The sequence below is a fragment of the Pipistrellus kuhlii genome, unplaced genomic scaffold (assembly GCF_014108245.1).
Source record: "Pipistrellus kuhlii isolate mPipKuh1 unplaced genomic scaffold, mPipKuh1.p scaffold_m20_p_3, whole genome shotgun sequence".
Lineage (NCBI taxonomy): Eukaryota > Metazoa > Chordata > Mammalia > Chiroptera > Vespertilionidae > Pipistrellus > Pipistrellus kuhlii.
Genome location: NW_023425529.1, coordinates 15,000,412 through 15,144,590, shown reverse-complemented (window position 1 = coordinate 15,144,590; position 144,179 = coordinate 15,000,412). Strand labels below are relative to the sequence as shown.

The 144,179-nt window shown below is 43.4% G+C and overlaps 1 protein-coding gene across 2 annotated transcripts; it reads right to left on the bottom strand.

The window, feature by feature from the left end:
* Positions 1–43,842: 43,842 nt before the first annotated feature.
* Positions 43,843–115,288, bottom strand: NTF3 (neurotrophin 3). Of its 2 annotated transcripts, none has more exons than XM_036457978.2 (2): positions 115,144–115,288; positions 43,843–44,952 (listed from the first exon to the last, which is right to left on the bottom strand). In XM_036457978.2, the coding sequence occupies exon 2, from the start codon at positions 44,929–44,931 to the stop codon at positions 44,158–44,160; it is 774 nt and encodes a 257-aa protein (XP_036313871.1). In that variant the 5' UTR covers positions 44,932–44,952; positions 115,144–115,288; the 3' UTR covers positions 43,843–44,157. The 2 variants fall into 2 exon arrangements, with proteins under 2 accessions (XP_036313871.1, XP_036313870.1); XM_036457977.2 differs by lacking the exon at positions 115,144–115,288 and adding an exon at positions 114,620–114,867.
* Positions 115,289–144,179: the final 28,891 nt, after the last annotated feature.

Below are 144,179 nucleotides of genomic sequence, written 5' to 3'. Positions count from 1 at the left end.
TCTGTCGCCAGCAGCTTGGCTCTGGCTGTCATCTTACTCTTTGGAAGGTCACCTCTCACCTTCATTGGCCAAGTTCCCCTTGAGCTGCAGCTATCACTGCATACACATAGACCCATCATTTCACTCTCTAACTAAGACCAGGAAATCAAGAATCAAGTTTATCAGGGCATCACTAAATATAAAATCTTACACAAATATACTTTACCCTAAATCGCAAGTGGCAGAAAACTTATTTGTATAACTGAGAAGTTCAAGAATAAAGTTAAGCTCAGCAAACATGGACACTTAATCAAGTCTTCTTCCTTCCCTCTCTCCTTCCCTTTCTCTCCCCTCTCTTCCCTTCTCCCATTTCCATGGGGTGAGGACAGGGAGTATGGCTGAGGATAGCTCTATATTTATATCATTTCAATTTTGTTACTGCAGATTGAAGTTGGAGTCATTCTCCTGACATTTATACCTAAAAGGCCAGTAAAAAAAAAAAAATTCAATGGAGTGACAAGCCTACCTCTGGGTCACTCACAATCATGAGTGTCATTTCCTATATTAGCCAGGTATTGGAGTATTGTCTGTACACCAAAAGATTGAAGGTTTGATTCCGGTCAAGGAACATACCGTACCTAGGTTGCGGGTTCAATTTCCTGTCCAGGCATCGATATTTCTCTTACATTGATATTTCTCTCTCCTTCTCTTTAAACATATTCTCAAGTGAGGATAAAAAAGAAGGAAGAAAGAGGGAGGGAGAGAGAGGGGGGGGGGAGAAAAGAAGGGAGGGAGGAAGAAAGGAAACATCTACAAAATTAGGTGGATCTCGATGAACCTTTCAGGTATTTTCAACATTCACATTTGTGGATGCAGGATGCTGAAGTCTTGGGAGAGTTGATTACAACATTTCTGGGTATTGATTTAGAATGTACTTAGTATAAAGCCCTTTGTTGGCAAGCCTGATCAGCTGATCATGGAAGCCATCCCTCCATGCCTCTCTGGATGCGATGATAGCAGATAGTTATCATCTGTTTTACAGATGAGGTGTGAGACTTTAATCATAGTAAGTAGGGAGCTCACCTGCTGGACCACACATCTTTAGCACACTCGCTCACCCAGCAAAAGGCTCTGACTGCCTAGATAAGAAAATCCCTGGAGAAGGGGTTCAGGCCTGGTGTGCTTTTTGCCTTCTTTCCAACCTCTGTTCCTGGAGCCAGCTGATTTCATCTGACACTCTTCCAAGGGAGTATAGAATGAGTGCTTTTTCTTCAGGCCTCTTCCCTGCCCTCTTCCCACACACATTTTAACTTATGCCATGCAGATCATCTAATCTCATTTTCCAGTTTTTCTCTGTGCTCAGATGTTTCTTTGTGCATTTCACATGTGATGACAAGGGAGAGATAAGGAGAGTAGGGTGGACACAAACCTACATTCTAATATTGTTGTCTGTGCTGTCTGAATGTGTCAGTAGACTTCCACTTTTATTGAGTTATATGCTAGTGCAGGGTCAGGGAGGGGGTAGAGTGGAGTTGGGAGGTGCAGAAGATAATTGGTCCAGTGTTTATTTTTCTGTGAGTGCCAGTACCAAATCTTGCTAAACCATTAGTTGACTAGTCTGCACTAAGCATTTTCTCTTTGCCTGGTTTGGAACAACTTGATAAGAGGGATACAGAAGCATGGAGGCACTGAGATTTAGAAAGATAGTTTCACAGATGTACTTAAAAAGACAACATTCTCAGGAAGCAACTCCAAATGCCAAATTAATGATCGCTTCTTTTTTTGTGTGTGGACAGGAAAAAGTTAAGGTGCATTTGAAGGGAGCTAAAGGGGCTGATTGAATTTTCTACAGATGGAAAAAATGGGTGAGGAGGTTACAGTTGTCCAGGTGGTAGTTAAGTAGGCTAGATGGTATGGTGACTGCAGGTGTACAGAAGGAAGTGTAGGTAGACAATTAAAAAAATATGAATTAGGTCTTGGTCTTTTGTAAAACTCTAGAAAAGACAATCTGAAAAAGGCCTATCATCAATCAATTGATTATCATTTACAGAGTTCTCACCATGTGCTAGGTGCTGATGGTTCAGAATTATATAAGACACTAGAAGCCGGTGCATGAAATTCATGCACTCAGGGTGGGGGATAGGGATTCCCCAGCCTGGCCTGTACCCTCTCACAGTGCGAGAGCCCCATGATTGATTGCCCCAAAGAGGTAGGCTGGAGCTGGGGCTCCTGCCTCTGTGCCACATGGAGCTGCGGGACCCCCCCAGACCTTGCTGCACAGAGCCACCAGGACCCCTGGTGTCACCACATGGAGCCGCCAGGATCTGCTTCTGCACCGTTCATGCAGCATCAAGTCCCTGCTCACCTCCATGCGCCTACCGTGCATGCAGCCTCCTGATGATGGATTATAATAGGTAAGGGCATCATGGCGTGACAGTGTGAGGGCATGATGACCATCTGCATATTAGTTATTTATTATATAAGATGGGCTGGGCCCTGATACTAAAATATCTATACTAATAATAGCCTAGGGCTGTCACAATGGACAGACAACTGAACACCTGGTCCTGGCAGCAACTGCAACAGGAGTTAGGCCTGGGTCCATCACGAGTTGGAAGGCATCTCAGAATGAGGACCATCACCTCAGCCAGAACTCAAGATGGATACCTGGCCTGGCCTGGCCCCTCCTCAGAGGCAGCCCCTTTCTCCCATGTACACTACAGAGGACAAATAGGGATGCCTAAGAGGCTGGGGCCATGGTGCCCCATCCCTACCCTACTCCCCTGGCTTCCTTCACCTGTAGCCCTCACAGAAGAATATGTCTGAGAGCCCTTCCCCTGCTACCTCTCACCACTGTCTCTAGCCATCCCTTAGCACACAGGCATATCAGCTTTCAAACTTAACCTACTCACTTCCTTCCACCCCCTTCCAGGGCCTCTGCTCTGGATGGAGCCTTTGGAATTAAGGGCTCTGGGGTTTTACAACAGAGCTGGGGTTGGAAAGAGTGAAAAGCACCAAAGATGGCTGATATGGTCACCCATCTCTGCCTCAGCTTGACCTATTTTCTCTTGAACCCTCCATCCATGATCAGTCTCAGTCTTTATCTTGGTTGATACCTAGTAGCAGGCCCCTCCTCCTTGATATACTGTCTTCATCTGACTGCATGGCATCTCTCCCCTTTTTCTTCCTTTTTCACTATTTGTTCTTGCTCTGCCTCTTTTTCTATATTTTATAGGTTTTGTTATTGTTTGTGTGTTTGTTTTTTATGTCTGTCCCAGGGTTTATTCCTTGGATCTTTTCTTTCCTCTCACTGCCCTTACTCCATTATTTTTCAACCAGTGGCAAAGTTTTAAGTGCAAATTCCAAGCTTTTATCTAACTGCATATTGGACATTATATGAACATTTACTTTTATCTCAAATTTAATGTCTCCCAAGCCAAATTCCTCCTGCAGGATTTCCAATATGGTATATAGTGATTATGATCTGCAATCACTTAGGTAATAAAAACCATCTTTCATTGTCTCAACCCTCCAGTGTCTTACTCAGTCCAAAGAATCAGTTTTTCATCTAAATGCCAGTACTAAAAGGCCACCCGCAGTCTTTCTCACCTCTGCTGATGGAAACTCCATCTTTCCAGTTGCTCAGATAAAAAAACTTTGGCATCATCCCTGCCTCCTGGCTTTCTTTCATGACCCATATTTCCACCATCAACAAATACTGTCAGCTCTACTTTCAAAATATCTCCAGAATCTATCTGATCACTTCTTGCCAGCTCTACTACTTCAAACCACTGCCCCCTCTGTAGGATTGTGACAATAGCCTGCTAGGCTCCCTGCTTCAGGCTTTGCTTCTTTACAGTCTTTTCAGCCTTCTCCACATCACAGCCAAATTAACCATTTCAATCTGGAAGCTGTTCATACCTTTCCTTTACTCAGACCCAGCAAGGGGCTTCTTTTCTTCATTCAAACAAACAAACACAAATTCCTTATCACCTGATCTGGATTCCTGCTCCCTCTCTAACTTCGTTTGCTACACAAGGTAATGTTCAGAATGTTAAATGGCACAAAAAGGACAGCATGGGCACAGACCAATCTGAATGTATGCTCACTATAGGGCTGGAGGAAAATTGTGATGACATCCTGTTGTGCCAGCCATTACCTCTGTAGTTGCTGAGTATGAGATGTTCCAAGAGTGAGGGTAGTGGTTGGGTGGCACTTGAGAGCTTGGAAGAATGCCTACTTACCAACCAGATTGGAAGGTTTTCAATCTTTTCATGATCAGTATGCCCAAATAGGTGCATATTGGCTGAACATCAGCCTTTTTTTCTACCATGTTCCTCCTGTTTACTCTGCTCCTGCCACATTGGCCTCCTTACTGCCATGTGCCAAAGATCCCTGTTTCCTCTGTGTGGATGCTCTTATCCACGTAGCCCACCCCCTCACTCCTTCAGAGCTCTGCTCAAATTTCACCTTTTCAGAGAAGCCAATCCTAACCACAAGAGCATCCCCAACTCTGTATCCCCATTATCAGTATAGTTCTCCACAGTTCTTTCAACAATCTGACATGCCCTGTGTTGACTTGTTTGGTTTTTATTGCCTGCCTTCTCCACAAGAGGGAAGGGGCTTTGCTTTACTCTGCACCTAGTAGGTGCTCAACAAAATTGTTGAGTGAGTTAACGAATGAACATTTTGTTATTGAATAAAACTAATAATTAGTACCAACCATCCCTCTTGGTAGGCTAATGCTCAAAATAAGGAAGAACCTTTTGAGAGTCAGAGCTGCCCCCAGGTTGAATGAGCTGTTTCAAAGAGATGGCATGCTTTCAGTTTTGGAAAACTATGCATTATGTTGGGAAATATGGGCTCCACTAGTCTGAACTTCAACTGATGCAACTCAACTGCTCAGGACTTCTGTATCCTCATCTGTAAGATAGGATAATATTACTCGTGTAGCAGGGGTGCAGTGACAGTATATGCGAAGTGCTGATCACAATGCTTCACATAGAACTGGTGCATAGTTAGAGTTGGTTCCTTTCCCCTTCTCTCTTTTATTCCTATAGGAATATGGTGGTCCCAAATGAACATATGGCTTTAAGAATGCAAGAGTAGATGGGGTCATAGGTTCAGTAAGGGGATGAAGATGGGGTAGAGGCAGGGATTGGACCATGGCTCCTGCTGGGATGATTCCCAGGCCTGCTGAATTGGAGGGCACAGAGTAAGCCCAATCTGTGCCACCAGGCCTTCTGTGATGCTCTGGGAGGAGTGACAAGCACTAAGCCAGTTCATGCATATTTAAAGCCCAGTCTGGCTCCCTGGCACAATAGGCCAGAACAACCATGCAGGTAACAGCTTGCCTCCTTGAGTCAAACACTGACTAACTGGGTTGTTTAGGGCTGAATTGATAGGGAAGGATGGATCCCAGAAAATACTACAACATTTTCTTTGAATTTAAGTGGACTATCTCTAAATGAAGGGTTCTTACCCAAGAATCCATATTCTCAAAGTATGTTTGGATAGAATTTATCAAAGAACATGGATAGAAGAAAATGCAACTCTGTTTAATTAACCTCTAACAAGTGTAGCATGCATGTCCTTCTATTTTGAGGATAAGCACCTAATCACATTACTATTAGTGGTATGGGAGATGTTGTCACCAATAAAATTCACAGATAGTTTTATAGCACATTCTTGTTGCAGATGTCACAAAATATTCATACTCATGAATAGGGCAGTTTTTAGAATTGTGCAATAACTTGTTATTTAATACATTACTAATGATGTTTTAATCATATTTTGTCATCATGTGTTGATAACTGTATTTTAGTTGTTTTGTTTGTAATCCTATGTGTTTTATTATATTATGTGGATCTTTAAAAATTATTCTGAGAAGTGCATCTGTGCAGAAACTTCATTTCTTTAATATAACCTTTATTACTTTCTTTCCTTTTGATTCACATTAGCCTCATCTAGCACCCTGACTCACCTGTTTCCTTCTCCCTTACATGGCCACTACCTTAATCATTAAGCCTTCAGGACAGTGAGGTTCTAGTCAGCATCAAATAATCTCAGGAACAAATTCTTGGGTCCATTGACCACAGAGATAGAATTTTGGTTCAAACTAGAGATAACATCAGGGCTAGATGTACAGTTACCCCTGACCCTAGCACTAACCAATCAGTAGAAACCACGACCCTAAATCCCTTAGTCGCTATATAATCCATCCCCTGGAAGCAATTGTCTTTGAGTGTTGTCTCACCTGTGTCTCTGGGCATGGGCCACTAAGATGAAACCCTTACTTTCTTTGCTCAAGTGCCTCTTGGTATCTTATTGAGCTATGATACACACAGGCAAACAGACCCCTTTAGTCTGGTAACAGTGTCTATGAGTTTCAGCAGACTGCTAGAGTGATCTATGGCTTAAAATCCTTCTTCAAACCATCTCATTCAAAACCCTCTCTGAACCATCTGGAAAAGACAGATGTAAGTTGTGCTATGTCTTATGTGTTCATGTTCCTGACTCAGAAGTAAACCATAAATCAATTTCATGAACACTCTCTTTCAGGTCAAACTTTGATCCTTTATTCCTGTCACAAAACCAGGTTGCCTTGTGTCAATAGGTCTGGAGGATAGTTACTTATCATGTACTAGTTTTCTCCACACCACAAGGAAGTCACCTATAGCCATCTCCTTTCATAGGCAACTGGCTGGGTCAATGGACTTCTTATTTCTGAGCCTGTTTTCCAAGCCCTGTCATCATTCACCCACTCAGGACTACACTGGCATTTATTATCCTCACGAGTTTTCTCATCTATCCCCATCTGTTAGTCACAGAAGGTTTGAGCTTCTCTTTAGATCCAAAAACTTTACTCTACTTAGAAAACAAAATATGGTACCCTCAGCTAAAAATCAGTAAATTGTCAGAACTCCATATAAAGAGATGAGAGCTTCAGAATAGCACAGACCTTTGCTCCAGGTCATTTATCTTCATCCCTACTTATCTGATTTTATTGCCAGGACCCTTGGCCTAAAACCACCTGAGCAGCCACCTTTGCTATTTCTTCATTTTAATGACATAGGTTAGATCAGTGGAGATAAAATAGAAAGATGGCAGAGTGGAATGTTAAGAGTTGAACAAGAATACCCTTAATTTTGGAATACTGAAGGCCCAAAAAGTTCCCTTCTCTGCCTCTGTCTTGAATGGCTTGATTGTAGAGGCAGAGAACAAGTAATCAAAATATAGACACGAGCAAATACTATCTTTGGCCCCAGGGAAACAGTGGTGAATAAGATTATATCTCTCCTCACATGCTGGAGAGGAAGATGAAATGTAAACAAATGAAAAGAGAACAACATAAGATAATACATTAGTGATAGCCTTTGTAGTTGCAAATGGCAGAAACGTAGTTCAAACTAATTCAAGGAAAATATCATTTGCTGGCTTATCAATTAACTTAACCAATGTACTATAATCAATTTTTCCTAGATTTTGCTGCTGTAACAACCTCCTCCCAAGTCTCAGTGTCTTACATTTTAAAAAGGTTTGTTTCTTACCTATGTTTTATGTCCTTCACAGGGGAGAAAGGCTGCAGGTCTGCTCTATATCAGTCTTTCTTACTGGACCAGATTGATAGATCAGATTCTTGGTCTTGTGAAAGAGGTGAAAAGCAGCTCTGAGGCTATGCATTCAGTAGTTCTTCAAGCTTCTGTCCAGTAGCAGCATAGATCACTGCAGCTCACATCAGTCAAATGCTGACAGTGATTTCTATTGGTCAAAATAGACAATGATTACATCTGGAATCATTGGTGGGGGCATATACTCCTCCTCCAGGAAAGAGCCTCATGGAGGAACCTGTAAGAGTGTGTTCAGTACTGAAGGCCAGCAGATATTTTAGACAATCCTACTGTCTAACATAATTAACTTTTATTGAGCATCTATTTTGTGCCAGGTACTGAAGATACAGGAGAACAAATAAAGTCCCTATTTTCTTGGCGTAACCAAATTGTTGATGATGGTGGGGGTTATAAGAGGATGTCAAAAGAGACCAATAAAAAAATAAGCAAAAAATAATAATATTATAGTAAGTATAATGAAAAAAAATTAAGCAGTATAATGAGACACAGTGCTTAGTGGGTTACTTTAGTTTGAGTTGTCAAAGATGGTATCTATTTATTGATTTCAATTAAAGTCAACGTTTCAATTAAAGTATTCTTTTGTATTAGCCTCAGGCATACAGCATAGTGGTTAGACATTTTTATTATTTAAGAAGTGATCCCCCTAATAGGTCTAGTACCCAACTGCCACCATACATAGTTATTACAATGGTAGAGGCCTGGTACATGAAATTCATATATTCAGGGATGGGGGCTCAGGCCAAGCTGCACCATTTCGCAGTGTGGGAGCCCATAGGGAGTGGGCCTGAGCCATCAGTCAGACATCCTTAGTGCTGCCATGGAGGCGAGAGAGGCTCCCACTACTGCTGCTGTGCTAGCTCTGACTGAGCTGTGCTCCCCCTGTGGGAGCACACTGACCTCCAGGGGACAGATTCTGCATTGAGCATCTGCCCCCTGGTGGTCAGTGCATGTCATAGCGACCAGTCATTCTGCTGTTTGGTCAATTTGCATATTATCCTTTTTATAGGATAATGTCTTACTATGGGCAAGGCCTCTAATTCTTTTTTTTTTGTTTTTGTTTTAGGTAGTTAAAGGGAGGAGCAGAATTTTCACTTGAGCCTAAGCTAAAATTGTCCTTAGTTCAAAAATCTGCATACCAATGAGACACATCTTGGTGAGGCTCATTCTGAACCTCCACACTGTTCTATTACATGTATAAGTATTGGGAACCATCTTATCTCTTTAGTGAAAGGAACCTTTTGTTATGTTACAATGACTAACTTTATCTCATGAGTTGTGTTTTGGCTTCAAGCCTATATCCAGTATTCATGCAGCAACTTCAGCTCTTCTGTTTAATATTTACCTGGCATATCTTTTATTTTATTTCCTCTATATCTATTAATGTATTGGATAGGAATAGCCCATGGACACAGACAATAGTCTGGCAAAGGGGTGTGTGCAGGGTGGAGGAGATCAATGGGGAAACACACACACACACACAAATAAAACAAAGGGACATCTGTAATACTTTCAACAATAAAGATACATTTTGAATAAAGGAAAATATCTTAGTGAAATAATATAAGTAATTGCTCTACACTGTACTTTGTATTCTCAATTCCTCTCAAAGAGATATTAATTGACCCTATGTTCACTGACTGCAGAACTGACTTCCACCACGCTGACCCAGCTCTGACTGTGAGGGGGGCTGCGATCAGACTCTGCTTTTCTCTCTTGGCCTCTGTACGGACCTGATCACAGCCCCTTTGGCAGTCAGCGCTGAGTTGTGAGGATTGACTTCTGTCATGCCAACACAGAACTGAAATCGGACCCTGTTTTTCTCTCCAGGCTGATTGCAGCCTCCTCGGCAGTCAGTGCTGGGATGATGAGACCCCCAGAGCGCAGCAGTCAGTGCTGGGTTGCCACGGCGATCAACCTAGCATTGACTGCCATGAGGGCTGCAATCAGACCCTGCTTTTCTCTCCAGGCCTCTGTCCAGGCCTGATCGCAGCCCCCTCAGCAATTAGTGCTAGGTTGCTGAGGCACCTGTAGTGTGGCAGTCAGTGCTGGGTCACCATGGCTGACCCAGCACTGAATGCAGGACTGACATCTGGTATTTGGTCAAGCTTCGATCGTTTTGGATGTTACAGATCCTGGAGAATATATATATATATATATATATATATATATATATATATATATATATAGATAGATAGATATATTGATATATATCAATATATATTGATATATATATATATATTGATATATATATTGATATATATATTGATATATATATATATATATATATATATATATATATATATATATATATATATATTTGACTATATTCCCTATGTTGTATTTTAGATTCCCATGACTGTTTTGAGAAGGTGATAGTTAAAATAATATCTAAATGAAAGGAAATACCTAGTCATGTAAAGAATCTCAAATCTTTCTTACCCCTCCAAATACATGTAACAATTCCTTAAAAGGATTCTTTCTGGCCAGTCTGGGGTCACATGCTCATTCTCAAATGAACTGATCAGCGTAAGAATGCTGTCTAATTGGCTAGCATAGGTCACATGCTTACTCCTCCAGTGATGTCCCTTGATTGTTGGCCTCATCAGAATCAAATGAAGTCATGTGAGGAACAAATCACATAAAGAAGGGACTTGGGGCAGAAAAAAAGTAACAGGTGCTCACTATTGAGGAACTGTAGTAAATGCTGCTTATTTTGTCCATCATGGAAAAAGTGAATGTGATTCGGACCAGGAGACCTAGATTCCAGTCATTGCTTTGACATGAATTAGCATGGACCAGGTCTCAGTTTCCTTATGTAGAAAGTTATGGGTGACATCGGACACTGTTTTAGCTCTCTTCCATTCGTTATTTTGAAGTACTCTCCCCATACCTGATTAAGTTGGGATGTTTTTGCTACAAGTTACAGATAGCTTTGAGTCAAGATTTTAAGGGGTAAGAAGATTCATGTCTCATATGTAAAGTCACAAGCAGAGCTCTGGCCAGGGCTCTGGCTCCTCTCCCTGTAATTCTCCTGGTGCTGTCATCTTCCAATGGCTGACTCCTCTCATGGTCCCAAGTTGGCTCTAGCAGTTCCCAGCATCTCAACTAGGCATAACAATGCCCAAAAGAAGAACAGAAGCCAGCTTTTTCTTGCATTTCTTATTAAGTATGAAGAAACCAACTCAGTTTCCCCCAAAGAACAGGAAACCTGAGAAATGTCAGGGTTCTTTTAGGAAGAACAAAGGAGAAGTGATTGTTGAATAGGAAATATTTAAGATTTGTTTACAATTCCATCTACGATTGGCTCCCTCTGAGAAAACCTCCTTGTCTCCCAGCCCTGATTCTTTCTGCTGCCTGTCTAGCAGAGGTGAGCAATATGATATTTCTTTATCACAGCTTTAAAGATGCTGGCAGATTATAGCCAGCATGAAGATGATAAACTTCTTCCACATGTGACTCTACAGCTAGAAAAGGATATTAATCTTATACTGTATCAATCTCCCTGCTTCCTGAGTTATCCTTCAGAGAATCACAGAGTCATGACCTCTTCATTTTGTGCTTGCAATGTGAATCATAGAAGGAGAGTAGCTAGGAGAGATGGATAGGAAGCCCTGGTTTGGGGCCTTGGAGCCTCTGTTTAAGCCTGGTCCTGGGATAAGCTCCTCTAAATCTATAGGGTGAATCCAATTCCAGGAGTATGCCTTTTCCTCTGAAGTAATCTCACAGATTAATTTCTCTTTATTCATCTCTAGTCCTGGAAAAAGATATCAGAGTCACTCCTGCAAATGCTTTAGATATTAGAATAATCAGATAGAGAATATAAACTAACTATACTTGCTATGCTTAAAGATATAAAATTGAGGTTTGAAAAAAAATTACTAAGGACCAATAAATAAAATAAACCAACTAGATGTGAAATGAATCAAATAGAGCTTCTATGTAGAAATACATGAGTATGTATAATAAAAAAAGCACACATAAAGAAAAATAAAAAATGATAGACAGACATTCAGGTTACCTTGGGAGCTAAAGGAACATGATGAGATTTAGAAGGAGCACCCAGGGGAGTGATGTTCTACCATGAGTTCAGTAGTGGCTTCATGAGTGTATTTTATTGATCTCTAACACTTTTTTTTTGTTAGAAATATCCTTTGCATATACTCAAGAGTACATACAAATAAAAGTATGGGGAATATATATAAAATGAATGTGTATCCAACCTAGCCAGGCTGTCAATTTTACCAGGTGAATTTTGAGGTAAGCCTAACCAATGGACACAGACACCAGGGGGATGAGGGAATGAGTGGGAAGGATCAGGGGGGAAGCAAGGACACATATGCAATACCTTAATCAATAAAGAAGAAAAAAAACTTCATCTAAAGGAACAAAGGGAGATACTATGTACATCAGGAAAATGAAGATAATACAGTGACCACTAACAAATATGAACCTAATGATAAAGTTTTGAAATATATAAATTAAAAAACTGAAACATAACTATTGAAATAGATATTTTGTTGTAATTGGTGATTTTAACACATTCTTCCATGAACCTAATCAATCAAACCAATAAAAAAGGAAAGATATGGTAAATTTGAATTACACAACTATTCACTAATAAGCTTTAACTAATACATAAACATTTTACACCTAATAAATATAAAATGCATATTCTTTTCAAGAACATGTGGAACATTCACAAAAGTCAATATTAAACTTGGGCGACAAAGGAAACCTCAATAAATTCCAAAGCACTAACATTGCAAAAGTTACATTCTGACCATAGTGCTATAAAATTAGGTCTTGGTAACAAAACAAAAAAATAATAATAATAATAATTTTTTTAAAAAAACTCATATGCCTGGGTACTATAAAGTATATTACTGAATAACCCTTTGGTTAAAAGAAATCATAGGGAAAAGTATGAAATACTTAAAATTAAACAAAATGAAAACACCATATGTCAAAATATGTGGGACACAATTAAATCATTTCTCTGAGAAAAATTTACAGTTTTAAATACATTTATCATTACAAAGCAAAAAAAGAACAAAAACAAATGAGCTAAGCCTTCAACTTAAAAAGTTAGAAAAAGAGCAAAACCTGAAAAACTAAAAAGGAAATAGAAAATTAAAATGAGGGCAGAAATCAACAAATTATGAGCCCCCCAAAAAGTAAAAAAAATTAACAAGACTAAAGTCTGGTTTTGTGAAAAAGTTTAGTATACTTATGAAAAATCTCTAGCAAGACATCAAAATTTAAAAAGCCCAGCTGGTGTGGCTTAGTGGTTGAACGTTGACCTTTGAACTAGGAGATCATGATTTAATTCCCAGGCAGGGCTCAATCCCTGGTGGGAGGTGTGTGGGAGGTAGCCAATCAATGATTCTCTCACATCATTGATATTTCTCTCTCCTTTTCTGTCTGAAATCAATAAAGATATTTTTTAAAATAAAGAAGGCAAGACACAAATAAAAAAATATAGAGCGAATAAAAAAATACTAGATATAACAAAGGCTTTTAAACAACAAAAGAACTACCATGTACTATTTTAGAAAAATATTGGAAATGTAAGTATAGTGAATAAATTCTGAAAAAAGTAAAAGTAGCAAAAGAATAAATTAGAAAAATTGAGTAAATCAATCATTCTTTTAAAAATTTAAACATTAAATCCTCCCTTCAAATTCAGACATGTGCCAACAAATCCCCAAACCCATAAAGTTTTATAGGAGAGTGCTATTGAGCTTTCAAGCTATATATAAATAATCTATCTTATGCAAATCTTTCAAGGAGAGAGAGAGATTTTTTTATGAGGCTCCTATAACCTTGATTTCAAAGCCAACAAATGACAATTGAAAAGATTTATTTTATTTTAAGCATATATTTATATATGACTATTCAAACAATTAAAATATTTTTGTTAAATAAATCCAACTGTGTACTTAAAATAATACATTAAAATCAACAAGAATATTTTCAGGAAGAAGTAACAATATAAAAATTATTTCAAAGTAACTCAGTAAAATAATGGACCACAGAAAAAATAACACTATATAATAAAAGGTTAATATCCAAATTGACTCTAATGTCAGGACAACCAGAACGACTGCTTGTAAGTCACTATGAGGCACACTGACCACCTCTTGGTCCCTTTACCCAGCCAGCAGGCTCCGATCACATGAAGGCAGAGAACAGAGGATGGGTGGCAGGGGACACAGGTGGCACCAGGTCAAGGCCCCCACCCTGCCAGTCACCCCACACACAGAGGGCAACCCATGGTGGGTGTGGGGCCGGTGAGCCGGTAGGAATAGCCTACCTCTTGGTCCCTTCCCCTGCCTATCAGGCTCCAACCACCCAGTGGCGAACAGGGAACCAGGGGTGGGTGGCTGCAGAGGGCAGGGCCAGGGGCAGGCAGCTGGGGAAGATGGCCCTGATTGCAGGTTAGGCCTAGGGACTGTACCTGTGCACAAATTTTGTGTGCCAGGCCTCTAGTATAATATAATTATCTTAATCGATATAAAAAAGGCATTGAATAAATCTCAATATATTTTCAGAATAATAGCAAAGATAGTAATAATTCTCACAAAATCAGGAATATGTCTCTTTACATGATTAATGACATATATCAAAATCCCACATTGAACATTAGTCTCAAGAGATAAAATTTTAGACACATTCTGTTTAAGCTGGGGATCATTATAAGGAATACTCATTATGACCATTCTTTAATGTACTGAAATAACTGACCAACACCATAAGGCAAGACAAAACATTAACAATAATGATAGAAAAGAAACAGAGAAACTAAATTATTTGCAGAAGGTAGAACTATCCACATAGAGAAACCACTAGAACTATCAGATAATTTATAAGGACACAAAATCACCTACACTGACAGATGTAAGATCAATTTTAAAAAATTGTACCATTATTTTGCTATAACTTTTTGTTATATACATTTTATATTAGAAATATAAAAATAAATTAAGACCTTATAAAAATAACAATAAAAACTAAAACTACCTTTATAAATGACACATATAAAAATAACAATAAAAACTAAAACTACCTTTATAAATGACACATATGATCTTATAAAAATAAATTAAAAACTCAAAGTAAATGAAAAATATTGCAATAAGTGAAGAAGTAACCATATTTTTCGGACCATAAGACGCTCTGGACCATAAGACGCACCAGTTTTTAGAGAAGGGAAATGAAGAAAAAAAGATTCTGAAACAAATAGTGTCCTAAAATATTTTATGTGCATTAAAACCCAACATCACAGTCATAAACACATGTAATCAACCCTGTAAAATAAACAGCAGCATTTAGAACCATTTTAGAGCCGGGCAAGCACACAGAGACCACACAGAGCCGGGCAAGTAAAAAAACTTTTTTTTTTTTTTTAAAGTATATGTGTAGGCTATATTTGGACCATAAGATGCAGAGACTTTTTCCCCCCACTTCTGGGGGAAAAAAAGTGCGTCTTATGGTCCGAAAAATACGGTATACCTTATCCAGGAATGGTCAACCTAACATTGTAAATATGTCAATTTTCTTCAAAGTGATCTATAAATTTATGGCAATTCCAATTTAGATCTCATAAGGATTTTTTGAGGGACATAAACTTATTCCAAATGTGTATAAAAGAATATAGATCCATAAAATAGCTAATTACATTAAAAAATAAGTTAGAATAGTTATCTCAGTAGGAAAATATGAAAATACTACAAACCTATATTAATCTATATATATATAGATTAATATATATATAGATATATATATATATATATATATATATATATATATATATATATAGGCTAAATGTTAATATAGGCTAAATGTCATTCTATCTGACTGATGCACACTGACCACCAGGGGCAGATGCTCAACACAGGAGCTGCCATGATGCATACTGGCCATTTAAAAATAAACAACACCACGGACCTGGTGCTGACAAACCAACACTTGGCTTCCCCCAAGTGGGACACATGGCCTGCCACCACCCTGGAGCAATACCCCACCAAATCACAGCCAAAGGTGCCAAGACCTGATGGTGCAAAATACAACCCACAGACCAGCCAAGCCTGGAAATGGTCGCTGTGGGTGCTGGGTAATGATGTTATATAGCAACACTCAGCTTCCTCTCCTTAGAGGAAAGCCTCCTTGGAGTTTCTTCAGCCCAGGAACACAACTTGCTTTATAGCCAGGTGCAAATATTTTACAATTTAACCAAATGTCTGTGAAGCTTTTTCCCATGTCTCATCTCATTTGATCCTCACAAAAGTCCTGGAGTACATAAATAGGAGACTTGGTAGAATCCTTTTTTTATTTTTTTAGCTGGAAAAATGAGGATTTATAAAGTTTAGAAACTGAACCCTACTGAAAAGAAGTAAGAAATGGTGGAGCTTGAAAATGACTTCAGGTTTTCTCACTGCACAGAATATAGTCAAACACTGCTATAGTTAAATATTTTACCCTTGTTCTCCCTGTGCAACCTACAATCACAATCTGTTTTGTATTGATATTTACTGCTGTGTTGCTGACAATTACCTGAAAGAGAAGTTGGGGTGCTTCACTAGGCTGGAAAAAGTTTAGCTAAATTAGAAAGCAGGTCTAATTAAATAAGTTTATATATATATATATGGCTAAGTTGAATTGAGCATGTGCAATACACATAAAGATCTTGCTGGTGCATGCATGTGTTTCAATCTGTCATTGTCAATTGTGAATTTGGTTGACACTTCTATTATAGAGAAAGGGCAAATAGCAATGTTAAATTATTTCTTCTAATTAATTTCCTTTCAATGTGCACGGATCTGTGCACTGGGACAGTAATGTAGTAATAATAAGCAATATGATTTTGGTGCAGGGATAGGCAAAGAGTCCAATGCAATAGAATTCAGTACTAAACAAATCTGATTACATTAATATTATATGTTCATTTTCTAAATACGTATGTATAAATCACCACAAAATCATGAAGAAAAGAATTATACTGGATAAAAATAAAATTTTATGCCTACCTCACCAAAAGTAATGTGAGCTTTTGAAAAACGAATGATTTATATATGAAGAGTAAAATTATAACATCATGAAAGAAGTAGGTAATATATCTGTATTTTGGGGTGGAGAAGAATTTATTCAGTAACACTCCAAAGCACAAATCACTAGGAAATTTTAAAAAAGAGATTTAACTTTTTCAGAAATTTTGTTTAACAAAGGACATCACTGTCAAAGAGAATAGTAACAGGTTGAGAGATGATATTTTCAAAAATAAAAAAATATACTGGATGTTTAACACAAATCAGCAACAAAAACATGGGTACCCCATGGAATCATGAGGAAATATATGAATAAGCAATCCGCAAAAGGGGAAAACCCAAATGCCAAGTATATGAAGAGATGCTAAGCCTCAGTAACAGTGGTTGTACAAGCCATTTACATTAACTCATTGAATCCTCATAATAACCCCATGAGATAATTGTATCATTATCCTCATTTTACAGATACAAAAACAGACACAGAGAAGTGGCTTACCTAAGGTCACATAGCTCAAGGGATGGAGTGAGGATTTGAACCCACACAAACTACCAAAAACCCCAAAACTTTACTTTGATCAGATTACCACGGATATTGTTTAAAGATGGGAAAAAAAGAAAGCTTCATGCACCTCTGGCAGGAAGATGAACTAGTGCTGAGTTTCTCAGAGAAATCTGGGAATAGTGAGTACAAAAAAGTATGCTTTTATGTGATGACTCCAGCCATTGTCACAAGAGGACATGAGCAGAGTTGGACATAGATAGATACACATCCTCAGGGACCTGGGAAAGTTAAAGGGGGTTAGATTTGATGGGTCAGGCAGTACCCATCAAAACCAAGACTTCGAGGCACATATATTGTAGCATCACCTGCATATTTTAAAAACCTAACTTTAATTTAAAACAAGAAGAGTCCCGGTCAGTGGTTAGAGTGTTGGCACACACACTGAAGGGTCATGGGTTCAATTCCTGATCACGGGCACCTGCCTGGGTTGCAGGTTCTATCCCTGGCCCTGGTCAGAGCACATGCTTGAGGCAAGCAATTGATATCTCTCTTTCATAACTCTCACTCTCTCCTGCCCTTCTACTCTCTAAAATTAATGGAAAATATTCTTGGGTGAGGATTAACAACAATAAAAAATAAGAAGCTAATAAGAAGAAACAGAAAGGCCATAGCACAATGCCACAATGGCATTTATGTGCAGTACACACATACCATACACAATGTATTTAAAATGTATTTTACAAAGTCCATTCATATTTAAGGATTTATATAAAAAATATTAGGGGCAGGTGAGAGGACTGTGGATCATGGATGAAGAGGAAACAGATTAATGAAATAAAAACAAAAGTTTTTGCATGACTACAGTTTGCTAGACTGAGGAGGATGGTAACTCTAACTCCCCTACCCACTCTTTAGATGACACCTGCCCCTAAAGAGCTGTCCCACTCTTTATTTTTTAAAAAATATATATTTTATTGATTTTTGTACAGAGAGGAAAGCAGAGAGATAGAGAGTTAGAAACATCAATGAGAGGGAGTCATCGATCAGCTGCCTCTTGCACAGCCCCTACTGGGGATATGCCCACAACCAAGGTACATGCCCTTGACTGAAATCAAACCCGGGGCCCTTCAGTCCCCAAGCTGATGCTCTATCCATTGAGCCAAACCGGTCCCGGCCTGTCCCACTCTTTAGATGATACCTGCCCCTAAGGAGCTGGTCCTGTGGTTTTTTCCTGGTTACTGTGGCCAGAACTCAGACTTGCTCTGGGAGACCATGGCTTCTCTCTTCTGTGTAGTTCCTAGAACATGGAACTTTGGACACATACAAGGCCACCTTCCTAATCCTGGACAACTGACACTCAGTGGCTGGTGCTGACATGAGCTCTGTCCCAGAGAGCATAGTGCTTGGGGTGGGGGTGGGGGGATGGTACAAGGCTCCACCTCACAAAGGCCCTACCCCGCTTCCTCCACCCCCCACCCCCACCAGTGCTAAGTTCAGCAGGGTCGGCCTCCCCGGAATGCCTGCAGGTATTACAGCTCAGGGACCACAGGTTTCTGACCCAGAGCCTCCTCTAACCTTGGCCACCCTGGTAACCTCACAGAGCTGCTCTTCCTGCTCCTTCCTCTGAGGCTGATGAGTGACAGTTCTCTCAGAGAGCCCTACCCTCCTTCCATCCCCTGGCAAGTACACCCGCTCAGGCCTGGGGCCTCACAGTCCTCAGTGTCAGACTTGGGGAGTGCAGTGTACTTTGGCTTAGTCTAGCCTTGCTCCTGTGCTCCAGCTGTGTGGGCTTTCAGCATTTCCATGTCTGCCTGGCCTGTGTCATTGGCACTTTGGGATCTGTTGCTTTCTAATAAGGTCATTTCCCGTGTATGCATTCAGTGTCTCCTGCTAGACTGATAGCTCAAAAGGAATAAGGCCGTTCCACCCCCAATTCCTTGGAAATGTGTGTGTGTGTCCTGGGATCATTTGCTCTGCAGTTTTTTACTAGTGGGATGAACTGGCCCTGAGTCAGGCTTGGTTTGGCACCATAGCCCACCCATCTTCCATCTAATCTGCTTGACCAGAGTGTAATAGGAACTTATTAGGAAAACCAACAAAACTAATGGGGTAGAAATAACAGCTCTGGGAGCCTGGCCTTCTACAGCTTACAAAAGCCCTTTTACAAACATTTTCACGTTCCACTGTTACCACTTCAGGAGGCTGGGTGCCTCACTCAAAGCCACACAGCTGCGGTGGCTGGGACAGGCTGGCTTTCCAACCTGTGTATCCACCTCCAGGATTCTTTCAGATAAACCTAAACTGACCAATCTCTGCCTCTGGTTTGGGAGTGGGACACACCTTGCCTGTGCCTTGGAGTTTGTGCCTGGGCTTCTGGCTTGCTCTGCTCCTTCAGAGGAGCCACTTCAGCCAGGAGGGAGGAAATGCTAACCAGCTTCAAAGATTTTTCCCCCCAAAATGGCTTCTCTTCTAATCAACCCCAGGAACTCCTTCTTGGCCTACAGGGAGATGCTGGCCCAGCCACTGCAAATTCTCGTGCCACACAGTAGCAACTCCAACTGTAAATACCCCAAATTGTGTTTAGACAGTATTAAAAGCACAGTTAGCAGCAGGATGCTGGTCCAGGGCCCTGCCTCCAGCTTGGCCTTGCTGGCTTGCTCCTTGCACACACAGGACAGAAGGAACACGTTTGATGTAATTTCCTGTGGCTACTCCCTCCTCAGTCTACCCTGCTTCCCCCAATTAATGCATCTCTGTCCTTACCCTTGGGACATAGCAGGGCTGGTGGAAAGAACAGATAATGGAAATCAGGATTCCTACTTTCCTGGCCCTCGTCATCACTTCCTGGTATCAGTCCAGCTGGTAATGATAGGAAAAGCATGGCTCCAGGGGCAGGGCCTGGTCCTCATAAACCATCGTATTAGTTTCCTGCAGCTGCTATAACAAATCACCACAACTTTAGTAGCTTCAAACACAGAAATGTATTCTCTCACAGCTCTGGGGGCCTGAAGTTTGAAATCAGTGCCACTGGAGCAAAATCAAGATGTTGGCAGACCCACACTCCCTCCAGCGGTGGGAGAATCCATTCTTGCCTCTTCTAGGGCCTGGTGCTTTGTGGCTGCCTCAGTCTAGTTTTCTCAAGGTCAGCATCTTGTGATCCCTGTCTGCTCATCTTCATATGACCTTCTCTTCTGTGTTGTCAAGTCTCTCTTTGCCTCCTTCTTATAAGGATACATGTGATTGCATTTAGAACCCATGTACATAATCCAGAGTTATCTCATTTCAAAATCCTTAATTTGATTACATCTGAAAAGACTCTTCTCCGTCTCCATCATAACAGTCCCCAGTTTCAGATATCAGGACATGGATATCTTTTGAGGGCCATTTTTTAGCCTTCTACAGCTATTTATTCCTCATGTTGCTTGAGAAGTTTACTTCACCTCTTTGGGCCTCAGTTTCCCTACTTTCTAAGTTTGAGGCCTGGGTCTGATGGCCTCTGAAACCCTTTTAATGCTGTGACTTCATTCACCTCGCCCCATAACCAATCCGCTGGGGCCACCTTTCCCTGGTCTCCTTCCCATTTCAGGCACATGGGTTTGCCTCTCCTCTCAGCCCTGGAGGTCATGTCTGCAAATGGGGACACAATCTCCTTCCCACCAGAGCTATTTCCTGGGGAGTTTCAACTGCCTGAGGTGTTGGGGCAGTGACTGAAAGGCAATTTGAGCAGACTGCTTTCACGTGGTGCCTGTCAGACCCGTGGGCTGTGTCTATATCAACACCTGCCACCAAGTTCAGGAGCTCCATTTAGGAGAGGCCACCTGGCCCAGGACAGTGAGAAGGAAGCAAGGATAGGAGTTGGGAGATGGGAGATGCTTTTCTCTCACTCCTGCACCTAATGCATGCTTTGCTTGAGGGCCTCAGATCAAGTCCCTCTGAGCAGCCTCAAGAAGAGCATTGGAAACAGACAACTCCTGCCTTCCGTTCCCCCCAACCCCAGCTGCAAGGTCCTTCTAATAAATACATGACTTCATGTCTGGCTGCCTGGCATCCTGGAGACAGGCCAAGGAGCCTAGGCAGGTGGGCAGCCCCAGCCCCTCAGAGGAGCCGCCACCACCCAGGCAGCGTTGTCAGCCTATACTCTGGATTTGAAAGCCCACCTCTGTAAAGCTGGCTGCAAGCCTCGTGCTCTGCTCCCTCTGATTCCGTGGGGCAGCCCCAAAGCTCCTCATTTGTGGTGCCGTTTATGGGCACCTGAGCTGCGAGGGGACCTTTCATCAGCTCCGCCTCAGCATCCCTGCACCTATTCTCTCCTCCCACCTTGCCTGCGGGAACATCGGCAGCATCTGTGATGATCCCATCATAGCTGTGCTCCTGAGGACATACTGAGCACTGTGCCAAGTGCTTTAGAGGTGGGATTGAACGTATTCCTCACTGCAGAACCCTAAGAGGCTAGTGTTACTCTTCCCTTTTTTTAAAGATAAACAATTAGAGACTCAAATAAGTCATGGATTGGTCCACAATCACTCAGCTCATCAAGTGGCCGCTGGGATGGAAACCCAATTTGGCCCGACTCCAGCACCTGCCTCTTACTTACCTCCGTCTTTGAGCTATCCCATGCGCCATTCTTGCCCCAACTTGAAATGTCTCCCCTGGCCTCTGCCAGGCATGTCCTTCTCCACCTTCTAAAACCTTGATCAGGTCTCACCAACATCATCACTGTCGCTTTTCCCAGCAGCCTCCTTATATCGAGGTTAATTCCAGACCATACTTGTCCTTACTATAAACTGCAAACACTGGGTTACTGATGTCAGGTGGAGCCCTGAGCAGGTCTTGGGCATTTTCAAATCTGTGGATTGTTGGGGTAGGACAAAATCTATTGTCCTGCTGTCTTTTTTTATTTTTTATTATTGATTATGGTATCACATAATTGTCCTCATCTCCCCGTTCCTATCCCAAATCTCTCCCCACATATGCCCCCACCCTCCTGTTGTCCTGCTGTCTTTATCACTGCTCCTCCCAGGCTTACCCACCAAGCTTGATGGAGAGAGTATGGAGCCAGCATCAAACCCCGAGACCTTCTCTGTAAGCAATGCTACTCAGAGTTTGGAAGGCGGAAGATCCATGTGGTCCTTATGTCCCATACCAACTCCAGTCTTGGTGCACATTCCATGGACTGGTTTCTGACTAGCCTCTTTCTCCTGAAATGACCCCTGGCAAAGAACACAAGCTTGGTAATCACACAGCCTCAGGTTTATATACCATCTAACAGCCATATCCTTGAACCTCTCTTTTAAGCCTCAGCTTCTTCCCCTATGAAATGGGAATTTTATGACTATAGAGTGTTGTACAGAAAAAAAAAAAAAAAGGAGCACAGCACAGTTGGCATAAGATAGGACTAGTTATGGACAACTCCCCCTATCTTTCTGCTCCAGACCTAGCATCTTAGGCACACCAGTCCATGTGCCTGAGGCTGGACCTTGGTGTCCAACCATTGCTAAGTAGAACTCATGGGACTACTGACCCCCAGCACGGCCTGCTGTTTGGAGCCCTGCCTACCACCCTCTCTCCAAGGTGGAGCCCAGCTAATGCATGCCTCTGGGTCTCATGTGCAAGTCATCCAAGTGCCTCTGCAGGGCCGACCTCTGCAGTATCCAGTCTCACCCTGGATTGGGGCTGTGCTATATTCCCAACATCCAGATCCACACCCCAGGCCTCAACTTTTCCTGTCCTGCCTGTCACTTTGCCCGTCTCCTATTGGCTCTTTCCACCTCAGCCCTATACACTCCCCATGGCCAGTTGGCCACTCCTTGGGTAAAGATGCAGCCTCTGGAGTCACCTGTTTGTCTATAAAACAGTTGACCTGAGAAGGAACCTAGAGCTGGGTGCAGGTGCCTTGCAAATGGTTTCCAGGCCACAGAAAAAATGTCAGCAGATTGAGAGGGTAGACACAACATTTTGGGTATTACTATTATTACAACCTTTTTTAATTCAATTCAAGTTGGATTTTAGTGGGGTTAGATGGGATTAAAAAACTTTGAAATTGTTCAGTGAATGTAAAACTTTATCCTCTAAAAACATGAATATACTTTCTGTATTTAGAAGGAAATGAAAGAAAAAGTAAGGAAATTGGAAATATATGAATTATGAATAAGAATATGAATTAGGGTGACACAGCACACAACAAATAGAAATTAAGATTTTAAATGTTCTAATTTCACATTTAAAATGGATATAGAGAAATTAAACAAATTTTGAATTTTGTAGCTGTAAAAGTTATTTTCCACGAATAGACCTGATTTACAAAAAGAAGTCATTGATTTAGATCTTAAGTACACTGACAATTTAAGCACTGTAGAAAATTCATCTGAGATCGTTGTAGCTATGCAATATCAACCATTTATAATGTAAAATCATATTGAATTTGGATCTTCTAAAATGGATTTACACATTTTGCTTAAGTGCAATTCTTTCCAAATTTAGAAGCGGCCTTGAGGATTTTTTTTAATAATACCTGTTGGTGTTGTTCTGTGAAAGAATTTTAGTGAACTGAAGTTAATTAAAAATTATTTAAGACTAGAGGCCCAAGGTGCATGAAATCATGCATGAGTAGCTAATTTCCACTTGTCTCAGCTGGCCACCCCACCCATTGCTGCTTATAGCTGCCCAGCCCTTTTCTGCTTCTACCTCTCCACTGCTAGTAGCTCATGCCCCGCCCCGATAGGCACAAGAGCCGCAAGAGCCGCTGATCCTTTGGTGATAGAGTTACAGCGTGAAGGCTACGGGCCTTTAATATAAGAGATAGTCACTTGGTCAGCAGATATTGTCAAACATGGCAACTCTCTCAATTGAAAACGACAAATCCACAAATAGATTCTAAGAACATTACTAATGAGTTTGTTTCCATTTTAATCCAGGGAAGTAAAAATTATAATACACATTAGTTTTGATGTGAATAAAATACTTAAAATAATGTGAGCTTTATATACTTACTTTCAATTTTCAATATTTACAAAACCTCTTGAATGTTCAGAGAGAAAAAAATTAACCATTTAAAATACAAAGAAACATGTACATGGGGAGGTCCATTTCACCCTTTTGCCTCAGGCTTCAACTTGGCTGGACATGGTTTTGCAGGAGCCTGTTTTAATTTAAAATTTTGGTATTTTGTTCACCACAAATTGTTTACATTAATTTTAATTGTTAAAATATTCTTGATCTGTATTGCTGAGTTTGTGTCATCCCCCTTTTTGTTCATTCTCATTGTGGCCCTCCCTGGGGCATGGTGCTCTGCTGTCCTTAGTCCCAGACGCCACAAGACGTTTTGTGCCCACACTTTTCAAAATAGTCAATACACTTCCCTCAAATTACCCAATATTACTTTATGCCTTTGCTTCCTGCTTAAATTCTCACTAATACAACCAAATCAAGGAACTTTCCCAAGGTCACACAGCTAGCAAGGGGCAAAACCTGGGTTCAAATCCTCTTGCCTTCTACTCTGTGCTGTGTGGCCTCCTTCTCCCTTGAGAACAAGGACTCACACAAAAAAATGAGTCTCTCCAAGAGGACACTGCTTTCTGAGGCCCCAGTACTTTCTCCTCCTGTCTGGAAGTGCAGCCCAAGCAGGGCAAGATTCTACAAGCTGCCCCCAGCTGAGCACAGGGCTGACTGTTCTCCCTGTAAGCGGAGGAGTGGCAGGGCGGCTGCACCTGGGAGTCCCCAGGCCCTGGGCAGGCAGGCTGCAGGAGAGGCTGAGATGCTGGATTTTCTTTTCTTTTCCAAGACATCCTCTAATTGAAAATGACCCCATGCAGCTGTCAGCCTGGAGGCTTCGGGTGTCTGCACCCGGGTCTGTGCCAAGTGCAGAGATCCTTGTTGTGATGACATCAAGCACATACGCCCAGGAAGACATTAACAACTGTTTATTTGCGCCTGACAAGAAGGCGCTGGAAAGCGCAGCCTTGGGCTCCTGGAGGCTGGCAGTGTTCCTAGTAACCAGAGACCCACATGCACAGCCCCTGTTCACAGACAGAAGCAAGTCCCAGCTTGCCCTAGGAGGGGAGGGACCCGCTGGACAGAGGCGAGCCTGGGAAGGGGAGCTTTGCTCCCTTGTTACAGGAGTTAAGAACACAATGTGCAGGAGGTTTGCCTCAAAAGTGTATGGGAGTGTGTGTGCGTGGGGGGGGCAATGGGAGGATATGGACATATATGTAATACCTTAATAAATAAAAAAATTGGGGGGGAAAATAAATAAATATATATTTTTAAAGTGATCTAGAGATCACTTTCTCTGGCCATAATTCCTGGATAGAATTTGAATCCTAGATATTGAACTTCTTGGTGAGATAGCAAAAACTGAGGCTGACTTCTCCATGCCTCAGTTTCCTCATTGGTAAAATGGAAATAAGTATAGTACCGCTTAGGTTGGAAGGAGAGAAAGCATGATTTGAAGAAGGAAAAATAAATGTTTATTTATTTATTTTGTTTTAATAGAGAACCAATGGAATTTAATTCACATCTTCTGAATCTCATGAGTCTTGCTTAAGCTATACTATAAACTTGCCTATTCACTCAATGATCACTTTTTAAAAAATGAACCATTTAGAATTATTAGGAGAATTAATGTGAACTCTTAGCCATTTGTTCTACAAATATTATTACACAGTTGGGAAGAGCAAAGGACTGTTGAAAAGTCTAGGTATATGTTGGCACACAAGATGTCAGAGACATCTGCATTCTGGCAGCTCATATTCAGCAACAAATTAGTAAACAAGTAAATGCATAGTATAATATAGGGTAGTGAGCTGGATAAAAAGATAGAGAGTGACGGACATTGCAGAATGGGTGACGGTGCTTATTTTAGCTACTAGTGGCCCAGTGTACAAAATTTGTGCATGTGGGGGTGGGGCTTCCCTCAGCCCAGCCTGAACCCTCTCCAATCCGACATCCCTCTTGCAATCCGGGACTGCTGGTTCCTAACTGCTCACCTGCCTGCCTGCCTGATCACCCCTAATTGCCTCTGCTTGCCAAATCACCCCTAACTGCCTTCTCCTTCTGGCCTAATATCTCCCCCAATGGCCCTCCCCTGCCGGCCTAATCTTGCTCCCAACTGCCCTCCCCTGCTGGCCTGATCACCCCTAACTTCCATCTCCTGTTGACCTGATCTCACCCCCAACTGCCCTCCCCTGTCAGCCAATTTGATTTTGATCGGTCAGTTTCTACGCCAGTCAGTGTCAAAAGCTCTGTCTCACAGTTCACCCAGATTTGGTTCTGATTGGTCAGTTTCTATGCCAGTCAGCATCTCCAAGCCTATCTCTGGGCCTAATCAGAGAGGCAGGGCTGATCAGCAGCCCCCTCTGAGGCTGGAGAGAAAGAGAAAGAGAGGTGTGGCTGCTGGCAAAGCCCAGAGAGAAAGTGAGAGGCAACGACTGATCAACAGCTGCCATGGGGGCTGCGGATCAGACCCTGCCTCTCTCTCCCAGCTTCTCTCTGGGCCTGATCCACAGCTCCCTCAGCACCCTCAGCAGTCAGTGCTGGGTTGCCATGGCCTGATCTCCCCGGCAACCCGGCACTGATTGCAGGACTGACTTCTGGTGTTTGGTTGAGCCTTTGGTCAGTTGTTACAGACCCTGGGGTTTTTATATATTAGGATGGTAGTCAAGGAGATTCTTTCTAAAGAGTTAGAATTTGAGTAGAAATTGAAATATTATGAAAAACAATGATCCATGAGAAGATCCAGCTCAGGAGGGTCATAAGCACAGGGAACAGCAAGTACAAAGGCCCAGAGGTAGGAATGTTTGGAAGATTTAAGGAAAAACAGTACCAACCATATAACTTGAGCAGTGTTACTGAGTGGGAGACTTCTGGGAGGTGTGATTCGAGAGGTGGTCAAGGCCAAGTCATTTGAGGCCTGTTAGGCTCTCATAAGAAGTTTGGATTTTACTGTAAGTGTGAGAGAAATTACTAGAGGGTTGTGAGTTGAGGAGTAACATAACCTGATCTGGTTAGAAAAGAATGTACAGGAGAAGGATGGAAGAAGGAAGACCAGTTATGAGATTTCTGCAAAAGTCCAGCTAAAAGGTGATGGCTTGTGCTAGGATGATAGTGGTGGAGATTACAAGAATTGGTTGGATTCTGTATATTTTATGAGGGTAGAAGTTCAGAAATTGCAAAAGATAAGATATAGTATAAAAAGAATAATAGGTTTTATATATAAACATATATAGTTTTATTTTGTTTTTAGATGACGCCCCTAAATTTTTTGGTCTGAGCAATTAGGTTAATAGAGGACCCATCTATAGTGGTGGATAAAACTGAGGGAGAGGGAGTTGGGTAGAGAGCTGGAAATCAAGAGTTTGCTTTTGACTATTAATAGTATTTGCAAAGAAAAATGCAATTTGAATGAAAATTGAAGAACCATAAACTCGTAAGTAATATAAATGTTTAATTATTGATCATTGATTATTCTGGCTTTATTGACAGACTTTTAGAAGAAAGAGTTAAATCTGAACCTAATGGTATATTGGCATGTGCTTCTAGTGTTTTTCTGCACCTTTGGGATTATAAACTAGTAAGTTCCATGAGGGCAGGAACTCATTTATCTTCGTAGACTTCTGACAAATGTTCATTGAACACAAGAGGGAAATGGAATGTTTGCACAAGAAAGCAGGGTCAATCCTCAGCCAAACAATGAACATGAGCTTAGAGCTCCAGCTTCCCTGGCCTGCCTAGTTCCAGTGATATCATAGAAACCTCGACCCCATCAAATCTGCATGCCCCCAGTGATCCATTCCCAACCATAAAAGTGATGGTTCCTGCATCAGATTTCCAGTTCACCTTATAGCTCATGCTACTGATGGAGGTGGGATGCATGCTCATCTACATGATGTGTGTAATCTGCACTATAATTCAAAAGACTGATTTTTGGGGTGATAGTGTCAGATATTATGGCTAGTCCAGGTAGCTGTACTTTATGCCTCTGTTTTTAAGAGACACTGAAAAATAAAATTATACCCCATGGGCAGTTACCTGTATGCCTTTACATATATTTACAAAAGGGAAATTTTGTTTTTAAGAATTGAATTAGGTATGTGGAGGCATAAAGGGCAGACCATGTGCAAGGATACTCCAGAGTGCAAAATAAGAGAAGACTAAGGTGCCCTGGGAGAGATCCAGGGCATGTCATCAACCAGCTAATGCTGCATAACAAACTACCCCAACACAACCATTTATCATTGCTCACAAGTCTGTGCATCAGTTGCATAGCTCTGCTGAACTGAGCCAAGCTGGACTGATGTTGGCCAGGCAGTTCTTCTGGTCTAGACTGGGGCTCATTTGTGTGTCTGGTGCTTCATTGGCCTTGGTTAATCTACAATGGCCATGGATGGGCTGGCTGGCAATGTGCCAGGTGTCTCACCCTCCTAAAAGCTAACCTAGACCTACCTTCATGGCAGCTACAGGAGTCCAAGAAGGAAAAAGTAACTGCTAAAGGCCTCTGAAAACCTGCCTTCTTTTGGCCGAAGTAGCTGTAAAGTCAGTCTTGATAAGAGGAGTGTGAAGTCACATTGCAGAGGACTCAGATATAGGGTGAGTGCAGAGCTGGGGCCATTTTTGTGCTCAATCTACCTTGCAACTCAGCTTTTCCTCTCTTATCAACTAAGGTCCTCATGATATGTTGTAGTGGCATAGTATAAGGGAAGGATAACACCAAGGTTACAAGTAGGCAGAGGTCCTCCACTTTCTGTAATTACTGGGTCATGAGGCTTCTCATTGGAGGAGAAGCCCTCTTTGTGGATGGTCCCTAGATGTGGACATCAGAAACTCAGAGCTTTCTAGATGGACCCTGGACATCAGCCAGCAGCACCTCCTCCCTTTACAGAAAATGGAGGCCCAGAGAAGAGAAGTGACTTGATCAAGGTCAAACAGCTACTGCTGGCTGCGCAGGAGAATCTAGAGATGTTTAGAGGGACAGGAAGTGTTTTCTTTTTAACCTTTAAATGTAAAATCACAATACCTTCCCCAGTGAGGGGGGAAGTAAAAAATCCTTTTAGAAATGTAGAAAAATTGTAGGAAATCCTTTTAGAAATGATTAAAGGGATTTCAAGACTAAAAGGTAAGGATGTGATTCAAAGAGGGAGATAAAACTGAGGTCATGGCTGTTGGGAGACCATCCCAGTGTCCCCAAGTTGCTTGGCAGGAATACTTATGGACTCTGATCTGAAAGAGCTTTGGGGGCGGGGTTTGGAGGGAGGCATTATTTTTCTTTTCTGATTCAGGTTCCTTTCCTTTGTTCTACCACGTTATATTTTCTCCATCTCTTCATCAAAGAACATACACAACCCAGGTCTTAAACACCATTTCTGTACTCGATATGATAAAATATCTGTATTGAATGCCTGCTATGTGCTGGGTACTCTAGGTGGTGGTGATGGCATAGCAAAAAACACACAGATATAACTCCTGCTCTCAAGGTGTTTGCACTTTCAGGAATGCAGAAATATCAGGCAGAGGGAGCTGCCATAAGAGGAGTGTAGACAGGATGGGATGGACAGAGTGCCAGGGGCATGGGGGCGGGGGCAGGGAAGGCATCCTGGGGGAGGTGATCTTTAAAGTTGCAATCCGAAAGACAAGAAGGAGATGGCCAACTGGAAACCCGAGGAAAGAGCATCCCAGGTGGACAGGCCAGCCAGCACCAGAGCCTCCCTAGCAAGCCCAGGAGTGAAGTTCCTATTTGCAGCACAGCCTAACCTGTCACCTCTCACATGGAGCAGGTTTTGCTCTCCAGACAAAGAGTGTTTTTAAAAACATTTTCCTATTTGAAAACAGACTCTGCCAGAGCTGGCTGAGAAGCCATTTGCTTGGCTGATGAGGGAATAAACACATGGCCCTTGTGTCTGATGGCCTTCAGTGGAGCCAGCGCCCTGGTGTGTGGGGCAAGAAAGATTTGAGCCCTGGAACCGCATCCGATTTCCCCCAACCCCAGTAACAAGATCTCAGATGCTTGACAAGCGGGCCCTCTCCCCACTTCCCGCACCGGTCCTGCCCCCTGGAATTCCCGAACAGCTGCACTGGGGGCTCAGTTTTCAATGAAACAATAAAATACTCCTGCGTTTCCCTGAGAGGATGGCATTTATGACTGGGGTGGGCCAGCTTCCCTGCACAGACACCCCCTCCCCAATTCCCAGGCTCACCAGCCCAGACGCCCACATGTCCCACAGCTTGTCCTTAAGCCTCTGGGAACAGCAGCATGGGTGCCTCAGATGTCCTGGTCCAGAGGATGCTGGAGGAAAAAGACATGCTTAGCCAGTTAACAGAAGGATCTTTGCCAAGAAGTGCGAAGTGCCCATTTGTGTCCCAGGGCACCTTCCCTGGCACCGTACCCTCTCCCAGAACAAACCCCGCCACCTGCCCCACGCACACAGCTGTCTTAGGGAGACTGTCTGCTCTAGGGTTCAAGGACAGGAAAGCCCTCACTGGCTCTGAGGGAGAAACAGGTGTGGCCCACATTCCAACAGCACCTCATGCACCTCCCCAACTCCCTGCTTCTGCCCTGGGCTCTGCTTTGATAGAGCAAGAAGTCACTGACTTGCATAAATTTTCTCTGTGCTTAGCATGCAGGTTGGGGCACTGTGCACTGATCCCCAGACTTCCTTCCAAGTACCAGACTGGAGCTTCCTACCCAGGGGCCAAACCTTCCAAGCTTCCACGTGGGGGCGCAGCACGCCAGCTGACAGTTCAGCATCAGCCTATCTCCCTCTGCCTCAGGCACAGAGTTTGTGCTCTTATTTTACACATTTCATTGAATTCTGTTTTATTGCATTATGAAAAGAAAGCAGTAGGGAGCAGGGGTAGAAGGCATAAGTCTCATAAACATAATGCAAATGAGATAGGTGTCATTAGGTGTGCCCAAGCAGAGCCAAGAAGCCATCAGCAGAAGCTCAGCAGAATTAAGTGTATTACCTGTGCTGCCATGGATGCCAGACCCGTTTTTTGCTGTGGGCTCTCTACCCAGAATGCTCTTTCCCTAGCCTACCACATGGCTCACTTCCTCACCATCTTTCCAAGACACTGCTCAGAGCTCAGCTTATTGGTGGAGCTCCCCTGGGCCTCCTGATTCCAATTGCACCTCCCTCTCCACCCTCCTTTCTCTGGGTCCTCTTTACTCTGTTCTGCTTTGTCTCCCCCACATGCCATAGCACTTATCACCGGCTAACAGGTTGACTTGTGTTACATGTCCTTTTTATTGTCCGTTTCCTCCTGTTATTAGACTGTCAACTTCATGAAAGACATATCCCCAACACCTACACTGGTGTCTGGCACCTAGGGCACCATTTTGTTTTTCAATATTAATATTCATTCTTACCAGTAAATGTTGAATTATTAAAAATATATTCAAAATATGAATGGTATACTATAAAAATTGTGCAAAAAAAAAAGGTGAGGTACAATACGATGTTGCTGTTTCTTTTAGATCCCTGGTAAAATATCTCTATGCCATGTAAATTTATGATTATGATTATGCTTTTGAATATTCTATTGTAGTGCACAATTTTGGAAACATACTATACATGACAGTAAGGGATGGCTCTTGAATAAGCTAAGCCCAGAGTTAGAGCAGATTCTGGTTATGGGCAGAGTTCAAGGCAGGAGAGTGAGATTTGGGAAGGCTGCTGGGAGAAGAGTGTGACCTGCTCTGCTCATGGTTGATGCTTGGCACACACTCAGTCAGGTTTTGCAGCAGGTCTTTGTCCACAACAATGGTCTGGGAGCTGCAGTTTGAGCCTGCCTGGAACACTCACTAGGTGTTTGCAGGCTGGCCTTTGAGGCAGGTACAGCCATCTCCTGCCCTTAGTCTGGAAGGAGCTGAAGCCCTGAGTCTTCCTAGTAGGCTCCCTCTTTGACTCTGTCTGGTAGGAAATGAGAGGCAAGACATGTGGCTGTTCCCAGGCTAGAGGAGCAGAGGGTGCAGCTTCCAATCCCAATGAACCCTTGAGGGAAGGGGACTGGAGGAGCCCCTGGGGCAAGGACAGGGCCTGCCTGTTCCCTTTACCAGTTTCTCCAATTCTCTGGATTATCCCCTTAATAAAAACACTGTCCTGTAGTGAACTCTAGTGAAATGTTTAGTCCTGTACTAAGTGCTTTACCTATAATAACAACTCACTTCTCACTGTGATATCTATCCTGTGCTGGTAAGTACACTTCCCTCCATTATACCACGAGGAAAGGCAAGATTGGAGGGGGTGGTTTGCCCCGGATCTGGCTAGTATACTATTATAGTAAAATTCATGCCAGAGCCCCAACTGTCTGGCCCCAGACCTCACATTCTTAATCACTGTGAGGGTCATGCAAGGATACAGGCCACACTGGGGGACCTGGGACCCCTTTCACCTACCTCTAACAATTCTCTCACCCTGAGGGAATGTAGAGGTTCACTGTGGAACAGATAACAAAAAATAAACCCTTTACTAGTAAGACTGCTAAAAAAGAAAACTTTATACACAAAACCAAAGAAAATCTTATTGTGGTAGACCAGATGAATAGAGTAGGCAATACCCCCAAAGGAAACTATTTTAAGTTCAAAAAATTATTTTTCTTTCTCAACACACAAACACAGAAAGTGTGTGTAATTTCATCCTAATTTCACAGAAATTCACTGCAGCTTGGGACTGTGGTTCTAAAGGTGGGTGCTGCTGGCAATGGGGCAAGGGTGAGGGCTGGAAGTATGTGTTGGCTTAGTCCTTCTGAGCCCCAGTCTCCAACCTAGACCAGGGCTGACTCACTAGGAAGCTAATGGAGCTTCAGCTTCAGGTTCCCTCACTTGCTCCAACCCCTTTCAAAGGCTGGGAGATGCCCTAGCAATGTGTTCATATGCCATATGGTTTTTAAAAATTTGTGAAAGTAGGATTAAAATTATTTTTATATCAAGAAACAAATCTTAACCAAAAAAATTGGTCACACTAAACTATTACTTCATTAAGAGGGAGAGACAAATTTCCAATAGAAATGATGCATTTCCAATAGAAGTAATGAGTAAGCTCTTGGATTTTTATATAATCCAATTAAGGGAAAGGGATGAATTATATGTTCACATTAGAAAAATAATGTCCCCCTTTTGCTGATTCAACATAATCTGATATAATGGCTAAAGATAATATAACCCTACAAGTGTGAGCGATGATGACAGATTGGTTAATGAGTGTTGGCAATTCAAAGCGCATTTAAGATTAACCACTGCATTAAAGCAGATGGCAATGTCCTGACATTTTCCAGCTAAGATGTGAAAGAACCTTCACAGAGGTTTTCCTGAATTTGGTAACGATTCTGAAAATATACATGATATCAAGATTACGTTTTGAACCTGAAAGAAACTTTGCTAAACTATCAATATTAAAAAACAAAATTTGATCCATCATGTTACAAGAGAAGCTGCCCTAACAAAGGGCTACAGACTGGGCAGTTTAAACAACAGGACTGCACTATCTCATTTCTGGAGGCTGGAATCTGAGATTGTTGGTTTCTCCTAAGGGATGTAAAAAAGAATCTGTTCCTTGGCTTGTAGTTGGCTGTCTTCTCCCTGTGCCTTTCCTCTGTTGGTCTTCTAGTCATCCCTCCATGTGTCTGTGTCCTAATCTCCTCTTCTTATAAAGACACCAGTCAGACTGGATATAGGACCACCATAATGACTTTATTTTAACTTAATCACCTCAGCAAAGACCCTATCTCCAAATACAGTCACATTCTGAGGTGCTAGAGTTAGGACTTCAACACCTGAATGGGGGGCTTAATAGTACCCACTCTTGTTTTTATAAAAAGGATTTCATTTTTTAAAGTTTTAAACACCAAAAATTCTGGACCTAGACATATGGGTATATCTTCTGTTCTTAGAATCACCTCTTCTGAAGTTTATAGCCTGTTGCATAGAGGATGTCTTTCCAACTCAATAGACATTATTGAGAAACTATTGTGTGCCAAGCACTACTCATACTGGGGCTTCAACAATGCCATGAGTGTGCTTCATCTGGAGGATGGAGCAGTGTTGTGGGAGTGGGGGTGGGGGGGAAGTACCAGGTCCTCTGGAGCCAAAAGTGGGTGCAAGGTGGACTTCCTGGGTGGTCACTTTGGCAATCCCATGGGTCCCTGCCTGAGGAAGGGCCCCATGCTTGGGGTTTTATGTTTTACTGTCACTATTTTGAAATTCTTAATTATAATAAACAATCTTGCTTTTTGCACCTAGGTTATCTAACCAGTCCCAAGGAGGGGAATTGATGCAGCTCTGGTTATAGTCAAGGTACCACTAAAGGATGGCTAGGGATTGCCCTTCAGAAAAAGTGAAAGACAACACTTCAGGAAGAAGGAACATGTCTCGTATGCAGAGACCTGTGGACAAAAGTCAGAGAGCACTGAGTGTGTCATCTAGAACTCTTTCCGCCTTGAGAGTCAGAGGGAACAAGTTCTATATGGAGGACATTTTGAAGCTGGAGCTCTGGAGCTGGAGCATGTGGGTTTGAGTGCCAGCACTCTTGTTCACCACCTGTGACTATAGGTGAGTTACTGACTGTCCCTGGGCTTTAGCATCATCTGCCAAGGGGGAAAGCCATCAGTGCAAGAGCCAGGACCTCATACATGTCCTGGTGCTAAGTCTCAGTCCTACGATAATTTTCTACATTGCTTCCTCTCCCTCTTGTCTTGTCAAACTTCAATCAGTGCAAGAGCCAGGACCTCATACATTTTCTTTGCTGGCATAACTTTTGAGTTAGAGCAAGAGGGACTATTGTGTGTGATGAAGGCCATGGTCAGGGAAGGTCAGGGAGGGTTGGGATAGGAAATCCCCTATCCCAAGGCTTGGAGGTGGATATGTGAAAGGCAGATTTCAGAAACGGAAAGCCAATCAGTGGGGCCATTATCAGTGTTAGTGAGAGAGAGAAATAAGGGGTAAAGCACTTGGGATTGCACTGTCAATGATCCCAAATGCCCAGCCAAGAATCTTGGACTCTAGACAACAGGGATTCCCAAAAGCATTTGGGTGGGACTTGATGGAAGTGTCATTTGATGGAAATTCCTGTCTGGGAATATTCTCATCCACATCCTTCAAATAGTCAGATCAGGAAAAAGAAAAGCCAACTCTACTTCAGGGCACCTGCAGGATGAGGTGAACCAGCCTTGTTTGTGCAAAGGAATCAATGGGGAAGCAAGGAGCCTGTGTTCTCTGTCTTCCTACTGTCTTGAGGCACTGTGGCTTTGATGCTGCTGGGGTGAACAGGGAAGTGTGGGTCAGTGGCCTGGATCTGGGCCTGTGGGTTCTAAAGGCTGAGCAAGGTGCAAGACCCACCCTGAAAAGGCCAACTCCACTGGGCTGACTGTCACACTGACACGAGCAGAGTTCGTGTCAAAAGTTCAGGAGGAAGTTTGACAAGATAAGAGGGAGATGAAGCAATGTGGACAATTATCGTAGGACTGAGACTTAGCACCTGGCCTTCCAGCTGTAGGAGACCATAAAGGGCAGTGACCCAGAGCTGGCCCTCCTATGAGGCCATGGGGACCAGGAAATGCACCGTGTGATGATGAGTGATGGTAAAACTCAGATGAGATGAGCAATGAAGTAGCCCCACCACAGCCTGACTCTTACATCTACCTTCTCCAAACGTTTTTTTTTTTTCAATCTTCCAGGATACTCCTCCAGGTCTTTCCCTTCAACATGCCTTTGAGCATATCCATCCTGCAGAGAGAATGCAATAGAACATCCACCACATGGCTGGCCACATCCATTCCTCTAACTCCAGGCAGGCTTGGTTCTGCATAGATATAGCAGAGCAGCCAGTGAAGGTGGTCTGGGGGTTGGAGTGATGAAGCTCAGAGCCCTTCCTGACAGATGAGACACTTGGGTGACCCAGCTATGGAAGGATTTTCTCCCAGTTTACTCCATAGGACATAGGTTACCCCTTTTCTGCAGGGTGAGGTCCAAGCTCCTTAGCATAGCACAATGGGCCTCCATGATCTGGTCCTTGCTGCCCTCACTCTTATGTCGCACTAACATAAACCCATGTGTTGGCTTCAGGCAAAGAGTCACTTTTCTGGGTCCTAATAACAAGCTGTCATAAGAGCTCTTGAAACATTGAACACATTGCCTCACAGTTATGTGTGTCTATCTCTCCCGGAAATTGTGCTTCACTCTGTGTCCCCAAGCAGGGGTCTGACACAGAGCCAGCACAGAGGGAGGAGGGATGGATGTGGCTTTGGGACTCTTGACTCATCTGAGGCTGTGCAGTGGGGCCAGGATTCTAGGGTTCACATCTGTTGTTCTTGATGGCCACACCGGGCTCTCAGTCGTCTACACTATCTCTCTCTTTCATCCTGCTAGATTGAAAAGACCAGGACAGGGCAGTGCCACACCTAGGAGCAGGGGCATGCCTGAGCCCACTGATGCCACTCTGCTAGAGCATGAGGAGAAAGGGAGATATAACAAAAGACACCCATAGAAATTAGGTATCCTCTGCCTCCCGATGGCCTTTCCCCTCCAAAGGACAGTGAGCTTTTGGACTGTTTTTGCAAAAGCTTTAGAAAGTTTCTAGATTTGGTCTGGACTTAAAAATCAAGGCACTAAAAAAGTGAACTTGGGCTATAGTATAAAGCATTTAGACAAGACAAAGGCATTTCCCCTGAGGGTGGCAATGAGCAGCAGAATAATGAGTGTGTCTGGACGGGGCAGCCCACTGACCAGAAATATTTTCTTCTCTGGGATCTGCAGGTACAGGTCCCCTCTCTCAGAGGGAGAGAGCCATTGTTACTGAGAGCGTCCTGGATGCCCAGCATGTGCTGGATGGATGGCTTCTGTGTTTGCCTTTCCTCCTATCAACATCCCTTAAGGTAGGCAGAGTGGACGGTAGGCTGGAAGGTGCAGCTGAGTCAGTTGTTCAAATACCAAATGACTACTGTACCAGTAATAACTGTTGTTCCAAATCACCCAAGGGATCTTCCATGATCCTTGCTTGCCTTTCCCTGGAGTCTGCAGGGATTCCCTATTCTCCAATACTAAAAAATGCCCAGGGGAGGAGGCCCTTCTCCATTCTATTGGTCCACTAGGCCATGCTACCTGTTCCAGCTACAGAGACTTCACTATCACCTGAGAAGTAGGTCCTATCATCATCTCTATTTTATAGGAAACTCGAGACTGATTGAAATCAGGGAAATTGCCCAAGATCACATGGTTATGAGTGGTGAGATCAGGGGTTTATCCTAGGTTTCCTGGACTTGGGTCACCACATCACAACACCAACCAGAGGGGCAGCCCTTGGGGGGTCTGATAAGTACAGATTAAAGACCCCAGGTGGAAAATTCCAGGTCTCTGAGAGCAGCAGAAGCATTTGCTGGTAGTGCAGATGCTGGGGTGACATCAGCAGGGCCCTTACCAAAGCCCTCTGCTGGTCAGCTGGGATGTCTAAAACTCTCAAGTCATATAGTTTGGTCAAGAAGGTGCTTATTAAGGTAGTCCCAGTTCTGCTCTACATGTTAGCTGTGTTGCCTAATGGCTCTGGAGTCCAGCTGGCTTACTAGGGTGGGGTTGGAAGTAGTTCTAATGGCCTTTCTGGGGCTTCTCAGAGTCCATCTAACTTGCCTTTCCTATACATTCTCAATATTCTCATCCCTGATGTAATTCTTAGCTCCCAGGTTACTCTGTAATTGAATTAGAAATGTTTTTATATACATTTTCCAGGAAGAAAAACCAAGGGTTGTGGAATACAAATGACTCAGCTACAGTTCCAAGAAAAGTCACTGGGCTGAGACCCCTGGGATAGTCTTGAAGCATACCTTAGGTTACAATTCCCTTGAATGTCAGAATCAGAAACTTAACTACCTACGTGCTCCTGCCTACCCTCATTGGAGAACTGCTAGCAGGAGCCAGAGGTACAGGAATTCAGAGGGAGTGACCCTGTCCACTGCTTGCCCCCAAACCCAGGCCTTTCTGCACCTAGAGGGGGACCAGAGGATGTTCCCTGACCATGGCAGAGAGTGACTGAGCCTTGCTGCTCTGGAATGGAACAGGTTTGACAGGATAAAAAGTCTCTCAGAAGAAGGGAAGGTGGATAAGACCCTCTGGGGAAAAGCAGTTTAATATTTGCCTCTGCTACAGGGAGCATGGAGTGCCTAAAATCTCTGATAAAATGCTTCACCCAAAGCTGAAGAATGACAGATGACCACAAATTGGGTCTTATTTACACTTCTCTAGCTGATCTTGGCTTTTGATTTTTGGTTACAGATCCTATATAATTAGGGCCATTATATGCTCAGAGTATATGATGATTTCCCTTAGGCATACTGACATTCATGTTTTTAATTTCATAGCAGCAAGCATTTTAATCCCTGGAAATATATAGAAAACTACAGGCCTGGTGCATGAAATGCATGCACTCAGGGTGGGGGAGGGTCCCTAAGCACAGCCTGCACCCTCTTACAGTCCAAACAGGGAGCCCTCAGGGGATGTCCAACAAGCAGGCAGTCAGACATCCTCAGTGCTGCCACAGAGGCTCCCACCACCACTTCTGAGCTCGCCAGCCATGAGCTCTACTTCTGGCTGAGTGGTGCTTCTCCTGTGGGAGTGCACTGACCACCAGGACACAGCTCCTGCATTGATCATCTGCCCCCTGGTGGTCAATGAGCATCATAGCAACCAGTCATCCTGTGGTTTGGTTCATTTGCATATTAGTCTTTTATTATATAGGATAATTTCAGCAGTCAAAGTCCCTAAGGCACTCAGCATTTTCTCCATAATTGTCTCACTGACCCAGTTGATAGCATGTCCTTCCACATCACACAGACCTCCTGGGCTCCTGGGGGGATAAGAGGGAGCACTTACCCTTTCTTACCAGCTGTATGATCTTGGGCAAGTTACTTACCCATTCTTAACTATATGTCCTCAGCTGCTCAAAAGAGTTAAAACTACCAGGATGTACAGTGCCTTACATGAGGAAGCAACAGATAAATGATAACCCTTACTATTATTAGCTATTCTTTGGTCTGACCTTATCTTCCACCCTCTAAACCCACATGGCTTCCAGTGCTTTCCTGCCAAATCACAAGGTCCACAACTCCAGCTCCTTCTGTTTTGGCTGGTGGAGCCGGCCTGATGCCTTTTCTGTCTGCAAATCCTCAACCCTGACCAGCCTGTTTTCTAGCCCCAAGAATGTTTATTTTCCATATGCTCCCCAGCTGGCTCCCAGCTCAATCTCTGGAGCATTCTTTTCAAGCATTACCTTTCCTTTAAAAAATGCAATACATTAATGGTTAGGATATCAAAGCAACTACACACACACACACACACACACACACACACACACACCACATGCATGGACACACACACACACTGACACATGCACGCATGGACACACGCATGTACTTGCACACATGCAAACACATGCATACCCACTCACCTCCATACATATCCATGTGAAAAGCCATCTAATTCATTAGGCTGTGTTTCACAATTTCCCAATAAACTTTTTCTTGCCACAGAAACTTTTGTAATTGAATAGGCAATGCCATTACTGAACTCAGCAACAACTCAACTCAGCCAAACGCATCAGTGGTAACCAGCTTCTAGAAAAGACTTTTGATATCTTTGGGCCATTGCCTTCTGTACCTCCTTACTCCTCCCTACTGCGGTTCCTCACCTCAGGCACATCTGCACTTGTTTCATTGGCCTTCCATACACTGTAACCAAACACAGGCTGAGGACTGAAGGCAGCAAATCCATGGTCATTCAGAGTGCTTCAACCTGCTCTGTGGTTCTCTTCCAAGCTAGGCCAACCTCCATCTGGAGCCAACCAAACACCCATGGCTTCCAGCCACCACAGATGCTCTTGTGTTCAGCTTACTGTAAAACACATATGCCCTTTGAGAAGTCCACTTGCCCACTGTTACTTGAGAAGGCTATGTAAGAACTCCTAAGACTTGGGGTGGGGTCACGAGGAAGAGGGTCAGGCTAAAGAAGGTTCCAGTGAGAGAGTCAGTCTTCAGTGGCTATGGCAACTCCTTAGTATTTGGAAATAAGCATGTTCAAGGCCCTCCGGCCTGGGTTGTTGGGGGTGAGTGGATGTTAGACAGTTGTCTGCTCTCCAGGCTTCAGAGTAGTGCTGGAATTCTGTGAGGCAAAGCTGGGCCTTGCCGAGGGCCTGGTGTTGGCTTTGCACACCCAGGGCTGTCAGAGCTTGAAGCCTGGGGGGTGGGTGTTGCATCTTTCTGGTGAAGCCAGACAAATCTCCAGGTAGCCATAAACTGACTACACATATTTCATTCTCAAACACATGTTCAAAGGTGATAAAATAAATGCAGATGGTTTCTCCAAGCCTCAATGGAGGGTTTTTACATCAAGTAATTGAACTAAAAAGCACACATAAACACACAGGCAGGAAAGGGACCCAACAAAAAAATCCTCAGAAACATCAAACCCTAAAACACTAGCCTGGAGAAAACACTGTTGGACACAGAGAGAGGGACTGAGTGAGGGAGAGAATGAAAACAAGAACAAAGCTGTCTCATACATTTGTAAAGAGGAATAACACATACACATTCTCTCTTTCAGAAAATTAGGTAGATTGCTAGTAGTTTTGCTGAGAAGGGTTAGAAGTCCTTCCCTGGCATGTCAACTGAGAAGAATTCAAGGCCTATCAGTAGGACAGGGCCAGGGACTCTGAACAAATGCTACTCTGGGGACTGCCTCCCACAGGATGGTTGATACACTTCCACTGTGAAGTGTAGAAATTTCCACCAGAATTTCACAATGAGGGCTCCTGCAAATCCCCCCAAAACCAGCTATTGTCATCATTGTGATCATCATCATCAAAAGCAGCAGCATCAATCATCATCATGTTACACTCCAGGGGGCTTCGTATGTGCTAGGAAATGGATATTTTCATTACACTGCAAAACAGTGTTGTGAAGTAAGCACTATCCTCATTTTTATAGACAAGGAAACAAAGGTTCAGAGAGGTTCAGTAACTTGCTTAAGTATACACAGTCCATAAATGGAAAAACCTTAGAGATGGATAAGAGGGCAGACAGAAGCCTCACCAATAGCCAACAGAACTTCTCAGCATAGCATTCATTAGGAAAGTGAGGACTGTCCAGTCCGCAACAGAATCTCAGGATGCTGCTGAAAGCTCCCGATAGGACAGGTGACTTATCCAGTGATAGCCAAGCAATAAGGGAGAGGAAAGAGAGAGTGGAGTTTTCCAGGAGCCGGTCACCAGTCCTCCAAGGTCCTCCTATCTCAGAGATGAGCATAATTTTCAACCTATCAAGGTGGCAAATGTGCACACTGGATAGAAGTAAGCCTGCTATGAACCTTAAAGAAGGCTCTGTCCTGGCCCATAAGCTCAACATGTTGACGTTGGCAGCATATGAGTACCTTCTAAATGCTAATCAAGTTATTGAAATGGACCTGGGTAATTCTTCATTGCACTGTGACCCAGCATGGGAGAGACAGAGTTGTCACATGGCCTGAAGCCTAGAGTTCCTTTCAGGAGACTTTTCACTCATCATCAGGTTCACTTTCTCTTCAAAGTGGTACTTGTCCTCAAAGCATGCTGCTCCAGACCCACTCTGGACATACAGGCAAACTCCTTCCATTCAAGACAGAACTCTGCTGTTTAAGAACCATGGCTTTCCAGGCTGTGATCTGTCACCCAAGCCCATTTTCCCAGGCAGCCAGTCCCTCTAGAGTCTAGACAATCCTCATTTGGAATAGAAGTTCCAGAAGAGGAACATAAATTCCAGCTTGAGAACTGGGCTTGGGTCAAGCATAAGACTTCATTCTCTTGTCCATGGGTTTGCTGTGTTTTTGAAATAGGCTCATGAAACATGAGGTAAAAAAGGATTCCATGCATGCATATAAGCACAACATATGGACACAAGACACTGGGGAGGTGGGATGAGGGCATGCCACAGTGGGTAAAGGAGCCTGGGAAAAGGTCAATGGGGTGGGGGAAAGAAGATATATGCACTACTACATGTAATACTTTAAGTAATAAAAATATTTTTTAAAGGATTCCATGCAGAAAATTGTGCTTTTCATTTCCCTAAGATTTCAGTGTTAACTCTGAAATGCAGTGTGCTATGCAGAAGGGGGAAAGGGAAGGACTAGTGAGGAGGAAACAAGACTGTCATTGTTCAAACAAGTATTTAAATATTCACTTGCTACTTACCTGCTAAGAGGTCATGGGCAACTTAAATCCTCAAGACTCAGTTTCCTCACCTGTTAACTAGAGATGATCATGACTACCTCACAGGACTTGTGACAACTAATGGTGGCCATGTTTGAAAGTGCCTAGCACATAGGGGGCACCGGGCTAATTCTTCATTTCCTGCCCTCCTATTTTAGGAATCTAGAATCACGTGCAATAGAATGATGCTCTTAACCAAGTCACTGCTATTTGCTGAGCCTATTTCAAGGCTCATGGCACAGAAAAAACACATCTTCTATTAGGTATGTGTCAGAGAGATCTTGGGGTTTGTGGCTGTTCTAGATACAGAGAGCACACGTGGGCCTTGAAGGCAGGGCAATCCATAGAAGGCACAGGGCAGGGTTGCAGGTAAGTGATAGTGGGATAGGGGGCACCTTGCATCTTCAAGATGGGAGATGAGATTCCTTAGGCTCCAGCCCCAAGAGGGTGAACTGCTTTTCCCACTGGGAAAAGGACTTGGGGACCACTAGTGTCCTCCTCAGGCCTGCCATGGCAGAACAGGTGTGGCCATCCCCACAGGGACCCCTTCGCTGATGTGACTCCTTCTGGGACCCAGAAGGCATTAGGAATGTTTCTTCCATTTGAGCTTGTACATTTCAAAGTGATGAATCAACTAAACATGATACAGAGGAACACAAGAGCTGAGAGAGAGGAAGAGGGGAGGAGAGGATGGACTAGCACTTAGCTAGATGTCTACAGGGGCTACTTAGCTGAATCCCCAAGACAGCCTGGGAGGTAGGCAGGATCCCCATCTCACTTTCTGTCTCCGAGAAACATGGGCTCAGGGAGGCCTCCAAACCTTACCCCAAGTCACAGGGGAGGAGCTGGACTCTGATCCCCTGTCTGACTGCAAAGCCAGAGAATTTTCTAATTCCTCATGTAGCTCTAGGAGGCACCGCCAGGGGAGGGAGGAGGCCAGGCACCAAAGGATCTCTGATGAGTCAGTTCTCTTCTGTGGGTAGATTATTCATGATCCATTTCAGTTTGCTTCTGCGTAACCATACAATTATTGTTACAAACAGTTAAATTTTTTTTCCTATGTGTCTAAAGGATGAAAACCACTTACAAAAGCAAAACAAACACCAAAGCCAAAACAAAACAAAATCCAACCCTTAAACAACCCCAAACAACAAATGTGCTGAAAAGAAACTTCCAAAACTAAAATTGCCAGGTTTGTTTTTACTGTTCTGGGACCATACCACTGGGGCAATCACAATTCTGATTGGCAAAGTGGATCCCTGTGCGGGTAAGAGAGAGCAGGATACCACCATTCTGGGTGAGTAGAGAGAGGAGAGCGAGTTATTGACAGTGAATTGCCGCCCAAATTAAGCATGGGGCTCAAAGCTACTGGGTAATGTTTTCAATGGAAGTGAAAACAGTTCTTTTAATTAATCAAACATGAAGTACACCAGGAGGGGGATATTACTGTGTCTATACACAACTCTGACATCATCTGATTTTAACAAGTTTACTAAAACGACAGTCATGGCCTTGACAATACTGAATGCAAAATACTGGTGTACACAGATTTTACAGAGCGGCTCCCGAGAGCTGGGTCACAAAATAAGGTTTAACAGATGGGAGAGGCCTGAGGGAAGGCAAGCACACGGATTTTATTGAGAGAAAAAAAAGCTTATATACTGTAGGGTTGCTGAAGTTTAATAAATAAAGGTCAACTTATAATATATAAAAACAATATAAACATTTATATGCTACATGCATATCATATAATTTAAAGTAATAATTTATATATAGGGAGAGATGCCAATCTATGTTCTTCCGATCTTTCTTGACAAGGCACACACACAGGAGGTGTCTATCCGTATCCATCGCCAGCCTACGAGTTTATTGTTTTCTGACGTCAGTGCTCGGACATAGGTTTGGGATGTTTTGCACTGAGAGTTCCAGTGTTTATCGTCAATCCCCCTGCAACCGTTTTTGACAGGCCTGGCTTCTTTACATCTCGTCTCATAAAAATATTGTTTGACAGGAGAGTTGCCGGTTTTGATCTCCCCCAGCACCGTGACCTGGTGTCCCCGAATGTCGATGGCTGATGACTTGTCTGTCACCCACAGACTCTCGCTGTCACACACGGAGTACTCCCCTCGGTGACTCTTGTGCTCTGCGTACCTCTTCCGCCGTGATGTTCTGTTCGACACCTCGGGGTTGCCCACGTAATCCTCCATGAGATACAAGGGAGGGGGCTCCAAGGGGGTGCTATCGCTCAGCAGGACCCGGGGGGAGTTGTAGCGTCTCTGTTGCCGCAGCAATTCCGTGTCCATTGCAATCATTGGCTGGAACTCTGACTTGGCGGGCTCGCCCTGTTCCGGCTCTCGGGGGGCCTCTGCTTTGGGCAGCGTGCTCTGGTAGTTCTCCTTAACGTCCACCATCTGCTTGGAAAGCTTGTTTTTCAAAATATCTGCCTGGATCAATTTAATAATCAGGGAATTTAGTGAGTCTTCTGGCAAACTCCTTTGATCCATGTTGTTACCTTGGATGCCACGAAGATAAGCAAGAAATATCACATAAAACAAGATGGACATCACCTTGTTCACCTGTAAGATCTGAAAAGGAAACACAGGTGTTACTAGCAGGCTGTGTTAGCTGACGTCATTCTGGGACCAGCTACCTGAGCCAGAGTGCTCCTGTGTGGGTAAGAGAGAGCAGGGAGCCACCATTCTGGGTGAGCAAACAAAACTCTGACGTCCCAAGATAGAGCTCATTGATCTTGGTCCCCAACTCTAGGAATCTAAAGCATTTTTCTCTCCTAGACTTCCAAGTGCCTTCAGCTCAAGTCTGTCTTCTAGCTGTGGCTGTGATGGGGAAAGAGATTGTGTGTGTGTGTGTGTGTGTGTGTGTGTGTGTGTGTGTGTATACACAAGTTGTATAAGCAGGAGAGAGAGAGCAAAGCATATTTTTAAAACAAAGTGAGCCAAAAACATTTCTGGAGAGAATTATAGATTAAAAGGGTTAGGTCTCTTCCTAGGACCCAAGGCACAAAGGCCAAGGCAGGAGGAGGCTGCATGCCAGCCCTTCTGCCTCTGCTCTTTGCTGTTCACACAGCCCCCACTGCACTTGCATCTGATGTCTGCTCTATCTGCAGCCTTCTGTTGGGTGTGAACGATGTCCTGCCACTTCTTTAGACATTATTTGGGCCTTTAGACACCACAGTCCACTCCACCTTGGCAAATCATGAAGTTAAATCTGAAAATTATAAATGCATATTTACATCCTTTTATTGGCAACAACAGCCTTGCAAGTGTCTCAAGAGACAGAATTATACTGCCCCACCCCTCCCACCCAAATACAGCCCTTGGAGTCTCTCAAAGGAATACCCTGTGGCTGGGTTGGGTTGGTTGCTTCTGTATGGTGACATCAGAGAAGGACTCAGCCCTGACTGGGCCAAGCCTGGTGGAGCTGTTCTCCTCCCCATTGTAAAGGACCATGTGGGACCACTACCTACTCTGTGAGAGAGCTCTGCCAAGCTCTACAGTTAACATGCTTTCCCAGGACACCCAACTGCTCCGCAGAGACTGTCTTCATTCACAAGATGGCAGCAGAAGCTGGAGAGGCAGCAACAACCAACTGAAATTAATGAGCCGGACTTACCCTGAACTGCAAGTTTCCATGCTGATTAATTGTTCTTTAGTTTATTACAGTTTTCATTACAAAGAGTCTCAGTGGTTAGATTTCTAATTCTGTTATGTCCTTGTTTAAATAGCATTTTTAACCCATCAACACACTCATTCTGTTGCCATAGCAGAACCTCAACATGAGGTTTCCACTGAGCCCATGTGGAATTAGCGGGCTGATCTCAAGATACCATCCGTGCTGGACTCTCCCTCAGTAGAGCAAAGCCCTGATTCTCAAAAGCTTGGCCCTGGAAGAACTCTCAGGGTGGCTGCATGGGTAATCCCATAGTTAATACCCTGTTATTCACACCACCCTCCGGGAGGTATCCATTCTTTAATCACCATTGCTATCACATCGCTGGCCCCCAGGGGTATACTGTTTCCTCTTTAAAGCTATGTCTTAGCATGGAAAATAAAAACCCTTCCCTTGGTTCACCTTTGGCACTTTCAGAAAGACTTTACTAAATCCGAGGGGAACAGAAGAGAAATAAACAAAGGTGGCATGAGAAACAGAAAAGCCACGCTGCTTACCCAGTACCCATGCCTGAGCCTGTCCACACTAACTCGTTCCCAGGACTTACAGGCGCAGCCTCTTTCCCCATCTTGTCTGAAGAACTGTTCTCTTATCCCCAAAGACCAGCAAGCAATGTTGCAAGCACTTTGTTCCAATTTCCGCCTCCCTCTGATAAGGAGACCATCTTTTTTTCCATGGGAACCACTCTGTGGACAACTGACTCCCTCAAGGTTAAAGCGGAGCAAAGGATTCTAGCTTTGCTGCCCAACCCTAGAGTTTGCCCTAGGAATCATATTATCCCAGGAAAAATGGTTCCCACAGGACAACTCATCTCCCTCTCACTCTGCATGTAAGTGACATTTCCTTCCATCTTGCAGGACCAACAAAATGAAACTTGAAAAATACAAGTATATCCTACATACCACTAGAACAGGGGCGGGGAACCTTTTTTCTGCCAAAGATCATTTGGATATTTATAACATCGTTCTTGAGCCATACAAAATTATCAACTTAAAAATCAGTCTACTATATTTGGTCAAACATTTAATTAACTCACCCCTAATGTTCTGGCAGGGCCAGACCAAATGATTTTGCAGGCTTTAAACAGCCCAAGGGCCAGATATTCCCCCACCCCTGCACTAGAATTATACCCCCTTCTTCCACCTCCCCATTCCCAAACAGAATAAAGCTTCAATAACATAATTTGAGACTAAATGTTTATGAAAAAAATTTTATTAAATCCCCTCAAACCCAGCCACTATAAAGATAGAATATGCAGAATATCTGCTCATAAGGAAATCAATCAAGTATGGTTAGTGAGGGGAGATCCCAAGTAGAATAAGAGTTAATGTATAGATTAACAAGGTCAATATAAGGGTGAGTTGATAGAAAGAATGACAGATGATATAAATGTTTTGGGAATGCCTCTTTATGGCTGGTGGTCTCCATACAGAATTACAGGGTATTAAAAGGAGATGATCATTTAATCCAATTCCTTCATTTTATAGAAGAGAAAATCCTAAACCACTGTTTAAAGAAGAAGGGAGATACAAGGGAAAGAGAGAAGGGTTCTTTGCACTTCGGGCCTAACCTCCCTTTTCATTATTTTATGATTGGGCTCATACATTCTATGCCTCAGCCCTGTTCACTCTTCAGAAGGTACTTGGATATGCTTTATAACCCACTAGAGGCCCAGCGCACGATTAAATCCTGCAGGTAGGGTCCCTAGGCCTAACCTCCTGCAATCAGGGCCATCTTCTTCCCATTAGCCCGTCCCCAGGCTGAACGCCACCTCTGCCACCAGGCTGTCAGGCTATTTGGGATCACAAGCTCATTCCTGGCTGCTCCAGGAGACTTCACCTCCACACGCTTATACTGGGTCAGCTGCTGATGTTATGTGCTACCTGCTCAGGGTCACTCACACGGGTGCCGCTGCCATCACCGAGCTGCTGCTGCTACTGATGGGGCTTGAGGTGCTGAGGGAGGCTGTGGGGCCCTCCTGCATCCTACCGATTCCAGCAAGAGCAGCCCCGAGCTGGGCAGTGCATCCCATCAGCGACCAGCCCAGTGCATACGCGTGGAGGTGAAGTCACCAGCACCTGCTTTACCAAAAGCCTGAGCCCCCAAACAGCTGAGGATGAGCTGGTGATCCCAATGGCCTGACAGCCAGCCTGGTCCTCTTACCACCCACCCTGATTCCTCTGTTCAAATCGTTGATCCATGGGACCTTGTGGGCCAGGGGGAGGGACCAAAAGGTCAGCAGTTCAGCTTGCTTGCCAGTCGCCAATCCCCAGTCCAATCCAGTCCCTGCTCACTGGTAGGGACAGGGGAAGGACCCAGAAGTGGTCAATGCCAGCCGGTTGTTTGGTCATTTTGGTCTTGACACCTCTTGGCCTTTTATTATTATGATGTGCATGTGTGCTCCCCTTACCTTGCACACTTTCATTGACTCTCCATGGAAATTTTACCCATTCCTCCTTGCCTGGTTCAAAAACTACCTTTCCTAAGAGGCTCCCAGCAGCAACAATTGCTACTTCCTTTGCATTTGCTGCAGCATGTTTTTCAAATGACAGTGGTAGCAGGTATGGCATCCTTCATGGCATCACATGGCTTACTTTCTAGACGTTCTCTTTTCTAAAGTCAGGAGACCCTTCCTCCCTGCTTGTGTCTGTACCTCTCCCTGCTGTCCACACCACAATGCACACAAGGTGGAGGTGGAGATCTAGGTGCCATGAGTCAGAGCTGGAAGTAAGGGTGGCTGAAGGCAGAACCAGTTTCATAATGTGCAGGACCTCATGCAAAAGTTATTTAGAGAACAGGGTGGCTTCAGGAGGCGTAACCATGTTTGAACCAATGTTTGGAGCCTTCAGGCACATGTCCCATTCTTCCATTGCACTTCATTTACAAAACACATATTCAGAGATAAAGTTCTTAAGAATTTCAAGATGACAACAGAGCACTGAACCCTAAGTTCAACAGTGTCCTCTTTGTGAGTGTGGGACCCCAGGCCACTGCATTGGTGCACACCCATAAAGCCAGCTTTGGCTATAGGAGCTAAGATGTTCTATCTTGGGAAATTGTTTGAAGGTAAAGTAGAAATCCATTTTTGGTCAGGGGTGATGGGCAAAGCCCATGGATTACTGCATTGAGAGTGTCATGTTCAGAGTGATGAAAAGGAGCTATGACTTTGGTGGTAATCTGGCAGAGAGAGCCTATAGTTGTGGGGTAGGGAGTGGGGGGAAAGGCCCTTGAGACTGCCTGATTTCCCTTCCAGGCAGCAGTGACTGAGGATGGAGGGAGCTGAATGAAGTAGTGGGAGAGGTCAACTTTGTCAGGGAGAAATATTTTTTAAAGAATAGTTTATTGATTTTGAGAAAGAGATGAAGGGAGGGTGGGGGTGGGTAGGCATGCAAAAGTGCAACATTGATCTGCTGACTCCTGTATACTCCTCCACCAGGAATTGAACCAGCAACCTTCCAGTGCTCAGAACGATACACAACCAACTGAGCCATACTATGCAGAGCAGGAAGAAATATTTTATCACTGATCTTCCCATGAAAGCATGGTGAGCATGAAAAGCAGATTGACTTTTAGTTGATTTTATTATTGTTTTTAAATTTTCTACCGACAATACTACTGCTTGTACAAGTATTAAACTAGTGGACTTTCCTGTCCACCCCACATGGGTGCACACTGCCTCTGGGAGACCAAAGGCATTTTGTGAGTTAAAATGCAGGTCTCCTGACTCTTTTAGACAGTCCCGCCCCCTTCAGGAGAACCAACACACAAACTCAGCACAAGGAAAGCAGGCCACCTCTGGTAAAGGTAGGGTTGCGGGGAGTAGTAGGGGCTTTCCTGGGGTGGGAAGAACTCTGGGGGGTCAATTGGGGAAAGGGAAGACATATGTAAAACTTTTGATAATTACAATAAAAAAAAAACCATGGTAATAATATAAAAAGCTGTTTGTGGAAAGTGGGCCTCTGTGACCCATCTCCAGCATGGTCAGCTTTTGATGGAAACAATTGCTGAATTTCCCCAGGGCAAACAGAATGTAGGGAGGAGGGAAGAGGATATAAGAACAAAGAACTGTGGATGTGGGCTAGCATCATGGTGGAAACTCCTGAGGCACCTGCTTTAACTAGACAGGGGGAAGTGGAGGCAACTAGAAAAAGCCTAAGCCCAAATTTTTAGATGGCTCGATGGGGAGACAATAAGACTTAGGCAACGTATAAGGAAACAGGTCACTGCATAGTACTCAGCCAATGAGGAACCAGAGGAGAGACTAAAAAAAATAATCTGTGTTTGCTGCCCCAGGTGTGACTGTACAACTGGACAGACACCCAATCTTGAGGATGTATTAAAAGTCGCATTTTCGCCATACTTTTTTTCTCTAAGTCTGTTATTTGAATTCAGACAGGTGAGCATTTCTCACACTGCTCAAGGCCCCTGATCCTGCCATTTCTGGATCTGGTCTGTTTATTACCAGCACACCCAAAACCTTGCCACGTCCCTCTGTAATCAGTGGTGGAAATGACCATCTGCAGGCTGGTAAGTGTTCCTGAACTATTTTCAAGGCTGCATTAAAATCCAGAAGGTGAAAAACCAAAATGGTGGCATAAGGTATACACCTCTACATGCTGCCTCTCACAACTACACCAAAACTACAACTAAAAGACAAAACAACTATCACCCAGAACCATGGGAAAACTGGCTGAGTGGAAGTTCTACAACCAGAAGGAAAGAAAAAAGCACATTGAGACTGGGTAGGAGGTGCAGAGCCATGAAAAAGCAGAGGTATGGAGGTGCACACTGAGAGGGCTGGCAACTGAGGACAAGTTTGTCTTTTTCAAGAGGGAGGGAGACACAAGCTCCCAACTGCTCTGAACTCCAGTTTCTGGTGAGACTCTGGGGACCCAGACACCTACAGGGAGAAATTGACTGTCTGGCATTGGGTTAGAAAGTGAGGGTGGCTTTCTCCAGAGGTGCATGCCGGAATTGTTTACTGCACTGGGCATGGGACTCAGGGACTAGGAAACTCAGATGCAGAGAAGGCTGACTGGCAGCCTTCACTGTATGACACACCCTAGTAATTCCCTGAGACCCCGCCCTGCCCAATTTACAAACCCACCCAAACTGTGCACAGAGACTTTTGCATATGAATGGCTTGCTCTATTGCAGCTTAACAAACTGCAACTGGATCAGCTCCAAAACTTCCAAACCCCAAGCAAAGAGGAGAAATATGCAGATCTTGCTTAGCTCCTGCTGAGTGGCCTCAGACAGTAGCTGACTTGAACCTCCTTGAAGATCCAGGAGCCAGTGTACCTAGTGGTTAGTGTGAGATGACACCATATTTCAACTCTTCACATCCATAAGCGGCACACTCAAGAGGCAGACTCAGTGAACACCAAAGCCCCACTGAAGCAAGTCCTGCCCCATAAAGGTGTCTCCAGCACAGCAGTTCTTCCATTATGGACACAGCTGATCCTCACAGCCAATTGGCCTGAAGGTCAATTCCTCCCAGTGTACCAATAGCAATCAAGGCTTAACTAAAACAAGACTGTGCACACAGCCCACAAAGGGGTGCACCAAGAGTGTCCACCTCATGTGATTGATGACGCTGAGCCACTGGGCCCTATAAGTAACCTACAATACAAAGCCACTCCATCAACACAGGGAAGCAGCCAAAATGTGGAGACAAAGAAACATGTCATAAATGAAAGGAATGAAGGAAAGCAAACTACTAGATATAGAGTTTAAAACCACAGTTGTAAGGTTACTCAAGAATCTTCTAGAAACTGCTAAGAAACTTAGTGAGACCTTTGAGAAATTTAGTGAGACCTTCAAGGATCTTAATGAGAATGCCAAAAAAAAAAAAAAAAAAAAAAAAAAAAAAAAAAAAGGAAAAGGAAAAGGATCAGTCAGAAATTAAGCATACACTGTCTGAAATAAAGAGTAATATATAGAAATCCAATACTAGACTAGAGGACCCCAAGAATCAAACCAAAGATTTGAAATATGAGGAAGCAAAAAACACCCAATCAGAAAAACAAAAAAGAAAAAGAATAAAAAAATATGAAGATAGTGTAAGGAACCTCCGGGACAACTTCAAGCATACCAACATCCAAATTATGGGAGCACCAGAAGAAGAGAGAGAGCAAGATATTGAAAACCCATTTGAAGAAATAATGACAGAAAACTTCCCCTACCTGGTGAAAGAAATAGACTTAAAAGTCCAGGAGGCACAGAGAACCCCAAACAAAAGGAATCCAAAGAGGACCACATCAAGACACATCATAATTAAAATGCAAAAGACAAAGAGAGAATCTTGAAACAGTAAGAGAAAAACAGTTAGTTACGGGAGTACCCGTATGACTGTCAGCTTATTTCTCAACAGAAACTATGCAGGCCAGATGGAAGTGGCAAGAAATAGTCAAAGTGATGAACAGCAAGAACCTACAACCAAGATTACTCTACCCAGTAAAGCTATCATTCAGAATTGAAGGTCAGATAAAGAGCTTCACAGACAAGAAAAAAAAAATAAAGTAGTTCATCACCACCAAACCAGGATTATAAAAAATGCTGAAGGGTATTATTTAAGAGGAAGAAAAAGAAAAAAGTGAAGATAAAAATGAACAACAAAGTGACAACAAATACATATCTATCAACAAGTGAATCTAAAAATCAAGTCAATAAAAAAAATCTGATGAAGAGAATAAACTGGTGAATATAATAGAATAAGGGGCATAGAAAGGGAGTGGACTGACAATTCTCAGGGGGAAGGGGGCATGAGGGGTGTGGGAAGAGATTGGACAAAACTCTTGCACCTATGGATGAGAACGGTGGTGGGAGGTAAGAGCATGGAGGGGAAAATCAGGTGGAGGGGAGCTATGGGCAGGAGGTGGGGGGGAGAGGAACATCTGTAATAATGTGAACAATGAATATTTATTTAAAAACCAAGCAAACAAAAAACCCCAGCAGGCTGCCTGTAGATTCCGCACGATAATCTGCTTTCAGCTTTTGCCGTAAAGAGCAAGCCCATGAATGTTGGTAGGAGAACTCACCAGGACACAAAGTTGGAAATCATAAATGACCCTAGATAACCTCTTAGTTTTTACAAATAAGGAAACTGAGGCTTGGCGTGGTGGTGAATGGAGTTGTCTGAGATCAGACTGCTCCATAACAACAGAGAGTGACAGGTGACACTCAGTTCTTCAGCTCTACAAAAACCATGTGGCTTGTGCCTGATTGGTTATTGGGAGGGCTAAGTAATGAAGTCTCTATGAGAGCACTTAGCACAGTAATGGCATAGAGTGAGGCACTGGAAATAGGACTTGAACATAAACCCAAGTTACCTGTGGCAACAGAGATGCGTGTGCCTGGCCCGTATGCACCCATACAAAGTACTGGAGTGGCGGTGAAGAGGGAATGCAGTGCCAGTGCAGCCTGTCAAGGCACATCAGTGATGTTTGGGATTTAGAGCATTGTCTACGCTGGGGTTCGTAAGCAATGAACCTGCTATGTTATCACTATTGGCATGTCTCCTTTTTTATGATGAAGCCCTGTCTTCTTCATCCACACGCTAGCTCAGGGCTGGTCTCATTTATTGAATGAGCGCCCACTACAATCGAGATCTACCCAAGACACAGCTCACTGGCCCACGATCTGTATGGACTTCTGCCAAGTCTGGTTTGGAAGCCAATCAATTCTGCCTTCTTTTCCCAAAGAAAATACAGGCCCTGGCTCTGAAGTGGGCCCTGGTCCCTAGGCTCTTCTTGGCTCTAATTGGAAAAAGACCTGTTAAAGACCTCAGTAAAACCCCCTTCCTACACTCTCCCCAGTGCCCACTTCCTCTGCACAGAGCTTTCCAAGATCCTGACCAACTTGCACATGCTATTTTCCTCACTTACAAATGCTTTCCCACATATGGTGTTTTCTTGGTCCCTGGAGCAACATTCCTACAAGGTTTCACCATCCCTCAAAATACTCAAAAGAGAGCAATTTCTGATTCCTCCTTTTTGGCTCAGTTTATAATACACACTGAGGGGTTTGGAGTATTCAAGAAGCAGATGAAATGGAAAAGGAAGCTGAGGTGAAGAGTGGTACAGGATCTGACCCATAGCAAGCACCCGGTCTGCCCTGCGCACCAGGTCTGCCCTGCTCACTTACAACGAGTTGGGGCCTATATCCACTGAGTTCCAATTCCCCTCTCCCCACACTCTCTACCTCCTCCAACTATATACCAGAGACCTCACTTATTCCCTACATATGGAGTAGATTTTTAGTCTAGTCAGAGTGGGAGCACAGGAACAAAAATGCTACATACCATGTACTGACATACATCAATATTTAATCTTTTTTGTTGTTTTTTGTTAATCCTCACCCAAGGATATTTTTTCCATTGATTTTTAGAGAGAGTGGAAGAGAGAGAGGGAAGGAGGGAGGAAGTAAAAGAGAGAGAGAGAGAGAGAGAGAGAGAGAGAGAGAGAGAGAGAGAGAGAGAGAGAGAGAGAGAGAAACATCAATGTGAGACACATTGATTGGTTGCCTCCCAGACATGCCCCACCTGGGTTATGGATCAAGCCTGCAACTGGAATTAAATCCAGGATCCTTTAGTCCACAGGCCAATGCTCTAACAACTGAGAAAAATCGGTTAGGGCCAATCTTTAATCTTGATAACCATTTCTCTGAGTTCATTTTCCATTTCAGATAGGGAAGTTGAGGCACAAGTTTATTTAATAACTAGTTAATAAGCAACAGAGCCTTGGTTTGATCATAGTCTGAATCTGAAGTTGATGCTCTTAATGATTATACTGTGCTATCTGTCTGTCCCTGTGCTCAAACATTCCAGAGAGTTTATATCCAAAGGAAGCTCACGTTCCAAGTTCAGAGCCAGGACAGCTGCCACCAGCAGGTTGAGTGTCTCCCTAAGAAGGCTCAGCTGCAAGCAGAGTTTCCACGGATTTGAGGCCACCACTCTGGTCTCCTCCTCCCATGTCCATCCCACCAAGGCTGTGTGTTGCAGTGGAGGAGGCATGAGATCAAATGTAGAAGCACTTTTAAACCTGCCAAGTTTTTAATATGCAAATTCAAGAGATATCATGATTTCTGGTACAGCATCTTCCTCCAGAGGCAAATGCATCCTCTGGCTGGGGCGAACAAGGACATGGTCCAGCTGTATCCAGAAGGGCCTAAATCTTTGGAGAATTTATGCAGCTATGACATGGTCTCTGACTAATGCTAAGAGCTCAAAAGACCACATCCTGCCAGATAACCCTAACATTTTGCTCAGGGAATGGAAAGAGAGAGAGAGGTGGGAAAATGATCGATTTAAAGTTGAATGACCAAAAGGAAAGGAATGAGGTGGAAATATTAAACTAAGACCATATAAAAGACCGGCTAAGCTTGTTCCCCAGACATTAATTGCAAAATTAACTCAAATTAGCTTTGTTCTGAACACAGATCCTGAGGTCTAAAAATTAGGTAGAGGGCCCATGCAAAGACATTCTGACACACAACAAGGCAAGGAGCGAGGAGAGACAGATTCTGGTAGAGCCTCTGCTGGGGATTGGTCTGGTTTTGGTTAATCTCTTTATTAATGATCCGAAGCAAAAGTGTGAGGGGGAGCAGCAGATTAATTAAAATGCACAGATGACGCTCAAAGGGAAGGTGCTACAAACACCGGTGAGGACAGAGCAATTATTCCCCAGCACCCATGAGGGTTGGCAACCTGGAAATAGCATGAGATTCAAACTGGAAACATGTAGGTTAACTCACTGGGGGCCGTATATATCCAAAACCAACAAGGGAGGAAAAGGCTTGCAAAAGGATGAAGGGAATGAGTTATTACACAGAGTAAATGAGAAGTGAACTCACATGCATAGGGCTCACATGTATGTGAATTTCCCCTGTAACTCAACATTCATTTCTAAAACCCACCTCATTCACTCTCAGCACACCGTTAGGGTCATGACAACTATCACATTCCTTGTCTTAAAAGTACACAAAAGTTCATAAATTGAACTTCAGAGAAGGCCCCAAATGGAGCCAAGATCAGAGAGTACATAAGTCAATAACTGCCACTTGAAGATGCACAAAGCATGCTCTGAATTCCCCAAATCCAAAAGTGAGGGGTGATCTAGAGAAGGAAGAGCCAGCCCCTCTCTCTCTCTCTCTCTCTCTCTCTCTCTCTCTCTCTCTCTCTCTCTCTCTCTCTCTCTCATCTCATCTCATTTGAAAATTCCCAACCTCTGGGTAGGTCTGCATTTACACAGAGTCAATACAGGACAGAGCAGAGGTAAGGAGAGAAATTCCTAGCCTGTTCTTTAAAAATCTCTCATTCTGCATAGTTCTTCTGTTAAAACTTACTTAACTCATGGTTCTGAATCTTACTTGGCCCATGGTCTGGACTTGGACAAGGTCCTCAGTTTTCATGAGATGCTGGCTTCCAGTGGCAGCAAGACACAGTCCACAGGACAAGAATGAAATAAACAATAGAGAGAACCTTGGGAGGTTGATTTGCCTCCTTCAAAAAGGAATTTCTAATTGGTCCTTCTTTGAGGCCAGAAAATGAGGAATAGAAATTCTTGAATGGACAAGGAATCTATATTCAAAACCAAGCTTGAGGCCCCAAGATAGAAGTTGAAAGCTATGTGTTTGCTTTGCACAGCTTTTGGGAGGAACTTTGTTCAAAGCATCCCCTCCTCTGGCCCCAAAGCAGTGAAAGATGGAAGGTATGGCACATGTCAAAACAATGCACACCAGAAGCTCCAAGAGGAAGGTAGCACAGTTATTCCTCAGGCTCGGGAACCCTCTGGCACTGTCCCATCTTGGCAAAAAGATATGAAAGGAGCTTGGTGTGCCGACATGAGGCCCAGGAACCCCAGATTTGCTTTATCTTTTCTACACTACAAACTCTCATTTCATGGCAAGGGTGGTCAAGGAAGGATCTGCCAGAGAAAATCTGTGTTAATCCAGCTATGGGCAATAAGGGCATTTATCTAGTAAATTTAGTTTTCTTTGTTCTGGGCACTAATATTCATTCATCACTGTGCATAAGGGTGTGGTTGCATGGGCTTGTGCATACATGGGCATGGGCATGTACACACACACACACACACAAGAACACACACACACACACACACACACACAAGAACACACACACACACACACACACAAAGTGTAGCTCCCCAAGATGAGGATGGGTTATGGCTGGACTATTTCCAAATTATCATATTATTAAATTTTCTGAGACATTTTGATTTCAGTTTCATTTTCTGTACCTCGGCTAACTCCATTTTTCATGTGTAAAAATACACAAGGCAAGGTGGCTTCAGTTACATACACAGTTTGGGATCCACCTAGTGCTAAACTCTTAGCATCAGAGAACTGATCCAAGCCAACCTTTTTGTTTTTAATTTATGCCACATGTTCCAGTTGGGTTTATATGTTCAGTAAACATGTTACTTGCAAAGTGCTATATAGGTGTAACTTAATATTATTACAGGGAGGGGTTGTTAATAATTTTAATAAATTATGATGATGGTGGTGATGATAAAGTATCATTCTTATCTACCCAGCCAAAAATGAGTCTCAAAATGGCAGAATAAAGAAGTTGGCTTCATCTTGAGAGCTGGAAGCTCAGGGAAATCCCAAAACATGACTTCCCTTCACACTCTGGATGCCTCTTCCAAACCAAGACCACAACTGGCTTGGCAACAACCAAACCTTTGACTGTGCATCAACCAGAGCAGCATCAGCAAGGCTGCAATGAACCAAACCATAATGGTTTGGCCCCAGGAGGACTTGGCCACGATAAGTGGTCAGATGGCAGCCTTTCTCCTCTAGTCTTGACGATCAGGCGTGTGTCAAATATAGCCTATGTCTCCCCCTCACGCCTCCTCCTGGCCCCACAGCCAACCTCTTTTTAGGATGATGAGGGATTGGCAATGATTTGTGGCTGTCTTTGCTCTGAATCCACTCTCCAGGAAATCACCATATCTGACAATTCCAAGGGTAAGGCTTCCTTCCACTCTGCTGGTGTCTCCTCCTTCTGCCACTGTTCACCTGAACATGAGAGGCGGCTGCCTATACAGTGACTTCCTGAACCCCTTCTCATCCACTTGTAATGTGCACACAGGAGGCTGGGTTGTGCACACAGGATGCTGGGATGTGCACACAGGAAGAAAATCAATCTCCCACCAAAACTAGTGTGTGTGGTAGGCACTTCATAAATGTTATGACTTCAATCCCAAACAGTCTACTGACTCTTTCTGGGTAGCTGGGTAAGACTAAAGCCAACTCAAAGCTTGTCCTTTGATAGCAATTTTGGCACCAATAGCCTGAACCCAAAGCTGTCTTTAATCACAGACACAGTCATAATAATCGCTAGTAATAACAGCTAGCATTGCCTGAGCCATGCCATATGCTAGGGACTTTGCAAGACACTTTACATGGATTATCTCAATTAATCCTCACAGACACGATTATTATCCCCACTTTGCACCTGAGGAAACTGAGGCTCAGAGGGATTAGGTCGCTTTGGCTGAGATAAAAATCAATTGAGAGGCAGAGCCACGATGCAAACCCATGTATGTGAACCCTCAGAACTCACTTTTAACCAATACCGCGTAACATCTTCCAATTCATTCCAGAGAGTCTAAGGCACTTGCCACTGGCTTGCAGTGAACTAGGCAGCAGCAAGCACCAAACTGGCGAATTGTCTTTCCTTTTTTAGAAAAAGAGACATCCAAGACAGGCCCTCTGAAACGTCGAGGACATTTCACTGACTGAAGCTGGCATCACCAATTCATAGCAGCTGAAAAACATATTTCTGTGACATGGGGCTAATGGGCTCCTTTAGCCATGCTTCAATTTCCCCAAATGGAAACTATGCCTTTCCTATTTTCTTATTTGATATGCACACAAAGAAGACCAATAACCCAGGGATTCTTTGTGAAATTTGCTGACATTTGGAAGGCGATATAGATTTCTGAATCTTTAGTTCTCATTGGTGTTAGCATATTTGTAGTTGACAAGTAGAAATAAAGTAACATGGCCTCTTGGCACATCTCCTGCTCTGATTTATGAATAAAAACTGACCCTGCTACTAACCAGCTTTGAAGCTGTGGGAGGACCATGGCTGGTGTTGGGGGTCTCAGTTCCGCACAGAATTTCTCCACGGAGGAGAAATTTGGTATTTCAGGAAGGAAAGTTCCTCATTGTTAAGTTTTGTCCCCTACACATGAAGCACTGGCCCCCTCCCACTTAACACCCAGTCATGGTAACAACTCTTTTTTTAAAAAGCACTCACACTTTTCCAAATACCATCTGAGATGGCCTTATCCCTCCTAATTAAGCATCACTTAACACAATGCTGGTGGACTATAGCAGTTGTTCTCAGCCATTTTGGAATCACTGACCCTTTTTAAAATGCAGTAAAAGCTAAAAATCCTCCCCCCTAAAACAAACAAACAAACAAACAAACAAAAAACCACCAAAAACAAAAAACATGTATGTGCACATAAAGGGGAAAAATTCCAAAGTCATTTCAAGGCAGTTTATAGGCTCTCTAAAGCTTAACCCAGAGACCCAATCCTCAATAAAGAATTCTTGATCTAAAGAGTTTCAAAGGTTCTTTCTGGCCTCAATACTCTATGCTTCTATTACCCTCTGCCAACCCTGAGTCATTTCTGTACTAGTCCACATGATTCTCATTACTGGTCTCATTTTCTGGTCTTCCCTGTTTCTCTGTGTCCCTTTGAAGCTATGAAGCCAGGCAATGGCTTCCTAATCTTCTAGGATTCTCACACAATAGGAATTTTATGATGAGAAAGTGACTTGCCCAAAATGAAACAATAAATTAGTGGAAGAGCCAGAACTAGAACTCAGCTCTTCAGAGCAGCGGTCACCAACCTTTTAGACCTCACGGACGACCAGTGGCCCAGAGGATGAACCCTGGACTGCTCATCTGGAACAAACACAGAATAGTATATTTAAAAATATAAAGATAGAAATCTTCCCACAAGGCTCAGTTGCGAGCAGGACTTTCTCACGGCGGCATAAGAGTCCCATGTGAGCCTGACCAGTGCAGCATATTTAACACTACACTGTGCAAGGGCTGGGCCCCTGGCAGCCTCACCCAGCCCACAAGGTAGCCCATGGAGGCAGCATCCTCCCCTCCTTCCTCTTACAAATATTTTTATATTTCCGGGCCATCACCCAGTAACATCCACACTCCTCAAGGGCTTTGGGACATTGTGCATTTTCCTTTCCATCTCTTATCCTGCACCACTCTGAATGACTTCACCTCCAATATGCTGTTTTGACCACAGTATAGTGGAAGTAACAAGATGAGGCCATAAGAGGTCATACAGTTTCTTCCTGTTCTTGGACCCTTGAGTTGCCATGTGAGTCATCTGACAGCTGCATGGCCAGCATGCTAGAGAGATCCCCCTTGATGGTCTTCCAGCTGGCCTTGCCAAAGCTAGCCTTGTGAGTGAAGCTGGCCTGAATAACCTGAACCAGCCCATCATCCAGCTGGGTACCACCAGGCAACCTCTGTTAGTGCCACACGAGCACTGAAGGACCCCTAAATCCAGCTCTGCCCAAATCCCTGATGTGCAAAATCATGACAAATAACAAAAATGGCTGTAGCTTTACACCATTAAGTTTTGGGGTGGTTTATTACACAGCAAAAGGAGGTAAAAGCCATTGAATAAATTTGCTTAGAAGGGTGTGGGCCAGGTCCTGGATCCAGGATGTAAAATGGGTCTACAGGACAATGACTATGCACTACTGACTGCTGGAGGCTGGCGCTCTGAAGAACAGGAATGTAGGAATGTCACCTGAAAATGTGGCAGCCAGAAAGTGTGAAACCACCCTCCACTCTGGGTGAGTGTGTGTGTATAAAAGAGAGAGAGAAGGGAGGCAGAGAGAAGGGGATGAGGAGTAGGAGGGAGAGAGAGACAGGCAGACAAGGCTTTCTTGAATAGGGGGCTTCGCTGAGTCAAAGGCCACTGAGCAGATGGCTTTTCTACCTCACTGGGAAAAACTGGGGTAGCGAAAGAGAATGCCTCTTACCAAGCCATTACTGCTATAGCTGAAGGGTGTCTGAACTTAGATTCATGTGAGAAATTGCTCCACCCGGCCACTATGCCAGTTCTAGTTAATGCTTTCATTAGCTTACATTTTCTTCTGCCAGCCAGAAAAATGAGCAGGTTGGTGCCCCGGGCATGGCAGGTAGCCACTGTCCCAGTGCTATGAGAAAGTACAAAGGCATGAACACTCAGTTTCAAAAAGAGCTCCCTGGCTATGACACAGAGGCCCACGAATCAGGCCATGATCGATAGTGCATGTTGTTTGTCCCCTGGCCCCAGGATAGTTGGGGCAATGCCCAGCAGCACCGCCATCAAAGGTGGGGAAGGGGGGAATTCCAACCAATACACATGCTGCTGGGAAGCAGAAAGGCAGTGTGTGTGAGAGAGTGTGTATATCTGTGTGTGAGAGAGTGTGTATGTCTGTGTGTGTGCCCTTTAGTATGTGTGAGTCTACAAGTGTATGAGTGTGTGTGTGTGTGTGTGTGTGTGTGTGTGTGTGTGATATGTGTCTATGTTGTATATTTGGAAAGAGATGCTAAGAAGGGGAGAAAACCCAAGGATTAAGACTAGGTGCTCCCCTCAGCTTCCCCATTTGGTCACTGGAATACCATGGACCAGCCTATTTTTCCCTCCTCCCAAACATCAGTTTGTTCTTCTATTGTACAAGGGAATCCTACAGTTGTTCCAGTGCTAGCTGTCTGCTTACTCTCAGGAGACCTAAACAGGCTCTGGGCTTCATGCTCTCTCTCTATCTACTTGGACACAGATAAATGAGAGGTGTTGCTAGGGTTCCTACTTACACTACCCCCCCCCCCACACACACACACACACCATCAGCTCTGCTAATTTACAGAGTAAGGCACAGGGCTCCATGGCCTTCTCAGGTTCTGTGAATTAGAAACATGTAAGGACAGGCAGGGGAGAAGCCTGGGAGATAGAGAAACTCTGGGTCAAGTTTGCATTTCTCATTATTTCCCCAACCCTTCTCAAATTCCTTTTGTTTAGAAACCTCCTTGAGTTTCTAAGCCTTCCCCCTCCCCCATCCCACCCCTGAAAAGCTCTAGGAGCTCCTCCAGCCTGTAACCCTTCTGGATAACACATTCCATATGTCGGTCACTCTGCACGAAATGTCTGCACTCACTTTTCTGATCACCTCCTCCGTGGTCTCTCCACACTGCCTCTCCCTAGAATAGCCCACCAAGCCCCTCACAGACCCTCTATTCAAGAAGCATGAGTTTGATTCAGGTCGGAGCACCCTGTGCTGTCTCTTCACCCCCAGGTCAATTCCCACTTAGGATTCCCACAGGTTTGCCTCCTGGGTGCCTAGAGGGCTTTGCCTTTGCTCCAGCCTACACGCTGCCACAACAGCTGTGGGAGACCCTCCTTTAAGCACTGGGTCTAATTGAGCAGTGCTCCCACTGAGCTGGCCACATTATTTGCTTAGCATGTGCTTTTATAGCAGGGCAACACAGCATTCTATTGTCTTCCTGCCCCACCCCAACTCCCCCTCTTCCTGTGGTAAATAAAGGCTGCAGATATTTTTCCAACATCATTTCCAATGTTCCTTTTGTGGATGCAAACAGACCTTCCATTCCTCCTCACCTAACCCTTACCCCACGCACCTCCCCTATGCATCCTGACTCCTCTGATATATATATTTTGGCCACTGAGCTTCAGTCTTGAAAAAAAACTGCAGCGCACAGCTTCACACCAGTTTTCCTGGGTTTCCACAGCTCTGGAGAAGTTGAGTTGGGTGGGCCGAAGATGATCTCAAACTGGTCAAGGGAACCTGAGAACTGCATGCAATTGCTCTTCCTCAAAAGCATCATTGTATTAAAGCCTATGGGCCCCTATGGGTGCTCTGTAGAGCCAGCAGAGGACATCTTGAAACAGGAAATAATGCAAACTATTAACCTAATAAGTGCAGGTGGGAATGAGTAAGGAAAACATGAGACCGCAGGGGCCAGATTGAGGGCTCAAAGCTTTCCAAAGCAGACACACAGGTCTCAAGCACAGAAGCACATCTGGGTGTGACAGACCATGGACTCTTAAAAGGACAGAAGGATGGTGCTTTGAGCACCAACCAGATGCCAAACACTGCAATTTAAAATGTAATCCCACTGTCTCTAGCTTTTTCAGTGGAGATGGAGTTAGGAAAATTATAAAGAAAGGGTATTGTTATATTATTTATTTCTTAAATTAATTAATTTTTTTAATCCTCACCTAAGGTCTTGCTTAAAAAGAGGAAGGAAAGGAGGGAGGGAGGGAGGGAGAGAGATAAGAGAGAGAAGAGATAAATAGATCTATATGAGAGAAAAACATATAGTTCCGTACAGGTCCTGACTGGGAATGGGACTGGCAATCTTTCAGTGCATTAGATAATACCCAACTGAGCCACTCTGGCTTAGAGGTATTGATATTTTAAAGCTGAGAAATTTAAGGCATAAGTAGGTGAGTGATAGGCTCAAGGTTGTCACAGCTTGCGGTAAAACTAAAACCCAACTCCCACTCTTACACTCTTCAGAAAAGATAACCTTTTCTCCATTATCAAAGTCCTGATGTGTCTAAAGGACAGACCACATACCTATGAACACCCAGGAAGTAGAAACCCTTCATCTATTTCACCATAGGGAGGTCGAAGGAGCACAGAGATCTTTGGGAGCAGAGCCACTTCCACCCCAATAAAGGTGAGTCATATGATTGAGGAGAAGATCCCCATGGATTTTGGGAGAACCCCTATAGTACCAAATTTACACAGTATTTTCCTTGAGAGTCCCTATTTCTTTAATGCACCAGTTTATACAAAGTGGGTCATTTTCAAAGCTGGGCCACCTCCACTACAAGAGCATCCCATCCAAGGAGATGAATATGGCCTGCCATTGGTCCAAGTTCTGCACCTACTTCTTTCCAAGCTTCCCCTACTCTTGTCCTCCCCTAGTCTTGGTTCCATTCAGTCTAAAGATTTATTATATTCTGGAAATCAAACAACAGGTTAAGCCAAAATGTCTAAAAATGACCTTTATCGCTGAAGCCGGTTTGGCTCAGTGGTAGAGCGTTGGTCTGCAGACTGAAAGGTCCCAGGTTTGATTCCAGGCAAGGGCATGCACATTGGTTGCAGTCACATCCCCGGTAGGGAGTGTGCAAGAGGCAGCTGGTTGATGTTTCTCTCTCATCGATGTTTCTATCTCTCTATCTCTCTATCTCTCTCCCTTCCTCTCTGTAAAAAAATCAATAAAATAAAATTTTTAAATGACCTTTATCAACAATACTTGTATTTAGAAAATGACAACAATGTTTGATGATGTGTTTGGATGATACATGACAGCTAATGAGACAACTGAACTAATGTAATTGGGGGGATCTAACTTCAGAAGCTCCAATTATAAATGATGGGGTTGGCAACGAGCCCTGCAATTTGATGCTAATGAATGGATTAACACAAAGGATAAATGGAGACCCAAGAATGTGCAGGAATATATCCTGACACTGTGTTGGGCATTCAGTAGAGGGAGAACAACAAAGACACAGTTAATTGAGGTGGGAAAAGTTTGAATACCTCATAGCAGGCAGTCATTTTTGGCCAACAGACCAACTCTTCTGCCATCAGACCAATTTGCAAAGTGAGGGAGCCATCTTTTTCAGGGAGCTCTACTTGGTTTGCTAGAAACCATGGCCACACTGCTGCAGTGAGTTTATGGTTATGCAGACTAAATGACCAGATTGACTGGATTTTACAGAGGGGGATGCAAAGAAGGCCCTTCCAAACCTGTGATTCAATGTTGATGCAATAAAGGAAAAAGACTCCACCATAGGGAGGTTAATGGGGCCACAGAGATCTGTGGGAGCAGAGACACTTCCATCCCAACATCAGTGAGTCACATAGTTGAGGGGAGAAGATTGACACTGATGTGTTCAAACTAAAGGGTCTAGAAATATACCGCCATTGGTTCAAAATGTGGAACTTTGATCCTATAGCATGATGTATTTTAATTCCCCTTAGTGATGTTAATAAAGTAGTTGCCCAATGTCACCCTAACATAATTTACGAAGCACTGACTCACCCCAAAAAGGAAGAAGTAATGATCTCAGTTTGTATCTTACTTATTCCTATGAAAAAGTTGAGTGCAAATCAAATTTCTGTGAATTGAATTATGTTTTAAAATACTCAGAGGGCTTGCAATAACAAATCTTACTGTAAATTCCTATTAAAAGCAGTAAATAATATATCCTCTACTTAAAAATATTATATATTGACTAATTTTAATTTAAAGCAAAGAACATTTTTTAAATGTAAAACAACTATGCTGTGAAATCATGACAATTCCATTTTGAACACAAATGCTTTGAGATTAAAGTCTTCACCAAGGGAATATGATTTATTCTTTGATCTGCTCTTCAATGATCTGGGTGCCCTGTTTACATACATTGTTCCCTATGTCTTATTCTTTAGGAGACTAGAAACCTATAAGGAAAGAGGCAGAAGAATTCCCCTGTTTAAAGTTCCCATCTTTCCACTCCTATGTCCTAAACAATGTCATCTAAGTTCCCATAATAACTGACACTTCAATCTTCTTCTCAAAAATCCCAATAAGGAAAGGAACAGAAGGAAAAACAGGCAGAAGTCATGCACTTAGAATAATGGTGGCCTCAGCTATAATGACAGGCAACATCACTGAGAATTTATTCCATGCCAGGAATGGTGCTAAGAACTGTACAAACAGCCCTAGCTAGTTTGGCTCGGTGGCTAGAGCATTGGCCTGTTTGATTCCAGTCAAGGGCACATTCCTTGTTTGCAGACTTCTCCCCAGCCCAGGCCCTGGTCAATGTTTCTCTCTGTCTTTTCCTCTCTCTTCCATTTTTCCTAAAAATCAATGGGAAAATATACTCAGGTGAGGATTAATAACAACAACAACAACAAAAAGAACTGTGTAATTGCAATCCAATTTATTTCTACCATATATGAGGCAGGTCCTACAGTTCACAATCCCTTATCTATACCTTGCATATTACTAAATATTACCTAATATCCTCAATGGGTTCTGGGAAGCATCACATGATTAGACAAGCTCATATTTTTACTGCAAAATTATATTCACTTAACTAAGATAAACATGTCAACTTAGGTCATTTTCTGCAGCCAAATGGATCTGCTGTCAGCTTTAGAAATGACGCTGGGTTTTGAGCTTTTTAGGATTTAGAATTGTAAAGAAGAGACTGGGGACATTCTGTCTACTTCATACATTTAAAAAATCAAGCCCAAAAGAAAGTAGCTTGCCTGAGACCACATCATGATCACACTGCTGTGAAGACTGGTAGCAGAGCTGGGATTCAGATCCAGGTGCATCCAACACCAAAACCACACTGTCAAACACCAGGCCATGCTGGTCATGTTCCCCATCCTGGGCCTGATAACGTGAAAACTCCCTACTGTGGTTTTCAGAGGAAGCCAAATTAGACTGTGATTGCATGCATCCCTTTACAAGTTTAAAAATTTTTTCCTTGAGAATGTTTTCCAGGAGTGATTTTCCCCCCTTTGTTATAAAAATAATAAGAGCATATTAAAAAGCATTCTAAAAAAACAAAAATATATTTTTAAAAAGTGTATTAGCTCCCACAAGTATCATTAGGGAATATCTGTTCCCAGCCTTTAAAAAAAATGCCTAGTTTTTCCATGCATTACATAGTTGAGACTCTTTAATACATGTCATTCTGTGACTTTCTTTCTTCATCTTATCATCTAAGCCTATTAAATATCTTCATCTCATCAAATTAAAATTCTACATAAACAAAATGTTGATGGCCATATAATATTCCATCATAAGAATATGCTGTAATTCATTGAATTACAATCCCTTTTCAGGAAATTTAGTGTTTCCAATTCTCTGCTCTCATAAGCACTGCCACAATAATTGTCTTCATATTCAAAGCTGACCATTGGTATAAATTATTTCCATAATCCATTGCTCCAGCCATGGGACTCTGTTCACATCTGCCCTATATATCCCCACCTCAGGTCAATTCAAACACCCATTTCTCTTAGATGACACCAGGCTGCTTAGAGGAGGAAACACACATATGCACTAAGCAGTGTCAGGTAAATTTATGTTCTTGAGTTCAGCTCAGATCTACAAGTTACTGCTTTCATGCTTTTACTAGAGGCCTAGTGCACAGATTTGTGCACTGGTGGAGTCCCTTGGCCTATCCTGCACCCTTTTGCAATCTGGGAACCTTTAGGGGATGTCAGAGAGATGGTTTTGGCCAATCCCAGCAGACCAGGCTGAGAAACCTCCCCCCCCCACACACTAGTGCACGAATCTGTGCACCGGGCCTCTAGTATGCATATAAGATCTTTGGTTAATTTATTTCTACCCTCCCTGCTCCCCACTTCCCTTTGAGAATCATCAGTCTGTTCCATATTTCCATGCCTATGGTTTCCACTTCTGCATTAAGCATCTGGTGGTCAGTGCACATCATATCTACTGGTCAGTTGGCCAGTCAGCTGGTTGGCTGGTCACTTAGGCTTTTATATATTATAGATACTCATGTCAGGTCTTTCTTCCATTCCTCACACAGCTCTTTTAAAAACACATGTGTCTCCTGACCTCTTAGAACACAGAAATATTCCCTCCTGCTTCAAAGGAGGTAAAAATAAAATAAAAAAGAGTCCCTTAGGTAAGAACTCCTTCTCACTCTCTAACATTCCCTACAAATCTACTCAAATGCATAAACTGAAATGACCAGATACTTTATCACCCAGACAGGATACACGTGAAAATAAGGGGATGGGGGAGGGGGCATTATTCATTATTTGTTGGGGTAAAGGCTGCACAGCAGGTTTGCCCCAGGTCTGTGGTCAGCAAACTGTGGCTCTCAAGCCACATGCAGCTCTTTGGCCCCTTGAGTATTCCACAAAATACTATGGCCTGGGTGAGTCTATTTTGAAGTGGCGTTAGAAGAAGTCTAAGTTTAAAAAATTTGGCTCTCAAAAGAAATTTCAGTTGTTGTACTGTTGATATTTGGCTCTGTTGACTAATGAGTTTGCCAACCACTGCCCTAGGTCAACCAGGATATGTGGCCAACTTGAGTGAGCCATAATTTTCTCAGAGTGGCTGAGCCATCCTTGTCACATAACCCTCTATAATAGCACCTACACTGACAGAATGTCCCACTCCTTTCCATTTCCTTAGAAGCCCCATCCCACAAGGTTCCCTCCAAGTCATACCTTTAACCCTCTCTACAAGTTTCCTCACCTCAGTATATAATGTCTGGGTATTGCCAACCTTAAAAGATAGGAAAGGAAATAGTCATCTTCCTTTAGGGACAACTATCTGATCCCAACCCAGCTTCATAGAAGAGAACTTGCATCTGTTACCTCCAATTCCTCAGCCACCCTGCATAGGCAGAATTCTCCCCTTCTCTCCTCATCACCAGCACCAGGTCCCTTGTGACACTTCCCTCCTAGAATACCTGAATTCCTCACTGGAAAATCAGACAGACAAGTTGCAGTCCCTCCTTCCTTAACCTCTCAATCTCCCTCCTTGCTCTCTAGGATAGAACTCACTTGTGGTTTTTGCCCCAGTATTTACCTTTACACTCTTTCAGTGTTTCCCCAAACCCTGCCTTTTTCTTTTCATGTGTGTTTATGATTGTGCGATCTTATGCACTTTGTGTGTGCGTGTTTGTGGACAACTTCCATATCCACATCTCCAGAACAGTCTTCAATCCTATTTCTGAGCTCGTAGTTACAACTGCCTACTGCACATCTTGACTTGGATGTCTCAGAGGCATCTCAAGGGCACTACTAAGGTCACCACCTTCCCCCAAAACCTGCTCATCTTCCAACCCCATGTACTTGCTCGGTCAGGTAAGGGTGCCAGCATTTATCAGAGAGCATGCTGGACTCCTCTATTCCCTGCCCCCCTCATATCAAATTGATCTTTAATCCCAGTTGATTCTGCTTCCTATAGTTCTCAAAATCCATCTGAATTTTTTCTACAGCCCATGCTATGCCTCTTGCCTGAATTATTTCCCGTAGAATCTTAGATGGTGTCTGAGACCCCACTTTTGCCCTCTCTCAGCCTCCCTTCCATTTCTTCTCCACACTCGAATGGAATGATGTTTCTAAAATTAAGCCTAATTGGGTCACTCTACAGATGGATAAATTTCTGGTTTTGTTTATTTTTAAACTTTGGAGATAAAGCCACAATTGCTCAGCTTGGCAAGAGACCCTTCACAGTCTGGTTCTTGGGCACCTCGCCTACCTGTTCTCCTCTCACACTGTGCAAATCAGGCACCAGGAGGAGTCCTCAGCTCTGCACACACACCTTGTGCTCACATCTCTATGTGGATTCCCCTGATTCCTGCTTTGCCAGGAATATTCTCTGTCACTCTCCTTACCTGGCTGATTCCCATTTGTCCATCTGAAGAAGATGTCTCCTTAGCTCTTTCTACCTTCTATTGTAATCATCCTTTTTCTTATCTATCTACCCAGAGACTGTAAGCTCTCTTTCTGTGTTTGATGTCTCCTAGAATCTATAATGGAAGCTGGTTCATAGTATGTACTCAATAAAAGGTTTCTAGAAACAACATCACTGGATCAAAGGCATGAACCTTTTAAGAAGCGTGACCATTTGTGATTTTGTCCTGATATAATGATATTGGCTGTCCCCACTCTTCTCCAAAGCCCCTTAATATGGATTACCTGCACCTTTAAAGAGACTGTTCAGAGTAAAGAGCAATACAGTGGATAGGGTGGATCAGTAAAGGATGCTGATGTGAGAGTTAGTAGCAGAACTTTTTGGATGTGCTGGAATAGATGACATGGGTGATTCGCATACAAAACTGCATGTCAGTAAGTGCAAAGGAGGATCCAGATGCCAATAAAGAAAATAAAAATTTCAATTCCAGCAGCCCTGGCCCACTGCCCAGAAGCAGCACATTTTCCTTTCTAAAAAGGAGGGCAGGGGGAAGACGGATCTCTAGTTCACAGAGAAGGATGCCTGCACTGAGATGGGAAGGAACTTGCACAGAGTCTGGTACCCCTCTGCACCTAAGTCTCTCTTTCACACGTTACCTAGCAGATCATAATGTCTCCAACAAGGTTTCCTGCCCCTATAGTGCTGGCACGGTATCAGGATTAAACTGGGAATTCCTAGGGATAGAAGTGAATGCACAAGACCAGAGAACCTGCAAATAAAAGTAAGTGGGAACCAGCATGCAATAGGACTTGTGAAGATAAAACTAGGGTTGGGCTAAAATAACCCTTAGCAGCTGCTGTGAAGTCCAAGTCCAGGCTAGAGCAAAGCCTGGGAGACCCTTCTATCAGCTCAGCTCAGAGCTCTAGGTAACTACTGGGTTTCATAGTTCCTGAGAACGCGTACAAGCTCACATATATTTATCTTTGTATCCCCAGTGCCTAACATAGTGCCTATCATATGAGTTGTACCAATTATGGGTATGGATGAAAAAGAATTTGCTCTCAGGAGATAAATAAGAATCTGGAAAGAACTGGGCAAGAAAAAGATGAGAAAGAAAGCTTAACTCTCCATGGTGGCAAAAAGAAGGTCCAAGTTCATGCCTTTAACAAGACCAGTTAGGGGAGAAGAGGCTGTTTTTGAACTAAATAAAGCAGGAATTCTACTGGGACCTCCAAAGAATATATATACCTTACAAGTAAGTCTCAGAGAGAGTGCTCTCCTAGCCCAAAGAAACAACATTTTTACACTTAAGAAGTTCATGAGTAACAGCTTTAAGGATAAATTACTACTGCATCAACATAGAAATCTGAGGTTGCTGATTCTCTAGAACTAAAAACAAAAGGCTAGCTCTAAAACTAACTCCTGGCAATAGTGTTCTCTCACCCTGCCACTTCCCACTGCCCTGGCTTTCTTCCTTTGTATCACCCTTCCAGGGTCCCTGGGCCTGTTGGGGGGTGGGGGGGGGGGGGGCAAAAGAGATGAAAATAGGAAAAGTGACTAATGATAATGGTCAAGCCAGCCTTGAGAAACTGCCCAGTCCCTACATCATTGGGAATCAGTGCCTCATCTCTCCCACCCCAGGCAGGTTCAAATGACAGCAATAAAACAAACAAACAAACAAAAACTGACTGAAAGAGGATCCAAGAATAAATCACTAAAGGGAAAAGGCAAGGTTAGTGAGAGTGGTAGGGTCTCAAATGTCATAATAACAATGCTTAACTGTTCTGCTGTAAGTTTTCAAATTGATCATTACGGTAGCTCAGTGAGATAGGAAGACCAATATTTATCATTTTAAATTTAAGAATGCTGAATCTTAGGAAGGTTAAATGATATGTAATGGCAAATACCCAGTAAGTGACAGAGCTGGGAATGGATCCCCCGTCCTTAGACTCTCGTTCTTTTTCCTGACTACTCAGGTATACCACAGGCCAGATCATGCTCGGCCTTCCCACCACATCGTCCTTCAACCCTTTTCATAGTATAGTCCTGTGATTATTACCCACTTCATGAAGATCAAGTCTGTGCATTGAAATTTCAAATTAATAAATAAATCCCAAACCTCCTTTAGACCCTAATTATGTACAGATGACAACTCTACCAGTAGCTAAATACCAGCCTCTAGTCAGGCGATGCTTTTTGGACAAGGTCTCCAATATCACAGTTATCGAAATGAAACCATGTGAGAAAGCCCCAGGCTGGCTTTCTGTCTTGTACATCAGACTTGCAGGGATTATGCTACACCTAACCCCTGATGTCCCGTCTCTCCCAGCCTTCTGACCATCACAAAGACAGAAAATCTCCAGGACACCCACAGCCCACTTTCTGTCTTTCACCAGGTAGCAGAGACTTCTGCTAAAAGATCTGTTCCTGAATTTCATGGAGATCCATAAATCTATCCCCAGTGAACCAATTCAAATCTCTGTGCAGAGACCCTTCCTCTTTCCAATGCCTCTTTGGGCAGAGTTCTTACCGTTCTCACCACTTTCCACCCTTACCTCTTCCTTGTCTCCAACAGGAGCTCCCTCAGAGCATGGCCTCAGAGGAATGAACATATTACACTGCCAATACTGAAGCTGGCTCTTCCAAAAGGCCTCTGGGAAGGGACCATGCCCTGTGGATTGGCGCTTCTCCGGCTATCTACCCAAAAACTTCTCATTGCAATGTCAGTGTGGGAACAGAATGCAAATATGGTCAGGCTCCTGAATTATAGTATCAATTTGTAATTCTAATATATAATTGCATTATTACAAATTCACATACTGCTTCTGTGTGACAGGTGCGGAAACTGAGTCCCACTGAAGACAGTGACACATTTAAGGCCATTCCCTGGTTGATGGCACAAATGTGAAGTATGGATCCAGGTGTCCCAACGCTTTGAATCACTGTTTCTGGAGGCAGTCTGCTGCAAATTAATAGCCCACAAAATCATATATAAAACCCAGAGGAATTTTTAGTGCTAGAAAAGACCTTGAAGTCAGTGAGTCCATGTTTCTCACTATGCTATGAATACGTAAACGATTGAAAATGTCTCTTATAAGCTCTAGTAATAGGGGAAGACGGAGGAGACCAGGAATGGAGGAAAGGAATTGATTGCCACTGGCGTTGCCAGAAGGAAGGGTGGGGAAAGGGGGATGTAGGTGTTGACAGCATGCCCAGCTTTTATGAATACCAGCAGTTGAGAGACACACATTTTTTTATTTCACAATAGCCTTTATCGAAAGTCATTTGGGCTGCATACACATAATCAGTATTCTATGGCAGAGAAGCCTCAAGGCTGGAGGGCATGCCCAGCGTATTCACTGGGACTTTGCAGGTGAGAGAAACACTAGTCTCAGGTGTCACAACTCGGCTGGGCCAGTGAGGATAGGCAGAGGCAGGGAAAGACAGGACAACATGGAAAGCCACTTATGCCTCTCCGTGGTCCCCCTTTTCCAGCCACTGCACCAGGGACCCAGGAGAAGGCAGAGTAGGCTCATCCAGGTCCAGAAGTAAAGAGAAGGGCACAGCCAAGGGCAGATGTGTGGCGGGGAGGTTTATCAACAGGAACTGCAGACGTGGTTCACTCAGTTACAGCAGGGCTCCCAGTGGAATGTCCCAAGAACACAGATGTCCCTGCATCCAGACCATGACACAGAATTCAGGAATTAAACTCAGAGTGGGGGAGAGTGGGGTGTTTCCTGTTGCAAAACTTTCTTGTCCTAGACACTGCCTCCCAGAGCTTGTGATCGTTAATCCAACTCTTGGTGGAATTATAAGAGTTCTTGTGCTCATATCAGAGAAGGGGAAGAACCTTAACCTTCTTCCCTCATGAGAATCTCTAGGCCAGAAGTCTCCCCTAAAACAAACTCATGAGTAAGTAACAGTGCAAAAGGAAAATGGGGTTCTCATTTTGTTGTATGTATTTTTTTTTTAATATAGGCAGTTTCACTATATCAAAGACATGGGTAATTAAAGAAATGGATGACATGAGCCTAAAATTATCTCAAATGTTTAAAAATTAAATGTTAAAAAATGTATGGCTTGAAAATCATTTTTATGTTATTTTGGAATGTGAGACACACATCCAATTAGATTTGTGACTTTCAAGAAAGGTTTGGCCAGTGTTTTGACATTTTGCCTTCCTGGTCAGAGTTAGTTGTAGATTAATTATAAAGTCTATAATAATAGCCAAAACTGGTTTGGCTCATTGGATAAAGTTTCAGTCTGCAGACTGAAGGGTCCCGTGTTTGATTCCAGTCAAGGGCATGTACCTTGGTTGTGAGCACATCCTCAGCGGAGGGTGTACAAAAGGCAGCTGATCGATGTTTCTCTCTCATCAATGTTTCTAACTTTCTATCCCTCTTCCTTCCTCTCTGTAAAAAATCAATAAAATATATATTTTAAAATCTATTATAATAAAAGCATAATATGCAAACAGGCCAAACAGCCTAACAGCAGAATGACCACCTGGACGACCTTCCAGAGGAAGCTGCAGCTGCGAGAGCCGAAGCAGTTGCCAGGGCAGCGAAGGCGTACACTTGCTCGAATTTCATGTATCAGGCCTCTAATTAAATTATAAAATCTGATCTGATTCTGTATTCATCCATGGCCTATAGTTAAGTGATGATATGCAAGTTTCCCGATTATCCTGAGTACCATGCCACAATCACTGCACCACAGGGAGCATCATTGACCCCACAGCCAACTGCCTCCCAGTGCACCTTCTTCCTCTTCTAGGATACTGCACTCTCAGGTCTCTCCCTGACTCCCTCCATGGAGCAGGTCTATGCTCTGCCACTTCCCTTCGTCCCTCCCCTCCTAGCCTGCTGTTTGGGAAAACTGGCTCTCATGTCCTTATGCTCATACTCCTCTACCCTGTGGCTGATATAAAGTTAATTTTTCAGAAGTCACAAAAAATGTTTCTTAAGTGCCTGGCTCTGAACATGAAAGCCACCACTTCCCAGAATTGACTGTTACAGATTTACAAAATCCATTCAGCAGGTCAACTAATTTCTCTGTTTCAGGTGGTATCTGCCCTCCCTGATGAGGTGATGAATGTTAATGATCCAACAGGTTGGGGGTGGGACTTCACTATCACTTAGTATAGTGCCTGCTTCCCCATCACCCAGTTTAACCAGAGCAGCATAATTAACAGTTTAGTAGGACTCAGTATAGATGAGTATACAGATTCTACAACTAAGTTGCCATTTCCAATTTCCTAACTATGCTGTCTTCTCTGGCCTCTGTGTGTGGGAGCTTCCCCAGGGCCACCTCCTACCTTTCCCTCCTGTTAAAAGAAAGAACTTACAACAGGGTGAGAATGAAAACGGAGTGAAGAGAAAACACAATGGCATGAGTAAGATGTGGAGAAGCAAACCACCCACCTCACACTTCACTACACCCGTTATGTGATTGAGATTTATGAACAGTGATAAAAGATGTCTGCCCTCAGTTTATAACTAGTTTTTGACCCAGATTTAGATAGCTGTTCTGAAAAAGGACAAAAAAGCTCCTAGAGTTTCAGATGAATCGGTATAGGTGATGTGCATTAAGATCCTGATTTAGAGAAAGATAAAAAGAAATTACAGGCATGATGAAAAATGTATCTCTCTTTTAATACATAATATACATACATTATGTGTAATATATACACATATATATGCACTTAAGTGTGTATATAAAACAGCCCGAGAGGTGGAGGACACAGAGTGAATTACATGAACAAATCAAGGCAGAGTTGATATCACTGAACAGACTGTGATTATGTTGATTGAAACCAGATTTCAAGAACCAAGGGAATTTGTTTGGGAACAGAGAACAGGACCATAATATTCCCTCAGAGAGGAAATCTCATCAGAGGAAAACCATGGGGGGTGGGGGACTGATGTGGGGAGGTGGGGAGCAGAGCAGGCAAAGTCACTTTATGGCTGAGTTTGAGAAAGTGAAATGGAAAAGAATCACCACTCCACTAGCAAGTGTGTAACATGTGTACAGCACGATAAATCCAAGGGACCAAAGGCATGGTGGGACAAAGGGGAATGTGGGCAGGCAGGGAGGAGGAGAATAGGAAAGGCAGGGAATAAGGGTCTGCCCATATATCCCTCGGCTGTCGCGAACTGGGAAATAAATTCACTCCAATTTGATAACTGAGCGGTGAAATGTAACCCATTTTTAACTGTCGGAATTCAAGGATGGATATTCATCATGAGCAGGTTTCAAAGAAGCAAGATTAATGCACAGGTCTAGCAGGATGCATCAAAAGAATCTTCTTAGACACAACCATTTGGGGAAAGGTGAGAGGCGGGAGATGGAAGAATCTGGCGTTTGGCCAATCCCTTGGAGAAGAAAATGCCAAATTCCAAATTCCATCCTTCTAGGCCAGTCAAAGCCACTAGCAGCTGCAAATGACCCAGACTGACTGAATGACTAAACCTCTCAGACACAACATAAGGTCATGCTCACCTGGGGGATCTCCCTAAGGACTTGCTTTGAAATGATGGCGGGTTTTAAAATAGTAATCACAGAAGAGCAGGATTTTAGCACTCAGAGGAACTTGAATTTTGGTCTGCTCCTCACCCTTGGAACCAAGGCCCAAGATGCTTAGTAAGCTGTCAAGGTCACACAGACTGGGTTTTGCACACCCAATCAAATGCATTTTTTCTACCTGTTGTTGTTTTCTTAATTGTGCTATTTTTAAAAAAAATATTTTTGTAACCCTCAATAGATCAATTAAATCACAGAAGACACTTACGGGTATATGGCAAGTTAAATTTGGAGGAGGAACAAGCATCATACTGAAGGCCTCTCCTCCTAGGCACTAAGATGCCCACATTAGGGAGAACAAAATTCTTTTCTTTCAGTGCAATGGCTGACATTCCCATCACTGAGATTATGAGAGGGAGAGAAAGAAAGGTCTGATGAAGATCACAGGACCAGCTCCTCCTAATTTCCTTCCCAATGTTCCAAAAGTGTGCAGGATAACTTCTAGGGGTGGTCCCTTCCGTCTCTCTGTCTTCCCTCATCCTTTCTTTGGACAAAATGAACAAGTACAGGGAGTTCAGGTTCCCTTGTTGGGCCCGGGGCAGACAGCTGCCAGTCCTGGGGAATCCCAACCTGCAGCATTTCTGGCCTGTTCATTCTAAAGTGGAGGAATTTTCATGTTCAAGTCTGAACAGGAGACTCTACCCAGGAAGAAAAAAATAGCAAATAACAATTCAGTGAGTAGGCCGTAAGTAGTTCCTAAACATATTTCTCTACCACATCTGAGCAGATTTAGAGTTCCCATCTCCCCTCTTTCCCCTTTTCCAGATCCCCCTCAAGCATGTATGTGTGAACACACCTCACTTCTGGAATGAATCAGTGCCTAGGAAAGTTTGGGTCAAAAGGAGAATTTGTCAGAAGAATTACGAGGGAACAAGCAGTTGTTGTAAAAGACACCCCGGGGGCTGGTAGCACATTCTTCTGCCGTTGCAGGTTGGCTTTAGAACTCAACTGCACCAAATGTGACAGGCCCAGTTCCATGTAGACACTGGGGACAGCACTGAAACTGAATATCGAGAGCTGACCACACCAAGGTGCATCCATCAGAGGCCACAGCAGAACAGAACTTGGGCAGGGCTTGCTAGGTGTGATAATGAGGGAGAGTGGAGCTTGCTTCAAAGATGTGCAAAGCTCTTATATGGACCTGTCCTGAGACAGGTTACAGGCAGCTCAGATTAGGGGCTGGAGCATGGACTCTGGGATACAGATCTCATCCAGGCCTCCACTTCTGGCTAGTGATACCTCAGAATACTCAGCATTTTTCAGAGAGGCTAATCCATGTATGGTACAAGGACAGCTGAGTCAAGAGACCTGTCCTTTGGTCCTGACTCTGCCACTTGAGCAATTCCTGTCATCTCTATGAACCTCCACAGAGAGAAGAAGAGAAGAGTCTTGTGGAAATGCTCCTTCAGTAGCCATTCCTGGTGCGTGGATCCTATTACATAAGCATGGAGGCTGCCGTGGGAGAAAGGCCAAGCCTTTGTTGTTGCTGCTACTGCTGAAGATCCCTGGATGAACTTAGTAGGATCACTAGCCTAGGACTCAGGGGATCCAGTTTTAATAGGAGAGTTTGGCAGTTGGGGCTTTTTATGCAAGAGGGTAGGCTGGGAAGACAGAGAGACCCACATGCAAAGGCTTGTTCAACCTCTTAGTAGTCTGACTGTGAGTAAATCACATGATTTTGGTAAGTCTCAGTTTTGCCAACTGTAAAATCAGGCTAATGATTCATACCTCACAGAGCAGTTATGGGGAATAAATGAAGCATTTCATGATTAATGTCCAGTGTGCATAGTGCCTGGCACATAGTAGGCATTCAGTAAAGAATAGTCCCATTCATTTAGGAAAATCTCAACCTTCCACCTTAGTTTTCGCATTGGTAAAGTTCTGGGAACTAACCTCTGCCTTCTTTCTGCTTCCTGTGAATTCTGTGCTGATGAAATAACATAAACACAGGTTGTCATGGCGTTACTACCTTAGAAAATAGATATAAAAAAAGCTGTCATTCTCAGTAGTAGGAATCCTTCCAGATCAAAGCAATGCCAGCTGCCCTGCTCTTGGCAACAAGCTCCAGCCTGAGTTCTCTGCCACCTTGATTTCGGCTCCCCATGCAGCTGTCCCCAGCACACCCAGCCCACACACGCCTCTCCCAGTGTCAAAATCCACCGCTCTTGGAGGGAGGGGACACTTCTCATTTAGCATGAAGTAGGGAGCAGCCCTGGACTGAGGGCATGAGACTTGTTTTGAGGCCTGGTCTTCCATTCGCTACTCCTGTGAGTTTGGATAAATTGATTCACTTCTCTGAGCCTCAGTCTCCAAATCTGTATTATTATCCACATAAGATAATAATACCTGACCTGTGCAACTTAAGGGGCCCTTTCCAGTCTCAGTGGATGAAATGTGAGTCTTACATAAATACTGAAGAGAAAGAAGATGGCAATGATGACATCATTTCACATTTGAATGACTTGCTTTCCTAATGAAGCTATAACTTGTGTGGATGCTCAGAAGTGGAGATCTTATCTTGTTCTGATTTATATTCTCCATCTCCATTCCTTCACTCCTGGGGCATAGATATCTATATCAAGCCCATAGGATAAAAACCAACAAATATTCAATAAATTAAAATAAATACAAATAAATAGAACACCGTAATTTTGAGTAGTGACGACTGACAGTCTTCCTTGGATTAGAGCTTTCTGAACTTGGCCCGGTATCACAAGCATCTAGGAGCAATTAATATTGCACATTACTGATTTCCAGGCCCTACCCCAGGCTTAGTAAATCAATATCACCAAGGGATGGAGCCCAAGAATCTACATTTTGAAAAATCCTCCATGGTAACTCTAGGAAGTACCAGGTCTGGGAAACACTGCTCCCTCCATGTCTTCCTGTTAGCCTCAACATTGGTAGGACTCTTTATATCCCACACAACCCCAGCACAATGCCTGGCACACAATGCCCGGCCAAAAAGTATTTGCTGGGGAAAAAATAGAAACAGAAAACCAACTGATGGTTGCCAGAGGGGAGGGGCATAGGGGATGGGTAAAAAAAGGTGAAAGAGAATAAGAGGTACTAACTCAAGTTATAAAATAAGTAAGTCATGGGATGTCATGTACAGCACAGGAAATGGAGTCAATAACATCGTAATAACTTTGTACAGGGACAGATGATTACTTTGTGGTGATCACAAAGCAAGGTATGTAAGTGTTGAATCCCTACGTTGTACACCTGAAACTAATATAATATTGCATGCCAACTATACTTTACTAAAAAAAAAAAAGTGTTTGCTAAAATTCCAAATTTTTCCTGGTGGCCCTGTGATGAAGAATCTGTTGGGGATTCCATTGGGAAGGAGCCAACTAACTACCTTGCCTGTCAGCAGACAGACACAGCACAGCTCATCCCGAGCTCAGACCAAGCCCAGACTAAACCCCTAACTTCTAGTTGCATGTAGAAACAGAGACTACTTTGTTTCCATTCCATATCAAAGAGGCATGACAAACAAGTAAGTAAACCTATCACCTTTTCACCACCATCATCATCAGAAAATTGTAAGTGACTGATTTAGAATGAGCTAACTCAACCTCTTGATTTTAAAGGTTTGGACACGAAGGCCCGGCGGGACGCAACAGCTTGGCTGACTTCTCACAGCAAGTTGGTGCCCCAGTGGTGTGGTATAAAGGAAAGAGGCTTGAGTCAGCTGTGCAGTTGTCGAAGCATTCCACAGACCTGCCAAGATCCCACACTGACTCCTTTGAGTATCCATACACACCAGACTTATGCCTTTAAAACCCAACATCAGCGAAAGAACGTGTCCTATCTCTTAGGCCATGTCCCTTATATAAATCCAGTCTCATAGCAATCTTTACCCTTTAGGGCTCTTTATCTCATAGCCGGCCCTACTGTCCCACCCTCAACCATCCTTGACTATCCATCTCGAGTCCTGCTGCAAGACTTATCTCAAATGCTACAATCCCTACCTCCTCCATTAAGCTTTTTGGGATCTGCCTCCTTGGAACTCCCAGGCATTTGATGATCTCTTTTGTAGACCTTCTACTAGTATTTTGCCTTGTTCTTTGTGTATTTGTTTATTCTCTCATGACAGGTTTAGAGATGTGGAAGGGCAGGGACTATGTTTTATACCTTTTAATATCCCCTATATTGTCTAGCACACACTTCAAGTGATCAGAATATATTTGAATCTCGAACGGATGTAATTTTCTGGGTCCAGAGGAAAGGACATGATATCTTTGACTAATTTTTGGCATGAGGCATCCACATCTGAATGGAAGGAATAACAAGACAAAGTCCAAGAAGAATTTGAAGCCAACTGGATGAGATCTAATCAGCTTGGCATTTTCAGTGCATATCAATAGTTCAGGAAGTGAAATAATAAAACACACACACACACACACACTATATATATATATATATATATATATATATTTGTTTACTCAATGCATTATAAAAACACTTTGAGAAAGGCATTTGAAATCATTGATAGTGCAGGATATGTAAATTTATGATACTAAAGGTTCAATTTGCTCAAAGAATGTTCCCTGAGCTTGCCGCTCTGAAAATAACACCTTCCCAGTCTAGAGGCGAGGTCCAATGCTAGTCTGACATCATATGGGAGAAGGCATTCTTGGGGATGCCCTCTGCAATATTTTCACCTTGGATTGAGATGCACAACAGCGAAACCTCTTCCCCAAAAAGCCTGTCCTACTACCTCCACATCAACCCACGTCTCCGTCATCACACCAGTGGAAACACCATGAAAACAAGTTGTATAAAGATGTCTCCTCAGGTCTCTGTGAGGACTTTCCCCAGTCATGTGAAGATGCTCTGGAGAGCCACGTACTAAAACAGGCCTGCTGTTGTCCCAGTCTACACATGCAATGTGTCACGTCCTAACATGTGGGTGTTAACTCTGTCCTCTCAGGGTAACGATGGAGCATTTTATTTGTTTGTGAGAAAGAGATTTAGTAAGAGTGTTAAGAATGTGAAGTTAAAGCAAGGTAGACTTTGAGGGCCCAGCTGTTCTCCATCTGCCTTCATTGAGGACATTAAAAAAAAGCAGTGAGGTTGAAAGAAGTGTCTTCTATCATTCTGGGGGACAGGGGAGGCAAAATGTGTCTGTGCCACTTCACATTCACATTTTCTATCACTGTGCAACTTACAATGTGCCACCACATGTGTTATTTTACATATGCTACCTTACTTCATCCTTACTTCAGACCTCTGTGTTAAGCATTATTTTCTTAACATAGAGGAGGAAACTCAAGTTAGATAATCATTAATAATTAATTACTAATAAATAGTAAGTCAGGTGTTAGAGTTCAGGTATTCTGACTAACCTGAATGTTCTTTCTATTAAACTAGAAGTGTCAAATGGGTTTCAATCTAAGTTCCAAGTTCAATTGATTGATATATATGGCTACCTGGAGACCTGTGTCTAGGATTCAAAACATGGTAAAGCTTAGTGGGAATAAGTGCTATGATTGATTAGTGATGTCTGTTCTGGGGGGGTGGGGAGGAGAATGGCAGTACATGTGCTGAATTTATTTGTCATCCTGCACTAAATTATATGTCAGTGAAATAACAGGTTACCCTATTACAAAGTTTTAAAACAAATCCCATTCTCTACCATGTCCTTTTAAAGTTCCCCCATACACAGACCTCTCAAATATTTTCAACATTTTTTTTTTCCAAAAAATTTTCCCAAGTTTTCCACATTTCTTCTAATGTAGCTAACCCAAAAAATAAGTCTTGGGTCACCGTGGCATATGGATGCAGACTTCCCTTCTAAGGGCTTCTTCCCATAAGCTGCCCCAGTTTGACCTTCCTCTTATCCAGAAAGGCCTTTTGAGGATAGAAAACACTCTCAAAACAAAAAGGGGAATGCTTGACATGAACCTTGACAACTATTCCCTGGAATAACCATTATTGACCAAGGGCTGCAGCTGACGGAGCATGAGGAATGGAGTCAAGAAATGTCGGGAGCATGAAGGCATGGAAGGAGGGCAGTGAGAAGGCAGGACCAGGCTCAGGAGTCAAAAGACTGAGCATAGACAGTTGAAAAGTCACTTTCAGAGTTCAAGCAAAACAGTGCTGCCTGTTTTGAGCAGAAAACTGGGGAAATCAAAAGAGCAAGTTTAATGGCCAATAGCCCTGCAATCTAAAAGTGATTTACTGCCTTGAGCAGCCAACCATTAAAAGGAAATAAAAGGGGAAAGAGTAGGGGAAATGTCTCTTCTTCATTTGAACTCCGTTGTCTTAATCATCGCAGTCATTTGGACGCTGAACTGCAGGCAGGATTGACCGCAGCTGAGGACCTGTAGAAACCGGATCCTACCCTGAGACCCCTTTAAATCGATTAAACTCCTATCAGACCAGACCGGACCCCCTGACAGCAAAGACGTCATGCTTGGAGCAGCAACTCTGGGAAATGCTCATTGGGCAAATCAGGACCTTAAAAAATAATTATGGTTCACACATCCTGAAGCAATAATGACTTCAAAACCCCCTTCACATGTGATTTATATATAAGCATATTTCCCCCTTGAAGCTTCTCCCCATTCCCATTCCACTCACTCCACCCATATCCAAGTGGTTAGAAAGTCAATAATCTTAGGTCCTACTAAAAAGTCCAGATGGAAAAACCTTGGTCTGTTTCAGGAAGAAGAGAACTGCTAACACCACCTGCCATTAAAATTTTTATGCACCCAAATGTACATGAATGTGAGTATGCACATCCAAGAGATTCAGAGGGGGGGGGAAAGAAAAATTAATTAAGCCTAGACCTCTCTGCCAAGGATTCAAATGCTCTCCGGGGCCTGGTTTTGAGGCAAAGAAATGTATTCCTCTAGGGCTGCTGGTTCTGATCCAGTTTATTGTAGGAAGGGAAGAATGAGGTGAAATCTTGGGCAGGGTGCTGGTACTGACCTTGCTATTTTTTGTTGTCCTTGAGAAGGTGCCTCAGGTCTTGAGAGGAAATGTGCATCCATTAGTTCCAAGCACTGGCATCGCCAAAGTAGAACGGAACATATTATGATAGAAAAATCCCTCTGATGATTGGCATTATAGTAACAAAGGGACAAAACTAAGACCAGTTCTGCTTCTGTGAGGTCTCCTGGGGGAAGCTGACAGGTGGGATCAGAAAAAGAAAAAAAGCCAGAGGATAAGCTGGCCCCTCAGGACAAATTACAATTGGAATGAGCATCTGGAATGGCTAATCAAATATCATTTTAACATCAGACTTAAATATGTGAACTGAGTGCACAGACTGAGCTCACGTGACTGAGCAGAAGAATTAGAGGCCAGAGACCCCCAAAGAGAAGGCAGCTGAAGAAATGCATCCGCTCAAAAGCTCCGCTGATGAAATCTGCTCTAGGAACACAGCCCCTTCTGGGAAACTAGAGCCACAGCACCTCGATAACCTAGGTCTGGAACATCAGCTGAGCTCTGGTCTTTTTTTTTTCATATTGCAACCACAGGTGTAAAGAAATGGAAATGAAATTTCACAGCCAGGCAAAAGTCCAATACGTACTAAGTATGTTCCTCCCTAAAGATAATTAAAAATAAAAACAGCCCCAAAGAGGATGGGATTGCTTATAAAGCCTCCAGGAAATAGCCTCTTGCTGGGATGTGAAGGACAGAAGCCAGTGCCGTGTGTCACCTTAGCAGGGGAATAACAGCACTGTCTTGAGGGAAGGACAGACATGTTTATAATGGAAGGACTTGGGGCAGGCACTAAGCCTTGAGCTTCCCAAGGCTTCTTCTCAGATGACCCTCCACCATCAAGAACTGGCTGCCCCTGGGTAATTACCAAAAACTGAATTGGGATCAAGGAGGAAGGGTGTGATCAGTCTCCATCCTCTGACTTCATCCCATCTGAGAACCCATGAGAGGAAGAAAAGATGACTCTTAGCACAGAAACGAGAAAGCTAGTTTTGGGGGAGTAAAGTCAGTTGTTAACTCTGGGAGGAATGAGAGTGTGGCCGCAGTGAATGAGAAATGAGGACATAAAGGAAATAAACAAAGATTGAGCTGCAAACTTCCCTACCACAGTCGCGCTTGCTTTCCCAGATCTAAGGCTAAGGGGATAGTCCATGGCATGCCAAGAGCCCAAACTGGAACATGAGTTACCATCTTATAATAGAAGGGCTTGGGCATGTCCATGTGTGTGAGCATGATGTCTCTGAGTGTGTGTGTGTGTGTGTGTGTATGCATGCTCCCTTTTTCTATATCACTGGTCACAGAGAAGAAAGGACCAGTTCGTCTACCTTTCAAAAATCATTTCAGAGATTATTTTAAGAGACTTTCAAAGAAGGAATAAGTTCTTTGTGGGAAGGGATTAAAACTCATTCAATTTTTTACCTGGTTGTGTGGCATTGAATAAATGTTTGCCAAAGTGAATGAGGGTTAGTCACCTGTTCTGAGAATTCCTAATGCCACCCTGAGGAAACTTTTTTCTTAATTCCAGCCCTGCTCTTTGATACTATTCCAACTTTCTGCTGGGCAAACACCTTTTGTTCACTCATCCATTCATTTAACAGCTATTTATTGACTGTTTATTTTAATCCAGGCACTGGGCCAGGTGTGACTGGAAATAATGCTGGGAACGAGCCGGAATATAGTTTCTGCCCTCAAGAAGTCTATAGTCTAGCCCAGCCTGTGTTGCTTAAGGGTTGACTGTTGACCTGTGAACCATGAGGTCAACACATGCCTAGACTATGGGCTCGATTCCCACCCAGTAGGAGGCATGCATGAGGCAGCCAGTCAATGATCCTCTCTAATCATTGATGTTTCTATCTCTCTCCCCTTCTCCCTTCCTCTCTGAAATCAATAAAAAAATATTTTTTTAGGAAATAAGTCTATAGTATAGTAGGAAAGGAGTTGAATCAATAGTTAGACTAAGAAATGTTGTGTGTGAGGGGAAGTACAAGGTGCTGTGGAAGCATGTGCAGGGAGACCTGGCATAAGACAGAGAATTAGAAGCAACCTCCCCAAAAAAAGTGATACTCAAGCTGAGCCCTGAAGGGTGATAAGAGCCAGGCAAGAGGCATGGGGTGATGGGGGAGCAGAAAGATATTGTTCCAGATAGTATGAACAGATACCTAAATACTTGGGTTCAGAGGCAAGAAGGTACATTGTGTATTCTGGGAAACAACAAAATCCAATATGGCTGAGGAAAGAGAAGGGAAGAAAGAAGAGAGGAATGGAGGTGGGTAGAGGAGAGAGAAAGAGAGGAAACCATTATACAATTTCAAGTAGAAAAATTACCTCATTAATTTTGCAAGGTATGTAGAATGGCAAGAGATAGGGTGGTTTTGATTAGGGTAGGAGCAAATCTGGACAAATTCAAGAGATATTTAGAAGTTAAAATTAGGAGGACTTGGAGGTTGTCTGATCATGTAGAATAAGAGAGTGGGACATGCTGAGGATGACTCCCAGCTTCTGATTTGAACAAATGCAATAGCAGGTGGTTCCAATTTTTAAGCTGTAAAATGAAGAATATTCACTTGGAGGTAAAGCAGGTTTGGGGCACAGACTGGACCTGTTCAATTTGGGACATACTGATGTTTAGGTATCCATAAGACATCTGGGTGGCATGTCATTATACAACTGGCTATATGGGCTTGTGGGTTAAGAGCAAGGACATATGTGTGCAGGAGTCAGCTTGAGACAGATAAGGGAGACCATTGGAATGCTTGGAGAGTATGCGGAGAGAGGAGAGGCAGGAGCAGGTGGAGGAGAAAAAGTCAGCTAAGAAAAGTGGGCAGACAGTAGCTACAGAGATAGGACCAAAAGCAGGAGCATGACTGATCAAGGAAAGGGAGAATTTTAAGAAATAAGACATAAAAAAGGGTGCTCCAAGGGCAAGCAGAATGAGGCTGACTCTCTTCACTAGGTTAGTGCCATGGCGACCACAGGCCACAGAAGGCTCTGTGGCATGACCATGGTGGAATCAGAATATAGTGGGTTTGAACACTGAATAGAAATTGTGGAAATGGACTCTCCAGAAAGGAAGTTTGGCTGTGAAGAGGAGAGAATCAAGGTAGGAGCTGGAATGAAGTTATCCTAGGGTCGCAGAAGGACAGCAGGTGCTCACAGACCCTCAGAACTTCCTAGCAATGACACTCATGATGGGACTAGATCACTTTCTAACCTCTGACCCTGATTCCTCAAATCCTAATATGCCATAAACTTACAAAGGTCCTGTTCTCTCTAGATTTCAAAGCACTTCATAAATATTTCCTCTCTGTTCTAATTTTCTGCTTGTGCACAGAAAAAGTAGCAAACTGATCATTTTCTCCTTTTGCATGTGAGCAAACCCAGGCAAAGACCCTCCTGGATGGGCAGCAGTGGGACACTCAGCACACCTATGCTACTAGCAGAGCAACCATTCAGAGACTGATGGACCTGGTCCCTACTCACTAGACCAAAGGAAGCAAAGGCAGGTTCCAGGAAGCCTGGTAAAAATCTTGGCAACTACCAGAGCTCAGAAACAGAATCTGTTCCTCATCATGCATCTCTGCTGAGCTGCTGAGAGAGAATCTTACACAAGCCTCCTCTGCAATAGTCTGACAAGGAGCAGATTGATGCCAGAGCTAGGACCCTGAGTTGCTGCTCCAAGGGGAGGAGAGGAGGTGGAGGTGGGGTCCCAGAGCTCACAAGCAGGACAGAAATACAAGGAGGACCACCTCGGCCCAGATAGTAGTCTGAAGGACCAGCGATGGCCCTACCTAAGGAAGTGGGTACAGCCGGCCCCGTAGCAGGAAGGTGGATTAAATAACCTTGACACGGCTCCACCTGGGGTTGAAGGGGACAGAAACTGCCCTCCATCTCCCCTCCCCCTCATGTTCAGTCCATTCTAGGGTAAGGAAAGGAAGCTGAAGTAAATTGCAAACTCACAAAGGGAGGTTTATCATTCATTGTTTTTTTACTCATTTAATCAATGTTGGGCTATGTAAGTCTCAAAAAGGGCTAGTACTGGGCCTACTAAAGGGCATTTGGAAATATGTGGAAGTGCTTCTGGTGGTCATGGTAACTTGAAGAGGGATATTGAATGCTTGCAGTGCATCCTGCATCACTAAGGACCATCCAGTGCAAAATGACAACTGACGAAAAATATTCCTGAAGCCTGCCCACTGACGGGGGACTCCAAGGACACTTGAAGAAAAAAGTCAACCCTATGCAGACAGCTTGCCTACCCTGCAGTGGATCACACTCCCTTCTTTTTTTCTACTGGCCTTTACGACACTGAAGCTCACCCAAGCTGGGATGGGCCACTATGACCCGCAGTGCACCAGAGCTGATCCCATTTTCCTAGACTCTCTGAACTATCTGATTCTAACCACTGACCTTCATTCCTGATGCTCCTCCCTGGTTAATCTTCACTGTCACTGTTCATAATAAAAGGGGCTTCTGTGAACAGATGGACAGAGCCAGTGCCCTTTACAGCAGGCAGTGTCTTTGAGTCAGCAGAGTGTCTGCATTTTAGCTGAGAGCCCCTGAGCAAGGCAGTCCACCTCCAGGAGCCACACCTACCTCACCTGGCCTTCCCCATCACCTGGATAAACAGGGTGCAGACCTTGGCCTCGCACCATCCAGGGTGCAGGTAGGCTAAATGCAATGGCATGAGCAGGGCTTGGGCTCCTTTCAACATAGGGGCAATGTGTGTGTGGGAGGGGGAGTTATTGAGGCTAGGTGAGCAGTAAATGTAGCCCCTTAAACAATAATATAAACAGAGACACTATATATATATATATATATATATATATATATATATATATATATATATATTATTGATTTTTTTTTTACAGAGAGGAAGAGAAAGGGATAGAAAGTTAAAAACATCGATGAAAGAGAATCATCAATCAACTGCGTCTTGCATCACCCCTACTAGGGATGTGCTCACAACCAAGGTACATGCCTTTGACCAGAATCGAACCCGGTACCTTTCAGTCTGCAGGCCGACGCTCTATCCACTGAGCCAAACCGGTCTCGGCATAAACAGAGACACTTTAAAATGGAGCCAGAGCTGCCACTCCAGAGGAACTGCCTGGCCTGTGTTATACATCAAACCTTGGCGTGTTAAAACAGGGCAAAATAAGCTTCCGACATTGTGTCCTGAAGAACTGTTTGCAAAGATAACAAGAAAGCAGTTTTTACCACTACAGGACTGAAAACTACTGGACTGAGAATTAAAAACATTGTTTAGAATTAACATCACTATATTATGTTACGGCACCAATAGAAATGCCTTCCTTCCATTGATGTCCTTGGTCCCTTTCCCCTTCTCATAAACACCCCTTGTCTTTGTCTCCTAATCAGAACGCTGGGCTTCTGCCAGAATCAGTGCTGCATGAATAGCTATTCCTCTGATCTCAAATAAATGCTTGCTGCCTCTCACTTTGAAATGTCTTTTTTATTTTCAAGCTAACAGCTCAAAGGTTCATTTAATCCGTAGGGCAGCACTTCTGGAGTCAAAGCTGGAGGCCAGGCGGAGGCGCTCTGTCCCTCACCCTGGCTTATCCTCTCACCTCCCTGCTAACTCAGAGTACACGGCCCAAGCAGTCACGAGCTGTGTTCAAGAAGCTTGGCACAGCCTCCCAGAGCTGACAAGGATCAAACACAGATGTGAGCAGTCCAAGAATAATGGGGATCATGAAAAGGAGTAGCAAGCTTACATGTGGAAAGAAACAGGAGTCAGGAGGGAGAGAAGGCAGAGTCATTTAAAGAGGCACAGGAAGGGCATCAGATGGGTGCTGGGTGTCCCCGTAGAGAGGGCAGTCCTGCTCAGAAGATGTTTCCATAGGAAGAGGAGCTGCTCTCTCTGCAGGGGTCCCAGGCCAAAATCGTTCATTATTCTAAACATTAGGCTCTGAGAACTGTGTTCTGGCCAGAAAGGGGATCCTAGGCAGGAACCATCACTTCCCAATCTCATCCATGGAGAAGCTGAGGTCCAGAGAAGTGCTTCAAGTGGGGTCTTTGTCTTAAACAATAATATAAACAGAAACACTTTAGAATTAACATCACTATATTATGTGCACATTGCAGAGCACTGTGGAAAGCAACTCTGGTGCACGAGTCAGGCCAGTGTGACTTTGAATCCCAGTTCCATCACTTACTAGTGAGGTGGATTAGGGCCCGAAGGCATGCAGCCTATTGGTGGGGTTGGAACAAGGACCAACCAAACAACTGCCGAACAACTTTCCACAGTCTCTCCACCAATTTCGTGCTCCCCTCACTGTCTCTTCCTGGTCATTCCACCCCTTCCCACTTACCTCCACCTCCGCTTTCCCAGACCTCTAGCACTTCCCTCTGTTCCCTACCTGGTGGACTCCTGTTGTGCTGCTTCCTCTATTCAGTTCTCAGAAACTCCCAAATTGATGAAAGAGGGAGGCAGGAGTCATATAGAAAACAATAAGAGTTGGATGGAGACAAGGAAGGCAAGACACCTTCCTCCTTGGCCATCACTCTTGCTGAGACAAAGACCCCCACTTGAAGGTCCTGCCCTGTCCATCCTAACCCTGAAAAGAACTGGTTGCATATTTGCACAGAGCCTGCCCTGCACACAGTGGGCATGTGGAGTTATGGATCCTCAGTGTCTTTGCTTCCTGTTATGGGTTCATTTGTGTCCCTCAAAAGTAGATATGTTTAAGTCCCAACCCCCAGTACCTCAGAATGTGACCTTTTTTGGAAACAGTATCTTTACAGAGGTAATCAAGTTAAAATGAGGTCATGAGGGTGGGCCCTAATCCAATATGACTGGGGAAAGTTAGACACAGGCAGACATTCACAGAGACAGACAATGTGAAAACACACAGGGGGAATGCCATGTGAAGAAGGAGGACTGGCATGATGCACGTACAAGCTAAGGAGCAGCTCAAGCTTCCAGAAGCTAAGAGAAAAGCATGAGACAGTTCCTTCCCTAGCACCTTCAGATAGAGCCTGGCCCTGCCGACACCTTGATTTAGGACTTCTGGCCTCCTGAATGGTGAGTCAATAAATTCCTATTGTTTAAGCCACCCAGGTTGTGATGCTTTGTTACAGCAGCCCTGAGAAACTTATATACTTACCTACTCTGGTGGTCATCCTAGGCTACCCGCCATCACTTAGGGCCTCACACTATTGTCTACAACAGACAATGGGAAGTTGCCACAGAGTACAAGCTGCACCATGTATACCATGCATCCAAAGAGCACCTGGAACTTGTCTAGGAAGTTCGAACTGTCACCTGTGCAGTCTCCAACGTCTTCCTCCCTTCGCCACCCAAGCAGGTACTCCAGAAAGTCTAGATGGCCATACCACTCCTGGTGTTGCTGGGTAGATGAGACCTTCAGCACAGATGTCTCTGGAGAAAAGACCTCAAACAAGTGGGGAGCTTGAAGGGGCAGGAGGTTGGGTAAATGGGAGAAGAAAGCCCTCCAACTACCCAACACATCTGTTGGGAGAACAAATATAGTGAGACATGGATCAAAGAGATTTCTAAGTAACAGAGAGCCTGCTTTACAGTGCAGCACCAATAAAGCCAACTAGAAAAGCTGCCAGCCGAATCCAATCCTTCCTATGGGGAATAAAGAAACTGATAAGGAGGGAGAGTCCAAGAGGAATGGACAAGAAAAGCATGTGTATTTGGGCAGATTGGGAAGCCAGAGAAAAGCCCACATTCTGTAAAATAGTGAGTGTCCTAGGGAAGGAGAGAAAGAAACAGGAAACCACTAAAAGGGTGGAGAGATCTGGTGCTGGGGACTGGAAGAAAAGTCTTGCTGTAAGTCCCATACACACCGTAGTGCTAACACCTTGCAAAAGACCTTGGACACCAAAACAATATGAATCTATATTAATAATAATAATGCTCCATTACTGATTTATCCATCTTAAAGTTCATTTAATAAACTGCCAGTTATTACATGCTTCCTACATGCCAGGCATTCTACATGGATTAAGCATTCTATGTGGGTTTCAATCACTTAATCTTAGCACAATCGAATGGGGTCATTAGATGATTTTTCCCATTTTACAGATGAGAAAATTGAGGGTGACAGATGTCTAAAGTAGCTTACTGAAGGCCACCTCACTAGTAAGTGATGGAACTGGGATTCAAAGCCACATAGGCCTGGCTCCTGCACCAGAGTTGTTTTCCTCTGCACTCTGCAATGTGCACTCGCTGAATGGTTATGGGTAGTGTGGGGGCAGATGCCAAGAGGAGGACAATCCAAAAATTGTATCAAAAAAGGACATAGGCCTGGAAGAACAAACTGAGGGAGCAAAGGGGAGGTGACAAGTCTTTCTCCTAACCCACAGTGTTCTTCACTGCAGCTGTATGTTGTGAGATGGGGGAAGCAAGGAGCCCCAAAGCTGGCCAATGAGTCCTTCTGCTGCCCTGGGATAAGTATCAACTCTGATCCTTCACTCAAAGCTGATAAACCTTTCAAAAATCATTGCCTTTCTTCAACATGTTGACATCTTTATGCCCAGAAAGTAAACATTTAGAAATCCCTTCTTTAAAAAAATCAGATATATGTATAAAATATATATATAAAAGGCTGATTAATTGCATTAGAAAAAAAAAAAGTGGCCACAATGAAAATGTGCTACAGTATGGTTAAAGTACCATGCATGATGGACTCTAATGTATCATCTTATTCAAGTTGTTAAAGACATGGGAAAATACATACAATGCAGTATTAAGAGGAAAATGTCAATTAAAGATTGGTTCAAAAGTATGATGAGATCCCTTATTAAAAACAAAAACAAAACAAAACAAAACAAAAAAACAGGAAACACACACAGGGGCACATAAACATACACACACAGAAAAATAACTTCAAGGGATATACCCTAAAATGTTGATGGGATTTCTGGTAAGTAGAACCCTCTTTTATTCTTTCTAATATTTTCCTAATTCTCTAAAATGAATATGCATCAGAGAAGGCATTTATTTTATAATCAGAAAACAATGTTGCATGTTATGACTATTTCTGGAAGGACCCCCAAAGCTTTAGCTGTCAACTTTGGCTGTCAGTCCCATCCTCTGTCCACTGACGTGAAAGCAGGACTCCAAGTAGCCCCAATCAGCTCTATGGTGCTTCTTTGGCCCTAATCTTAATCTAGGAAAAGCCGTAACACTGAAATTAAGGAAACAAATGGTTTGTGTTTCTGATTAGATCAAAGAACTATACGTATGTTCATTATACCTGCTGACTTAATAGAGAATCAACAAAGGATCTTGCTCAGGAGGCTGAGTGGGATGAGGATACCATGTGGAAAAATTAAACTAAAACCCCCGTAGTATGGTATTAAGTTTCCTAATAACTAAAACAAAGAACTAAATTTTTCTCTCTGTGGGGTTTACCCAACCACACAAGTAGTTAGTGAACAAAGATAATATCTGTGATTTGGTTTCTCCCACTGCAAGATATAAATTAGCAAAAGGCACAGGATCTGTGGGATTTCACCTGAGTCCATGCTGCTCTGCTATAATTTCCTCCTCTGACTCTCTCTAAAGAGGGCAGAGGCCCAGAGCAAAGTCAGAGCAGACTGTTGCTGCTCTAAGTCCAAGCATTTCTGGGGCCATTAGGAGTCACAAGACACAAATGGAGTTCTCCCCAAAGTCTGGTGGAGCCAGATCAATGACCACAATGCAGATACTCTTCTGGCTTTAGGGACGAACCACTAGAACATGAGAGTGGCTCTGCTCCACGCCCCAACTATTGGGCCAGTGACTCTCCTCTGGAAGAAGGAAATAAATGACATGCTTCCCAAAGTCCCATCTTAGCAGCCTTGGATTTCAGCCTCCTGGAGAACATAGACATTGTCAGAGGCTAGACAAAGGGCACAAAGAAATAGATGTGTGTGTTTGCAAATAAATGCATGTGCAGCAATGATTTAAATAACTAAGCACAGGGCTTAAATCAGATGAATTATCCCTGGGTTTCACAGACCAGTAGCTTGTTTTTGGCAGACCTCAGAGGAGCTAAATGATTTCTTTGCACTTGACAAAGAGTATAGCTTGTTAGTGCTTTTCCTCTTCTCTGTAAATCCAGGTTTGGCAGAGCTCTGTAAACTTGGGAGCTGGAAGTGTTAGGCTTTTCTCTGAAGCCCAGCTCCCATACTCAAGATAAGGCCTTCTTTTCCCAGGACTGGGATGGCAACAAAACAGCAAAACATGTACCCAGTGCCAAATTCAGAGAAACACTTCCGGAAGGCTACAACCTACAAAGCAGAACCCCATAGTGTTAAACTAGGAACAGATGAAAAGACCCCAAGAGGAGTCTCCAGAAAGTTCAAAGAACACTCTTAGGGGGAAATAATGCAAACCAAAACCAGGAAAAGGGAAGAGAAGCTATGAGGGGATACAAGAGGCTCTTTCCCCAAAACCACAATGCCGTGCGTGGGAGGTTGCGGGGAAGCTGCTGAGACTCAGTGTCTACTGCTGCGCTGCAGAGCTTGTCTCCCTTTCAGGCACGCTGGTCTAGCCTGAAACACCCAGGTTTCCTCCCATCTCTGTGCCTCTCCAGATCTACTCACTGAAATTCTCTTGCCTGATCAGGGGTCTCCTCAATCACCCACCAGAAAGTTTTGGAACTCCAGCTGTCCTCTGTGTGTAACCTTCCCATGGCTCTCTCATTTCTATCTTGAGCTTTTTTTTTTTTTAGCTGGAGATATCTTATTTTATTGGAAATAAGTTCTTGGAGCTGAGGAACCATGCATTTTGTATTCCTGGCCTGCCCAGGACACAATACCTTACCATATCAGGCACTCGGTAGCTAGTTGCTGAATGAGCAGCTTTTTTAGGACCAGAATTTATGCCCATTGAGCAGAGTTCATTTTTTGAATTAGATATTACATGAAGCACAGCAAACATTCTAGTTTTCTTTCTCTTGTGCTCCTAGTAATGATGCATGGAAAGAAGCTCTTTTGGGGCAGGGACTTAGGAACCTGACAAGAATAATTGTGTGTCTTCCTTCTGGGACTATGATTGCTCTTTCTTCATCAAAGCTTGCTTTTTCTTATCCTTGTCTATCAGCAACTCCTTCCAGCCCTACTTCCAAAACAGGCCCCAAATCCTCCTCATGCTTCCCTAGTGACTACCCGAATCCAAACTACTCTCTTTTGACAACTGTATTGGCATTTGATTTGTCTCACTGTCCTTCACAAAACAAGCAAAGGGACCTTTAAAAAATGTGCACCAGGTGACAACATTCCCTAGTTCAAACCATCCTATGGCTCCCATCACACTTGTGTGTATATGTATGTGTGTGTGTCGAGGGCGGGGGGCCTCTGGCTTCCCAAAATACTTGGAGAGGGCATGGGGAAATCTTACATTTAAGTCCTTTATCCATTTTGAGTTTATTATTATCACACACTTCAAACCATCACAAAAATAAATTATCTGTGTGTGATCCTACACAATTGAGCCAGCCAGCTTCTCTCACTCTCTAATCCCAGCCACACAAAACTTCCTGCTGGGTCTTGAACATGCCAACCTAAAATACTCTCCCCCAGAGTCTATCACATCACTTTGTTTTATTTTACATCATGGCATTGATCCCCATAGTAGAATTCCATTTATTTATCTATCATATAGCTTGTTTGCTTCTGCATCAATAGATGTCTCTGCCAGAATGTAAGCTCCATGAGGACAGAGGGTTAACTTTTCTTGTTCACAGCTCTATCTATAGCACCTGGAACAGTGCCGAGCACATCACAGGAGCTTACTAAGTATTTCTGGATAGAAGGATCTTTCTGGTGCTGATATAAAAATCACCTGCCAGCAGAGTTCTCCTTAATGTTAATTAATGCCAAAAGAAATTCTTAGCGATCAAAAGCCAAGACTTCATAGCACTGGCCAGTAATCAGTCAGATGCTTTTTAAAAGTTATCTAGATGAATTTCCCATGGACCAAAAGAAGGCTTTTAAAGGCAACCACAACGCTTCCCACAAAGATATATCAATGTTGGAAAGAGTCTTGCCAAATTCTGAAATCCCTTGTGCTGCTATCGGTATGCCTGGAGTTCAGTTTAGTGTAACCAACATTTTTTTGAACACCATATTAAGTCCTGATGGATATAAATATAATTGGAATATGGCCCTTACCCGCAAAGAGTCTACAGACTCTCAAGAAGACAGACACAGCACATGCAATGCAATAATAAACCAGAGATGTTTGGGGCCTTAGGAAAGGCTTCCTACATGAGAACCTGTAATAGTCAGCCAGGAAAACAAAATCAGGAGACACGTTCTAAGCTTTGGGAATAACAGGAACAAAGGTACAGTTGTGAGAAACCTCATGGAGACAGAATACTCAGTTATACTAATAAAATGTGAGGTAGGCAGAGTGTGTTGTGGGAGGACTAATAAGTCAAGTTCAAGGAGCCTGATTACACTTGGTGCATTTTTCAAATATACAAGTTTTAGGTGGTATTGTATCCAATATTTTCTTCTATAAGAGCAAAATTGTTTGTCAACCATAATCCCAGCTAATATAGAAAATAGAAAACAAAGAGAAGAGTGAAAGGCAGATGATGACTCTGAGACATTTGAAAGTTAACTCAAAAATTAGTCTAACAATTCAATAAAAGGCTCCAAGAAGAGGGTAATTTCACTAATGACACTGTGTATTTCTTACATAAAAGCTTCACTTAAAGAAGGGATGAATGGAAGCTAGACAGGCAGACACACAACTATACTGAACAGAGGAGATGCAGTGTCAATGGGCATCACAGGAGAGATTTAGCTTGTGCTGAAGACTCTGTTGGACAAGCTGCTTAACAGGTCTGAGTCTCAGTTTCTGCATCTGCAAAATGGGCCAAATTGGTCTGTCTTCTTGAGTTACTATGGGTATTGGGAATGTGCGCATAAAGCACGTAGCACAGTATGATCCCTATGTGGTGATCCCATATGCAAACAAATAAGCCAACAAATCCTGAACAAATCATAAAAAAATTATTACACTAAAGCCCTCCTCCTGGATCACAAACTGCTTATCTAATTGCTGAGGATTTAAGGATCTGAATTCTTGCCATTTTGGATATGCCTAAAGTCGTCATTGTTTAATCTTGCATTCAGCTTGAAAAATGCAAGGAATTAACAGGGCAAAGCTCACACAAATTTGGAACTGTATGTGTATACTGAGGATCTGCACTTTCTGAACTGAAGGGGCAGAGCCCAGGGGAAGCTTCATAGAGAAAAGACTAAAATCTAAGAAAAAAAGCTGAGCAGTGGCCTGCAGGTGGGAAGACATGTTCCAGCTCTAAGGGCCACACAGCATGTGTGAGAATGGTTGGAGGGCCCACCCTTTCAAGCCTCACTAAGCCTTCCTAAACTACATGCACAATTCATTTCATGTTTGTCTATTCTAGGAAAGGCCCTGATTGAATGGCTACCCACAGATAAAGACCAGGTGGACATGAACATGGCCTGAGGCTCAGCAAGAACTAGTCTTGCAGGGATGGATGCATCAACCTGTCCTTTTCCTAACTGGGTGCTCCGTGTAATTTGCTTAGTTATCACCCATATTCATCTGCATTTTGTTGACTGCTTCTCTCCTCTCTGGCGCAAACCTCCTAAAGAGAGGCTTGGCCCTATAGTTTAGCACAGGGCAGTGAGCAGCTCAGAAGAGAATGTCCCCTTCAGACTGCCTCTATTGAAGCTCACCTGAGCATCCTCACTTGACCCATAGCTGTTTTCAGTTCTGACGTGATATAGTGATCATTCTAGAGGATAACTCAGGGGTATGGGCTCAGTCTCAGACCTGCACTCTGAACAATACACTTTTGTGGAAAGGTTGAGCCTCTGAAATTATTTATGTTCCACATGACACGGCCCGCTCCCTGGTCTATAGCTAATAAACTGGTGTGAACCTCTGACTTAGGTTGGGTCAATAAGAATCTCTCTCTACAGAATATGGAGCTGGGGTCCTGGGACAGTCAGTTGATAGGCCTAGAAGGAGGGAGAGGAGAGCGGCATACCATGCACAGAGAACAGAGCCACACGGTCCTGCAGACAGAGAATGACCTCCAGGCTCCTTGGTCTCTCATGAAGCCTGGTTGTAGTTCCTGCTCTTGGATTCCCTGAGATGGAACTGTAGCTGTTTTTACCCTTGGGGTTAATGATATTCAAAATAATAACATCATGATGGTAATAGTTAACACTTATTGAAACATGGCCATGTTCCAGACTGAGTTACATACTATGCCTTATTAATCCTTCTAACAATCAATATCATCCTTTTATACTTGAGGAAACTGACTGAATTGTCAGTCTCCTAGGCAAGAAGAGATGGAGACGGTATTTCAAATCAGGCTGATGCTCTCTGTTTAAACACAATAATATACAGATAACAAAACAGTTTTGTCTATCTAAAACAGCCCCTGCTATGAGGCAGGCCCTGATCTAGCTTTTACCACCATTATCTTTATGATAGTGATCTGCTTCAGTGTTTCAAATGACCAAAACATTCTTTAAAACTTGGAAGAGACACCCATTCCAAGATGGCAAACCAAGTATCCACTGCAATTCTCCTTCTCCCACATCAAAACCATATACACAACAAAAATACATTCAACATAGATTTACAGCTGCCTTGGCTTAAAAACAAGACAGGGGACTTTCAGTGTTCAGAAACTGTAAGGAATCCTTAAAAGAAGGTAAACATTCAAGGAACCACAAATGACTTAAGAAGTTGAAGCCAAGCCCAGAGGCTACATATAAGGAATCCAAGAGAATCTGCCACAAAAGATAACCTGGAAACAAGAATAACTGACCGCCTATATGAGAAAAGCCAGCACCATGAAAAGAAATGGCACCCGAATGGCTTGGCTCAGTGGTTGAGCATAGACCTATGAACCAGGAAGTCAAGTTCGATTCCTGGTCAGGGCACCTCCTGGGTTGTGGGCTCTATCCCCAGTAAGGGGTGTCAAGAGACAGCCAATCAATTATCCTCTCTCATCATTGATGCTTCTAGCTCTGTGTCCCTCTCCCTTCCTCCCTGAAATCAATAATATATATATTATAGTTTAGCACAGGGCAGTGAGCAGCTCAGAAGAGAATGTCCCCTTCAGACTGCCTCTATTGAAGCTCACCTGAGCATCCTCACTTGACCCATAGCTGTTTTCAGTTCTGACGTGATATAGTGATCATTCGGGTATGGGCTCAGTCTCAGACCTGCACTCTGAACAATACACACACACACACACACACACACACACACACACACACACAATATATATATATTTTTTTTTTTTTAAGAAAAGAAAAGGCAAAATCTACCACAACTCAAATGCAAGGAACCAAAGAGTACTCAGAAATAGATTTGGAATATTTCATGATCACAAAGACACAGAATGAGAATAGAGATGTTTCATGGGGATTTTCATAATGATAAGACAATCAACCAAAAAAATGGGGCCAACTGCAGTAGGAAAGGTCGGTCCTCTTTGAGATCTGCAACCAGACCACGATGGTGCTGGAAGGGGGGTTCTGTTTTGCAGAGATGGTTATAATTGCAGAAAGAACTCAACAAGAATAAATAGCTGGAGACAAACTCAGTGGCCAACCTCACAGGGGGCGGCGGGGGAGATAGGAAGTGACACATACAACTTTCCTGCACAACATTTTGACTGCCCTGTGCATGACCACTCTCAAGATTCTGTTCTAAGAGCTACCCCTCACAAATGGCAGTAGCCTGAGCTTACACCCAGATAACATCATCAGAAAAAGGTAAAGGAGTATATTGATTCTTTCAAGCCACAGCTGTAACATTTCTTCTCATTTCTATGGGTGCCACCTGATGGCTCCCTCCCAGACCCTCAGTGTGGCAGGAGCGCCCAGGGGCCTGCAGTGTTAACGAACATGTTCCTGGCCCTGTGCTAAGTGAGCTAGTTTGGAGAAGAGCCATCTCCCAAACAGAGTAATATGCTATTCGCATTGTTTCAACCCATCTGTTTATACCAGTTTAAACCAGTATATATACTTGTAAAGTAACTTACAGCTTGCAAAACATTTCCCTAGACATGAGCTCATCTAAAATGCCACAAGAGGTATGGTAAGTAGTTAGGGTTTGTTATCCCAGTTTACAAAAGAGGGAACTAGGCTCCCAGAGGTTGTGACCATTAGTGATTGACAGAAGTGGAAATAGATCCTGGGTCCTCTTGCTTAAATGTTAGTTCTCAGTTTCCTTCCCTGAAATGAGGTTTACATTCCTTCACCATTAGCTCTAAGGCAGAAATAGCCTGAGGAGCACTATCTCCTTAAACTTCCCTTTGGGATTCTGTATGGGAAGATCACTCTTCACTCCTATTACAGTCAATGTAGAATAGCTAATGTTCCTTAATATTATGGTCAACTTTCTATGCAGTTTATGGTCCCTTGTGAGCATGTTTTTTATTAAACTTTGGAAAACAAAATAAATTGCCCAGAGTCTAGATATAAATGCTTCAGCTCATCTCTTACTCCCCTCCTTAAAACATAGTGTTTCTTGATTTAAAAAAAAAAAAAAGCCACTGCTAAAGGTGACTGTACTTAGGATCTGGGGGGAGGTGGGAAGAGTAACTGGGAAAGAGGGGCGGGTGGTGGCATACACTTTGCCAAGAATGACTTCAGTGCCATTCACATGATATACAGAGAAAGCAGCGAGAGCCATGTGGGGGTTTTTGCTCCCATTGCTCTTTGCAGGGCTTATCTCTGTCAGTGACATGCAATCCTCTATCAGTGCTTTGTGCAGAAGGAGGCCTGTCCCCATCACACTATCCATTGCTGCAGTTGATGGCCGCACCACGGTCCAGCCTCCTCCCTGGAACCACCACCCTCACATCTGGTCAGTGTGGCTTACTCTATTACATTATAGTTCCTGAACTATGTGTAGGCCACTCAGCATTCTGGATGACCCCAAATCCAAAGTGCTTACAGAAGCACACACTCAGCAATAGGTGTGAGACGATCTGGCCCCAGCCTGCCTGACAGCATGCACAGAAATATCTTTTAGTCAATGAGAAACCCAGGAATTGCAATGATTCCACATGGCCCACTTCACAATTTGGGACTATGTGTTTGGAAATGTAACTTTTTCAGGCCTTACTAATTTCTCCAGGCCTTATTTTTAGCTTCCTTCTCTGACATTCCACTCCACAGCCCTAAGCAGGTCCTTTTGGAAGAACTATCCCAAGACTGATGCTTGGGCTGATCCTATAGAACCAAAAGGGAAGAGGGTAGCTCACTTTCCCATTGAGCCACCAGTGCCAGACAGCAGCAGCCTTGGTCCATGGTTAAGCCTACAAGAGGGGCTCTGACTGATATGCATATTCCCAGGGAAAATGATCATTCAGAGACTGCCAACCATTCTGCATTCTGAATGCATTGTGTAGACCATGCCCTCCAGCCTGATATAATATCTACCTCTGAGGGCTGGGGGGAGGAGAAGTAGAGACTAATAAAAGTATTTGTATTGATGCCTTGGGAATGCTGATCTGTGTTCCCATCTCTCCCCTGCTCCCCACCATGTACCTACAATATCCCCTTCAGTAGGTGGGAGTGGAAATGGACAATTCAGAATCTTCTGAGCACCTGTGATCAGCCCTCCTGGTCTCCACTTTTGGAGGCAAATGTTGAAAGGGTAAGAGTAAGAGAATTTAGCACAAATGAGCCAAATACCCCTAACTAAATGAGGAGTTCTAATGAGCACACCCAGCTGGGACAAATGCCAGGGATAAGTAACAAAGGGGAAAGATAGGGCGCAGAGAGCCTGCTGTAAGTGGTTTTCAATGTTGGCTTCACACTGGAATTTACATGGTGTTTTTAAAAATATAGTCACCTCTATCCCAACCCTAGATATTCAGCTTTAATTGGCCAAAGTGAAAAGATTTCAAAGTGCAAGGTGAGATCAGAACAGTAAGAACATGGGAGGGTCTTTGTGGAGCTAAGACCTTTGAGATGACACTAGAGGTTCTCTTTGTCTCCCTTTTCCAAGGGGAGCTTTATGTCCCCACATCCCACATTGCTGGATGGCATGTCAGGTATCTGTCTGGGTCAATGCCACACTCTCTCTCCTTAAAATACAACCCTGCAAGTAACTCTATATAGATCCACTACTGGCAAAAGAAATTCTGTGGAATTTGTAATTTTGGGAGACTTTGAAACTCGTGCGTGTGCGTGTGTGTGTGTGTGTGTGTGTGTGTACATACATACAACCTATAGGAATCAGTTGATTTCCAGTAATCTGGGTCCCCTTTAGATGCTCCAGAAATCTTAGCATCTGTCCACATTCCACTTTGAGCCTTTGAAAGGGTCTGAAATGCAAGCAGCCCTCTCTGAGCAAGTTACTGTCAGTTTCAGACTTTCTGGGGTTCAACTCCAAAGCCCCTTTCATTTTTTAATCCTGAATGAAATCAAATAAGGATGGAAATGCAAAAAAGAAGGAAAAAGTTTGTGAGATGCCCCCTACTAACCACCCTAAACTCTCAGCATTCAGAGTTACTATTTTAGTCCATGTTTCTTACATCTAGAGCTAACAATCAATTTACCTACCTGCTACCTCATCTTCCAAGGCTGGTTTACCATCCCCAGGAGCCATCACTGATCAGAGTAATCAGTGAAAAGACGGGCTTGATGCTCCCCTTCTATATTCCACTCATTTATTCACTTGCTCATTCTTCCATCCATTCAACCAACAGTCATTCTTTCCTTGAACAACTATCTATAATAATAAAAGGGTAATATGCTAATTAGACTGGACATCATTCCAGACATCCTTCCTGACAAAGCTGGGTCCAGAGGGAAGCCAGCTGGGGTCCCAGGTGCCTGCAGGTGGCCAGAGGAGAGAAGCCCAGGTCCTGGATGCCAGAGTGAAGCCAGTGCTAGCAATCAGGGGAAGGAAGGCCTACTCTTGCACAAATTTTCATGCATCAGGCCTCTAGTATTTACTTAAGAGTCATCCTCCACATTGCAGCCAGAGTGATCCTTTTTCAAACAAAAGCTTGATTGTGCCCTCCCCCATGTCAATTCCAAATCTTCAATAGTTCCCCATCACCCATTGGCTCCTGCCTCCTCTGCACCTCACTGCCCACATTATCCCACACCTGTCTCTGTGCACCACATACCTGGATTTCTTTTAGTTCTGTTATCCCTGTTTCCTCATCTCAGGGCCTCTCTCCACCTGCTTCCTCACCTGAAACTCTCTTCTCCCATCTTCTCCTACTTTCACTGATGACTACAAATCACATCACAGGCCATCGGAACACTTCCCAGGTATTTCTTGGGGTTGTTTGGCACCGCATCCATTACTTAGAACAGATGATATCCCTCCACACTGGCTGCTCTTAAAAGAATTTCCTTTTCTGTCTCTAACCCAGTCCCTGCTCTCGCTCTCGCTCTCTCTCCCTCTCTCTCTCTCTCTCTCTCTCTCCTTGGACAAGAGCCCCAGACAGCATTGTGCCACAGGAAAGCTCATAAAAATCCCAAAGTCCTTCGCTGACCGCTTAACACATTTTCCCCTCTTAGTTATAAAGCAGATTTTTTTCTACTGGCTCTATCGTTGGCTGTGCCTCTGTCAAGTAGTCCTTCAAAGAACCGAGGAGACTTGTGGCAGACAGACAGTAATTTTATACAGCAGCCCCTAAATGAGATGTAAACACTGAAGGGGGGGGGGGGAACTGGGAAGATATATTGCCAATTCATACAAGAGCCAAAAGTAAAAGGAAAATGTCAGAGGATTATAGTGACAAGCTGAGGTCTCTCTACCAGTAACCCAAGCCAAACTCAACTTGATTTCCTAGACTTGCTAATAGACCACAATCTAAAAATCTCAAATCTCTCAAATCTCTCTCTCTCTCCTCTCTCTCTCTCTCTCTCTCTCTCTCTCTCTCTCTCTCTCACACACACACACACACACACACACACACACACAGAGAGAGAGAGAGAGAGAGAGAGAGAGAGAGAGAGAGAGAGAGAGAGAGAGAGAAAGAGAAGAATGAGAAATAAGCACACAGAAGATTTCCCTGGTGATCATTTAAGTGGTAAGAGAAAGAAAAAAATATATATGAGAGTGATTTATGAAACCATTTTTCCCACTTTATTCCACAACCATCAAAAAGTCTCACATACATAAAAAAAACTCCATAAAAGCAATGAGTGGTAAAACGAATTCTAATGTGAAGGAATCTTACACTTGGGCTATGACCTACACTACTGTAGTTTCTTTTGGGGGAGCTATCTTTGACTCGAGTACTATACAGATACGCTTTGGAAGGAAGGTTCAGAGGAGGTGTGGAAAGAAGTAGCCTGGCAGACCCCTCCTGAAGGCACTCACTCCTTCAGATTTGTATAGCACCTGAGATTCCTCTGGGAAAGACTCTCCCACTGTGTGTGTTGGGGGGAAGGGGTAGAATAGCACCATACCTTGAGTGCCCTACCCTGCATGGGACCCACTGGGTCTCTGGCTTTACTGCTCCTGGACAACCAAGAGCCACCTCTTACTGCGTGCAACTGTGATACCTAATGCAGGGGCAGTGATGGGAGTACCCTTAGACAACAAGCCCACAGTCCCAATCAGTGGACCTCAGGCCTTCTAGGTTCCAGAACTCCCAGGACAGAGCCTGTTCTATGACATCAGACAGCTCTAACAGGAGACTCTCATCAAACTCTGGGGTTGCTAAAAACTGCCACAGTGGCCCTGGCTGGTATGGCTAGTTGGCTGGCTATCCTCATGTGCACCAAAAGGTTACTGGTTCAATTTCAGGTCAGAACACATGCCAAGTTAACGGGTTCAATCCCAGGTAGGAGGTGTTTAGGAGGCAGCAGATGGATGTTGTGCTCTCATATCAATGTTTCTCTCTCCTTTTCCCTTCACCTCTCTTTCAAAATCGATAAAAAAAAGCTTTTTAAAAATTTGCCCACACTTGACTTTCCCAATCACCCCAGCCTGCAAGAACTCCTTCCTCCAAACTTCCAGAGCCTCTGTGGTCCCTGGCATTTACCAAACATATCCTGCCCCATCCTATTGTTTATTTCTCTGCAAGTCTGTCCTGAGCTCCCAGGTAGAGTACAAGACTCATGAAGGTAGAGCCTTGCCTTCACCTCTTGGTATTCCACATGGGACCTCACACAGTTGTTCAGAAGAGTCAAGGAAGACAAGAGACTCCCTTAAAATAACACTTTTGTTAAGCAGACAAGAAAAACATCTAACAGATGTGTTATGTTTTTTAAAGGCTCCTTTCTAAATTCCAAAGAAATCACTAAATAAGAACCTGATGTCAATTCCATTTCTACTGGAATCTGGACCAATTAAAAACAGGATGTGAAAAAAAATGCTGAGGAGATCACAAAGCAGGAGGGACTCAGAGGACAGAAGTGGACAGTAGATGGCAGTCTGTCCCCATGTCAGAAATAGTCACAGAGACACTATGCATCCAGGCAGCAGAGAGAAGCAATGAGCTTAGGTGCTCGGGCAGATTCACCTTCTTGTCTGTGTAAACTGCAGCCATGAGAAGGGTCCTCCTGAAAATCATACCTCTGAGTGCACACACTTACACATCCGAGCTCCATCACCTGAACAACATCCACCCTACCCAGCTCTCCCCACAAAAAAAAAACAGGGGCACATATCACAATGGGCTCTGAGAGACTCGGAGACTTGGTCTGACATTTGGGACTTAATGACAGGAAAACCACTGTCTTGCCAAAGTCAAGACTATTCACAAACCCTTGGACTGCTCCTGACCAAGATTCTCCATCATCATTCACACTAAAAAGCAACGCTCCAACTGAGACCCCTGCAATTGACATTCCATGTTCATGTTGCCCCTTCTTGGATCACACTGATATAAGCCATCTATCTCTTTCACCAAATTCTAGACCCTCAGAATCAGAGCTGTAGCATCCACCTTGCATCTTCTCTAACATCTAGCACAGGCCTAAACTTAGCTTACAGCAGAATGCTTACTGAATAATCTTCCAACATATGCTTTTCAAGTGTGTAAACATCAATCACCTTAATTCATATGCAATGACACACAATTCTCCTGTGACCAAGAGCCCAAATTTGCAGAAGAGCTAAGCAGATGAAGACATGGGGTAGAGGGGTCTCCAAAGAGAAAAAGAATAGCCTTTCCTGGTGAGCAGGCTTCATGACCTCAGGCCTGGACTGGCTAAATGGAGACACAGAGAACACGGCTCTGGACCCTTGGCCAGTGCATGTCCTCTCTGAACCCAGACCCTTACCCCTGCACAATCAGAACTCAGTATAACTCACCATGTAGTCATTCCTTGGACTCATTTCTATGGAAGACACTGTTCAAGGTATTGAAGGACACAAGATGAAAAGACCAGATCCCTTCCTTTGCAGAGCTCATATTTTAGTAAGAAGATAGAAATGAGAATAAAACTCAAACTGCTAAGTGGTAGAACATGTGATGGCTGGGGAAGGAGCCCCAGGCTCTCTGAGGAAGGGAGGGAAGTTGCCCAGAGAAGGTAACGGTGAAGGATGATTTCCATATCCTTGGTGGAGATGGAGAAGAGAGCATTCTAAATGCAATGTACACACAGAATGTATCCTCCAACACCATCTCAAATTCAAGAATATACATATATTCCTGCCACTAGAATAGCTTTACAATCGAAGGACATTTCCCTCTACATTTAAGCCATATCCCCGTATGGAGCCATCCATCCAGGTTTTTCTATTAATCCTTTATTCCCACAATAAATGATGAGGCAGGAAAGACTTTAGGGATCACCAAAGCCAGTAGCCCTTAACTCTCTCACTTAACACACGAGGAAAGTGAAACCTGGTGTGGTTCGGGGACTTCCCCAAATGCATAGTCAGTCTCTGGAAGAGTTAGGGGTGGAATCTGGTCTCCTTGTTCATAGTTCGTGATCTTTCTGATTTAGATTACTGAATTCAGTTACCCACAGACAATTTTATTCCACATAAACCTTTCCCTAGGCTCCAACTTCCAATCCAAAATCTGCCACAAATCTGGCAAGCTTGCTTCTTCAGCACGTTATAAACACACACTCATCCATATGTTCAATAACTTATCTGGCACTACATAACTTAATTTCCTCCTCCTCCTCCCCTGCACATTTCTGCATAGAAGTTCTCCAGGCCAGCAGGAATACCTGGAAATCTTAGGTCTGGGCCACAGTGAGGCTCAGGGACCAGGAGGATCATGGAATAGGTAGGTTGTCACAACTAGCAGGGTCCTTTTGACCTTCTAATGAATCCAAGCCGCTCCTTTTCCAGAAGAGCAAACAGGCCCATGGAGGGGAAATGACTTCGGGTCACATAGCTAGTTTGAGTCCTTTGCAAAGAAAAGTACAGCAAGCTGGGTAACAGGACAGATGGGCTCCTTCCCCATCACAGGACAAACTTGTTGGGAATCAGGTGATTCCCAGAGTGGCATTTTCCCTTCTGAACCCGATGGAAGCAGGGGCATGCCCTGTGAACAATTGGGACTAGGTCTGCTAGACACAGGATGGAAATAATCCCAGAGTTCGAACTTGAAACATATCCCCTAAGGGATCATTTGGAACCAGTGGGGGAGGATATTTTTAAAAGCCAGGGCCTTAGACCTAGAAACAGAGGGAGAGAGGCAGTAAATTTCAAGGACCTGGCTATCATAAAAACAAACAAAAAAAAAATTCATAATAGAAGAGCTAAGTCACCCTACACATGGAAAGTTGTTTTAAACCAAATTAACACATAGTTTTGGAGTACCTACAACCTCACCAGCATTAGATTAGTGTTGTACATTTATTTGCATATTGCATTCCCTTTAAGCAACACAACAAAGTCATTCTTACTAATTGCCTTGAGGATGAGAATGTGGTAGTCCTGGTGTGGAAATCAGCCAAGGAAGAAACAATAGCCTTCAGTCACAGCCTTCAGAGAGGGCAAAATGCACTCTTAAGCACCCCTCTAGTGGCTCTACCTGTGGTACTACCCAGAGGAGGGCTTGTGGCAGGCAAGTTCCAGAGCTGGAGGACACTTCAACTGCTCTGCTCCAAAGGGTCCAGTTCTTAGCGGCACCCTCTGAACCCAATCTCTCAGCAAAATATAAAATAAAATAAATAAATAAAATCTATATTCACATTGGCTCCAGTATAACAGAAGGGAATTCCCTAGCCTATCCCATTTTCCAAATTCTAAAAAGCATTCATGGTCTCTATTCAGATTTTCTTTTACTTTGATTCTGTACAACCTTCATTGTAGTACTCAAGAATGCTGAGACCTACCACCTCTTGTGGGTGTGTGGATCAAAACCAGATGTCCAGCTCCAATCTTATAGAGTTTACAAGAAGGCAATTGTGGCTTAAATCAATACCCTGATTCTGGAAGGGCAGATTCCCTTGTCAACAGAAACAGAATGGAGGTGTGTGTGTGTGGGGGGGGGGGGGGGGGCGGGGAGGTGTTCAATGGGAGCTAAGACAGATCTGAGACACACGCTTGCCAGCAGGTGGCTATAAAACCTCAACATTTGTCTTGCAAGTGAAAATGAACCCTCCAGTGGAGCAGGCTTCCCTGTGGGGTGATAGACTTTGCAGAGGGCTATCAAACAATTGCCCATCTGGATGACACCACAGAATGCAGAAAACAGAATCTGACTGGCAGGTGATGGACTCGGGATGGCCATAGGCTTCAGGACAGAAAGCCAGCACACCAATACCTAGTTGCATCACTATAAGCATATCCCTTAACCTCATGTAACCTGAGTCTCCTCATCTGTAAATGAGATTATTTGGGGCATTGAGATAATGCCATACACTATTTGCAATCATGTCTGAAACTCAGTTAAGGACTCAAATATTAATTGCAATTATCATCATCATCATCAATCATCTTAAAGATGGGTTCTTATCTTAGTCAGAAATACTAACACTAAGAGGCATTCACATGGAAGCTAGATGATTAATTAGCATCAGGCCTACCAGAAAGCCAAGCACAACTTCCAGCTCTGTATACACTGTGCAGGCTAAGCCAATTTTGTGAACATTCTTGGCCAAAACAAAACACTATGGCATATTCTTTGCATGACTTTCTGCCTTTGACTCAGCCATTCCCCAAAGTTATAAACAGGAGCTCATTTAGGGTGTGCCAAAATGTACCTCAAGTAAGACCTACTAGCACTGCTTGAGCAGAAGGATAGAGCTACTGTAGAATCCTAGGGTGGTAGAGTTGGAATGGGACTTTGAAATCTTCTAATTCAAGCCCTTCATTTACAGGTAGGTAAATCAAGGGCCGGAGAGAACATCCAGGGTAACACAACAGCTGATTAGTGATGAAGCTCAGTTCCAAACCTGGTCTCCCACTTCCAAGTCAGCAGGTTTTCTGCTGACCTGTGCTGCTTAAGGTCATCTTGGCCTGGCATTGTTTGAGGTCAGCAAGCTACTTACAGCTCTGGCCTCGAATGAGCAAGAACTTTCCTCCTTTCAAAAATCTCTTACTGAATAAAACCATAAAAAATATGGGGCTCAACAAATGTCTTTTCTGAAGGTGCTACTAAAAAGTGAACAACAACAACAACAGACCCCACCTAATTTCACTTCAAAATCTGTTCTCTTCTCCAGCTCAACCAGTTATTGTCAGAGATTTGTCCTATGAGGATGTCCAGAGACATAGATAGCCTCTGGTGGCTCACAGTTAAGATCACTTGAAAAAGACTAGGAAACAGCCAATGCATTTTGACCACCATGTACTCTCTAGCTTCTTGATATTCTGGACTAAGAGATTGAGTTATGGAAAACTATGAACAATAATTTAAAAAAATACTTTAGATCTTTGGCCACCTACATGTGCTTTCATACGTTTTAAAGTAAGTCCTCTGAAAGGTTTCCTTTGTCCAACCTTAATCTTAATAGAAATCTGTCCAGGCAAGAATGTAGTACTATGCACACTGGCCTCCTACTTCTTAAAAGCTCATACATCCTCCATCCCCCTATACAAGTGATCTGAAGAAAGTTGTTTCTGACTTTTTCCACAAGTTGGCCCTTCTGTAAGAAGCAATATGATGACAGTTCCATCTGAGCCAGGCACCATCTACCTGCCACCCATACCATTCCCTAGGAAGCATTCATAGGGCCATGCCTGTGCTAAGGTGTCCCCAGATCATGTACACACATCGCATGTTCTCCTTTCACTCTGCACATGCCTGTCCACACACAAAGTATATCCACAGACTGTATCAGCAGCACCACACTGGGCTTAGGCTTGTCTCCAGTAGATTTGGTCCTTCTCCAAGAAACTCAATTTTAAATAAAACTAAATCTAAAACCCCAGCAACGGTCATTAGTTCAACCCACTGCTAGAAACTGCCTGCCTCGTTAAAGAGTAAAAGAGCAGCTGGTGAGTCTTGAAGCCCATCAGTGGGTTTTAAAGATCTTCAGTGCCGGCCTGTCTCCCCCTCTCTCACTTCAGCCAACATGTGGATTTACATTCCCTTCAGTTGGGATGGGAATAACTATTCAGAAAAAGGTCTGGAGAAGCCTGGAGCAGAAGCTGCCTGTTCAATTAGTTGTCCTGAATGGAGGGGAAGAGGGGAAGCTAAACATCTGATACATCTGGGAGTGGAATTGCAGAGATGGGAAATGTTATGTAATTAGACTCTGCTGGCCTGTCCCGCCTGGGGAATGTGAGACCCATCAGCAGTGACCTCTTCCAATCAACTTAATTGGCCCAATCTCGCCAAGAAAAGCAACAGAATTGGTTTAGTGCCTCATGGAAATAGCTTAGCTCCTGACTATTTATGGCCACTGAACTTAAGGATGGGAGCCTGACTCTGAGCCAGGAGTCGACAGCATGTGCTGACTTCTGGGAGGACTCGGAGGCTGCAGTGGGTTTCCTTGCCCCTCTGCCTCCATTTTTGTCTCTGGGGAGAGTGGCTGTACCAGCTTGCTGCACTGGGTGCACGCCATCCCACATATGTACAGGCTCTTGCCTGCCAAGGACCCACAGTTCAGAGTAAAACAGATCTTCACAGCAACCCAGGATAGATGAGCTTTGCTCCTCTTTTATTCAAGGACAACGGTCATTTTCTCTCTTCTCAAAATCACATTGTGGCCTTGTGGTCTGCTGCACAGCTCATGTTAAAGAACAGAACAATATCTGCTTCTGATCATTAATAACATTGATTTTTGGACCACCTTTCTTCTGAAAAGTTCAGAGACCTTTTACGAATACAGATTTCCATCAGCTATCACCTAGGTTTGACTTGCCTCCATTTTATGGATGAGTAAACTAAGGCGGTTAAAGAAAGTTCTGCTTACACAGTAGGTGAACAGTAGACATGCAGAGGGCATTGATACTATTTTACCAACTTGCACTATCAGGGGGAAGGGGTACAAATCCTGTTTTTACAAGTTCATATACATATGGCACCTGTATTCAACTGGACTTCATCTCTGAGTATAGCTTTGTACTCCTAAACACACCAAGCTTTGACTGGGAGAAGAGGCATCACAGGCATTGCCATTTTTGTAAAAGGAGAAACAGAACAGAGGATCAGAGAGATGAGAAAACTTTCCTGAAGCCACACTGCTCCAAAGTGGCAGAGTGGGACTAGAAACCAGACATTCCCAATGGGGCATCTTCCACCCCCATCACACCATCTTCAGAAATATCTGCCACCAGATCTTCTTCTGACCAATGGCCAAACCCTACATTAATTCTCTCTCATGTGGATGCATTGCCCCTAAAAATAAACAGAATCTCAAAATGGTACAGCTATAAATTCATGAATTCAAAAATGTCATGAGTCAAATAAAGTCCCCCCAATATGTGCTCTCACACAATTAGGACCTAATGAAGTTCCCTGTCACCTGGTCCAGACAAGTAAGTATGTGCAGCCAAAGTGCACCACTTGCCTTGTCCTGATGCAGCCACCCCACTAGCTCTCTCAGGGTGTGAAACCAATTACCTTCGCGTTCACCTCACTTCCCAGAGGCTCCAAAGCCTGCAGTTCTTCTATGCCTTTTTTACTTAAGATGCACATCTGAGCATCTTTCCTTAGATACACAGAATTCCTCCAAAAACATATACAGTATCTACTTCCTCACAAGAGCCAGAATCATCTATACTTCTCTATTTTCTTGGCTAGCTTTTTCCCACTTACTTTATTCCACTCCAGACACACACACACACACACACCAGGTTAGCTTTACCCAGAAAACATCAAGATTAACAAACATTCAACCCTCATCTTCCCTATTAAGGCTTCACCCTACTCCAGCTTCACCTATCAGGTTTGTTCCTGCTAGCAAGTAGGCAGTACACACTTATAAACTCATCACCCTGTTGCATCAGGACCCTCATTCTGACCTGGATGGAGGCAACCCCACCCCAGCTCCCAGTTACCAGCTCCCACCCACTACAAGAAAAATAACTTGTTTCAGCTCCCTCCCCAACACACAAAACTATACATCATCTTTATCTTTATGCCCGCTTTTTACAAAACCACAGATATATTTCAAGTCAGTGTCCCTTTGGCCCTCAAGATCCATAAACATCTCTAGAAACTGAATTATAGTTCTCGAAGAAACCTCAACTAGCATCGAGCTCGCTTCGTTCCTCCTGGCAAAAGTGCAGCAGTCAGCTGAGCTCCAAGACGGAATTTTTCCAGGGCACTGTGCCATGGCCCAGTACCCAGCGATGAGCTGAGCATCCAGTAGTCATTCCATAAATTTTAATTGATAATCAATAACAATTGGTGACAGCAAATTCCTCTATTAGATACGGAATTCATTATACAATACAATACAGCATGCATCTCTGCCACGAGGCATGCCAAATAAATTCTTCCACTCACTCCAATCCTGTGTGTGCATCCTCCCTGATCCCCACAAAGTGCCAACACTCAGGACTTTTCCCCTTAAAATGCACATCCCTCGTTCTAAGCCCTCTCCAATTCCCTCCTTTCTTGGGAGCTGGGGAGGGGATGGAAGCAAAAACCAGCTCAGCATCCTTCCTGATGAGTCTCTCCATAAGTGTCTGAACCCACACTCTTCTATCCCTCACATGACCCAGTGCCATCCAGCCAGTTTTCCCAGGGCACACTCATAAAGTTCACACTCTGCTCTTCTCGGATAATCTTCTCCCGCTTCCACACCTACCCCTTCAGTAATCCTCAGGCACCCAACCTTCCTTCCACTTACTTCCACCTTTCACTCCCACAAACAGCCTAGCCGCCCTCCCACGCCACACCCACTCCATGTGTCTGTGCAGGCATACACATGCCATCTGTCTTCAACACACTGCACCTCTCCTCCTGCTCCGATGCCCTTCCCAGGCACAGATTTCTTCTCATTAGCTACACCTATGTTCCCACCTGCTCTCCTATCCTGCCAGTCAAGCATATGCCCACCTCACAGACTCCTCAGAAACATCTCCATGGAACATAGGGCAGGTGGAGCCCCTCCTCTCCCCCCCCCCCTCTTCCCCCCCCCCCCCCCAACCACACATACACTCAGGCAGAAACTTTCTGAAAACCTCCTTCTCTAATCAAGCAGAGCACCCAAGTGTCCAGATATAACTTCCACCGGAAAGCAGACCCATCATAGTATCAAATCCTCCACTTCCAGCTACAATACAGTCCTCACCAACCCACTCCCTCCTGCAACACGCCCCCCCCCCCCATATTTCCACTTTCCTTCAACACAATTCACAGAGCCTGTTTTCATTTCCCCCATGCCCAAAGCCAGGTCTCTGTGTTTGAGTCCTAAGCAGAGCCTGCCGGATTTTATCCCCTGAATTCCAGTGCTCAACTTTCTTTGTGCAACATGTCAGGAAGGAATTGGGGGGCCAGCCGGCCAGACAGGGCACAGACTGGGGGATTTCTGAGCTTTGTGCAAGCAGAACCTACAGAAAAGTTCCCTCCATGTTACAACTGTCTCCCATCCTGACATTCAGGGTGGGGGATTTAGATGTTTTTCCTGCTCTCTGTTCTGCAGGATGGGAGAGCGCATCTCTTTATGAAAAAGCAGGCCGGCCGTCCAGCACCTTCTGTAATCCTCTGAGTTGCAAACATCAGACTCCACGACTGACACCCACCCCTCTGAGCCCCCGCCCCCAGCTCTGCACACACATAAACAAGTCCGCAGGCTTTGCAGCTCCGAGCCCAGCGCTCAGCGGCTGCTTCCAGGCAGCTGCCTCCACTCAGACTCTGAACCTGCCGCCCTGTCGCCCTGCCGCCCTGCCGCCCTGCCGCCCTGCCGCCCTGCCGCCAGAGGTCCAGGCGAGGCGGTTAGGTTCAGGTTCCGTGTTTCCTCCAGCTGAAATCCCCCCCGAACCAAGGATCCATCCCCACGAGTCTGCAAAGGGCTCTCAGCTCCGGGCATTTGAAGCACAAACGAGGAATCCGGCGGCCAAACTCCCCCAAAGAAGCAGCGCACCCACTGGCGCCCGAAAGCAACAAGAAAGCAACAAGCAGAGTCGTCCCCCCGCCCCACCCCCCAAATTTCATTAGGATTCTTAGTAGAGCTCTGGGATAATGCATCCAGTTGGACCATTGTGGGTATTTTTTTTAAGTCCGACCTAGCTCCGCGGGTTCCCCGCGCCTCCCAACCTTTCCACACCTCCGCCTCAATTTCCTAGAGCTGGCTGCGAGAGACGCTCAGGGTTTCCCCTGGGATGCACGGTCCTCGGCGCCCCCAGCTCCTCCGCCGCCGGGTCCCAGCTGCGCGGCGGGCCACGCGAAGCTCCAACATCTGCTCCGAGACCCGGGGTGGGGTAGCCGCGGGCTGGGCGCCGGCCACGACCTGCCCCGGGTGCAGCGCCCTTTCGGAGAAAAGCTTCCCCCGAAGAAGCAGGGGGACTCTCCAGAGCAGGTAGGCTGGCTGCGTCGGGCAAGGAGTCTCTACTCCCCAAACTGGAAAGCCGCCCTCCAGGTCCGACGCTCGGAGTCTCCTCCTCCCCCAGCCCGCGCCCGGGCCCCGCGAGCTGAGCGTGCGAAGCGCGCGAGGAGCATGGCGCGGGGGGCGTGCCGGGGAGTGGCGGCGGCACCTCGACCCCCGCCTGGCCGGGGATCGGTGTGGCACCCCCTTTTTTTGTTACAGGATGCCCCGGGAGCCCTCTCTGCAGGAGTACAGGCGTGTGTGTTGGGGAAGGGGTTGGTGGCGGTTCTGTGGAATCCCTCTTCCCTGCCCTTCCGTCGCCCCCATTTCCCCTCGCCTCCGCCCTTCATTTCCAATCCGCGTCCCTTAAACCTGATCACTTTCCCAGATATCGGACGTCCGAGGGGCGAAAGAGAGGAGGGGAGAGGGAAAAGAGAGAGAGGAGGAGAGAGGAGAGAGTTGTGTGTGCGCCTGGGCCCGGGCTGATCCCTGTGCAAACTTCGGGGAAGGCACAACCCCGGGAAAGCGCGGTAGTTCGTGCGGCTCGATGGGGATGGGGCGGGGTGCGGAGTGAGGTCCCCCAACGCCACTCCACCGTGGAAAACCCCCACTAATCCCCCCCCAAGCCCCAAACCTGCCCACCCAACGTGCCCACCTCCCCTTACCGTGGCAGAAGTAACCATGGCATCCGTGTGACTGTTTCCAGGGACGTCGACATGAAGAGAAAGGTGGACGCAAGCTCGGTCATTCAAAGTCCCCCCCACCCCGCCGCCGCCGCCACTCCCCAGCAGTGGAGGGGTGAAAAGGAGAAAGAAAGGGAAAGGGAGGAAAGGAGTTGCTTCGGGCTCTCTCGCGGGGCCGCGCGCGCGGAGCTGCTCGGTGGAGAGAGGAGCCTTCAACTCTGAGTCCCGCGAACATAATCTGCGCGGTTATAACCAGCCAACCCGGCCAGATGGCTCCGCGCTCAGCGCTTAACCCCTTGCGCGCCGCCGTCCCGCCCCCGCGCCGCCCGGCTGGTCCTGCGCCCCAGCGCCCCTCCGACAGGGTCTGGGACCCATGGGAGGACCGGACCATGCCTCCTAGCCCCTCTTAGAGAAAAAAACCCCAAAACTTCTAGAGGAGTAGTCTGCTTCAGTCTCCCCTTGATTTCCCTTTTAGAAACCCAGGGGGGAGGAAACGAAATATTCACCTTTTCACTGCATTTTACATGTGAATGTCTCCAGCCTGTCTTATTTGTTGTTGTTTTTAAACAAGTCTTTTTACTCTCCCTTTTCCTTCTTCCTTTCTTTTTCTTTCTTTCTTTTTAAGGTTTTCTTTACTAAGCAGAAGGGCCTTTCTTGCCCCTTCCCTCTGGGCGGCTTGGGTCTAATGTGTAAACTCCTCCTCCAAGCCTAAGACCCTTCCAGCTCCACATCTCTCCCCACCCCCTCTCTAGCCCACCCGTCACTCCTTCCCCACCTCACAACGTGAACACGCCCAAGGACCACGGCACCCCCGTGAACCCGCTGCTCCTGGTGACAGTACGCAGGGCTCTTTGCAGGCGGCCAAGGGAGAGCAAGCTAGAGAAGCCCTGGGGGAGAAAGGGTCAGGGGTCTGGGGAACCAAAGGTGCGTTTGTGTGAGGAGGTGCGCGACGTGAAGGGAATGGGGGGGATGGACCGAAGCCTCCCATTTCACCAAGGCTCCAACTTCTCCTAAACCCCCCTCCCTTCCCCCTACCCCCCAAACTAGGACCCGGCCCTGCAGCTGGGCGCCCGCCCAGCACCCACAGCGAGGGAAGCAGAAAAGGCAAGAAACAAACAGACCTCTGCCTGGACCTCCAAAAGCAGTGCCGCGCCCTTCCCCACTCGTAGGGTTTTCGAAGAATGGAAGGGGGTGGGGGGGAGCAACATCTCCTATTTCGAGATCTTTTTAGCTGCCCACTGGACCCCACTTTTGCTGACCGTTCTCTCCGAATTTACCAAGCTCAGTCATCTTTGCTTCCACCCATTTGCCATCGAGAAAGCGGAGAGGAAAGTGTCCCTTAGGGGTCAAGGAGAAAACCTACTCCCTCCTATCCACTCCTGAGTCGTGGGGTGCCGAACCTCTTCTCTGAACCCACCCAACCCCGCCACACACACTCCCTAGCTCTCTCAGCCACTCCTCACTCCATCTCTGGCCAGGACCTTTAGACTCACTTGCCTTGGGGTCTGGGGAGAAGGGTGGGGTGGGGAGTGGGGGGAGCAAATGAGTCTGTCCCCGTCTCCTCCCTGCCCTGCCATTCCAGGGGTCTAATAAACAGCCCACTCTATGTTTTAGCTAGGGTCCGGGTTCAAAACACCCAAATTTATTGACTTTTGGGGGAGGGAAAATTTGGCCACACACTGAGAAGAAGCACTTATCCTTATCAGGCCGAACACCAGGTAGAGAGAAGCTGCCCGCGGAGAGACAGGTAGGGGTGGGGAGTCTGGGGGCTGCGTACCAGATAGATTGTACCTGCCTCATCATTATTCTGGCCGGTGGTGGGTGCTACCACATCGAAAACAGCTACCAGCGCCCAGGGAGGCCCAGGGGCGGCCCCTCCCGCGGTCCCCGGGAGGCACAGAGTCCTCTTTCGGTGCCTCTCTGCGCGCCGAGCTGCTCCCCACACCTGGCGCGCTCGGTGCCGTGAAGGGTCGACTGGACGTGCTCAGTAGGGTCCTGGTTTTTCTCCCTGGGCTCTGGCCCGCCTCCTGGCCCTCCCCCACTTCCCGCACTTGCTCCCCAATCCCCGCCCCTCACCCCCCACCTCCGCCCCTCACCCCAGCCAGCTTTCAAAGGAGAGATTCAGGCCCCGGTTTCAGTTCCCCTGGCCCAGTTCTAGGGTCTCCTTTCTGGAGCTCCAGGTCCTCCTATAACCCAGAGACAGCCAGGAAAGACCCCCGCCGCAGTGAGGAATGGGTTAAACACACGTGAGGGCTGATCGCCCTGCAGCTGGTGGTTCACAGGCAGTCTGGAGAAGAGGGGAAGGGCCGGGGGCAAACTTGAATTTGAAAAATCAGAAGGAAAAAAAAGAAGAGAAGGCAGCAGTGAGTTTAAGACCCGAATTGGTGAATTTGTTCCGCGTGGATACCGGATGCCAGGTCACTGACTGGCCGCCTCCCTTTGCCAGGAGGAGGCGATCCCAGGAAGAGTTTGTATTGTTCCCCAACTCCAGAGGGTTTTGTCTGGAGCTGGTGGGTCTGCCTTTGCGTGCAATCAGCACGCCTTGTAATATGAGAGGTTACACCTTAATCTTTCCAAATATGTGTGTTACCTTTGGGGGCTGGGGGGAAGAAGGAAGGGGCTGAGGGAAGGAGAGAGGAAGAGTGAGCGAACCGGGTGGAGCAGAGGGTGAAAAGACCCACTTTCTTCACTTTACTCAACATGGACAGCCACTCGCCCTTTTTCTTTTGTGGGAGACATTTTTCAAGCAATCTCTCCTGAGAAGGCACAATGCCATTTTCTTTACGGTTTCCCTTTCTACTTCAGAGCAGAAGGTTCTCTTCTCCCTCTAAGGAAGACAAGCCACCCACTCTCAGGTCTCCCCTTGGGCTTCCAAGAGGGCATCCAGGTGATAAGAAGAGGGTGCCAGAAAGGTGTTTTTTGTTGTTGTTGTTTGCTTGTTTGTTTTAAAGACAGAATGAAAAATTATTGTATGTAATAGGGAATCCTTTTGGAACTGCTGAACTTTGTGACTTGTAAGGCAATCTGATTTCTAGATAGAGAAAGAACTTATAGTGGTGTAGATAGTGAAACCAAAAAACAGAACTGGGAAGTAAGCTGGTGAGTTCATGTCTGACAGGCAGGACTAGGTATGGAAATTCGTCCATAACTAGGTTGTTATTGTTATTTTTATTTTTATTAGCTAGGCAATCAGCTCCCTCCAAATGGACTCTGTGGCCATGGCCTTGGATCTATTGACTGTATCTGTAGGCCCCTGAATCTTCTTTTCCCCCTGCTGCATCTGAATATAAGGCTCTGACTTCTGGAAGAAAGTGGTTTGTGAGAGCAGAAACCAGATCTAGAGTTTGAAAGCCCCGTTTCAAACTCTCTCCTAAAGCAAATTTGTAGAGCTTGTGTTCTGCCCACCCTTATCTTTTGCAATAGCACCACTCTGTGGTTGAAGCATTGAACAGAAACATAATGGAAATGGAATGAAATATGCCTTTACCTTCTGAAAACAGCATTCGTCTACTCAATGTTTCAGTTAAGTGGACTATGTGTTGGGGGCAGTACCAACGTGTAGTTTACTCATTGTGACATGTTGACCCAGGAAATAAGAGAATTGGGCCAAATGGCCTCCAAGGACCCTTTCCTTTGTGACTATATGCAGCAAAGACAAGCCTAGTGATTTCCCCTCGTGACCATATACTCAGCCTAGAATGTTTGTCTTCTCCTTGTTTTTCTCTTTTCTGTCTTTGAGATTGCTAAGCTATACTCCACACCTTAGCTGAGCCTAAAATATTTGCAAGTTGCCTCCTCTGCTGCTGGAGGGCACTGTGGAGAAGTTTGGCAGAGTGATTGCAGCTACTTTCTCTTCCCCTACCTCATCCATCCCCACCCCCAGTCACCCACACAGCTGCTTGAGTGCTGTTGGAGCCCAAAAGTCTATGTTTCTGAAACAATTAAAGTGAGTGCAAAAGGTGTTTGCTTAGGGACTGGGGACTTAAGAGTCAGGAAAGGCTTCTTCTACCTTGCCTCCTGGCATTCAAAAGATGTCTGGCTGCCCACCCCATTACTACACACATATTAAGTGCAGCATTACTAACCAACAGTCACACCAGCTATCATGCCAATTAGCAACTCCACCCAAATGCCTTCCAAGGTCATGTTTGAGGCATTGTTCTTTTTTCTTTTCTTTTTTTCCAAACTGGGTGCAGTTGTCCACAGACACTAAGTGACTTGTCTATGTTTACTCGGCAAGCCCAGTCTTTAGTAAAAGTTTTATCATTTCCAGAAAGCACAGCATTGCTGTTATCAGCATCACTCTCTAAAGAGAGTAGGGATACTAGACAGCACATTCTCTCAGCCTCTATATCCCCATTGCACTGAATAGTTGAGAAAGCTGAGGCACCTGCCTCTCTGTGACTTTCCCCAGGGAACAGTGACAGATCAGAAACCAGAACTCATTGAAAGAATAGACTTTGGAGTGTTATAAACCTGGGTCCCACACTGCCTTCTTCATCTAGTATTGGGTGTCTTTAAACAGGTCCCTGGACTTCTCAGAAGCCATCTGTAAATGGCAGAAACAATGCCAACCTCATAGGAGAATTGTGAGGACTGAATGAACTCATTTATTTAAAAACTCAGCACAGGGCCTGGCACCCTGTAAGCATTAACTCCCAACCTAATAGTCCTTAAACTGGAAACACTGCCACCCCATTGGTGCAGTGTGGTAGCTCAGCCTTTAGAAAAAAACTTGACTCTGGAATACCCTGTTTGTTATTATAAATCATTAACTTTTCACTAATGTAACTTCCTGGGTATGTATTTTCCCCTTTGGACAAAGACAGAACAGAATCAGTAGAATGAAATAGTGGATGTATTTAGAATTCATAAAGATTCCTAATGTGGACCTCAAAGAGCATGAAAGACATAGTCAAAGGATTTCAAAATCCCATCTTATTCATTCTTTGCCTCTAAGGGAGAGCCACCTCATCATTTAAAAGGAAATTCCACCATGTTCTTCAACTCTTAACAGATTGCCTGGTATATTATTGATTTGTTTTTATTGCTAATTATGTTCTAGGGCTTACACTGAACAATATAATGAATTACATTGAACAACAGTGGATCAACTCATTTTGTGAAATGGCATACATATTTATAATTATGTCTCAAGAAATTACTCATAATGATAGAGGGAAGGCAGGTATTCCTACCACACAGGTGGATATAGAAATCATAATAAAGTCTCCCATTTCACTAGTCATGACATGAATTCCTAACCACCCTATAAATTAACTTTATGCTGCACCAAACTCTACTCATGAAAAAATGACATTAAGGTTTCCTAGGTAACTAATGCATTTCCAAAGGGAATAACCCTCAAGAGACAAAGAGGGCAGGGGAAAGGGTGGGGGTGGGGAAGTAAAGAAAAAAAAACCATTAGATTAGACCCATGTGACATAAACAAAATATTTCATGGGGAAGAACTCATAAAATTTTACTACCTGGGGTTGATATAGATATGGTAATGCCATTAATTCCATCTTCAGACAATAAAATACTCCCTAGGTCATCCCTCTCATCACATATACCAGCATTTCATTTTTCAGGTTCAGATTTACAAATGCTGAGAGTAATCAGTCCCTTCAAAGCCTCTGTTGAGCTGTGTCCACTCACCAGCGAGCTGTTCTTGAGCCTTACACAGCTGTATTTAGATATAAACAAATGAGATTAACATGAAAAAATGGTCAATTGGGATGTCCTAAAATATGTACATGTTTTTTATTTGAGAGACTCTTAGACCCTTGGAAAAGTCTGTGAGCATCAGGAGAAAGCTGTGACTCAAGGGTTGAACTAAGAAGGTCCAAGCAGCCTTTTCACTGTGTCTTCCTTCATCTGGGAAGGGTTGGAATGTTAAACATTGGATGCTTAGGAAGAAATAAAAGATTGAAGGGGGAGCTTAGGCTTCAATTTATACTGTAAGAGTAACTATGAAAGGCGATGCTATCCAGAGAACCAAGGAGTTTGAGCCTGGTATGAGGAAAATGGAGAACTAGCCTTGTCACTACCTTGGGAGCTAGGAAAATTTCTGAATTTCTCAGTTTCTTGATTTTACCACATGTTAAAAGGACTTACCCTGATTTTTCTTATATAACTTGGAATGTAAATAAGAAAACAAAGAAACACACTAATGAATCCACTTGGGAGTTTGTATTATTTACTCTCCTCTACCTTCATAGCCTGGAATAACATCTTTGAGTGAAAACAGCTGATTACAAGCCACATCCAGGTGACTTCCCAATGCAAAGCATGGCAGGTTTCCCTGCTGAGTTCATGACAGCATCGACATTGATACTACCCATTACTACTGGGCAGTCAGTGTGAGTGAAGCCTGCATTTTGCACTTTCCATGGCCTGCTAGATAAAGGATATGAGGCTGGTGGGCATGGCTCAGTGGTTGAGTATTGGCCTATGAAGTCAGAGTTCAATTCCCTGGCAGGGCACATGCCATGGTTGTGGGCTCAATCCCCAGTGTGAGGCATGCAGGAAGCAACCAATCCATGATTCTCTCTCATTGCTGATGTTTCTATTTCTCCCTCCCTCTCTCTTCCTCTCTGAAATCCATATATATATATATATATATATATATATATATATATATATATATTAAAGTACACAAGATGCAAGTTCACAGCTGGAGAAGCCAACTGGAAGACCAGCCCTGTTTCCATCATACAATTTCTTTTATTAGGAATTAAAGGCACCTTGGGATTTTACCTCTAACTGAGGACTTGGATGGGATTAAGAATTAGAAAAGTCTTCTGCCATACCTTGCATTTACTACCCCTACTAGGTAGTAAGAGGTAGGGAAAGTCTGGGAAAAGTAAATAAATATCAATCCAAAGGTGTAACTTTTGCAATGATTTAAGGCTAAATAGGATAGAAACCCAGGTCTCCTGACCCCTAATCAGGGGCCCCATCCAGTCTAGCCATGTGAATAATGACAAATAATAATCTGTCCTATTGATACTCTTATCCTACACAACTCTCCCCAGAATTTGAGGCTGGGAGGATGTGGCAAAAGTCATTTCATTCATCCTCCTGTCCCCAAAACCAATCCTTACTGACAAGACAGAAGATAAACATATGGGGGGGCGGCAAGGAAGGCTCATTCTATTATCCATATTTCCTTGGGAAACCATTCTTCTCTCCACTCCAGCAGTCTAGGAAAACTAAGCAAAGAAGGCTTAGTTAATCACTGAGATTTTTTACTTTAAAGATATTGTTTCCAGAGTTTCCATGAAACACTTAAAAAAAAAGTTGTAAACAGTTCTTGGGGGTCAAGGAAAACTGAGTTCAAGTTAAAGTAAGCTTATATACCTCTCCCATCCCCAACACACACAAACATATACAGATAGACACATCCCTACACCCAAACCATCTGATGGTTTACTATATTTACCAGTCAATTCACTGAGAGTTCTGGCCCTGTTCCCACTCTGAAAGCAGGCTGTCCTCAGGCCCCCCATTCAGAATTCAAACAATGCTCAAGCAACAGATACTGGCCTTAGCACTAGACTATTAAACTAGGAGACAGAATTCATGTCTCTGAGCTCTTGTATGTTCTTAGGCACATTGTCTGTCCCCTGTTAGACCTCAACTTTTTAAATCTGTAAAGTGGAGATGATAATAGTAAAGATTTTAAAATTGAGGTGTAAAGAGTTTACATAACATGTACAAAGATACATGAATATGAATGAGTGGCAAAACAGAGATTTGAACCTCAAATGCCTGTTCCTGCTGCACAATCTAACCTTGAGACAATGACATTTTTACAGATGAGGAAACTGAGGCCAAGGAGGGGACAAGCAACTTGCCTAAGGTCATTCAGAGGAACTCAGACACGGGCCAGGTCTCCTGTGTCTAGTCCACAGCTAAAAGCAAGAGCAGCAGTATTATAGTCTTCATAGTCAATTCTTCTGGGCTCAAGGTTATCCTAGGTGGTGAGAGAAGGAAAAAAAAATGGAGGATGGAGAAGAGTAGGGTCAAGTCCATCTCTGAGCCCTTTGTGTGCTTTTGTAAGAGAATGTAACTCACACAAGAATTATGATTTGGTACATAGAGGAAGAACTGATTTCAATACCTTCTCATCTCCTCAGCAAGTTCCTCTGTCAGGACACACCTATATGACTATATGACAGCCTTGGATAAGAGAGGTCCCAGCAGCAGCAAGGAAAAGCTACACAGAACCTACTTAACTAAGACTTTTTTCCAAAGGGGTAGGCTATTGGCTAGGTTCCAAAGATTAAAAGGCCTCTAATCAAAACTACTAGTGTTTGCAACACCAAGATACATACAGAAGTTAAGCCTTGTGTTTCTAACAAGTAATAAGTCTGTAAATGCCCATGTAGAAAATACAGAACCCTGGATTGGAACATTACGGGCAATTGATGTTTTGTTACATATGTTTCATTTGAATCCCATCCAGTCACAAATGTACATTCATGCAAATGTCTCTTCCTCTAGCACAGACATAGACTAAAATGCCACTTAGGGCTCAGACTCAGCAGACAAGCCAGCATTCAAAACCTGTCTGCGAATGAGCTTTACAATCTGAAGCTGCTGCCAACATAGTAATCATGAGGCATCAGATTTGTATTTCACTGCTCCATCATGTCCAGCTTCTCTGCCTGCAGACGAGGATAAGAGAATTCCACTGGTCCTTCTCCCACTCCCACTGCTTACAAAGACCTTTTCCCAAAAATTTTCAATAATGAGTGCAAAGCTAGAAATTAGCTCCTTTGGAGTAAATAGAAAGAATAACATTGCAAATTATGACAGTAATTATCTTTCCACCTCTGTCGATCACGCCAATGGATGTTATGGGCATCTTTTTAAAAAATTAAGTAAGTAAAAGAGGTAAACAACGAAGTTAGAAATAGCTTCCTCTATATAGATAATGTATTAATCAATAAGCCAAAAATTGTGTCTTTTTCCCAGGGTTAGCAGAGAGTCCATGGTCAAGATGAGAATGGGATCATATTTGGCAAGAGATTCACAGTATGAATCACTGGTCCACACTCCATATCTTAAATTGTAAAACAGATTGGCTGCAATGTAGAATCAATGAATTAATGACTTACGTGCTTTCACAGTTGGAAGGTGCCTAAGATTCCTCTAATCAAATCCTTCAGCTTACAGTGGAAGTTATTAAGACTCAGGAAAAGGAAGGGACTGGCCAGAAATCACACAGATAATAAGACTCATCAGTGCGAATGTGGGACCCAAATTTCTGACTCTCAGAATGCTTCACTTCATCTATTTTCTCCATACAACCCCCAGAAAATAGATACATCTTTTGCCTTCCTTCTGGAAATGTTGCTCTGCTTTCCTCTAATTCCTTCCTTACATCTTCTATAATATTTTGTTATTTACTTCAACTTATTTTAACATTTAATTTCTTTTATTTTGTGCCCATCGTGCATTACTGGCAGAACAAAAGAAAATTAATTTAACATGCAAAAGGCAAGGTTTCTGGAGAAACCAGAAAAGAGTTTTAATCACAGCAGAAGTTACAGAACAGCGTTCAAAGTAAAATGACTACTTTCCTATTTTCAATGACATAGGATTGGTCCTCTCTGAAGAGAGAAGATGAATTAAATGAACCTTATTTTTCAATAATATTATAGTTAACCTTTTTAAAATTCCCACCTGAATGAATTTCCCCCCATATCATTCTTCTTGCTTTTTCATCTTCTTCCCTTTGTATTAAAAATGGCACACACAAAAAAATCTGTCTTACAAAGGAAATGTTTCAATAAAAATAAAATTTTTAATTTTTTTTCTTGCAATAAAGCAAAAAAAGAAAAAAAATAGGTAGATAGATAAAACTTAGGGTCAAATTCTTTACTCTCCTATTTACCTCCTAATTCCATCCTTGTAGGAGGATTGACACCAACATCTATCCTTGGCATTATGGAACTCAGGAGTCTAAGAATATCCAATAAATAGGAATTGAAATGACCCAGACAGAGGGTCATGATATAAATGAAAATGTGACTGTTCTGCAAGACTCCAATGGGTAGAACAAGGATTGATGGGTGGGATTTACATGGTTTCAAATTTCAAATCAAGGCAAGGATGATGTTTTTGACACAGGTTTCCCAATATTAGAATTAGTTGCCTCCATAACTAATGAGTTAGATGGAGGTTAAAAAGTTGAGATTCCTTCCAAACTTGATATATATCAGTGATCTGGTCACTTTAGCAAGTATGTACTTTCCCAAAGCATAATATTTTCACCACTGATAAATTATGATTACTGTAGGTGGTATACTGATAAACATTTAAAATTTTAAGTTATATTTAATTTTTTAAATGTATCAATTATATTTATGATGATGCAAAACATCTTTTAAATATATATTTATTAGAGACTCTCACTTCAGTTATGGTAGACCAAATTGTAATATACTAATTGTTCACCAAAAATACCTAGAAAAGCTGGAAAAATATTTTTAAAAATCATTTAAATATTTCACTAGTAAGATAGCTATGTAAATTCTTTCATGCTACAGATAACTATATACTAGGGACCAGAGAATGAACAAAAGCAGCCAGATTTTAGAGGAGAGATGATATTTTTAAAAGGTAAAATATATAATATGGGATGAGTTTGCCGTTTTTGTTTTTGTTTTTTCAGTTTTTAGCTTGAAAGCTGGCCATAGGCTACAGGAGGTAGCAAAAAGTTACAAATATAGAGGAAGAAACAGACAATTCCCAATGATAGTTTGAGATTTTAATAGCCTGGTCAAGACAATTAATAGAACAAATAACCAAAATACCAGTAAAGCCAAAGATGACATTCTCAACTACCTTGACTTAGTTATTATTTGCAGGACTTCAACCAATAAATCCCAAATACACATTCTTACTAAGTACACATAGTATTTTTACAAAGATAGACCATATATTGGGTCATAAAACAAGCCCTATTAAATTTAAAGAATGAATTCACTCAGAGTATATTCTCTGAGTACAATGGAGTAAAACTAGAAATCTATTCTATACATATAAAAGTCTAATATGCAAAGTATCCCCTCAGGAGTTCGATCTCCCAGGAGTTGGATCACTCACTATGATGTGCACTGACCACCAGGGGATGTCGCAGAATGAAAAAAGGCCCTGGCCAGGAGCAGCCAGGGAAAGGGAGGCCATGGCCAGCAACTGGCAGCTGGCAGCTGGCACCTGCTAGGGACTCTACCCAGTGCACGAATTTTGTGCACTGGGCCTCTAGTAGATAATAATAAGAGTTCTAGAAACCCTTAACTAATTACAAATTAAACTAGACACTTTTAGTTGTACCACAGGTCAAAGACGATATCATGTCATAAAGTAAAAAATATTCTGACATCTATGATAATGAACATTCAACATGTCAAAAAGCTCTAGGATGCAAATTATGAATACTCATGATGCTAGGAATGAACATAAAAAAATATTATATTGAATTAAGGAAGACTTACCCCAAATCATATAACTTATGTAATTCCACACTTAGGAAGTTTTACAGGAGGCAAAAAAATAATTTATTGTGAAAAAAATTAGCGTTGTCTCTGGGGTAGGGGAAATGGAAAATGACTTGAAAGAGGCAGTTTGGATTATACAGTGATATCCTGTCACTAAAGAGAGTATAGCATGATAAAGGTTTGGGTTATATAGTGATATATTAAGTGATAGAAGTTTCAGGAGAGGTAGAGGTTTGGGTTAAACAGTGTATACATTTGTCAAAACTTAGTCTATGTTCACTTAAAATTTGTGCAATTTGTTTTATGTAAATTTTTTTCTTAAGAAAAATATCTGTAAGACAATAAAGAACTTCAGTTAATAAAATGTATGTTAACATATTTAAAGGGAAGTATCCTGCTGGCCTTAATATATTTTAAAATGCATAAAAAAAAGATGGGTTGATGGAGGAACAAAGGGATAGATAGGTGGAGAGACATAAACAAGCCAATCATGAAAAAACAAACAAACAAACAAACACATAACTATAGAATCTGGTTTGTGGGTACATGACTGTTCACTGTTAAATATTATAACTTTTTTATGTCTGAAAATTCTCAATAAAATGTTGAGGGAAAAGGGGGAAACATATAAAGTAATTGGAGAGCCACCGTGGCAGTATGGACACGAGGGGAGAAGATCTCCGAGAAAGAGGAAGCACAGAAAGGAAGAACTGATTTTCAGCTCCATTTTCCTTCTGAGGCATTTGCTTGTTTGTAAGTGGCAGCTAAGAGAATCTAAAACTGAGGCGCATCTCAGTAATTTATCCATTCTTTAGAGACAAAAAATAAATAAATCAGAATTCAAAATTCACTGACAAAAAAATGCTTTCAGTTTTGATTGTTGAAAGGCTACTTCATAGGAGTAAGGGCAACCAAAAATAGAACCACTTTTGCAATGTCAGAAACCCAAGGTTTAATCAGCTCAATCTAAAAATATAATTAAGCCGAAACCGGTTTGGCTCAGTGGATAGAGCATCAGCCTGCTGACTGAAAGGTCCCAGGTTCGATTCTGGTCAAGGGCATGTACCTTGGTTGCACGCACATCCCCAGTAGGGGGTGTGCAAGAGGCAGCTGATTGATGATTCTCTTTCATTGATGTTTCTAACGCTCTATCCCCCTCTCTTCCTCTCTGTAAAAAAAATCAAAAAAATATATTCAAAAAATAAAAATATAATTAAGATGATCTTTAGCACACAAGCCCAGCCCCTTACCCTTGGGGCCCAACTTACCTTTTCTGTCTTGTCTCCTACACACCCAGTGTTTCACTAGGACTTTACCATGATTGTGATTTTGCAGCATCGGTTCCCTCTGCCTGGAATTATCTTTGCATATTACATCTCTCCTAGAATATGAAAGAGATCCTGGAGTTGTATCCCCACAACCTTAGAGGAGCTCAGTTCAGCACATTTGCATATAGGGAAGGTCTACTGTGGCCAGAAGGTCAATCTATTGATCCTTTACAAAAATGGTAGTGGTTTTCTTTTTTCAGTCTGAGTTGGCTTAAGATATCTATTTTATTGTGAGTATAGAGAGCTGCCTTGCTGATATGAGCAGAATTTTATGCCCCTCACATTTACATGTGGAAGTCTAATACTCAATACCTCAGACTGTAATTATATTTGAAGGCAGGGTCTTTAAAGAGGTGGCTAAATTGAAATTAGGTTTTATGGTGGGCCCTAATCCAATCTGACCAGTATCCTTATAAGCAGAGGAGATTAAGACACAGAGAGATACTAGGAATGTGCACAGAGGGAAGTCCAAGGACTCAGGGAAAAGCCATCTGCAAGCCAAGGAGAGAGGCATCAGAAGAAGCGAACTCTGTGGTCACCTTGACCTTGGACTTCTAGACTACAGAACTGTGAGAAAATAAATTTCTATTGCTTAAACCAGTGGTCAGCAAACTGTGGCTCTTGAGCCACATGCAGCTCTTTGGCCCCTTTAGTGTGGCTCTTCCACAAAATACCACTTGCAGGCACGCATGTACAGTGTGATTGGAACTTCATGGCCCACGTGGAGAAGTCAGTTTTCGGCTCTCAAAAGAAATTTCAATTGTTGTACTGTTGATATTTGGCTCTGTATAATGAGTTTGCCGACCACTGGCTTAAACCATTCAGTCTGTGATGCTGTATTATGACAGCCCTAACAAACTAATACACATGTAACAGGGAAAAGAATTTTTACTCATCTTTGAAGTCTTAACGTTTTTAATACTTAGAGATTCTTGGAATATAGCAGATAATTTAAAAAAAAAAATTTGGATGGCATCTGAGATTGGAATCACCCCAGGGAAGGTAGATATAAACACCAACCCTGAAGGAAAGGACATGTCCACCACAGAGCAGATCTGGGGACTTCCCAGAGTCTAAGGCATTAATAAAAATGGTAGGGGATTTAAGCACTGCTGTTCTCTCCCAGTCAGGCACACGCTCAGCTACCCTCTCAAGACATCTTTTCCCATCTGGAGACCTTCATGTCACTCTGGGATGACACTAAGTTTCAGGATTCTTAGATGGGTTTTTCTTTATCATAAGGAAATAAGGGAAGGTCTCCTTTTTCTCTATATCAAAATTTATTAGTGTAATCTCCAACCCACATACTGCCTTCCACCTCTTAAAAATAGGACATTCCTCTTTAGTGAAATAACATGCCAGCCACAAAGACAAATGGAGAGCAGCAAGAAAAAGAACTGGGGAGGCTGTGAATCGCTTTCTTTCTTTCCCATATAAATATAGTAAGAGAATGTTCAAATGCATAATAGTGCTTTTGGGAAAGATCTCAGCCCATTTATAGGGGAATAGTGAGGATTCTGCTTCTGCTGTGCCAACTTCTACTTGAGGGAAAATGAATGTTGGAGCCAAGTTATACCCAGAGTGACCTTTTCCCTCTTTTTGTACTCAAACTACAATATTTCCAGATGTCTTCTGGGATTAACTTTCCCCTTCACCATACCTACTGTAATATTCCGTTACCTATATCCTCATTCACTTGTATAATCTGTGAATTCCTTCAGTTTATACTTGTTAGTATATATATTTTTAACAAGCTTGCAAAGCTTTTGCTTCAAGTTGTGACTGCCTGGCTTAGTGTCTGATGTCCAGTAGGTGCTCTGCAAATGTTTGTCTAATGTATGAGTGAATGGATCAGATTAAGCTTGTCTTTCCTGTCTCTAACCTGAGCTTGTGTGCTGGACACACACACACACACACACACACACACACACACACACACAGATTGTGATGATTGACTTACTGGCCTGTGGCTGAAGAGAGCTAACCTGGTTGAATGTGCAACTCCAAAACATAGGGGGAAACAGTGAACTGAGAGGCTCCTAGGAAATTTAGATGACTAAACACTGAATAATGAAGCCACAAAGATACTACAGCCACTGGTACTGGCAAAGCCAGAATAAAAAAATAAGGCCTCGTGACTGGTTCTATTTTAGTGATTGATTCTGAAAGCCATTGAATAATGCTTTCAAGAAATTCTGCATGTATTTGGGAAAAGAGAGAATATAGAGGTGGAGCAGACCAGAGAGAAGATAGCAATGATTGTCCCTCCTACAAGCTCTGTTGGGCAGCCTGGCTGAGGGATTTCTCTTAGACAGCCCCCTTCCCTGTACACAGACACACACACACACAGACACACACACACACACACACACACACACACACGAAATGATTCTCCATTCTATAACCTTTCCTCCATAGCCTACCCGGTTCAATGGACCACCAAACTTTAACCTGCCTGACAGGGTGTCTTCATCTAAATTTGCCTTTAAACAGAATCTCATGCTTTGGGCTATTAATTCTTCATCAATCCTATCAGAACTGTACAACCTCAACTCTTGTCATGTCCATTGTCCCTATTCCAGAAAAATAAACTAGCCCAAAGAAATGAATGGTGGCAGGACAAGTAGTGCCAGAAGACCAATGGGGAAGAGATTATTTCAAGGGAGGGGGCTTCCTGAGATTACACCACAGTGTCTCCTGCATTTTAAGCAGGCTGTTTGACACAATAGGGTGTAAAAAGCCTGCTGTAGAATTTCCACCTTGATGAAGAGCTTGGAAAGAGGCCTGATTAGACTTATATCTTTAATATAGTAAAGGAAACATCTTCTCTCATAATTTTATGCCACTATAACAGTTAACTATGCATAAACTTAATTATTTCATATTTAGTAAATAACTCATTTTGATTCTTCTTCTCAGTTTCTCGGGGTATAATTCTGCAATAGAGCAAGACTGTTTCCACATCCTGAAAGAGATCTCAGCTCTAATGATCTCATCTCCATCTTAGCCCTCCAAGGTGGAAGACAGCTAGTCCTGTAAAGTAAATTGGACAATGCAGCTGATGAATGAGGTAACACTAATTAATGAACCTAGAATGAATGGCTTATGGTAATTCATTCATTCAACACATATTTACTTACAGACCAGCATTGTTTTGGTTTTCTCAAGGACACTCCGACATCTCCTTGAAAGTACAGAAATTTCAAAATCCATTGTTCTCAGAAATAAGGTGCTAGAGAAGAAAGAATAAAATTTAGGCTTTCAATTTGAAGTCTTTTAGGCCAGAGGACTCCACATGGGATATGAAACATGTGTTATTATCACTCTTCTTCTTGTCCCTTTCTCACATGGGCCCAAAAAAGCCATGATTCTTGTGCATGGCTAGTACAATGACCCTTATAGTTCCTCCAAATTCATATGTGTTCCAATCATTAGCTGTCAAATGGATTTTTAAAAAATTTAGCAGTATAGAGAAGTGCAAAGAGAAAGAAGTTAATGTTATAAAGGGGCTTTCCCCCAATTCAGGCAGTTTGGGAATCACTGGTTTTGTGACAAAGCTTTAGATTTCAGAATTAATAAGATTTGGCTTTCCATTTTTTTTCCTCTTCATCTATGAAATGGGGATAATTATACCTATGGTACTTCAAAATGTTGTGAGTGGGTGTGTATGCTTATGTGTGTTTGGATTAAAAAGAGAAAATACCTATGAGGTGCTTATCACAGTATATGGAACATACTAGGTTTTCAATAACTCATAACCCCTTCTCTTCCCAATTTTAATCTTGGAAACTAAACTGAGCCACATTCACCTCTCCTTCTGAAGATGTTTCCTTTCACATGGACCTGAGGGGTGGGTAAGATAGAATTACAGGGGTCCCCAGTGCCTATCCTGTGGCCCACTGGCACCCTAGTCACCTTAGAGAATTTCATAGGAGATTCCTATCTCAGTGCCATTTCTCTACACATGCACTGCGCACATGTGTGTTCTCTCCCTCTCTCAGATATGTTCTCAGACAGCATTACCAAATGTTCCTATTTAATTCCTATTGCACTGAATGTCAGCTGAACCTCAAGATGTTTTTCGGTTTTGCTTCTATATCCTTATGTAATTAAAAATGTTTGTGGAGATGTAAAAAAAAAAAGTCAAAGAATAAATGCACTTCTTTGCATCAAATAGTAAAAGGTGTCTTAATTTAGAAGCATTTTCTGTTAAGGAAAGGCTCAATAAGCCTGTTCCCTACATATTGGAATAGTTGAATTTCTCTAGTTTATGCTTAATTAGAACACAAAGAAAACTCTGGGGGACTTCACAATCCAGCCAAGGGCAACTATACACTAATCTCAGAAATCTTCCTCATATCCAGCCATTCCCCAGGCTCTCTAGTGAGAGCCTGTCTGGTTTTCTCTAATTTAATCAGTCATACAAAGGAAACAGAGGTGTTGCATTTGGCTCTGGGGAGTTTTCATTTTGTTGTGCTATTAGAAGGGAATATTACCTTATGGAATAATATCAGGGACAGACTCATGTAACATCAGACCTAGAAGAGTCCTTGGAGACAATCCAGCTCAAACGTAGACTTTAAAGAACAGGAAACTAAGACTCAGAGAGAAAAAGCGCCTTGCTCATACTGTAGTTGGTGACAGATCTCGGGCAACAACCCAGATTCCTAGTTCATGTTGCTGCCTTATCTTTTTGGTTCTGGCATAGCAATGCTGTAGTCTTTGGAATCCAATATGCTGAGGTTTGTATTCACCATTTATTTTTAAACATTAGTGATTCTCCTTATTACTCATTTCAGCTACCATTTCAGGTCACACTGAAAAATAGGGATAGACAAAAACTGACAAACAAAATAGGTTCAGAAACATGGAAGCATGGAACAGACTGACAGATCTCAGAGGGAAAGAGGGGGCTGGAAGAGATTAACCAAAGACCTTATATGTGTACTAGAGGCCTGGTGCATGAAAATTCATGCACTGAGGAGCATCCCTCAGCATGGCCTCCCCACTCTCAAAGTCCAGGAGCCCTCAAGGGAGGGAAGTGACCTGAAAATCAGGAGAAGGCAATGCCCCATCACACCTCTGCTGCTGCCACTGCTGGCAGCGCAAGCCTTGGCTTGCCCTGGTTACCTGAGTCTCAGTAACCACGGGCCAGCCCTAGGCAGCTGGAGGGCTAAGGGAACTGGGGGACTCCAGAGGCAGGCACACAGAGCAGCCAGGCCTGCCTAGGAGTGGGCCTGGCCTTGCCACGCACCTGCTTCCCAGCGTAGCTGAGGGGACTGGACACTGCCATTTTGTGGCTGTGAGCACCACCATCTTAGAAGGCATGGTAGTCAATTAGCATATTCTCTCCTTATTGGGTGTGAGCACTGCCATCTTTGAGGGCAGGGCAATCAATTAGCATAGATCCTTCTTATTAGCTGTGGGTGCTGCCATCTTTTCAATAGCATGAGGGTCAATTAGCATATTCCTTCTTTATTAGATAGGATATGCATAGCCCATGGACAGAGACAATAGTGAGGTAAAGGCCTGGGGTGGGGCAGGAACTGGGTGGGGAAGTTATAGAGGGGGAAATGGGGGACATCTGTAATACTCTCAACAATAAAAATAAGTTTTAAAAGGAAATAAAAGGATGAATGAATGGAGTCAATGACTATTGTCTGGCTATCTGCACTGGACTGAATTAACTACACAGTGGAAAATTATTGGCATCATTTGGGACCAGATTGTGGTCTTACTCCCTCAATGCCTAGGAAAGGAGGTAGTCCCTTGTTTCTCATCCTTGTTATTTTAATTGCTGATTGTATTAAAGATGTCCTCTATTTGTCCCCTTTGACCCCTCCACCCAGCTCCTGGCCCACCCCAGGCTTTCATCTCACTATTATCTTTATCCTTGAGACTCTCATATAGTAGGGGCTTGGTGACATATTGCTAAAAGAAAGAAAAAATTAATAAATGAGAAAATAAATGAATTTATTCCCATCTGTTAGAGTCCCACTGTATTTGCTTTGTCCTTAACCACTGTTGTCCTTGTCCTTTTTTTTTTTTTTTAAATATATTTTATTGATTTTGAACAGAGACGAAAGGAGAGAGATAGAGAGTTAGAAACATCGATGAGAGAGAGTCATCGATCAGCTGCCTCTTGCACACCCCCTACTGGGGATATGCCGGCAACCAAGGTACATGCCCTTGACCGGAATCGAACCCGGGACCCTTCAGTCCCCAAGCCGACGCTCTATCCATTGAGCCAAACCAGTTTCGGCAATCCTTGTCCTTTTTTTCAACAGTGCCTAGAATCACAGATTTTTTTAGAACTAAAAAATAAACTACTAGACTACCAGATCCACTTAGTCACTTTCCAGAATGGCATTTGAAGACAGCAAGTACTTTGTCAAGGGTCACAGAGTGACTCAATGTCAGGGCTGGGACTAGATCCAACCACTGTGATTCCTGGTCTAAGATCTGACTTTTTCCTATCACTCTGTTCTTTCTGTTCAGGTATCCTCCTCAAGAACATTCCACACCTTGGCTATCAACCTGGAAAACATGATTCAGGAGTGGTTTTACCAGTCCACAAGATGACATGCTTCAGGGTGGTATCCTCATTAAGAAAAAGCCCAATATCTAGAATAATGACACATGTGTAAAGAACGGCTGACCCCAGTACTGAAAGATAAACACCTGCTTTACCTTGTACCTGGAAGGACCATCCCAGACACCTGAAACACACTTGTGAAGACAGTGCTCCCTCAGGGTCTCTGAGAACTGGGGACAAGGAGCTGGGTGACCAGCATTGTCATCACTCTTATGTAGGCACATTCTCTCATATGATGCACATTCATCTGTGTGGTTGGAAGAAGAAATGCAATGACCATTCTTCAATATGCGCAAATTAAGGCTCAAGAATTAGAGTGGCTTGGCCAGGGTTTGGAGTTACTAGGATAGAGTGAGGACTCAGCTGCCTGGTGAGGGATTCAGGATGAAAGATATCTTCTAGTTTCCAGGGCTGACCTCAATGAGAACAACCACTACCTTCCACATCACATTCCTTGACACCACAGTTTGAGAGAGAATTAGGTTGAACAAACTGTGAGTCTCAACATGATGTTCTTCTTCTTCCTGATAAGAAGCCATATAAATAAGGGCATTTACTATAACAAGGCAACCTGGAAATAGAGTCTCATAAATGAGATAGATGTGTTGTTGTTGTTTTTCCTATTTCATAACAGTCCAAGGTGAGAAGCTGGGACTGGAACAGTCAAGGCAGCTTTGTTCCTTGAGATTGTAAAGAGACCTAGGTTCCCTTCACATTGTGACTCTGCTATTCCCTCAGAGTTGTCCTCCTCTGCAAGATAGAAACTGGGTTGTGATCAAGTTTATCTTACAAGTAAAGGAAAGAAATGTGGGCAAGCAATTGCCTTTAAGAAGTGACATGAAATTTGTACATATCATTTTTTACCATATATTGGCAGGGACTTAAATCACAAAACTACTTTTATCTGCAAAATCCTGATGCATATTGTTTTAACTGAGTTGGTATGTGCCCAGTAGTGTGTGTGTGTGTGTGTGTGTGTTATTTGGGAGTTAGAGTCTATTCAACAGATCAATCCAGGGAGTCTGTGGGCAGAACTCAAATTTTGCCTGTCAAGGGTCATCCCTAAAGTAGGGGAGAGTGATAGTGTAGCCCAGGGAACCAATGCAATAGAGAAAACAAGCATGAAATTATGTTGCCTTTGTTTTATCATAAAAGTTAATGTAAACATTTTTTTCTATTCCATAATATATATGTATATGTATTAATATGTATGTATGTGTATGTAACACAACACCGTGAGATTAATATTTCTGATACTAAATTATGTCTCAAATTATTTACAATCAAGTAAAAGTAACCATCCAAGAAAAATTATCTAATTCATTCTATGGTTTCAGGGACCACCTGGCATAAAGCCAAGCATTCTCAGATATGTCTCCCTTTCTGAGAAATATTATTGTTAGTGAATAAAAATTAGAATAGGAATGAGCAGATCTGACTCCACCATTCTCTCAAGTCTTGGGCAAGATGGTTTTCCCATCCCTGAGATGTTATAATACTGTCCATCCACCAGCCTACAGAGTGTGACTTCACAATACAACATACATATGGCATGTCACTTTACTGGTCATCAAGCAGGCATTGTCTATCCTGACAAGAGATGCTGTGCCTGTCTGCTCCTAAACTGGCATGGTGTGTGAAGACCAAATTAAGCTGAATAGTAACAGAAAAACTATGATAATACACTGTGTTCCTGGAACTGACCCAGGGCCACACCAGAGACCACACACACACACACACACACACACACACACACACACAGAGGATTCTTGTCTGAGGAGGAAGCTGCCTCCCCAGTTCTGGGCTCATTTCATAGAAGTGGGAGGCATGGCTAGGAGGTGACCTTCATTAGCTCCAAACCAGTGCTTCTTCCTCTTTCTGTCCCCACTTAGAGATTTATTTATTCACTTGCCTTGGCGTAGTTAATGGGGACTCAGGCTGGGAATGGCGGGTGGCCAGTAGACTGCCGAGGATGGAGAGTGTTATATATTGCTTCCTGAAGGTTGACATGGGGGGTGGGGGAACAGGAGGGAGTGAGGGAGGGGAAGGGAGGAGCTCAGCAGCTGAAGTCCACTCTAATTGAACACCTAGTGAACAAGATGGATGGTCTCCCCCAGTGAGCAATTAGAACATAAAGTAGCAGGAAGAAAGAGGAGGGAAAAGTCGGGATGGGAATAAGAAAAGGAATCATGGAGAAATATAATAAGATCCAGTGGTGTCGTAATAAGGCAGATAACCAGGCAACAGAAGTAGGGAAGGGTGGGAGGCTGGTGGAAGTTGCTGTCTCACATTCCTAATGGCAGGCACACTCAGACACCAGAGGCAGTGGGTGGGTTTAAGAAAGAGTTTTGTGTCTCCCCTTTGCACCTTGTATCTCTATGTTTGATGACACATGAAGTTCATTATTTAGGGTTTGGATTTTGAGTCCCCTTTCAGGAGGCAATATTTTTAGCTATCATCACTGCTTTACACCACAGTAGGAATGATCATGGTGATGGTGTGGATGGGGTTGTTAGGAGGAAGTTAATACCAAGAAAAAGCAAGTGAGGAGATATGAGCAGAGACACAAGGAAGAGTGGATGAGATCAAGGACCCCAGAAACAAAGTTTTCCCTATTATCCTAATCCTCATGCTCCATGGTTGAACCTGTATGGTTCAGTGCCCTGAAGAAACACTGAGGAAGTGATGTAGGAAAGATGCTTGAAGGAGGTGGATCATGTCATGGAGCTGACAGGGTGGAGAGGGAAGTTGTGGATGGAGCCACGTGTACAGATTTGAAAGGATTGATAGAAGATGTGGTTCAGGGACAAGTAAATGTCAGTAATAGCCTCTTTATGAGAAAATGAATGGAAATGAAGTTCAACGGAAAGGTGGGTGGGTGACAGGCAAAATGTGAAGGATCTTATACATGCACTATGGGAACTTGAACTTGATTTTGTAGATCACCAGAGCTTTCTAAGTAGGAAGTTAAAAGGGAGGGTGAAGAGAACTAGCACCCTGGACCTGTCTCTTTTGCTCTTCATAACCCCCAGGAAGGGAGGTCTTACCCTCCACTTTCTACAGATGAGGAACTTGTTACCTCAGAGGCTACACAGTTTGCCCAAGAACATCCAGCTGAAATGCAGTAGAACTGAGATTCAAATCCAGGCTGATCTGACTCCCAAATTTGTGCCTTTCTGTAACAATATGTTGGAGTGTTTTATTAACACTGAAAATTTCCCCCAATATGCTATGGTTTCTTAGTGAGTACACTCATTTTCTTGGGCCTCCATCATGAATGATCACAGACTCAGTGGCTTAAATAAACAGAAACTTCTTCTCTTACAGTTCCAGAGGCCAGAAATCTGAAATCAAATTTCCCTCTGAAGGCTTAAAGGAGAATCCTTCTCAGCTTCTTCAGTTTCTGGTGGCTATAGGAATTCTCTGGCTTGTGGCAGCATCATTCTAATCTCTGCCTCCATCTTCACAGGGCTGTCCCTTCTCATCTCTCATGAAAATTCTTGTCATTGGAATTAGGACTTATCCTAATCCAGCATATCTTCTGGGGGGGGGGGGTCACTATTCAGCCCACTCAGTGAGGTTGGTGAAGAGGATGAAGACCAGAGGTTCTGAGATATGCTCCCTCCTCTTTCACTCAATAGCTCTGTGGTTATGGCATCTCTAGTATTTTATTGTACTATCATTGGTCCTATTTTCTTCTCACAACAGCTTAGCTAAGGAATGGGAAGGAAGAGGTGATGCTCATCCTCTGTATAGATGAGGAAACAAGGCCCAAACTCTAGAAAGTTATCATTTGGGTTCCACAGTCAGGCTCAAACCAGACTTCATCTGGCTGTCAGTTGAGTAAGAAAGGAACATTTTTCTTCCCCAATGGAAACTATCTGAAATAGAGTGGTGGCTTCTCCTCTTAATTTCTTATCACTGCAATTTGATCCTGTGTCCTCTGCTATGAGGCCTTGGCTAAAAAGACCTTTAGCAGATAACTATAATCACATGTCTGTAAGTGAACAAAAAAAATTTAATAACCTGGGACAATAATAAAGCAGGATACTACTGGCTTTTAGAGAGCTAAGAGGGATCCTCTCAAACTTTTCAGGTGTTCCTGGTTGGCTGGAGCAATGTTTGTGGTGCCTGGAGCATCTTGTTGGCCACTTTCAGGGCTCACTACCCGTCTCTAAGTATAATGACATCTTACTTTTGTGAATGTCTCATGAGGGCCCTGAACCCCAGGCTCTGGTACAGCCATCCACATAGCCATGAGAAAGGAGATGCTTTGAGAGCCCTGGGCAGCAGTCATGGAGTGGGCCTGGGGGAGTAGACAAGGAGGCATGCTTTAATTTATATACATCTTACTATTATCTATCAAGAGAGGGATTTGGGAAGTATTTCAGAGGCCCCTCAGTGTCCAAGTGAGGTGTCAAGCCAATCCTGCCCCTCATAACTCTGAAGAGCTATTTCTCTGTGCTGGGATCCAGATGTCTGTCATGTGCTCACTGGGAACTGGGGAGAGGAGAGGAGGAGGAGAAAGATACAGAGAATAAAAGTGTTACTGGTAGGGGAATAAGAACTAGAGAAAGGCAGAGAAAGATAAATAAAAGGAGGGGACAGAAGAATTAAAGGAGAGAAGAAAGTTATTGGTTCCTGTGTGATGGGAAATGGAGGTGATTCTTGACTGATTTATTCAGAATGGACAACCTTTGATCACCACATTCCACTGAGAGGATATTCTTTGAAGCCTCCAGCACTGAAAAATGTAGGATGTTCCAAGCCCTGCCATTCCAATGGCAAAAATAATAATAAGTAAATTGATCTACGTTCTGATTTTTTCATGGTAATTTTTTAAAATAGCAAGTATGATTTTATGATATTTTAAAATAACAAATATTATCTTCTTCTAAAACATATGTTTTTGATAACCCTCCTTTTTTATTTTTTTAATTTTTTTAATAAATCTTTATTGTTCAGATTATTACAAATGTGATCCTCTTCCCCCCCTCAATTGCTCCCCTTCACCAGGTTCCCACCCCACCCTCTGTCCTTTCCCCATCCCCCATTGTCCTCATCCATAGGTGCACAGTTTTTGTTCAGTCTCTTCCAGCACCCCCACTCCCCTTTTCCCTGAGAATCGTCAGTCCACTCCCCTCATACCTCTGATTCTATTATATTCACCAGTTAATATTGTTCCTCAGATTTTTAAATTCCCTTGGTTTTTAGATTCACTTGTTGATAGCTACGTATTTGTTGAACATAATTTTTATCTTTATCTTCTTCCTCTTCCTAAATAACCTCCTTCAGCAATTCATATAATTCTGGTTTGGTGGTGATGAACTCTTTTAGCTTTTTTTTATTTGTGAAGCTCTTTATCTGTCCTTTGATTCTGAGTGATAGCTTTGCTGGGTAGATTATTTTTGGCTGTAGGTTCTTGTTATTCATCACCTTGAATATTTCTTGCCATTCCCGTCTGGCCTGCATGGTTTCTGTTGAGAAATCAGCTGACAATCTTATGGGTGTTCCTTTATAGGTCACTACCTGCTTTTCTCTTGCTGCTTTTAATATTCTCTCTTTGTCTTTTGCTCTTGGAATTTGAATTATGATATGTCTTGGTGTGGTCCTCCTTGGATTCCTTTTGTTTGGGGTTCTGCGGGCTTCCTGGACTTGTAAGTCTATTTCTTTCCCCAGGTGGGGGAAGTTTTCTGTCACTATTTCTTCTAGTACTCTTTCGGTATCTTGCTCTCTCTCTTCTGGAATCCCCATAATTCTGATGTTGGTTCGCTTGAAATTGTCCCAGAGGTTTCTTACACTATCTTCAACTTTCTGGATTCTCTTATCTTCTCCCTTCTGCAGAGGAGTGTCCTCTGGCTCTTTGTGTTCTAAATCTTTGTCTTGATTCTTGCGATCTTCCAGTCTGTTTTTAGGACTTTGTATAATATTTTTTATTTCAGACAATGTTTTCTTCATTTCTTGTTGATCCCTTATTATTTCTAGTTGCTCCCTTTTCATATCCTCATAGGTCTCATTTATTTTATCGGCCTTTTTTAGGATATTCTTGAATAACCTTATAACTGTAGTTTTGAACTCAATGTCCAATCTTTTCTTTTCCTCCATCTCCTTCCTTTGTGTCCTTCTTCTTGTCTGCATTTTAGTTGTTTCCCTGATTTGATTTGATGGAATAGCTTTGTGTGCTAGGTGTTCTGGTAGAGCCCAGTAGCACAGCCTTCCCAGTTACCTGCGGTGGACAGTCTTGGTGTAGCCCTTTGTGGGCTGTGTGTGCAGTCTTGTTGTTAAGCCTTGCTTATTGTTGGTATCACTGGGAAGCGTTGATCTCCAAGCCAATTGTCTGTGAGGATCAGCATTGTCTCAGCTAGGAGGGTTTCCATACTCTGCTTGAATAGGGCGGGATCTTGGGGTGGCGCAGACAATCTTTGGTTCCCTGTCAGTCTCGCCTTAGAAAAGTCCTTCACAGTTCCTGAGGTTCCGCGTGCCTTCTCTCTCCTTCCCAGATGGCAGAGCCTCCTCTCAGCCAGCCGTCTGGCGCTTCAGGGCAATGCCTCCCCTGTTTTTCAGTTCTAAATTCAAATTTGTTGTGGTAGGCTGCATTCGGGTGTCTACCCTATGCCGCCATCTTGGTTTCTCGGTGGTAATTATTGATCTGATGACCCTCCTTTACTAATGCCCTAAGCCTAGGTTCATCAGGTGGAGCACACCAATAGATAAGCATCTATAAAATGAATGTGGCATCTTCCATGAGAGCCCTTTTATTTTGGTATTAGTTCAAAATATACAAAACTATTTCATATATGCTATGTGACTGGAGTCTATAATGATATAAAGCAGGTTTTTATTTTTAACTGGAAAAACATTTAACTAAAGGAAAACAAATCCTTCAGCCTCACCATCCAACTACTTATATTTCTCCAGGGTGTCTGATAATCATACATATGTGAGCAGTTTATGCAACATGAAGACTGTTCTACTTAAAAAAAACACACACACACACAAACGAAAAACAAAATGTTCTATTTCAAAGCTGTCCAAAAGTGAAAGACCCAGCTTCAGGAAAAAGTGAGTTGCTCATCAATAGAGGGTATTGATTGTAGTTCCAATTGCAAACCCTCACACACCTAAATATATGCCATTATCCTGACCCCAGGCCCTGTGAGTGTGCCTTATTTGGAGATGGTGATACTGCAGATGTAATTAAGATGAGATCATCCTGGGTTTAAGGAGGGCTTCAAATCCAGTGACTGGTATCCTAATAAGAGAAAGAAGAGAGAGATACAAATCACAGACACAGAGGAGAAAGCAGAGACTGGAGTTTTGTTGCCACAAAACAGGGAACACCAGGAGCAACCAGAGCTGGAAGTCAAGGAAGGATTGATTCTCTCCAGAACCTCTAGAAGGAGCTAGACTTTTTTGCAGACACCTTGATTTCAGAATTCATGTCTCCAGAACTGTGAGAAAATAACTTCTGTTGTTTTAATCTACCAAGTTTGTGATGATTTCTTGTGGCAGCCATGGAAAACTAATACAGAGGGATTCAGGCAGGGGATATTTGCCCTACTAGTAAAGATGTCTCCAAGGAAACCTGAGGATCAGAAAAGCTGGTCACTTGACCAGGTAACTTTTAAGGGTCTTTCTAATTCTCAAATTTTATAGCTCAGAGCATTTTTACTGTACTGAATTCTGTATTTATCTAATATTCCACTTTCATATTTAACTTAATTTTATATAAAATTATATTACTTCATGTATTATCTATAATGACTACATAATGTGCCATAAAATGAATATATCAATTTCCTAACACCTCTCTTACCACTGATGCAAATGGTTTTCATATGTTTTACTATGATATATAATGCTGTTTGAGGTCTCATTACTCATGCAACCATCTTTGTTTTGATTTCCTACAACCATGATTCTCAACCAGGGGTCATGTTGTCCTCCTAGAAACATTCCATTATGTCCAGAGACTTTGATTTTCACAAGTTGTTGGGGAGGGTTGCTACTGGAATTTAGTGGGTAGATGCCAGGGATGTGCTATATACCCTACAATGTGCAGGACATCTTTCTACAACAGATACTATTCTGTCCAACATGTTAATAGTGATGAGAGTAAAAAAAAATGCCTTAGGATAAAATCTTGGGAGTGGAAGCAATAGGCCCTTCTGTTTGACTCTTAATATGAATTGGAGGAATATAAGCACCTTGGTTAAAGCAGAGGTTCAGAGAGGTAGAGTCCTGGCACAATGGTTGCATGGCTGGCTAATGGCAGAGCCAGAGCTACAACTCTGGAACAGACTTCAGCCTAGTGCTATCATCATTCTGGCCCAGCTGTTTCTCTGCCATGGTCCAAAGCCAGAAAAATATCCAACAAGTTGTATCAGGACTTTGGTGCTGACGCTCTTGATGAATTTGTGGAAATGAAGTTACTCCTCTAAATAGAAAACCAACTCCCGCTGCATTAGGAAAACTTCCCTGAACCCTGCAGTCCACACTGTTCTGTCACACCATCAATGCCTTTCATTGCCTGCACTGCTCATGAAACTACTTTAATATGTCTGGCACATGGAAGGCCCTTAATAGATCTTAGAAAATGTCTGGATTTTAGCAGTTCAATAGCTTTCTGTGAACTATCCAGGGTAGGAAATTACTGGTCTACAAAGGTGATCATGGGTAAATACCTGCTCGTTAAAACTTGGAATGGAAGAAGCAGACACCACCTGCAACTGCACAAGGAGCAACTGCATCATGACCCTGCCTCCTCCAGGAGTGGCCACCGCCCCACTATCAGATGAGGTACAGCAGTCCTGCAACCACCCAAGGAGCAGTCGCCTCTGTAGGAGCAGCCACTTTCTGACCACGTGAGGAGCAGACACCTCCCAGAACTAACTGTAGAGAAGCCACTGCCCACAACCATGTGATCTGCCACCAACCTCACTGCAGCCACAGGCCCCACAAAACTTAACACCTAGATGCTTTGGTGAGAGCAAAAATGGAAAGACAAAAGAACAACCCCAAAGAAAAGAAAAGGAGGACTTGGCAGAAAATGAACTAAATGAAACAGAGATATGCAATATGTCAGAAAAAGAATTTAGAATAAGGGTCATACAGTTCATAAACCAGACGGATGAGAAAATCAACAATCTACTAGTATGTAAGAATCAGGAGGATATAAAGAGTGATATAGCTACAATAAAAAACAATATGGAAGCTTTCAACAATAGACTAGGAGAAGCAGAGGACTGAATTATTGAGTTAGAAGACAAGGGAAGCAAAACACACCCAATCTGAACTGCAATTGAAGAAAAAAAATTAAGACAGGAGGAGAGCCTAAGGGAGTTTTGGGACAACACGAAATGAAACAACATATGTATAATAGGGGTTCCAGTATGACAAGAAAATGAGTAAGGGCTAGAAAACCTATTGGAAGAAAGAATGACAGAAAAACTTCCCTAATTTGGGGAAGAAAAAAGTGACACAAGCAGAGTCCCAGAAAAGATGAACCCAAAAAGACCCACACCAAGACATGTAATTATAATGGCACACATTAACAACAAAGATAGAATCTAAAAGGCTGCAAGAGAGAGGCAGAAAGTTACCTACAAGGGATCTCCCATTAAATTATCAAATGATTTCTAACAGAAATACATCAGGCTAGAAAGAAATGGAAGAAAGTATACAAACTGATGCAAAGAAAGGAACTGAATCCAAGAATACTCTATCCAGCAAGGCTATTATCTTTCAAAATTGAAGAAAAATCAGGAGCTTCACAGACAAAAAAAAAAAAAAAGCTAAGGGAGTTTATCACTACCAAGCCAGCAATGTAAGAAATGCAAATGCTAAAGGAACTGTTGTAAAAAGAAGAAGAAGAAAGGGAAGAAAGAAAACAGGCACAAAAAATTAAAATGGCTACAAACAAGTACCTATCAATAATAACTTTAAATGCAAATGGCCTAAATGCTCCAATCAACAGACATGAAATGGCTGAATGGATAAGAAAACATGACTCATATATATGCTGCCTACATGAGACCCACCTCAGAACAAGAGACTCACACTGACTGAAAGTGAAGGGATGGAAAAATATCTTTCAGGCAAATGGA